The sequence below is a fragment of the Miscanthus floridulus genome, chromosome 17 (assembly GCF_019320115.1).
Source record: "Miscanthus floridulus cultivar M001 chromosome 17, ASM1932011v1, whole genome shotgun sequence".
Classification (NCBI taxonomy): Eukaryota; Viridiplantae; Streptophyta; class Magnoliopsida; order Poales; family Poaceae; genus Miscanthus; species Miscanthus floridulus.
Genome location: NC_089596.1, coordinates 14,147,445 through 14,274,760, shown reverse-complemented (window position 1 = coordinate 14,274,760; position 127,316 = coordinate 14,147,445). Strand labels below are relative to the sequence as shown.

The window sequence follows — 127,316 nt, the reverse complement described above, 5'->3', positions numbered from 1 at the left end:
GGTCAGTAGACCGACGCCAGCATCATTGCGGCCAACTCCATTTCACTTCTAACTTCTTCACCCTTGCCCAAATGTGCCAACCACCAAGTGTATCACCTTGTGCACATGTGTTAGCATATTTTCACAAACATTTTCAAGGGTGTTAGCACTCCACTAGATCCTAAATGCATATGCAATGAGTTAGAGCATCTAGTGGCACTTTGATAACCGCATTCCGATATGAGTTTCACCCCTCTTAATAGTACGGCTATCAAACCTAAATGTGATCACACTCTCTAAGTGTCTTGATCACCAAAACAAAATAGCTCCTACAAATTATACCTTTGCCTTGAGCTTTTTATTTTTCTCTTTCTTCTTTTCAAGTTTAAGCCCTTGATCATCACCATGCCATCACCATTGTCATGCTATGATCTTCATTAGCTTCTCCACTTGAAGTGTGCTACCTATCTCATGATCACTTGATAAACTAGGTTAGCACTTAGGGTTTCATCAATTCACCAAAACCAAACAAGAGCTTTCACCTTGGCTGAAGGTGATCATCTTTCCATGGTTTTATTTTAAGTAGCTTCAAACATATATATGATGTGTGCCAATCTTACAACTTACAAATGGAAACAAGAATTTTTTTTCTTATGTGATCCATAACATTCTTCATAGGGGGCTAAGGTTTAGGCAAGCACTTACCAGGAAACAAAAATTTTGTGTGGGTCAAAAATCAATAAGAAAGCCAACAAAACTGCACCAGGAAAGTCTTAATTGCCTAATGGACATAAAGGGCAATGAAATTTTAGTTTTATTTCTTGGTGTTGATCACTAATGAAGATATTCTTGTTGGTGTTTCCTGGCCATCGTTTCTACAAATCTAGGGTATTATTAGGTTTTTTAATCCATTACTTTCATGGGCAACTGCTACAAAAGAACGTTTTGCTTAGGGTTTTGATTTTCTCATATAACTGATCTTGAGAATTGAGTTTTTTATATGATGTGTAGGCTAGGTTTAACTAAGGCGTCATTCCTTTGATGGAGGGGGAGAGTATGCCTCCTCCTTCACCATTGTCGCCTCCTCCACTAGATCCAATCCGCCACCACTGTCTTCCAAGGGGGAGAGGGTGATAGAGATTGAGAGAGGAGAGGGAATGATGACGAAGGTGTCACCGTGCCTATGAATCCTGAGAGCCAAGGTCAAAGCGGCTCATCTTGGTGGCCCGATGCATGACCCGGTCATGCCCTATGCACAAACATTGACATCATGAGCATTTTTATTTTTAACTCGGTTTTTGAAAACTTGAGTACAAAATTCTACATTTACTTGGCTCTATTATGCGACAAGGAGACCCCGGTCAACAAGGCAGGCTCCTAAGCACCCCTACTCTTTGCAATTGCATAATATGACTAATGTTAAGTAATGCATGCTATGTTACTATATTACCTATCTCACCTAATTGAGCTTCATACCTTGTGATTGATCCTCATGCATGCCTTGTACCTTGATTGTTTACTTTCATTTATCATATAATGCATGCTAGTTTTCTTAGATGGTAGAAGTTGAGAAGGTGATGGGTTTCTCACCTCTCGCGTGTGTAGGACTTGTTTGCCCACTAAGCAACATGAGCTGGAGAAAAGTCTAAAACTTGACCAACGTGATAAGAATTGAAGCAAGGGTCAACGAGGGGTTGGATCATGGCAAGATGGGAGATGTCTTGGGTGGTGTAGCTAGCTCACTGGACTAATTAAGGACCAACGTGAGATGTCTAGGGTATTATTAGGTTTTCTAGGCCATTACTTTCACAGGCAACCACTACAAAAGACCATTTTCCTTAGGATTTTGATTTTCTCAAGAAATGAACTTTTTTAGATGACGTATAGGCTAGGTTTCACTAAGCCATAGTCCCCTCGATGGAGGGGAGAGTATGCATCCTCCTTCAATGTTGTCGCCTTCTGCATCAGATCTAAGTCATGCCCCACCGTCAGATTTGCGAAAAGGGGGAGAGGGTTGATGACAAAGGTATCATGTTGCCTATGAATCCTAATGTCAGAGGTTGAAGGAGGCCACTTGGTGGCAGGTCACAGTGGCCCGAGGTCGGAGTATACTGAGTGCCTAGGTTTCCCGGTACTCGGAGATTAGAGGCAGCCACACGCCATCGAATCTAGGTGGCTTGAGGTCGGAGGAGGGCCGCAAGGGGCCAGGGTTTAGGCACTTAGTAGAAACAAAAACTTTTTTTGCGACTCAGAAACAAAGTTCAAACTTTGTGTGGGTCAAAAACCAATAATAAAGTTAGTAAGGTTGCACAACGAAAGTTTTTATTGCCTAATGGGTAGAGGGGCGTAAAGAAATTTAGTTTATTTTTTGGTGCTGGTTGCTAATAATGAAGATTTTTTTGTATGGATTTTCTTGGTGGCCGTCGTTTCTCAGAACCTAGACTACTATTCATGTTTTTTTAGGCCATACCTTTTACAGGCATCCACTACAAAAGAACCTTTCCTTAGGGTTTTGATTTTCTCATATAATTGACATCAACAATTATTATTTTCTTTTAGATGATGTGTAGGCTAGGTTTTGCCCTTTTAAAAGTATGTGGACCTGGAAGAAATTTTTGCTATAATTTTTTTAGAGAAGTGGCCGAGAAGCCCCAGTCCAGTAGCATGCACATCGAAGGAAATGCTATAAATTCTTGACTATTTTTCCTATCTCCCGTATTGATGCATTTGAGCTTGTCCGAGTAATTATCTTGAAAGAAGATCATCAATCTTCCTTACATCATGTAACTAACCTAGCCCCATCTTGATTATCATAGTTTTTTATGCAACACTAAATTTATAGAAGTCCTGAACAATTGTTAAGAGTTAAGACCACTAGTAGAGAACAGGCCTTTGATCCTCGGTCAAAATGGGCTCTAGTCCCGGAATTTTTTGCGCCCGGGACTAGAAATACCTTTAGTCCCGGTTGGTGGCTCCAACCGGAACTAAAGGTCCCTGTCCAATGGCTACTGCGCCAGACAGAGGTGGCAGGGACCTTTAGTCCCGGTTGGAGCCACCAACCGGGGCTAAAGGTATACTTTTACTCCCGGTTGGTGGCTCCAACCGGGAGTAAAGGTCTACTCCCGGGCCGTGGCTGCGCCCGGGGTTGGAAAGTTACCTTTAGTCCCGGTTGGAGCCACCAACTGGGACTAAATGTCTCCCCTTTATATATCGGTCGTCTCCTTCTTCCTCCCCGAGCCCGAGCTCCGCACATTTTGAAGCTCACTGCACTAGTGTTCTTGCTTCCTCCCTCCCTCCATTGTTCCTCCATCCATTCTTCGATTTCTCCATCGATTTCTTCGATTCCTCCGTCGATTCTTCAGTTGTAAAGGTTACCAATCTCATACTCTCATTTTTCACCATTGTCTTATGTCATTTTGTTCACTATATATATATGGTTCTTTATTGTGGTTTTTTTTATTTGTAAGTAATTTGAGCTCAAAATCACTTCAAGCTTGCATATTTACATGAAAGAAGGTTAAAGTATATATAAATATAAACTTAGAAAATAGTTAGAAAATTATAGCAAATCCGTACTAGTTGAACTTGCGGACCGTGTTCAGCTCGGCAAGCATGTTCTCTGCCGAGCGGTAACGGACGTCAAGGAGGAGCTTTGATTCTACGAGGGAGAGCGGCAACAGTCATGGAAGACCGTGTTCCCTTCCTCGTAGAATCGGAGCTCTTCCGTGGCCAAGTACGGTGCCGTCCGGTGGAGAAATGCTCGCCGAGATGATCACGTAAGCAAGTTCAACTAGTACGGATGATTATTTATTCACATGTCCCAATATCGTCGCAGTAGTCTGTCAATCACCGTACCCAAACGTAGTATATATATAAATATAAACTTAGAAAATAGTTAGAAAATTATAGAAAATCCGTACTAGTTGAACTTGCGGACCGTGTTCATCTCGGTGAGCATGTTCTCTGCCGAGCGATAATGGACGTCAAGGAGGAGCTTTGATTCTACGAGGGAGAGCGACAACGGTCGTGGAAGACCGTGTTCCCTTCCTCGTAGAATCGGAGCTCTTCCTTGACCAAGTACGGTGCCGTCCGGTGGAGAAATGCTCACCGAGATGATCACATAAGCAAGGTCAACTAGTACAGATGGTTATTTATTCACATGTCCCGATATCATCGCAGTAGTCTGTCAATCACCGTACTCAAACGTAGTATATGTAAATATAAACTTAGAAAATAGTTAAAAAAATTATAGAAAATCCGTACTAGTTGAACTTGCGGACCGTGTTCAGCTCGTCGAGCATGTTCTCTGCCGAGCGGTAACGGACATCAAGGAGGAGCTTTGATTCTACGAGGGAGAGCGGCAACGGTCGTGGAAGACCGTGTTCCCTTCCTCGTAGAATCGGAGCTCTTCCTTGACCAAGTACGGTGCCGTCCGGTGGAGAAATGCTCGCCGAGATGATCACGTAAGCAAATTCAACTAGTACGGATGATTATTTATTCACATGTCCCAATATCGTCGCAGTAGTCTGTCAATCACCGTACCCAAATGTAGTATATATAAATATAAACTTAGAAAATAGTTAGAAAATTATAGAAAATCCGTACTAGTTGAACTTGCGGACCGTGTTCAGCTCGACGAGCATGTTCTCTGCCGAGCGGTAACAGATATCAAGGAGGAGCTTTGATTCTACGAGGGAGAGCGACAATGGTCGTGGAAGACCGTGTTCCCTTTCTCGTAGAATTGGAGCTCTTCCTTGACCAAGTACGGTGCCGTCCGGTGGAGAAATGCTTGCCGAGATGATCACGTAAGCAAGGTCAACTAGTACGGATGGTTATTTATTAAAACATGTTTTTGAGCTATAATATATTAAAAATGAGTATAGAGATATAGATAATTTTATAGTTTCTTAATTTTATTTGTTTATAAAAGGAGAAATTTATAGTGTATTAAAAAATGAGTATAGAGAGTAGATGGCAACTGCTTCCGGGTCCTCGGCCTCTCATGGGTTTCCAAAGCGACTTAGGCCAGGCCTCCCTCTCATTCCATGCGGCAAGTGTCGTGATGAGACGAAGATTGTGATGGAGTACCGAGTGAAGAAGGAGGGTCCCAACAAGGATCATATCTTCTACAAGTGTCCGGATCGCAATGTGAGTTATTTTATTGTATTTAATGATTATGGTTAGTTTATACCTATTTTCATGATGGTTGTGATTAAAGTTCTAATTTTTTGTTTTAATTTCAGTGAGACGGCAGTGGACGATGTTCAGGCTTCTACTGGGAGGAAGAGTATGTTGAACTCGTGCAAAAATATCTTGCACAACAGGCAGATACGGCGGCTAATGAGGCAGTGATCCAGCCGAAGAAGCCCAAAGATGTTGCACAATCAGGGAATCTGTCTGTTTTAGTTGAGATTGGTCGCAAAATCCTTGTGCTCCTGAAATGTATTTTAGCTTTAGTTCTTTTAGTGGTAGTTGGGATTGTCTACATTGTAGCGATGCTTTCATAAATTTGTATCTTTTATGGTGGCACGCATGTTGTATAAATAATTAATTATGATCTAGGTTTTAATATGGTATTTATGTCATGTAATGTAGATGAGCCGGCATTGGATGTATAATACTGATCGTCGCTCCCAAGAGTTCATTGACGGCGTGCATTCTTTGTTACGTGCGGCCGAGGCAAACAAACGCGACGGTTTCATGTGCTGCCCATGTGCCATATGTAAGAATACGGTGGAATATCCTTGCTCAAGGACTCTTCATTCACACTTGTTCAAGTCAGGTTTCATGCCAAACTATATTTGTTGGACGAAGCACGGAGAAACCGGTGTTGTAATGGAAGAAGGTGAAGAAGAACAATGGGACGACAATGATATTATTCCCGATGGTGCGTGCTTCAATGATACTGCAATGGGAGAAGCTGAAGAAGAGGTAGCCGCAGAAGATGAACCGGCTGATGATCTTTCTCAGGTCATTCGTGATGCACAAAGAGAATGTGAAAGTGAAAAGGAGAAGATCAAGTTCGAGCGGATGCTAGAAGATCACAAGAAATTGTTGTACCCAACTTGTGATGCAGGGCAGAAAAAGTTGGGAACCACACTAGAATTGCTGCAATGGAAGGCAAAGAATGGTGTATCTGACAAGGGATTTGGAGAGTTACTAAAAATCCAAAAGAAGATGCTTCCGAAGGACAATGAATTGCCCGCCACTACCTATGAAGCAAAACAAGTTGTCTATCCTATGGGGCTAGAAATCGAGAAGATACATGCATGTCCTAATGACTGCATCCTGTACCGTGGCAAAGAGTATGAGAAATTGGATGCATGCCTGGTATGCCATGCGTCGCGGTATAAGATCAGGCGAGATGACCCTAGTGATGTTGAGGGCGAACGTCCGCGGAAGAAAATCCCAACCAAGGTTATGTGGTATGCTCCTATAATACCACGCTTGAAACGTCTGTTCAGAAACAAAGAACATGCAAAATTATTGTGATGGCACAAAGAAGACCATAAGGTAGACAATATGTTGAGACACCCTGCTGATGGGTCCCAGTGGAGAGCAATCGACAGAGAATTCCCAGAGTTTGCAAATGATGCAAGAAACTTAAGGTTTGCTTTAAGTACAGATGGTATCAATCCTTTTGAAGAGCAGAACAGTAGTCATAGCACTTGGCCTGTTACTCTAAGTATCTACAACATTCCTCCTTAGTTATGTATGAAGCGGAAGCTCATTATGATGCATGTGCTCATCCAAGGCCCGAAGCAACCTGGCAATGACATCGATGTGTACCTAAGACCACTTATTGACGAACTTCTCATTTTGTGGAATAAAGAAGGTGTACGTGTGTGGGATGAGTACAAACAGGAACACTTTGATCTACGAGCATTGTTGTTCATAACAATCAATGATTGGCCTGCTCTAAGTAATCTTTCAGGACAGTCAAACAAGAGATATAATGCATGCACACACTGCTTCGGTGATATTAGAGGTGTATTCTTGAAAAAATGTCGAAAGGTCGTGTACCTTGGCCATCGTCGATTTCTTCCTGCAAATCACCCCGTAAGAAAGAAAGGCAAGCATTTTAAAGGGAAGGCAGACCACCTGACCAAGACTCGCAACTGAACCAGTGAGGATGTACTCGATATGGTCAATGATGTGAAAGTGGTCTTTGGAAAAGGACATGGAAGCCAACCTGTTCCAAACGACGCTAACTGTCACGCACCCATGTGGAAGAAGAAGTCCATATTTTGGGACCTACCCTATTGGCAAGTCCTAGAGGTCCGCAGCTCGATCGACGTGATGCACCTGACGAAGAATCTTTGTGTGAACCTGCTAGGCTTCATGGGTGTGTATGGAAAGCCTAAGGACACATTTGAAGCACGACAGGACCTGCGTTGTTTGAGAGAAAGAGACAACCTACATCCAGAGAAGACAGATGATGGACGCCATTACTTACGTCCTGCTAGCTACACTCTAAGCAAAGAGGAGAAGGAAATCATGTTTGAATGCTTAAACAATATCAAGGTACCATCTGGATTCTCCTCGAATATAAAGGGTATTATAAATGTGCCAGAGAAGAAATTCTGTAACTTAAAGTTCCATGACTGTCACGTTCTCATGACGCAAATACTTCCAGTTGCATTAAGAGGAATTCTACCTCCAAATGTACGTCTAGCCACCGTGAAGCTATGTGCATTCCTCAATGCAATTTCTCAGAAGGCAATTGATCCAACTGATCTAGCTAAACTACAGAATGATGTGGTTCAATGTCTTGTCAGCTTTGAGTTGGTGTTCCCTCCTTCCTTCTTTGATATTATGACACACCTCCTAGTTCACCTAGTCAAAGAGATTTTCATTCTCGGTTCTGTGTTCCTACACAACATGTTCCCCTTAGAGAGATTCATGGGAGTCCTAAAGAAATATGTTCACAATCGTGCTCGCCCAGAAGGAAGCATCGCCAAGGGCTATGGAACAGAAGAGGTCATTGAGTTCCGTGTTGACTTTATTCCCGGCCTTGACTCGATTGGTGTTCCTGAATCGAGACATGAGGAGAGACTAAGCGGAAAGGGGACACTAGGGAGGAAAACATATATTGGTATGGATGATGATTATTTCAATAAAGCGTACTACACAGTTCTACAGAACTCCTCTTTGGTAGATCCGTATATTGAGACACATAAGGATCTCTTACGATTCAAGTTTCCAGGGAAGACTGAAGCTTGGATTACGCGTAAGCACATGGAAACTTTTGGCGGTTGGTTGCGAAAAAAATGTCAAGGTGATGAGAGCATCCATGAGCAACTGTATTTATTGGCTATGCAACCATCATGGCATATCGTCACATACAAAGGGTACGAGATAAATGGGAACATATTCTACACAGTAGCCCAAGATAAAAGGAGTACCAACCAAAACAGTGGTGTCCGTATAGATGCCACAGACCCGAATGGGAATAAGCAGACATATTATGGATGCATAGATGAAATATGGGAACTAGAATATGCACCTACTTTGAAGATCCCATTGTTCAAGTGCCAATGGGTCAAGGTGACCGGAGGCGGGGTAACAGTAGACAACGAGTATGGAATGACAACCGTAGACCTTAGTAATATTGGGTACAAAGACGAACCATTCGTCCTTGCCAAGGATGTGAATCAGGTGTTCTATGTCAATGATATGTCTACCAAACCAAAGAGAGGGAAAAACGATAATGACTCAACCAAAGAGCCAAAGCGCCACATAGTTCTTTCAGGGAAAAGAGTCATCGTGGGAATTGAGGACAAGTCGGACATGTCAGAAGATTATGAAAAGGATGACCGAATTCTGCCCTTCAAAGTGAACAAAGACCCTAGCATCTTGGTAAATGATGAGGACACTCCATGGTTACGACGTGATCATAACCAAGGGACATACGTAAAGAAGAAGTTCACTACTGTGCCCACTTGATGATATAGTGATTTAATGTAGTGTGTGTTTGAGATCTTATGTAATAATTGTGAATTCAGATGTTTATTATGTCATATTTCAAATTAAATCAATGTTTGATTTGGTGGGATTTCTCTCTCAAAAAGGTAAATTAGGATATTGAGTGATGAAAAATTAAAATATTAACGTTAAAATGATGTGAAAACAAATTTTTTGTCCAAAACCAATAGTTTTAATAATTTTAATTAAACACTACATTTTTGCATTAATGAAATAATAAATATTAGTTACATTATGTTTTATAATTGTAACAAAAAATAAAAAAAGTTAGGTTATAGATTTTTCCTATGTGCAATAAAGAAAAAGAAAATCCATATTTTTAACAAAATAATTTTATGCCTTTTATTTAATTTACTATGTATTTAACAAAAACTATTGCATTTCTATTGTATTTAACAAGACTATTGCTTAAAACAGGCGGGAAACGAAACTGCATGCCACCTTTACTCCCGGGTGGGAAGCCCACCCGAGAGTAAAGGTGGGCTGCAGTTTTGTGGCCCGCCAAAAAAAACCCTTTACTCCCGGTGCGTGTTACCAGGTATACCTTTACTCCCGGTTGATAACACGCACCGGGAGTAAAGGGACCTTTACTCTCGGTTGGTAACTCGCACCAGGAGTAAAGACCCTTTACTCCGGCTGGTGGCTGGCACCGGGAGTAAATCTCTCTGGTATATAACCGCCAGCGCCTGGCGCAGATCGATCCGCTCCTCTTCTTCCTCGTCGAACACCGCCGCCCTCTTCTTCCTCGCGCCGCCGTCCGTTCGCCTTCCGTGACACCGCCGCCCTCTTCTTCCTCATGCGGCCTCCACCGCGCGTGCCCGTGGCCCTCCTCCGCGCACGCCCATGGCCCTCCACCGCGCCCTCCTCCGCACGCGTCCGAGGCCCTCCACTGCTGAGCTCGAGGTGATCAGTTCGTCTCTCTGTACATTCTCAGACGGTGGCCGGAAAACTTCAAAAAATGTTATATTTTGCTGTGATACTGAATATAGATGTTCTAAAGTAAATTACAAATGTCCTAGATTTTATATACGCAAATATCATATAAAAATGAAGGAAAACTTCAACATTTCTTCATTTGTGAACTTTGAATATACAGATATAATATATTAATGTTGCTAAAGTAATATGAGCATTACATATTTTTTCTGGGAAGACTATCTTCAAACTTTATATCATAGCATCAGAGACGAAGTACTGTGCCTGTAGAAGAAGAAAATAAATTCTTATCATTTCAGAAATAGTAATGGTTATATTAGCAATAAGACACATATACTTACATTTCATAATGACTTATACTTACATTATCAGCATAGAATTTTCTCATATGATGAATGACTACATGGTTCACATGGTACATAGGATCACAACATCACGCGCCGACACCGCCCCGGCCCGCCTCACGTCGTCGTCGTCAGCACACCGGCCACCGCGCCGACACATATATATACGTCATTTGTATTCATATGCATGTATATATACATCGCGGAGCACCGCCGCCCTCGTTCACCCATGCGTTTCTATGTATACGGCGGAGCACCGCTGCCCTCGTTCACCCATGTGTACAGACATATATACGGTGGAGTGGAGCACCGCCACTCTTGTCACACCGCCCTCTCTCGCGGCCTAGTCGATCAATATTCGTATTATCGTTATCGTTAACGCTAAACAATCACACCAGGGCGAACCGCGCTGTTGATGTCACCGACGTGGTTCGCCCTAGTCACCGACGCAATTCGCCCTCGGCCGTTTATGTATAGCCCTAATTCGCCCTAGTACCGACGCAGTTCGCCCTAGTGTGGCGAATTGCGTCCGTGACCGAGGGGCAAGATTTAATAATGCATATTGTTCGTAGATTTTACGCATGTAAGCAAAGATTTGACGTACTATATATTGGTTTTGTTTTTTGAAGCTAGATGGCCGACCCAAGAAACATGGATGAGGAGGAGTTGATGATGAATTTGATCAACACTGGCACTCAAGTTGCTGGCGATGATGGTGCTAAAAATAACATGCAAGAGGATGCAGATGACGGGAGTCAGTACTTAGCTCTTGAACAAAATGAGCAACAACATATTGGCCAAGTATATATTTTTTATTATTAGCTATATATATTATCATATGTCTTATGTGTGCTCATGACATTAAAAATAATGTTTATGTTTTGTAGCCCTCTGGATCGACATCAACAACTACAACGAAGAGTAAAAATGTTCGAGGTCCCAAAAAGCCATTGGAGGGCCGCTTCATCATCTCGGAGTTCAATGTGGATATAGGAGAACCGGGGGGGCGAATAAAATGAAATTTGTGCACCACTGTGGTTACCTTGTATGGGACCGGCTCCCGATCAGTACCCGCGAATGGAAGAAGAAGACCAATGCTCCTCATATCAGTTTTGTCTCCGATTGTGACAAGACGTTAATTTGGAAAGATGTCTTGGTACATTTCATGCTCCAAACAGATGGCTATGATGATATAATAGACGGTGATGAATTGAAGGAGCGAGTTAGGGATTGGGCAATGAAGAAGATGGCCACCCAGTTTCAGACTTGGAAGAAACACCTATACACGACGTATGTCAAGAAGAACATAGCACCAGATTTTACTATCCCAGGCCCGATCTCAAAGCAGAGGCCCTATTGGGATGAGTTTGTACAGTACAAGACTTCAGAAGAGGGTGTGAGTCGGGTGATAAAGAACCAACGTAATGCCCAACAGAAGACATACCACCATAACTTGGGATCAGGTGGCTACCCGACTACCATTAAGAAGTGGAACAAAATGGAAGCAGACCTTCTTGCCAAGGGTATCAGACCAGAATCACTTGAGTGGGGAGAACGTGCAAAGAATTGGTTTTTCGCTCATGGGGGAACACTGGACCAGGAGACAGGGAAGTGCGTTTATGGCGCAAGACTGCAAGAAGTAGCAGAAAGATTGTTTTATGCTTAGAGAGCTACTGCTAGTGGTGCGTTCAGGCCCAACAGAGAGAAGGATGAGCTGACATACGCCATCGGGACTATTGAACATGGTGGCCGAACTAGAGGCAAAGGAAGTGTCTCGTGGGAGCATGGATTCCCTCAGGATAGACCTTCCTACAGAAGCCGCCAGAGAAAGAAGGAAGAAGAGGCACAGCGGCTCCAGAGGTTGGAGGAAGCGGTGCGTGAAGCACAGGAGCGGGAAAAACCCTTGAAGCGAGAATGCAGGAGGAAATCAGAAAGCAAGTGCAAATAGCAGTGAGTGCAAGCAAGCAGGCATCAGAGCCAGGAATCAACATTAGCCAATCTATTCAGTTGAAAAGCAGCTGCGCTTCCACGGAGATACCAAATCAAGGGGACACAGGACTGCGCTTCCCTGTGGATGATGTCACTGAACCTTGTACAACGTGTGAGCTACACATTCCGAAGGGGAATTCCACAATCAAGGTGGCTATCGGTCTTGTTAATCCTATCGACCGAACCAAGACACCAAGGATTCATGGGAATATAATCCAAGAAGGATATGCTACCATCTCGGTAGATAAAGCTGAAAAAGGTTTTAGTGATTTGCCTCTTAACATTCCTGGAGGTGATGGCGAGAAGACTCTAGGAGAAGCGGAGAAGACATTCATTCTATGGCGCAAGCGCTACATCATCATTCCAGGGATGTTGGCTCCACCTCCTCCTAAACTACCTCACCATAGGTACGTGCGGATGAAAACACTACATCATTAATTTGTATTGGCTTAAATAATTAACAATCTGCTCATAATAATATGTCATTCCTTTTTTTGTAGCAGATCCTCCCCCAACCTAAATCCAATTGTTCAATCGCCAGATCATCATAGTGCTCTGTACGATGACATTGTGTTGGAAGGCGAGGCTGCATCCACACCATCTCCAAGGAGGTCTCCAACGCCGCAGCCGCCACCTCCAAGGAGGTCTCCAATGCCGCTGCCAACACCTCCAAGGAGGTCTCCAACGCCTCCCCCGCCCCCGCCTACCAAAAAGCCTAGCAAGAGGCTAGCCCCGCAAATGAAGAACCAGTCCCCGCCGGCAAAGAAAGCCACCGTGAAACCAAGGGCTATTCCCAAAATAATATCTGAAGAGAAGGAAGAAAGAACTGATGCATATAAAAAAGATATGTCTAGATTCTATGACAAACTTAAAAAGAATCAAGAAGCAAGGAGAAACTCGGAGAAACCGTACTTCTTCGTAGCTCCAGATATTCTAAGAAAAAGGGTGGCTTCTTACCAGCAACAACAGCGAGAATCTCGTAAGCCGTCCAAATCAACGTTATCGGACTATGACCGCACTCTCACCAAGTCAATTGAGGCGGCACAGAAAAAGAAGCGGGCAGGGAAAGGAGTTGCCCAACTCAGACAACAAGCGCACCAATCAGTCCCCCCGCTAGTTGTTGGTAATGAATATGGTTCGAATTTAGGATTAATGCATCAGGCAAACATACCTCCGGATGTCGATTTGGATCACCTTGGTGAATTTATTGATGAGACTGGTCTCGACCTTTACCAGATGTTTGGTGATGGAAACATTGAGAGTGCGGCGGAGGTTGATATTTAGAAGAAAAAATTTGTACTAGGCCAGAGTCTATACAACCCTCAAGCCTTATCTGATCTGGGGACGCAAATGTACCTGCTAAACAAGTGGTACATGCAGGCGTCTACCGATGGAGACTTCTGCGTTGGTGTTAGAATTAGAGATGAACATTGGTTCCATGGCGATGATGTTATGTATGTTGACTTTGCAGAATTTCATCAACTATGCCACCTGACCTCTCTGGACAAAGTTATCATTAGCTGCTATTGCCTGTAAGTAATAATTCTTTCGATCTATTATTAAACTCATCATATGTGTGTATATGCATATAAATTATCCTAACAAGTACTATATATATGCAGATTTACAATGACAGAGCTCAGAAAGGAAGGCTGCAATGAAATTGGTTTTGTTGATCCCCATATAGTATTCAAAGACCCAGTTACTCCAAAGACTAATTGGAAGTCTGAGTTAGAGAGTAACCTCATGAACTTCTTAGTGAACCAACGCCACAAGAAGGATATACTCTTTCCCTACAACTTCAAGTGAGTGTTAATAATGTCGATCATCCTTAATGGCTCATATGTTGATTCTAGTTAATTAATGAGTGTTATGCGTTATATCCTATAAACACATGCAGCAATCACTGGATATTGATGGACATCGATCTGGTGAAAAGTCACTTGATAATCTATGACTCGATGAGAAAACCACAACAAGACTACCAAGATATGATAGATATTATCCAGAGGTAATTTCGGTATCTCTAGCAACTATATATACACACAAACATGATGATTAACTATATCTGATGACGTGGCAAATTTTTTATTGGGCAGTGTTTGGAAAACCTTTATTGAGAAGCAACACATGGGAAAATACAAAGCGACACTGAATGTAATCCCTTTGAAAGTAAGTCCCCTAAATCGCATCATCTTTATTAATTAGACATATAGCTTTCACCGGATCACCAGATTGGATGACAAATCTTTTTCTCATAAAGTGGTGTCTGAGGTAGGAACAGGGGAACAACTATTGTGGTTACTATGTTTGCAAGTTTATCAAGGTGGTCTCCCAAAGAACTCCTACAGAGAGACTCAAAGTACGTTAAAAATACACTATATATTCATTTAATTATTATTATTGATTGTGTTACTATGTCTTTATATATATATGTACATATATTAATTTATTTTCCTTTAATTCAAACCTGTAGACTCGATGGTTGGAGGAAAAGGTCATACGGCAAGACCAAATCAAAGCAATTCAAGAGTCTATAGCCAGATTTTTTAATGAGCAGGTCATGATTCCAAGGGCGAGTTCTACTTCGACCCAACACTGCCATGGAAGCCAAGCTAGAGGATGAGAGGAAACTTGTTATATCACAACAACTGTAATGTAATCTTTTTGTAATATATGCACATGAAATAATATAATGTAAAATACACATATGCATGCATGCATGTAAATATATATATGATGCATGCATGCATATATATATATATATTCTATGCTTGAATTGTGTGATTTAATACGTTCATTGTGCTTGAACCGAAACATACTATACGCGCGTATAAATGTATAATTAGCAGCGTACAATACGACTTCGAAAACCTATTTTGAAAAGAAAACAATAAAATGAAAAGAAAAGAAAAAAGGAAAAAACCTTTAGTCCCGGTTCGTATTACCAACCGGGACTAAAGGTGCCGGCCATCGTGGCATGTCAGGAGGCACCTTTAGTCCCGGTTGGTAATACGAACCGGGACTAAAGGTCCTCCTTTAGTCCCGGTTCCTGACCCGGGACTAAAGGACCCCCCTTTAGTCCTGGATGCTTGCTCCCGGGTGGAGAACCGGGACTAGAGGGGGTTCCCCACCGGGAGTAAAGCTCTGTTCTCTACCAGTGGACTCAGATATGCTGCATGTAATAATTTGGCATTCCTCCAGTAGTACAAGGGTTGGCTCATTCGTATATACTCCATAGGAATATAGGGATAGAAAGGGAAATATCCATGTAACGGGTAGCAGACAACTAAGGGCGTGTTCGATACAAGAGCTAATTGCTAGCTAATTAAAAATTAGCTAAAATTGCTCTGGTGCATCCAAACAGGAGAGCTAATATGTGGGCTATTTTTTTAGCCAAGTATTCAACTACTGGTTAGCCAAGTAGCTAGACACACTAGTAGACAGGTGGACTTTAGTCCGGTTGGGAACAGGCTTTAGTCCCGATTAGATAGGTGGACTTTAGTCCGGCTGGGAATAGGCTTTAGTCCCGGTTTCTCAATCGGGACTACGAGTGTCTTGAACCCGGACTAAAGGTCCTTCGAGGATAAAAAAAATATTGCCTTCCCCCTATGAGCCTCATGTGGGATTCGAACCCAAGACCTCATGCATTGTCTCACGCATACCTTTCCAACCCACCTACACAGCACATGTGACTTTGAATGGGATGTTTTCCTTCTGAACTAACTCGTTGGAGGACTTTTAGTCCGGGCTGGTATCACCAACCGGGACTAAAAGGACCTTTAGTCTGGGTTGATAACACCAACTGGGACTAAAGGGTCTACATTAGTCTGGGTTGGTGTTATCAACCATGACTAAAGGGTCAAGGCTCTTTAGTCCAGGTTGGTAACACTAACCGAGACTAATGTAGACCCTTTAGTCTTGTAACACCCTAAAATTTGCACTTTTGAAAATAGGATTAAAATGTTTTATTTGTGAATTTTTGTGCACATGAAATATAGAAAAAAAATTATTTTTTATTATATTAAAATTCATCATAAGGAGTAGCAACATGGATGAGCATACATGCCAGAGCATTTGATTTATTGCAGTGAGTGGTTGAATCCAAAATTCAAAATGAATTGAAAATGGCTTTGAAATAAAAGAAAAGAAAAATAAAAGAGAATTTGAAAAAATAAATAAAAAGGGTTTCAAAAGTTCGCAAATGTTTAGTTTTGGAAACCTCCCAAAAGTGCTCATTTTGAAAAGTATGTTTGAAACAATGTTTGAATTTGTTTTGGTTTACATTTGAATTTTGGAAATAGAACAAGATTTGGAAATTGGAAAAATTGCTTTCTCCTTAATCTGGCCCGAAGGCCTTCTTCCTCTCCCCTTTCTGGCCTGGCCGTGGCCCAGTCTCTCTCCCCACCGGCCTGTTGCTGTTTGGCCCACCCCGGTCTCTCTCCACACCGCAGGCCAGCTTGGCCTCGCACTCCTCCGCGGGCCACTTCGCTCTCCTCTTGGGCTGCCCCGTTTTCACCACGCGGCCCGCGTCAACAGGCTGGCCCAGCCGAAGCCACGTGGATGCGCTGGCCCCTTCCTCCCTCTATGTCTCTGTCTACTCGAACCCACCTCCTGTCTTGCTGACTCGCCGGGCCCACCGGTTGGCGTCGTCTTCCTCCTCCAACTCGTGACCGTCCCGGACTCTGCTCCACTAGGAGTCCGTCTCCGCGTCGATTCTGGCGCGCTTGGTGGGCTGCCCAAGCGGCGCCGCCATCTTAAATAGCAACCAAACCCGTGCCGCACCCCTATCCACCCTAGCTCCAGTTTTATCATGGCAGCAGCCCTCGTTTGGATCTCATCGGATCCGGAGCTCGACCTGCCGTCGCAGTTGTCGTCGTCCGCGGTTTCTTTGCCCCTGTAAGCTGGTCTCCGAGCTTCGCGTTGGCTTTCTGAAGTCACCGAGCCTATTTCCCCTCTTTTCCTCGCTTTCTTTTGCTTACACGCCGACGCCAAATCCTTGCAGGAGCTCGCCATCTGCCATCCGCCATCCCATGTCGCGCGTCGTCGTCGGTCCGCTCCCGCCTCCGTTCTTGGTCTTGCTGAGTTCGCCGTCATCCCCTCTCTCTCCCCGTAGTCTTCCCATGTCAGATGGTGGAAGAAATCGCCCAAGCCGACCACGCTGGCGACCTCCTCTACTTTTCCGGCCATGCGACGTCGCCTGGGCTCGCCGCCGGTCACTCCTCCCACTCCTGATTTAATCTCCACCATCCAATCCAGATCCAACGGATCAGATCCTACCGTACCTCTTCGGTCGGCATACTTTCATAAGAGCCCCCGCAAATTTTTAAGATCTAACCCGCAGTCCCTGGTTTCTTTCAAAAGAGCTCCTGTCTTTCTTCAAAATAGGATCCGCAGTCCTCGGCCAGATTTAAAAAAATCAGATTTTATTTTAATTCGAAAATTAAGTTTTATCTATTTACAAAATTGCCACTACCTTCTGTAGGTCATATCTTCTCTGTTTTAACTCTGATTTGATCCGTTCAACTTGCGTTAGGTTCATAATTTCATAATCTACATGTTCATATTACTATTAGATATGTTTTTAACTTTTAAAATTTGAGGTTAGATTTAATCTATTATTTTATTAAAGGAAATCTTGTTTAATTCATATCTTCTATGTTTTAGCTCTCATTTGACATGTTCAAGTTGCGCTAGATTCATTACAACGAGATCTACTCGTTAGTAACAATGTTTATCATGTCACTATTTTTGGAATTTCATGGTTTAAACTCTAATTTGAATAATAATTATGCAACTGGATTTTATAAATAAAATATGATTTGTATTACTTTAGTTTTATAATTCAAATCTAAATTTGACTTAATTCAATTTATATAAGCTTTTATATAGTTAAAACACATGAAGCTTATAGTTTTATATTTTCTATTATGAGTAGATCTTTCGGTAGTCATTTCTTTCAAATCGTAGCTCCGATTAGCGTACTTTTCGCGTTTGTGTGATCGTAGCAACGCGTAGATTTGATTTCAAATTCTTTTTCATTGATTGGTGTATTGTTCTAATATAGTTATGTTTGAATGTTATGCATGTTTGTTCGGATGCTTGTGTGGTGCTTAATGATCTTGTCCAGTTGATGAGTTTTACGTGGTGATCAAGAAGCAATTCTTTGGAGGCTACGAACCAATAGAAGAAGGATCTAAGTTTACAGAAAGTATAGCATGGGATCTTCCTTGTTACCTATTCACCTTTAATCACTTAATTCATATTGCATGTGTCTACCTTGTTGCCAATAAAGATATCCTAGATATTTGATATCTTGTACCTTGACACCACGGGATATTGCATTGGGTAGTATGATGCTAGTGCTCAATTAAAGACCATGATCTTGTAACTTGACTAATGGTTATGCAATAAACATTAAAAGATGTTTTTAGCAACATGGAACAAGGGGGCTAGAGCATTGGGCTGTTTTTATGGTGCTCTAGATTCCTCTCCCTAAGGACTTATCTGTAAGTGATCATCTAGGATTTACAGTACAGCTATAAGGGCTATATGGCTCTGGCTTTAGTTCCGTATGAGGACATTTTCTAGCTCATTAGAGGTTATCTTTATTGGCGTAAGAATGGCTTGCCGAATCGGGTATAGTGCGGCCTTTGTCCCCTTGTGTATAGGTTGCGCGTCATTGTGCCATCGAAAAGGGGGGCTCTATATCTGTTTGCCAAGTGAATCTAATGGCCCTAACTTGTTAGACGAACCTTTAAAAGGCTTCATAGTGAACCCTGTCGACCTTCCTTAGAAGTTGGTCAAGAGATTAGCTACCTCAGGCGAAAGGGTAAATCACGACTCACAGTGAAAGTGTACAACCTCTGCAGAGTGTAAAACTGGTATTTCAGCCGTGCTCACGGTCACGAGCGGCCTTTGAACCCTTACGAAATAGATGATCATTAATGGTTAATGATGATGAACACTGATGATATTGATGATAAAGATGCTCACTAATGATTATTGTTTATGTTATTCATTATTTATGTTTACCTGATCATGTGTTTATATGGGCTTATGAATAAACTTGTTGTCACTCAATTGCTAAAAGATGACTCATTAAAAGCTAATCGTAGTTAAACCAGTGTCAGCCTTTTGAGCCTCATGAACTCCATGATATATTTGTTGAGTACGACATGTACTTACGCTTGCTTTATTTTTCAATTATTTGGATAAAAATCCCGGATGGGTACCAGATTGCTAGAGTTTGGTGAAATTAGGCTTGTGATCAACCAGTCAGTTGTCCCTGTGGAATTGGAGTCCTCACCCGAAGGTTGGAGTTGTCTTTCCGCTGTTTGCTGTCTAAGGTTATATCCTTTATACTAAGTACGTTATATTTGGAGCATTGTCTTTTGATATTACCCTTATTTGTAGCTATATGTGAGATTTGACTTCCTATGTTACAAGTCTAGGTTGGTGTTACCAACCAGAACTAAAGGTACTCTGACGTCCAAAAAACTTGGACCCAGGACTAATGCTCACATTAGTCTCGGTTCCAATTGTTGATGAGTCACGACAAGCATTGCTTGAATCACGTGAACGAGAAAAATCTCTTGAGGCAAGAATGCAGGAGGAGATCAAAAGGCAAGTGCAGCTAGCAATGAGTCAAATGCAATCGCAATCAACGCCGGGAGTCACCATTAGCCCTGTTGGTCAGATGAAAAGCAATTGTGCTTCTACAGAGCTGCCAGTTATTCAAGACGACGCTGGGTTGCGCTTCCCTGTTGATGACATTACCGAGCCTCTAACAACATGTGAGCTGCACATTCCAGATGGTAATAATGCATCAATCATGGTGGCTGTCAGGGTTGTATCTCCAATAGACCAAACGAAGACACCAAGAATCTATGGGTCAGTTATTCAACCTGGATATGCTAGTGTCTCGATCGATAGAGTGCTCAAAGGTTACAGCAATGTTCCTCTTGACATTGAAGGCGGTGATGGGGAGAAGACACTAGGAGAAGCAGAGAAGATATTTATTCAATGGCGCAAACGCTTCATTATCATTCCTGGGGCGCCACCGCTTCCCCTACCTCACCCTAGGTACGAATGAAAGTGAATGAAATATTATTTTCCATTAATTTTCTATTGGCTTCAAAAATAATTGACACACAACTTGTTTTTTGTAGCAGGGTCTCCCCCCTAGCCTAGCCTAATCATTCATTCCCCATCTCATCACAGCGTCGCGGGGGGCGAGACGACTTCATCCCCACGGCGATCGCCAACTCCTACACCGGCCCCATCGCCTCCACAACGATCTCCAACTCCTACACCGGCCCCACCGCCTCCACAACGATCTCCAATGCCTCCACACCGATCTCCACCAACACCGGCCACATCGCCTCCACGCCAGTCTCCAACACCGCCCCCCACCCCCTCCACAGTGACGCACTACAAAGACGTCTAAGGTCCCGGCGGCAAAGAAGACCCCGAGAAAAAGAGTTATTTCTCAAGAAATACTTCATAAAAAGACTGATGAGCAAATAGCAGCTGAAGAAGACAAAAAAGTGAAAGATTTTTTTATAGATACCAAAAACAAGAGTCAAGCGAAGCTTAAGGAGAAGCCATACTTTTACCTACCACGAGAGGTGCTGAGGCAGAAGGTCGATGCTCACAAGAAAAAGATGATTGAACTTCGTAAGCCTTCGCCACTATCAGACTATGACCGCTCCCTCGTGAAGTCACATGATGCAGGTAAGAAAAGGAAAAGAGCATCAGGGAAGGATGTCCCACAGCTCGGACAACAGAAGCAACCAATGCAAAATCTTGTTGTTGCTAATGAATATGGTTCCAACATAGAAGTCTATCGACCAGACAACTCTAGAGAAGTGTCGGTTCAAGCCCTTAATGCTTTTTTTAAAGATACTAGTTTAACCTTGGATCAATTGACGGGCAAAGCTCCAATCCAGAACCTGGAAGTTGATACCTGGAAGACTTATAAATATGGCAAAAGTCTGTACAACCCTACGGCTCTGAATGAATTGGGTACGCAAATGTACTTGCTCAATAAGTGGTACATGTAGGCGTGTGGCAGGGGTGAGCAGTGGATCTTTGTCAGATTTAGAGACCATCATTACTTCCGTGACGATGACATCTTACATATTAGTTTCGAAGAATTGCATCAACTATTCCACTTGGACGCTCTGGACAAATCAATCATTAGCTCCTTTTGTTTGTAAGTGATTCTTACTTTTATTTAATAAACTCACTTCCATGCGTACGTGTATATAATTATCCTCACATGTAACTTATATTTATATACAGATTCCAGATGTCAGAGCTCCAAAGAATACAAGACACCAGTGTTGGCTTCATTGATCCTTATATCGTATTCAAAACCGGTATTATTGTCAAGGAGCGGTGGGTATCTGAAGCACAGGAGAATATCATGATGTTCTTCGTGAAGCAGCACGACAAGACAACAATACTTTTCCCGTACAACTTTGAGTAAGTGTTAATAATAATGTAGTCTACACATTTTATGTAATATCAATACAACTTATATGCATGTACGTGTGTGTATAAACCAATGCAGGTTTCACTGGATACTCATTGTCATTGAGTTAAACTCAAGTCGGTTAGTAATCTTTGACTCGTTGAGAAAAGAGCGGGCACTATACCAAGATATGATAGACATTATTCAGGGGTAATTTCGATCTCTCGTGCACAACTATTATTGAATAGACTTTGCCATAATTTATTAACAATCGTACATTATTGGTCGCACATGGTTTGGAAAGAGTTTATTCGGCAACATCGCAAGTATTGCAAGGCACCACTTAATGTAGTTGAAATACCAGTAAGTTGTACTATATACACTTCCCCACGTGTTTAATTACTATATCGTACTTCAATTTACGTGTGAGATGATGAGAATAATCTTCTTCTCGTACAGTGGTGTTTGCGGCAGGAACCAGGTAATAACTTGTGTGGATACTACATTTGTGAATTTATCACTGCGCACATAAGAAGAACTCCTAAAGATGTCCTCAGAGTACGTATATATCAATTTTTTATTTATTTTTAAATGAATATATATATATATATGTATTAATACTTTTCCTTTTATTTCAAATGCAAGACTGAATGATTGAAACGAAGGGTCATGCAAAAAGACCATCTGAAAGCAGTTCAAGAGTCAATAGCAGGATATCTTCTAGAAAAAGTGCTAAATCCCAACGGCGAGTTCTACTTTGATCCTAAGGAATAAATGATCTAAATTAAATGTTTATTGATATCGTTATTTTCGAGAACAAGATTATGAAAGTGTTGTATATGTACATATATATATATCTATAATATATATAGGTTCATACTTTATTCGAATATAATAATGCTCGAGATGAGAATTAGATGTAATTATATGCGTGCGTGTATTTATATTAGCAGCGTAGAATACGTACATAAAAACATATTATATATTAAACAAATACGTGTAACTGAACTGAAAACAAATTAAAAAAAAAGAAAAAGAAAAGGAACCTTTAGTCCCGGTTGGGGTTACCAACCGGGACTAAAGGGTGCGGCCACGTTTGCTCGGCTGGAGGGCCTTTAGTCCCGGTTGGTAACACCAACCGGGAAGGTCCCTCTTTAGTCCCGGCTCGATGACCCGGGATCGTTGTCCCGGCGCGGTAACCGGGACTAAAGGCCGTTACCGTCCGGGACAACAAGTCCATTCTGTAGTAGTGTACGCTGAATCGAAAGTCTTTTCTCTACTGGTGACTTTCATAGCTAAATTAAGCTAATTTTTAGTCCAGCTAGTAATTAGTCATGTGTATCAAATATGCCCTAAAGTAACATCGATATATGGATAAATTGTCAACGTGCGAGGATGGAGAATGTACAAGCTGCCGTTCATTCGTTAATCTCAGGCATTTACGTATGGTTATTATCGACCACGTCACGACAGCATTTGGGTAGCTTGTAGGAATAAACTATCTCTTCAACAGATTTTTCATATTATAAGTCAAAGTTGAAAGGGTCCTTGCTCTTAGATAATGCACATTGTCAACTAGCTGATGGTGGCCATTGACCAGCTAGTTAATCAAGCCAGCCCAATGGCCGGCTATCTCACATCTCCGATCCCTCATTGTTTCTTTCTCAATTCTTCACAAATTTGCTATGGCTAGATAATATATAATATGGACACATGATGACTAAAAATATGTGTGTGTGACTAAATAAGTCCACCTCCGTTTTGTCTTGCAAGCAAAGTGTGAACTACCTACAAATTTTTCCCAAAACCAATACAGCTCACATACACGCATGCATACGCAAATATCCTACCTGAGATTAGCGTAGTCATCACAAGCGTCTTGTTATTGTCGACGAGCACGTCACCTATTATTGAAAGAACAATAATAGTGTTAAATTATATAATAAATCCAAGAAAATATCAATACTCATGTTAAGTCAAGAACTTGAATTCGGGTGGGCAACTACACTCAGTTTGCTAAACTACGTACAAGTTGCATAGTGTTTACACGCCATTGATATTTTTTTACGAGCACATAGACATATAGTCAACAAAATCAACACCTTGGTAGCCAATACTAACAAAATCAATTAGCCGGTGTATATTGTGGGCTAGTGACGACGCAACCATAAAGCCCTAATTTTGTATGAGCTTCCACACCCAAAATCTTTTAAAATAATTATTCAAGAATTTGCATATCAAACTAGATATTTGATTATTTGTCTCCGACACACAAACAGTTTTTAGGCACTATTCCATGTATTGAATCAACACCATAGACACGAGTTTTTTAAAAAAAAAAAAATCGGACATGAGAGCTTTTATAAAGAGAAAAGTTCTTTGTTTGTTATTAGCATAAACCTACTAAATCCTCTATCCGCAATCTAGAAAACACAACTTACACACATGTGCCATGAGTGCTAAACTATAATTCTTTCCATGCATGCAAGATGATTACCGCAGTGAGCATCCACTATTAGGGAACATTACATATGCTAGTATTTCCTCAAATCGCATAGGTGGTCAATGACGAGCGAAGGGGGCTTGACAAGGAAGGAGGTGGTGGAACTGGATTTCTGATCGAGGAAGGGGCGGTGGGGGCTAATGGGTGGGGGCTCGACAAGGAACGAGCGAAGTATTGGTAATTTCTCTGTCGGTTATTATTGAACCAATGCAACAAGAGCATTTTAGTTTCCAATATCCAGTGTGTTGGCTAGTTGTGCTCATGCTACTACTTGGCTGCGGGCTAAACACACCTTAAATTTGTGCCCAAAATAAAAGAAAGGAAAAAATGGGTTACTTTGACATGTTTATTAGTCAAGATTATCAGAACATGGTCAACAATTAAGGGCGCGCGAAAAAGATTAAAAAGTGTTGAGAGGATATGAGTTTTTTAGGTGGGAATTAATAAAAGTTTTAGTGCATGATATATAGAAAAAAAATCCCTATTATAAACCTGTTCCATTTGCCCACACAGGACAAAAGATTTTAAAGAAACCCAACCGGTAATTAAAATAATAAGTTTTTTTATATAAGAAAATGATGAGAGAGATGCTATGGTTCGTGGCCCCCTCGCGGCCACTCCCCGGGTCGCAAAACGCAGCATCCGTTGACTCGGTTGACCCGGCCCACGCACGGCGACACGTGGGCAGGGCGGCGTCGTCCCCTCCGCTCCAGCCTCAGCCAGCTCTCACGCTGACGCCACGCGGGCTGGCCCACCCAGTTCGTCCCCGTGCCAGCCATTGGTCCAACTCCTCCAGCCGTCTCGTTCCTATGGACAAGTCCAAAGTCCAAGTCTTTCCGTCTCATTACCTGGGTTGATATACCTCTCGCTCCAACCCGACCATCCATGGACTTGGTGCCGAAGCAGCAGCAGAGCAAGGAGAAGCAAGAGGAGGAGCAGGAAGAGGAGATGATGATGGTCTTGGCGGAGCACGGGGACCGGCCGGCTTTCGGTCACGGCGGCGGCGGGCGCAGGAGCGAGATCAAGGAGGTGGACTTCTTCTCCGCCGCCGGCGGCGCCGCTCGCCGCATGACCGACGACGACGATGGGGGTCGAGATGAGGCCGCAGGAGCACTGGCACGCCGTTGCCATAACACCACGGTCAACGTAAGTCTCCCGTCGAGGTCGAGATCCCGAGCTTGATTGAGATCGATTGATGTCTGTGCAGTGCTTGCAATTAAGATATATAGTACTTACTCTATCTTAAAAAATATATGAGCCTTGATCATCGATCCTTTGTGCTGCTGTGCGTGTACGTTCATTAATCTAGATCACCTCTAAATTCCAAGTTTTTTCACTCTCTCTATCACATTAATTTTTAGAGACATATATGGAGCATTAAATGTAGGTAAAAAAATAATTAATTACACAGTTTAGTTGTAAATCACGAGACGAATCTTTTGAGCCTAGTTAGTCCATGATCGAACAAAGTTTGTCAAATACAAACGAACCGCAGTGTCCAGATTACAAAAATTTGCAATCTAAACAAGGCCCTATACATGTTTCGTGCCGGCGCAGACTGCACTGGACCTGCTGACCTGCAGGGCGGCGGCGGCGACGCCAGCAGCAGTCGACAGCGGCGATGGGACGGCGAGTGTTCGTGATAAAGAGGTTAGCGAGTTTCGTATGACCTTGTTCATCATTCTTCTCCTTCCACATCAGAATTGGTGTATTGATCTTGATCATAGCGCGGCAGAAGCACACGTACTCATGGTGACTGATCCGATACTCTTACACATGCATGTGATCGATCGACGGAGTAACAGGTGGATGCGGCGGCGGTGGAGGGGGGGCTCCGGCAGGCCGGCGAGGAGAACCGGCGGCTGCGGCGGATGCTGGAGGAGCTCACCCGCAGCTACAGCGCGCTCTACCATCAGCTCATCCAAGCCCAGCAGCAGCAGTACCAGCAACAACAGGTATGGTAAACCTAAACTAGCTAGGGCCTTGTTTAGATTGAGAAAAATTTCAACCCGATGAATAGTAGCACTTTCGTCTTATTTGGTAAATATTGTCCAATCGTGGACCAACTAAGTTCAAAAGATTCATCTCGTGATTTCCAACTAAACTGTGCAATTAGTTTTTTTTTTTACCTACATTTAATGCTCCATGCAAGTGGCTAAAAATTGATGTGATGGAGAGAGAGTGAAAAAACTTGGAATTTTGGGGTAATCTAAACAAGGCCTAGAAATTGGGTGGCTTGATTCGTGTTCAAACTAATTTGTTGAAAAGAAATGGCTACGCGTACGTCTTAATTGGAGCCTACCTAGTCAACGTTGTACTTGTCTTGTTATAAAAAAGATAATAATTTAAAGATCTCCTGAATATCTCTGTGTTACTATTATACGGAGTATGTATAATCAAAGAAACAAAGAAAAAAAAAACTCCTATCCTACCTCGTGAATGGAGCAGCCAGCAAAGCGAGACTACTGATACTTTATTTACTTCACATCCACACAAAATAAAACCGATCGTTCCTACAAACCCGCGCATATATAGTATATATATACAAATATATATAAATATGCTAATTATTAATTGCAGTCTGACACCCTACCTAGCTATTTGACTCATATTTTCTTTTATGCATCCATTTGATTCCTCAATTTAGATCATGTTCTAATATATATTCAACCAATAATTTTATATGTGTGTGTACCCAAGAAATTTATATAGCGATGTTTAGACCAATTAATGATCGATGAGATTGTAGAAATTATGCATTGTAACAGCTAGCATTTCCTCAATTTAGACCCATTGCCCAGCATTTCCCAAATAATATGTGAACAAACAACTATGCTGCATTTTTCGCGAACAGGTCGTAACCTGTGTTTTATTAAGACGGTAGGAAAGTTACAAAGTTACACGACGTTGACAAGTTCCGGCCGTTCCGCACCCGCTGGCAAGACGCTAGCGATCAGGACCAACCAAAAACGTCGACACGCTAGAACTAGAGCCTAGCAACTACAACACATACAAAGCACTATACGGTACTAGAATTTGCGACCGTGGATACAACAAGGCAAAGCTGTAGAAACGCTTAGCCTATTCGTCGCACGACGCCGACCTCTGCTAGACTAAAAAAAACTATGCTGCTAATTTCTCTACAGTGGTTCAGATGGGCACCTCATTTGACTTCCGTGACCACTAGCTATAGTGTTTACCGTATTGAATTGAAATGCAAGCTCCTTTCTATTGAGATTCTTCTGCTCAACTATTAATAAGCATTAACATCCCCGAGAAAAAATTGGAAACCTGATTTTAGGTGGCTAATCAAATCTATGTCGATCACCCATGCATTTGCATTGATAATTTGGATTAGAGGGAGGTGTCTCAGCTCCATCCATATGTGCACCCCTCACTACACATGCACACGTACTACAGCAAGAAAAATGTCTGTGCGTGGTAACAGAACTTAATGTTTTTGGAGTGTCGTACTCCATACACCACTGTTGGACACGAATTGCTCTAACTCGTATGAGCACGGATCTTAAATTTAGATCACATATACATGACATGGAGAGCGTGGGTATTTTGGGAAGTAAAAAAACGCAAAGGAAGAATCATTTTGCTTTTTAATATTAGGTATAGACATAGATATAGAAGATAAAATAGTAAACGTATATGTAGATCTCGCCATCGAAAGCAGCTTGGGCGTGCAAACACAAACTAAGCTTGACAGCAAAGCCTCACTTACTAACGGTAGTTGGCATGTTCGTTCATGTCAACATTACATATATTGGGGGTCATTACACTGTGCATGGCATTTCCGATCCAGTATCTAGGTGCTTTCATATATACGCGCACCATTTTCTCTACTCTCTTATACTCCCTCCGTTCCAGAAAGAAAGTCATTATAGGATACGTGTAAGTCAAACTTTTTTAACTTTGACTATATTTGTAGAAAAATACGTGCAACATTTATATATCCAAATAAGTTTGTTATGAAAAATATATTCAATGATCTATTTAATAATACTAATTATATATTATAAAATATTAATATTCTTTTATATATAATTGGTTTTTGGGTCAGAGGTAGTAACAAACTCTTCTCTACTGCGTGCTGCTGTATGCCAAGCAATGAGCAAGAGTAGTTCATGACAAGTGATAAGATGGAGATCGATCGATCGATGTTTGATACAGGCCAGCAGCGGCGCAGCGAACCCGATGCTACCGGCGGCAATGACGGGAGTGCAGTTCATGGACCACGGCCGGGTGGCTCCGGCGATAGCAGGAGCGGCGGCGGTGGCCCCACCGGCGTTCATCGGTGAGAAGGCGGATTCAGACGGTGGCAGCGGCAGCGGCGGTGAAGCGGATCAAAACGGTGGGATGAGGACGCCTGAGCGCTGCGAGAACGCCGAGCGGGCGCCGGCGCCGGCGGCGGAGGCGCCTTTGCGGAGGGCAAGGGTGTCCGTGCGCGCACGGTCCGAGGCCCCAATGGTATGTAAGAATGCAGATACAGATTTATATATATGTTGCTGCTGTCAGCAAATAGCTAAAATATAATACATATGAGTGGATTCAAAAGTACAAAATCCACAAATATATTTGTGCTGGTTTCATTCCTCAAATTTTTAACGAATCTTGTTTGGGGATATGTACACATATGTGTGTAGATCAGAGATGGATGCCAATGGAGGAAGTATGGACAGAAGATGGCCAAGGGTAACCCATGCCCCAGAGCTTACTACCGCTGCACAATGGCCACAGGATGCCCAGTCAGGAAGCAGGTATATACTACACTAACAATCTATTATCTATCTATGCATATTACGTACGGTTGCTAGTTCCTAAATACTCTTTCCGTTTCAAATTGTAAGTTTTTTCTAGCTGAAGGGGCCGTGACGCCTAAGAGGGGAGGTAAATTAGGCAACTTAAAATTCTAACTCTAAACTATGACCTTTTTTTCTAACCCTAGCAAAAACCTATGCAATAGATAAACTATCCAAATGTGCAACTACGGTTTTGCAGTGTGTTGCTATCTCTACCGCAAACGGAGTAAAGTAATCAATGTAAATGCGGAAGCTAAAGAGCAAGGTAGAGATATGCAAACTCCCATCGACGACTCCGGTATTTTTACCGAGGTATCGAGAAGCGCGCAAGCTTCCCCCTAGTCCTCGTTGGAGCCCCTCGTAAGGAATCCCTCGCAAGGGCCAAGCTCCCAGTCGGGTAACTCCGTAGATAGCCTCAGGCCTTCCTCACGCGCAAGTGGGTCTCCGATGTGCCTTCCGGCAAGCCTCTCCCGGATGCACCCCGCCGTCTTCACTATCAAGCTTCCGGCCGAAACGCCGCGGGCCTTGTTCCCTCCGGTACACGGTGGCGGCCACACCACAAACGCGGTTGGTGTGATCTCACAAGACTTCAAGCCCCTCCGATGTACAACAATGGTGCTCGCAAGCACCGGGTAGCAAGAGGTATGCAAACATCACTAAACACTAGGCCTAAACCTAGAGCAAGCGCATAAGCGGTGGTCTAATCAATCTAAGCACTTCACAAAGCGCCTACGTTAATTACCTAATAAAACACTAAGCACTATGCAAGTGGAGATCACTAAAATGGTGTATCAACACCCTAGATATGTTTCCTCAACTCCACACTTGCCAAATGGCCGGTTGGGGGGTCTATTTATAAGCCCCACTGAGAAAGTAGCCGTTGGGGACGAAATTCCGCTTTTCTGCTACTGACCGGACGCTGAAGTCGTCCTTACCGGACGTGTCCGGTCATCCCGACCGTTGAAGCCGCGAACACTGATCGGACGCTGTCAGCGTCCGGTCACTTGCCACCGGACGCGTCCGGTCGCAGTTTCGCCGCTCTGGAACCTCTCTGTACTCGATCGGACACTGCTTCCCTGCGTCCGGTCGGTTTCGCCGCCAGCGTCCGATCGCTGCTGCTGACACCAGTTTGCCAAGCCTCATTATCGGAGCGTCCGGTCCAGCGTCCGGCCGCTTCTGCCAGCGTCCGGTCCAGCGTCCGATCGCCTTTGCGAGCTCATTTCTTCGCAATCTTGTGTACGGCTTGGTTCTTATCTTCGTGCTTGGACTTTGCTTGATATCTTGGGTCTTCTCTTGTGCTTCTAAAGTCTTGCTTGAGGTGTTGATCATCGGATCATCACGTCGCCTTTGTCCAAGTCACGTCTTGCATCCTATTGAACTACAAAACAATCACTAGCAAATTTATTAGTCCAATTTGGTTGTGTTGGTCATCAAATACCAAAATCCAAAGTAAATGGGCCATGGATCCATTTTCCTTACACTAGCTTTTATAGACACATGACATTTCTTACACATCTAGATATATACATTATATCTGGATACATGTTTAAAATTATGTATATAAAAAACGAAAACCACTTGCAATTTAGAACAAAGACTGTGTGCATTCTTCCTTCTTTTTTTTTTGCATTCTTCCGTTAGCTTATATTCAAGGACTGATCCATCACAAGGACAGCTTTTTCCTAGCTATTGGTCAAGGAAATGTGCCAAACAAAAGGTAACTGGGTATACTTGATTTGAATTAAATTAGGGGCGACTACTACTTACTACGACCTGTAGGTATAATGCAACATGCATGTGTATGTACTTAGCTAATAAACAAGCAAATGATCGCATGGTGTATGTATTATTATATGCCGTGGTCTGATACGTTGCGTGCTCCGCAGCACAATTCAAACACATGTAGTACTTTCTTTGCATTTCAATATTTGGATATACGTGTCAAATATGGCACTTGAAAACGCACACGCACCCAACAAACCAGCTGCAAGTACATTTGAATATACCTTTGCATGCAACTCTGACGACATTATCATATATGATAGAGATATGACATTTAAATGTGAACATACTATATGCTAGCGTTGCAGGCTGCACACTTGCATACGTTATTGATTTGAGGCCCCGTTTAGTTCCTCTCAAAATCCAAAATTTTTTGCGCAGTACTCGTCACATCGAATCTTACGGCATATGCATGGAGTACTAAATGTAGACGGAAAAAAAAACTAATTGCACAGTTGGGTGAGAAATCGCGAGACGAAACTTTCGAACCTAATTAGTCCATAATTAGACACTAATTGCCAAATACAAACGAAAGTGCTACAGTACCAAAACCCAAAAATTTTCGGATCTAAAGGCGCCCTGAACCTACCTAGCTCTCTCTCTCTCTCTCTAGCCTTATTACCTGTCCCCAAATGAACATTTTCAAATACAAGATCAAACTGTTTACAGATTGTGACCTCTCACCAGACGGACGCGGACGACCATCCCTCTAAAATATTTTGCTCAAACTTGCTACGTGTTTGCCTTTAACAACTTTCATTAATAAAATGCTGCTACGTGTTTGGCTTTTACATACACATGCAGGCGTTGGGCAATGCAAAGCTGCTTAGATAGACTCTTAAAGAGAGAGAACATACAAGCATCTACTAATCTACAATGGAAAAATTGTTTATAAGCGCTTCATTAATTAGTTTGAACCTCAACAATCTATTTTGGCGCTCATCTGCCCCAACGCGGAACGTATGGATAGAGTAGTAATCATTCAGCACTTTTGAGGCAAGCCTGGAGCTAGCATCGGCGCTTGTGGCCGGGTGCAAGCGTCCGACGAGCGTCGTTGCCTTGTCGAGCGCCGATGCGTTCGCGAGCGCTCGGGCCAAGTTCCAGCCTGGCAGAAAAACGAACTTAACTTCCTTTAAGCGCCTGCCACGTAATAGCATTGTACAGGCCCTTAGAGATGAGCTAGATGCCTGCATCTGCATGCATGCAAGAAATGAGCATACGTCATCAGTAACTAATGGGCACACACGTGTGCGTGCCATGCATATATGTATGTGCAGGTGCAACGGTGCGCGGAGGACAAGGCGGTGCTGATCACCACGTACGAGGGCACGCACAACCACCAGCTGCCGCCGGATGCGGCGGCGATGGCCAAGACGACCTCCGCCGCGGCGGCCATGCTCCTGTCGGGCCCGGCCGTCAGCCACGACGCGGGCGCGCTCTTCGCCGGACACCACGTTGCGGCCCCGGCGCCGCAATTCCAGTACCACCACCCCTACGCGTCCGCCATGGGCGGCGCCACGCTCTCCGCCTCCGCGCCGTTCCCGACTATCACCCTCGACCTCACGGACTCGCCGCCGCCGGGGGCGGCGGCGGCGGCGGCCGCGGGCCTGCTCCAGCACTACCGTCAGCTGTCACCCGTCCCCGCCATGCCGCCGTTCCCGATGTACGGCTTCCCTGCTGCCGCTGGGCACAGGCCGGCGGCGACGCTGTTGGGTTTGGACGGCAGGAACCGGTCGGCGCTGGAGACCATGACCGCCGCGATCACCAGCGACCCCAACTTCACCACGGCCCTGGCGGCCGCCCTGTCGACGATCATGGCGGGAGGTGCTGAGCCACCAGCTCTCCGGAGCGGCGCCGCTGACACCGCCGGAGATGGTGGTAACAGTAGCGGCGGCATTGAGCCCGCCAAGGCTGCGGCAGCCGGAGCACGTGAGACTGCATTGCATGCGCTTTTGCAGAGACTTAATGATAGCCGGCAATGACATTGCTGGAATCAAGCTCATGCACCACCAATCCACCATACGTGCATACATCCATATACACACATCGGCTTTGTACACGTAATGTATACCACACAGTCTTCTTATATACGTGTTGTAGAGTCGTAAATGGATTATAATTGAGGTTTTTAAAGAGGCAATTTAATTTTGGGCGCCCGGACGTCTGATCCGGGGCACATCCATATACACACATCGGCTTTGTACACGCACTACCAGAAACAGTATATATGCCGAGTGCCTGGTGGTTTGTCGAGTGTATTCCTTCGGACACTCGGCAAACAATATCTTTACCGAGCGCCTATATGTAAAAACTCGGCAAAATAAACACACTCGGCAAAAATTGAGGTTTTCAAGGAGGAAATTTAATTTTGGGACTTGATAGCGCCCGGACATCCGATCCGGGGCACTAGCGTCGGACGGTGCGAGCCCACGCAGCGAGCGAGCGAGTGCCCCTGGCCAGTGCCGCCCCCGACGTCGCCCACGCCGTCAGACCGTGCACGAGGACCGCTCGCGCCCCCTTTCGCTTCCCACGCACGCATATGCAACACCCAATCCACTTTTCAAACATTCAGATGCAACACTTGCAACATGTAAAAGAAGACATATGAAACACTCAAAACGTGTGTCTGCAACACATGCAAAAACACCTGAAAACACTTGAAAAAACATTAAACATACGCAAACATTTAGATAAAACACTTACAATATATGTGTGGAACATATGCAACGTCGAGATAAGCACACTGCAATATACATCTGAAAAACAGATGAAACATTTTGAAAACTACACAAGGTAACCCATAAATTTGTATCTAAATTACCTAAATCGTCTATCATAAAAGATAATTTAAGATAACCCCTAAAATTTGTAACTAAGTTACACCTTTATCATTGTGAAAAATAATTTAAACCCTTAAATTTTGATCTAAATTAACCACCGTTTGCCATTACAAAAGATAGTCCTTAAGTTTGATCTAAATTAACCACTTTTTGATCTAAATTAACCCTTAAGTTTGCATCTAAATTTATACTTTCTTGTATATTTAAATTTTGCATTCGTAAATATATATATTTATCAATGATACTATACAAGACTATTTAACTTCGTTTAAACACGGTCCAAATAGCCTAATAACTGGTAAATAAAGGATGACTGATTGGGCTACCTTCTGTGGCAGTCATCTTTCTCCTTTCTGGGTGCTGCCACTGTTTGTTTGGCCGAGCTCTGTATTTTTAGACGCTTGGTCATGTTCCCTCTTCTCCTACATCTCCTTACAACTAAAAAGAACAAAATGTGGACACCGTTTTGTTGCGACAATTCTCTTGGTTCATCCGTCTGCCACCCCATGCGATCGATCCCACCTCCCACATTGTCCAACGGGCGAGCGAGAAAAGGAAAGGCGCGATAGAAAAAGAAATTGTCATCCCTGCAATCCCCGCCTGCTTGGAAGGAAACAAATCGATCACCTGAGGCCACATGCATGGAAGGAAACAATAATCATACATGGAAGGAAACAATAATCATGCATGAAACAATAATCATGCATGGAAGGAAACAATAATCATGCATGAAAGGAAACATCAGTGGTGCTAAATAAAAGATGTGCAGGTTATACATGGTGAGACTGGTGAACCTTCTGTAATTTTCTAAACGAATATTCCCACCATTAGTATATAGGTCCATTCCCCTGCGTTTCTTCGTGCTCCCATTAGCATATAATATGAAAGTATTGTTGTGTTCATCACCACTTCTAGTTGACTACTCTCATTAGCATATACTTCCTCTACCCCAAAATATAAGTCGTCATGGGATACGTGCATGTCAAACTTTCTCAACTTTGACTAGGTTTGTAAAAAATACATGCAACATTTATATCTCCAAATAACTTTATTATGAAAATATATTCAATGTTCTATGTAATGATACTAATTATGTATTATAAATATTAATATTCTTTTATATATAATTGGTTGAAGTTAAAAAAAAGTTAACTTCTCGGGAAGCGAGAATGAATTCTATTTTGGGACAAAGGGAATATATGAAAGCGGTGTTGAAAATATTTTAACAATCAAGTTCGTCTCTGTCTGGTTGGTAAGCTTAGACATCATAATAGCATAAAAAATTTCGACTCTCATGGACATCATCATGGATCAGTGCAAAGCATCCCAATCCTACAGCATACACAAATGACAACCTTAAAGTTATGATATTTTCAAAGGGTAGACAATAAAGACCATCTTAGACGTTCTGGCATTAGAGTATATACGTGCAGACACATAGGCATGGTGGTGCAAATGAGCAGCCAGCAGGAGTTGAGAGTCATGAGTGTTTGGATCCTAGGACTAAACTTTAGTCCCTGTCATATTGAATTTTTAGATATCAATTAGGAGAACTAAACATGAGCTAATTATAAAACTAATTACATAAGTTGTGGCTAATTCGCTTACCAGCGCCGTGTACAGGATGATATGGAGATATGGTGGAACTTATTCATGGATTTATTGGCGCACGAAAGAAATGGATACCGAAAATCTCTTCTTGCTGGTATAAAAAATGATCTTAGCCGCATCACAGAAAAATCTACACACTAGAGTTTATGAGCTGCGACGCCACGCTCTCTATGACTATGTAAATTTCACGAACTTAGCTTTTTAGATTAAATGTTACTTTAACGTCGGTCATATATTTTTACAGTATTGTTATCTTATCGTGCGATCCGTGTGTTTTTAGTACAAAAGTTTATCTGTCCCGTAGCAACGCACGGACACGAACATATTTGCATATATACTCGAACCTGTGTGTATATGATTATATGGAGATGCAGCGGAACTTATTCATGGATTTATCGGCGCATGAAAGAAATAGATATCGTAGAATTATTTTTGCCGATATAAAATATTATCTTAGCCGTATCACGAAAAAGTCTATACAGTAGAGTTTGTGAGCTTGCGACATCGCGCTCTCCATGATTATGGGCCTGTTCGCTTGTCTGAATTCTAGAGGAATCTAGATAGTTTGGAGAAATGCTGGAGGAATTTGTGAGAGAAAAACACTGTTCCAGATTATGAGCACGCAAAATTTCACGAACTTTGCTTTTTAAATTAAATATCACTTTAACATCGGTATTTAATTTAACAGTATTATTATCTTATCGTGCTATCCGTATATTTTTAGAAAAAAAAATATTGTTGTCCCGTATGAACACACGGTCACGCTACCTGGTCTTTTACCGAAAATCCGTGCAATGCACGTTCTCATGTTTCAACTTCCAGCACCATTTACGTGGGAGACTAATGTTCAACTGCCCGAGTTTTTAATGCCAGACCATCTTTTTTTCTTACGTACAGATTTTAACCCATTTAATCAGTTGATATTTGTGTTTGGCACTACCTCTCTGCTGCATCACAGTTTTGGCAAGGCCCTATTTACATATTCCTGATGTAGTTTTGTTTATTTTTCCTTCTATTTTGCTCTTTGTTTCTTTCCTGGTGATTGTATTTCTCAACTTTTACCTTTTTAATTTTAATACATATAATAAAGAACAGGAGATCGCCCCTACTGTTGCAGGAAAAAAAAAAGGCTACAGTTAGTAAATACACCATTGTTGTCTCTCATGCCAGGCTTAAAAAATGGCATCATCGTTCAGGCCCAGCCCATGTTCAGTCTCTCCATTCTTATGAATAGCCCACTTTGACACCCTGAGCAACTAGAATTCAATCCATAGGCCAATAGCCAAGAAGACAAGAGCTATCCCACTGAAAGAAGATTGCATTTATACATGCTCATCAGTTCAAAGGCAATCGAGAAATTATTTTACAAATGATAAGTTGTACTACCATGAACAAACAGTTTCATAGAAAGCTCTGTTCAAATATTTGCTCTTCAAGCATACATACATGTCTTCGAGCATCCATTTGCTCCTCCAGAAAGAAACCTCTGTTCACATTTTCAGTTTCAGCATTTTTGGCCATCCATTTATTTGCGGCGTGCTGTCTGCACGTAGCGGATAGAGAAACTACACATCCCTAGTAGATACAATACCTTCATGAAGAGCAGAGTGCTCCCACACTCCTCATGCAGATTCCGCGAAGCCAATCCTGTCATTGCCGAAGTCGAACACCGTGTGGTAAGCTCCCATGAAGACATCCCCAAGAATCCTGCAATTGTTCATATGCAAAGCTCTCTGACTGAGATGGGGTAGAAGAAAAATATCAAGGCATGAAGCAATGTCATGTCCCCCATATATACCAGAGAGGACCACGCGGGGGTGGGACATCATATGCCATGAAGCCACTGATGCAGACAGTTTGGCCTCCTTCCTCCAGCTTCACAATGTACTGCAACACATGTTTCACAAGGTTTGAGGGATGTCCGCACTTGCAGGAATGATTGTCTATCCGCACTTGCAGGAATGATTGTCTAAATAAATAAATTATAATAATTCTCAAAAAAAAAATAACAAAGGAACTTGAGGTGAACTAGAACGACTTCACTTCAAACCATGTAGAGTATAAGACCTATAAATTTATCTTCAATACATCTACTAGGCTCTTTTTGGTTCCAAATGCCAACTACTGATCACGTCACTTCAAGACTTCAAAATTGTTGCCCTCAAATGTTGAGTTACTAACTGCCCCAACACTGGATCCTTCATTCCTTCTTAAACTAGGATAGGTTCCTTCTAATAAACATCAAGTATAAAATGTTTGTGCCTACTAATAATAAACATCAAGTATAAAATGTTTTAGCCTACTAATATATATCTTGTTTACAAAATGTTCAGTAAATTTGATTAATCATTTATCAATAGCATCATTTGCTGAAAAAACTGTCTACTTTATTTTATAAAAATGAAGAAATGCTAATATAAGTTGAAAACGATATAAGATGGGCTACTGGAAAGCACCTGCTCTGGTGTTAGGGTGAAGGTCTTGTTTGCAATGGTGAATGCAAGATTGGGCATCGTTGAGATATCCTCGCAGCTGACTGTTGATTCTCCGCTGGGGCTTGGTAGACGCTCACATAGCTGGAACACAAGCAGAGTCTTGTCACCAATTATATAATTGAACTTATTATCTAAAAAATTATATAATTGAACAAATGGCAAAAAGAAAATCCACAGTAACCTGGTTAGCATATTGCAATATCAGCTCCTTAGTTTTGTTTTCACGGAGCTGGTTCTCTATCCACACAACAGCCATCTCACAGGCTGAGCACATAACATCTGAGCCCAAGTTTTCTTTGCCAACAACAGATTCAATTCCCTCGCTGCAGAAAATTTTGCATGATAATTTATCACAGCATGCAAAGAACATGCAGTAACATGGGAAAAAGCATGTTGGCGTATGTTATGACCGGCATGCAGTACGAGAGGCGCAAGCGCGTTAGTAGCTAGGGAGGGCCATCGGCCATCAAGGGGTAATGGGCCCAACTATCCCTTTGATTAGTTTATTTCTTATTTAGTCCCATAAAATTAGGAGATAAGATCTCAAATTTGAGATAAGATCTCAAATTTTGTTGAGATAATTAAACAAAGCAACAAATTTGTTGCTGGGCTTCTCCCAGCATCTCTCTCGCTCTTATTCCACGCGGCCCCACCTTCCCCTACAATCTGGTATTGCCAGGCTCCGATTACGGTGACAAGCAGCCCACAGCACCTCCCGCGCCGCCGCCTAATGCCACTGCAAAGGCACTGGCCAACCTGGTGAAGCGGCTGGCAGGCATCTCAGTGCACCTGGCGAACGTGGATGACATATGGAGCCACACTAAACCAAGCCCCGCGCCACACTTGACCACAGTCCAGAGTCCACGCACCGCGGCCGAGGCTGGGGCCGGACCTACAATAGAGCGAGACAGACCTATCGATTTGTGGTTGGCTCCAATCCGGCTGACATGTCACATGTTTAGCCTATATACTACTATAATATATACTAGCTTATTCGGAAATGTTGTGTGCAGGGCGTTCGTCCGGGACGCCTCTTCCTGGGCTGGCGGACTGCACCCGCCCCTTCCGTTGCACCTCCCGCCCGCCCCGCCTGCTCCTGCTCAGCCACCCGCTGCTCCACGCGCCCGCCCCGCTGCTCGTGCTTGTGCTCTGCCGCCCGGCCTGCTGCTCTTGCTCTGCCACCCGACGACTCCAACAGGCGCCGCCAGCTCAAAGAGAAGCATCGGCCCTGGCGCGGAAGCCCCTCCTGCTACGGCTGCGGTGCCCCGATGCAGACGGCGAAGGAAGCCGCACCCAGATAGGATGCATGTTGCAAGTACATTTCAATTATTTCAGATGTTAGAGATATGTTGCAAGTGTTTTATGCGGATGTTGCAAAAATAGATCAGGATGTTGCATATGTTGCAATGGTTGTACACGTATGTTGCAAACGTCTGTCCCCAATGGTTCATCTGTTTTTTCAGACGAACGTTGCAAGAGTGTTTATCTGGATGTTGCATATGTTTCACACATATGTTGCAAGTGTTTTATCTAGATGTTGCGTATGTTTGCAATGTTTTTCAAGTATTTTCACACGGATGTTTCAAGTGATTCATATATGTTCAGACGTATGTTGCAAGTGTTGCATCTAGATGTTCAAAAATAGATCGGGTGTTGCACACTGGATAGGCGTGGGAAACGGAAGGAGGCACGAGCGGCCCCCGCGGCGCGGGCCTCGAGTGGACGCGCGAAAAGCAGGCTCAGGCAGGGGCTTGCTGGCACAGACGCGGAGTCCAACCGTGCACGCGGAAACAAATCAGCCTGGGCCACTGTACTGTCCGATGTATCGGTATCCAATCGGATGTTTAGGGGGAAGTAATTCCATAGTTTATTTAGGGGGTAGTACCTAGTACGTACTCACTCATATAGACTAGTAGTAGTGCTTCTCTAGGTGATGTTCTGTTGTCACCACTCACCAGACCAGCAAATCCATTTGGTTTCAGGTGGATCACGGACGATACGTGTTTGGTTTTCGGCGGATCGCGGACGATATGTGCAGGGGCGGAGCTAGAATTTGAACATAGGGGGGCTGTTTTAGATGACAACAATTATACGTGATAAAATATGTACATGCTAAGAGCCTAAGAGCATACTCCATCCGTTCCAAATTCTATGATGTTTTGGCTTTTCTCGATACATTAATATTATTGTGTATATAGACATAGTGTATATCTAAGTGTATGACAAAAGCTATCTACCCTACTAATTCACCAACTTTTTCTTTCTTAGATAAAAAAAATGTCCCCCGCTGAGAAGCCCCTTCTCCGTTCACCCAAAAAAGTATACCCAGAAAAACATCTTCGAAATGGACTGTCCAGATTTAGCCTGAGCCTTCCCTCTCCTTACTCGCTCAAATCCAAGGGCCATGATCGCTTGTGTCAACCTTCTCAGCCTCAGGCGCCCGCGCACACGCCCGACGCTAAGCAACCGCTAATCACGCTCGCGCCCTCGTCCGACGCAAGCCGCCGCTAATCACGCTCGCCTCCCTACCGCGGCCGCTCACTGCTTGCATTCCGTCACTACCTGCCATAGGAGTGTTACGCTGAAGATTCGTCGTCGAAGTGCAGGTCCAGGACAGACACGGGGCTGAGCTGCTGCCTCCCGCAGTCGACGGCAGCGCCAACGCCATCGTAGTGGTCGGCGGGAGCGACGCCGTCTCCGTGGTCAGTGCGCGGCAAGCGGTGGAACCTCTGGCGCATGGCGACACATAGGAAGCAGCCGGCGAGGAGGTCCTCCTCCTAGCGCAGAGCAAGCTTCGTGACGGTGGCCGTCGTGCTCCCACGCAGCAGGTTCCACCTCACCACTAACGCAGCGGCGGGCGGGCGTGCCGGCCGACCGCGTCTCCCTCTCCCTTGCCTACATCGGCCTGCCTCTCTCCCTCCTCGAACAACACCTCCCTCTCCTGCTCCCAGACCGCCCGGCGGCGGCGCTACCTGGCGCGGGCACCCTGTCCGGCCGTGCCTCCGTCTCCCACTCCGGCTGGCCCCGCGGATCTAGCTCCAGCCACCTTCTTCTAGCGATGTAGCAGCCCCCGTCAACCATCTTGCTCGTGCAGGTGTGTTCTTCTCTGTTCCTTTCTCTTCTTTTGCAGATGCAGAATGTCTGATTCCTCTCCTGCTCCCACCTGCTCCCAGTCCACCCGGCGGCGATGCCACCAGGCTCGGGCAACCTGTCCGGCCACGCCTCCGTCTCCCACTCCGGCCGGCCCCGCGGATCTAGCTCCGGCCATCTTCTTCCAGTGATGTAGCAGCCCCCATCGACCATCTTGCTCGTGCAGGTGTGTTCTTAATCCAGAATCCTGAATTTCTCTTAATTCTCTACGTCGCCATCTAATCCAACAGGGTCAGTATATCAAAAGGAGTTGCTTGAGAAAATAGCTGATATAGTCAAGAAGCATCCTAGGCTTCTGGTAGTTTCTTTGGTGTTTATATGGAACTTTTAATCAACCTGTTAAATTTCACTCGATGAACATCATGGGTTTAGATGCATCAAGGGGGTGATGCTTGATTTGTGATGCGAGTTCAGGTTGTCTTCTGTATTGATTTTGGGGCGCTGATTTGACTGATTGGATTCGTTTCAGTCAGTTATAGTTCTGATTTTTGTTGTGATACTGACAGAGAACTCTCTTATTATGTTTGATATCAATGGCAGATTTAGTTAATGTTTATTCATTTGATGTGTACAGAAGGCACTAGATCCCTCTTCAGCTGTTCCCGAAAATCTGGAACTGAGACATCTTGTTCCAGGAGAGCCTGAAATACCGTTTGTACGGCTCTGAAGGTGATATTGGTTCATGGGAACATGAATATGTGAGGTATGACTGAACTGAAATGATATGTTTCCTGGCTCCTTCAATCACCGAAGTCTAAATTTTTTGGAAAGAAAATGCGCTGGTAATATTCAAGTAGACTAGGAATAAAATTTTCAGTATCTAAGGAATACAAATGCGCTGGTAATATTACTGCCTGAAGATACTAAAGCCTCTTACCTTTTGTTCATGGACTTCCCTAATTCATTTATCTGAATGGGGAACCGTTGTCGCATGGGTGATATTCGGAGCATGCCTGCTGGCTTGATCCGTTCGTTCCTATAGGACGCTGGACCTGCGCGGGGCTGGAATGATCTGGACTGTATGCTTGCATGGCTTTGATATGGTTCCTATAGGAGTGTCAGGACGTGCACAATTGTGGATATGGTTTTCAGCCCTCATAACCGTGCATTTTTCTTGCCAGTGGTTGACATAAACTAAACTTCAATAAATCCTTTTTCGTGTTTCTGTGTGGCAGGATGAGATGGAGACCTTCACCGCTCTCAAGCGTCAACAAGATGAATGGCGCTAACATGTCGTAGTACAGTGAGACCCAATCATCCTGGCTCGGGTGTATATACAACATTTCCCGTTTCACTTGTATTGTGGTGAACTATATATCTACTATACTATGTAATAAACCAATATTAATTTACATGCCATATCCTCGATACAAATATATAATGCTTGCCTATTTATATCAAGGGGGCAGACCCAGTGCCGGAGGCTCCCATATGAGTGGGGTCTGGGGAAGGAAAAAACCGAGGCAAGCCTTCGAACTAAAGATGGCAACGGGGCCCCGATACCCGACGGGTATTTGATCCATTAGGGGGCGGGGATGGGATCATATCTTTACCCGCGGGCATCTAAATGGGAAAGAATTCATACCCGACGGGTATAGCGGGTACGGGAACGTTCCCTGTTTACCCGTCCCCGTTACCCGTTGGGGAACCCGACTATTTGAGATGTCATGCGAGTATTAGGCCCAAAGAAACTCAACATAGGTATTTTGGTCCAAATCTGAACAGTCATATATATAGTTTGTGTGTTCTAGGAACCCTCGTTCAATTTTTCCTCACCATCTCCGCCAGCAGCACAAGCACGCCTGTCTCACGAGCGCTCGTGCCTCTCGCTTCCTCAGTTCGGTCTCTCTGCCACCTTTGCTCGTCCTCCTCGCAACCTCGCTCCTTCTCCTCGGCATCTCCGAGACTCCGACACTTATACCCGGGTGAAGAAGAAACGTCTCCGATTGCAAAGCTGCGACCCCAAGTGTCCTTGTTTATCGGGTATGCAGTACCCGTCGGGTATCTGTTACCCGACCGATACCCGACGGGTATGGGGATGGGCAAAAATCTATACCCGATTAATGGGGATGGGGACAGGATGAATTCTCCGTAGCGGGGAAGAGAACGTTCCGGCGATACCCGGCGGGTATATCCCCGTTGCCATCCTTACTTCGAACCCATGACCTGGTGACTCAGTGAGACAGCTCTCACCACTGCACCAGGCCTGCCCTTCTGCCTGTCTATATCAAGAATGAGTACAAAAACATTGCTATTGAAACAATTGTTCTTGTGAGATTTGCAATATTTTCCAGTTATATATATGTAGCTTTGCTATTGTTACTAATTTTCCAGCTCATATATATCTATCTATTGAAGTACTCACATGGATACCTTAGACATGAATGTTTGGGCTGTGATAGACAGAACAAGTTTCCAGTTTTTCACTTTTCTTATTTATTTTTTCAGTTTCTTATCTCTGAAGTCATTAATCTTTTAACACACAATAATGCATGGTCTTATTTCATTAGTTTGTGAATTTGTGTTTCTTTCATTAGTTGATATAATTTTTAGTTTTATGATTTATTTTTTTTAAATGTCACCGTGGCGTTAGCACGGGCAATATACTAGTGTATCTAAAAAGGTAAAATGTCTTATGATTTAAAATTGAGGGAGTAGATAAGAACCAAATAAACGCTTATTTTATAATACAAAAGAAAGCTAAAATATATATTACAAAGAAAATTAAACAATTTTTTATTAGCCCTAGGTTTTTAACCTCCACTCAGTGACTCTAATTCTTAGACCGAAAAAAGAATCATGGTAATAAATATAACAGACTTGCTGCTGCCTTGCTGGGCTTCTCCCAACGTCTCCCTCCCTCCCTCCCCCTCCCTCCCTCATCTTCCTTGCCGGCGCTCTCACGGCGCCCACTCGCCGCCAGGGTGTCAGAAACTGCAGAAGGAGGCGCAGGAAGTAGTGTGGCTAAGTGTTGTCTTGTGACAGTGATTTGGTGTTGGGCTTCGTAACTGTGTCGAGTATGGAGAAGTGTTGGGCTTGGCCCGTGTAGGTGTAGGGGCTCGGTCCAAAGAGGTGGCGGAGTGGGTTATAAGCCGTTGTAAGATACCTAGAAGCGGTTATGAAATAACAGAAAACCCGTTTCCCCCATTTGCTTCTTCTCTGTTCTTCAATTCCCCTCTTCTGCTCCCTCTGTTCTTCTCAAATTCCCCAAATTCTATCCAAATTCCCTACTTATCCTTCCTTGTTCGTCACGCGGGGGTTCAAGCCCCGGCCACCGGTCACCTTCCCCTACAACCTCCGCAGTAGCCGTAGGATCATCGATCCTATCAGCGTATATCACAACTGTACGATGGTCTGGTACTCTGCAATAATCATAGGCTCACCTGACAGATTGAGCGCCATCAAACAAACACAGACCAACCTGGCTGCACACTCTCTCTGGAGACGTCTGCAGTGTCAAAGCATTACCAAATTACTGGAGTTCAAAACTAGTTTAACACCCATTCCACAGTCAGAAGTCTGACGAAAGATAAGAAATGCAGAAACTAGCAAACCTGTGCTATGAGCAGTTCGAGGATCATCTCTCCATACTGGCTCACAACTTCTTTGCATTCTTGGCTGATAATTCCAGCAGCCCCAATTGCTTCGTTCACCTGAGCAATTATTGTCTGTAAAAAAACATGAGACAGGGCTTTAGTCATGGCATATTGCAAAAGTTGTACTCCCATTCAGTACCTAGGAACCTTGTCCAATTCTGTATGGACACAAGCCGGAGATTACCTCTAGCATCTACCTCAATTCTAGTAGTAATTAATCTACTGATGGCTGACTCCAAATCAGCTCAAGTTTTGTAATCCCAGTGCTTATGATCATGCAAAATACAGAGAATTTCAGGATCATCAGCATGGAGAGACATACTGTTGGACCGCCCAGCAAAGAAGTCCCAGAGTCGACAATAGCAGCACAGCCTTTGGCGCAGAAACCAGTGGACTGGCCATCAATGAGAATATCCCCCATGTTGAACTGCCAGTAACCTTTGGTGGAAACAGGAACATAGGTGTGGTTTCCCTTGAAGTGATCAGGGTCCACGCCGCCAAAGACAAGCTCACCACCAGATTCCTCTTCAGTGTTTCGGTTAAGCCAGAAGGAGAAAACATCTTCCGCAAGCAGGTTCTGCTCTTGCATGCTCTGCCTGGCAAAGAGAAAAAAAAAACAGGTCTCCTGTTAAATGGCGAACAGGCAAGCCAACGCCAGCGACCTACACGGTAACACGGGTACAAGACTACATACCAGATCGGAGGAGCTTTGCCGACGGAGATGTCAGGGTATCCAAGACCAAGAATGCCATCAAACTTGCCAATGATAAACGCGATGCTGCTTTCGCGCGTCGTCTCGATGAACTTCTGTAATGGGTAGATTGATCTGCATCGTTAGAGATACAGTCCCGCCGCGCGTAAATGTCAACACTGGAGGCAGGTGCTGTTAGTATTATTAGATTTACCTGGCTTTTGACAGTAAGGTCTCCGACCAGCACGTTGTCGTAGCTGAAGAATCCAGCAATTGAACCGGAGCCATAGGTGATTTTGCACGTCTCTCCTGAACAATTTTGAGGAAGAAATAGTAGAGACATTTAGCCATGGTCTTTTAACTACCCACAAAACATATATTTTTTTCTTTTTTAAAAAAAAAGAAGAAGAAGAAGAAAAGATGAGGCCTGGCCACAAAATCACAAAAGTATACCATCCTTCTTGTAAGTGCTAGACTTGGCGGACTTGTATCTGGGGTGGAGGTAGCACGCTATCTGCAATCGAACATTTGAGTGGAACCAAACATCAGTCAGATCTATTTCCAATGATGCAAATGTACACATGGCAATGGCAAGCCAAACATCATCAGATATACAAAGAAAGAAAGAAAGCAATGAACAACGGACCGAGAAGTAGCATTTGGAGGAGGGGACCCAGAGGTTGGAGCTGCCGGTGTCGAAGATGACGGTGAAGTTCTGCGCCGGCGTGCCGAGGCCGATTTCCCCGTAGTACTGGGTGTTGAGGTAGTCGACGAGAGGGACGTCGTCGCCGCTGCTGGCCCCGAGGCGGCGGAGACTGTCCTCCTGCCTCGCGACCTTGGCCGCCTGCAGCGCGTGCTGGTCGAGGCCGCGCTTGCTGAGGCCGACCCTGAGCAGGCCGTCGCCGTGAGCGGACGCGTGGAGCAGCAGCAGCGCGCATGACAGAGCCCACAGGCAGGCGGTGGCCGGCAGCAGGACGTGGTGGTGGTGGGTGCGCCGGCGCCCGGCCATGATCCTATTCGTATCCCCTGCAGAAAAGTGAATACAGGTCGGTGATGGAGAATTTTGTGAGAGGATGGATGTTGGCACGGCCACACGCATGCAGCAAGCTCGATATGCAGACTGCAGAGTGAACAGTCAGTTCATGCATCCTACTACTACTACTACCAGTAGTGGAAAGTATAGACACAGCAAGCGTCCAGATCGACGACCTACCCTGCCCGGCTACCCGGGAACGGCAAGGCGGAGCAGAGGAGGAGCAAGAAGGAGGCAGAGACGCAGAGTAGAGCTCACGGAGAGCTAAGGCAGGGAAAAGCGAGTCAACGGTAGGCAAGACGGTTGGAGCAAGAAACTACTCACCTTGTTGCGTGTAGCTTGCTCTTCTTCTTGCTTCCTCAAAGAGCGGATTGATGAGGAGGAGGACGAAGAGGACGGTGGCGAAGGAGGAGTCAAGGCGGAGAGGGAGAGGGGTGAAGTGGAGTGGAGGAGGGGGGAAGACGCGATAAATCCTAATAATAAATAAACACGACAAGAGCCGAGGCCGAGGGCCGAGGGAAGGGAGACGCGCAGACCAATGGCAGTGGCAGGCACTGGGATTGGCATCGTCCAGTCACCTCCCTGGGCCCTGGCTCTCCTCCTGGGCAGCTGGGCTGGGCTGGGCTGGGCCTGTCTTTAATTCTTGAATCTACGTACAGCGGTACGGCCACGAGGCGGTTCAGCAGGCGCATTGATGCGTCGACGTACGACACCCTCGTGTTGGGCCCGCGTGTCATCAGCGTCCAGGGCGTGGAGGTAGGTTTACTTGTGTGGACACAAGTGAATGATGAAGCGAATTGAATGAAGGAAGAAGCCCTCGAAAGGAACGGGCAGTTGGTGATCGGGGGTGACGCCGTGACGCGTTCCACGCCAGGAGATATTCAGGGCGTTCGGCTGGTGGCATGCATAGTAAATTTTGGATGGTTAAAGTCCTAGACCAGCCGAACGCGTTGATTTTCCCACTATCCATGGTTATTATGATTATTATAACTATAAGAGCAAGTATAATAGCAGGCTGTAAGCCGACTAAATGCTAAGGTGGAGGAGAGAGGGGAGGAGAGAGAGGAGAAGCGGGCTGTAAGCTTACAGCCGGCTTGGACACAAGAACCAAGAAAATATGTGAGAGAGATAAGTGGGCCATGTATTAGCTGTAAAGAGCTAACTACTATATGAGTGGGCTGAGAGAAAGCTGCAAGGAACCTTACAGTCAGCAAGCCGGCTGTATTATTAGCCTTGCTCTAAGGCTGGTTGGAGTGGGAGTTTCGTACGAGCTTCGTTTACGTTAAATAGGTAGTTATATAGATATTTTTTTATCATATGTCAATGTATTTAAGAAGAGAGAGAAAAAATAAGTTTTATCTAGTAAAGATGAAACTCTTTTAACAATCATTTATGAGTCATGAAATTAAATGACTATGAAGCTCTATAATAAAATTTTGCATTTAGGTAGGGTGTTTCGTCTAAATTTTATTTCATTCTATGGCCCTGTTTGGTTACTGCAGTCTCTCCTAAAATTCATGTCACATCAAATGTTTGGACATATGTATGGAGTATTAAATATAGACTAATTACAAAACTAATTGCACAACTTGCGACTAATTTGCGAGATGAATCTTTTAAGCCTAATTAGTCCATGATTTGACAACATGTGCTACAGTAATATATGTGCTAATGACATATTACTTAGGCTTAAAAAAATCATCTCGTAAATTAACCTCCATCTATGTAATTGGTTTTATAATTAATCTATATTTAATGCTCTTTATTAGTATCTAAATATTTGATGTGATATTAATTTTAGAAGCGACTAAAGAACCAAACACCCCCTATATGACATGGCAGACTTGGAAATAAGGCCATATTTAGTTTCTACAGACGCTCCTAAAATTTCTGTCACATCGAATGTTTAGACACATACATGAAGTATTAAATATAGACTAATTATGAAACTAATAACACAACTTACGACTAATTTGCGAGATGAATCTTTTAAGCCTAATTAGTTCATGATTTGACAACGTGGTGCTACAGTAAACATGCGCTAATGACAGATTAATTAGGCTTAAAAATTGTCTCGCAAATTAGCCTCCATCTATGTAATTGATTTTGTAATTAATCTATATTTAATACTCTTTATTAATATCTAAATATTCGATGTGACATGACTTTTATGAGCAGCTAAAGAACCAAACGCTCCTAACAAAATAAAACTCTCCGCTTAAATTGGCCTAAAAATAATTACTCATACATGTACATGGGTACCACATCTTATTCCTTGTGGGTCTTTCTTTCCATTATTACGAGGGCCCCCCCAAAAAAATCTATTTCTTCCCACGGAGGAGAGGTCGTGCCGGAGGTACATGACCATTATACTTTCTCATAGAAAAATTTTAATTGCTTCTATTCCTGCGTTCTCGCTCGCCAAAGATAGAAAAACAAAGCTAGCTCTCTAATTACAAAAAAAAAAGATATAGAGAAGTTCAAATGTGGAGAGAGATATAGAGTGAGTACAATGGCTCTCCAAGTGAATTAGGTTTAGAAAGTGGTTTGAGAAATACTATTAGAGATTCTCTAACGGCAAGTGGATTTGCTCGCCTTCGGAGGGATTACCTTACTGTTGCCCAATATATAGTGGCATCTTAGGATATATGTTTGGTTGGAGGGATGGACGGGATGGCACAAGGCAAACTAAAATCTTCACGATGTAGAGTGTAAACCATGATTTACATTTATTTTTTATGAGTTAAAGCAAATTTCTTATGTTTTTTAATATTAAATCATATTTTAGTATTTTTAAAATGTATATTATTTTAAAAGTATTTAAAATTTATTTATATTTTTTAGAGTCTAATTGACCTCCCTGAATGTCACGACCCGAAGTCGTTCCAAATGAAATCCTCCTTGATAACCTTACACAGTCCCTCTTAACTCAGGAATCATCTCATGATTTGCTTTGAAAGGTTCCTAGTATTCTCCTTGCTAGGGCAAGGAATCCAAAATCGCCAATCAATCTTATTGGTTCTCTGTAATGGACTTTGAGAAGGAACTCAATGATTATGGCCAAGTGACCTCACAATCTCTCTGAAGGAATTTATCAGCCCCTAAAGCAAGGTCAATGGCCTCATTGCCAAACCTTCCTCTCTAAATCGAATTCTCCAAATCCAGTGTTGTAACGGAATGTTCCACTGATCCGGCAGACTGTCCGCCAGATCACTTATTCAACAAAATCAGTTTAGATGAGTTGTTCGTCTCCTCCCCCCTAGGTCCCATAAGTCAGCAGGAAATAGAGATGTTATATGTAAGATCAAAATATATATATATATATACACACTTATATATAGAATATGACTTAATAAAAATAAATAAAACAGTAAAGTAAGTTTTTCGTTTACTACATAAAAGCAAGGGAAAATTTTAATCTTTTATAGGGAGAGAGAGACCGTGTAGCCCACGGTTGAACTTAGGGGGTGAAAAGATTGGATTGTATCAGTCGAAAGGGATAAGGGCAACTCCAGCCAACATCCTATCCCATCCCTCATCTCATTTTGAGGTCTAAAGCGCACACAAAAAAAACTTCTCCAACCAGTCTCCTATCTGAACCCCGACGGATGAGGATCCCTCGTTCCTCTCTCCTCGCGCCCCCCACATCTGAGCGACTCTCATCCCGAGCCTCATCCACCAAGCAGGCCAACGGCCGTCTTCCCGCGCCACCGCGGAGATCTCTGAGCTGGTACATCCCTATTCCCCTCTTCTCGTTATTGTGGCATCCATGGCTGCTTTCTCGGCTTCTAGATGGATGGGAGACGAGGATACGAAATATACCTCGTAGATCTAGGCGGCGTGGCCGCCACCGCTTCCCGGCTGCCCGTGCTGGGCCACCTTGGGCTGCTGCTGCGCCCCTGATTCGCGTCGCCCTCTGCTGGCCAACAAGGTCGCGCCCCTGCTGCTGTGCACTGCTCGCGGCCCTGCTTGCGCTATGCCGCCGCTACCGTGCGCTGGGCGCCGCTACCGTGCACTGCTGTGTGGCCCTGCTGTGTCACTGCTGCCGTGCGCTGCTGTGCAGCCCTGCTGTGCCTTCGTCGTGCGTTGGTGCCGTGGGTTGCAGAGTGAAGACAAAGAGAGAGGGAGCGCTGCAAAGTGAAGACAGAGAGAGCACAACCAAAAATATTCCAAAAGAGATAATCCGTCACTCTGCTCCAGAGACCTTAGTACCGTGCTAACTCCAATAATTTCCTTATTTACTACATAAAAAGCATCAGTTGTCGGATAGAAAGCAAAAGCATTTATTTATAGCTGACAATTAGCTTTCACTAGATTTCTTTCTTATCAGCTTTGAGTGCTGTGAACGAAAGATTTAGAGTGTGGTGAGAAGTAAAGACTGGCATTATTTAATCAATTTTGGCTTGTGCTTGATTATTTTTTTAATGAAAAGGTTATGGTTAATTTGTTAATATAGTCAATTCATATATCCAGGAAGAACAAATGGAAAGTTGGGTTGATTTGCTCTCAGGCAATGGGGACAACAATGATCTGTGTTTTGATGACTTTCAAGTTGAAACACATGTTGAATAAGTTGCTGAAAATTGTACTCCCCCCCTGAAACCAAGTAAGAAGAGGACTAGAAATTTCATTCCCTTGGAAGACACTATGTTGGTGAAAGTATGGCTAGAAATTAGCTTTGATCCAGTTCTAGGCACTGATCAAACTCGTAGTACTTATTGGAAGCGAATTCATGATTATTATCATGAGCACAAGACTTTTGAGTCCGAGCGTAATATCAGTTCTCTCTCTCACCGTTGGGGTATCATCCATAAAAGTGTTAATAGATTTTGTGGATGGTATACTCAAGTTCAAAACAGAAGAGAAAGCGGGCTGACAGAGCAAGATAAGGTAAGTTGTTTAATTCTGCTAATTGATTGGAAATGTATATCTTTTGTGCATGGTAGCCAACACATGTTTTTTTGTACAGATAGAACGGGCAAAGGAATTGTACCAGAAAAAAGATCTGGAGGGGAAACCATTTATTTTCATGCACTGCTAGAATAAGTTGTAGCATGAGCAGAAGTGGGCTGATCTAGGTCGTGAGACCTCTCAAAGCTCTCAGAAAAAACAAAAGACTTACTCAACCACAAGTCCAGGGTCATGTACACCTAGAACTCATGAAGTAAGTATGCTGATGAAGAGGACGGACCAAGTCATACATCACCAAGGAAAGGAAGGCCAGATGGTAAGAAGAAGGAGAAAGCACGTAGAGGTAAAAATCCTAACTCTCAAGGAGAAGGCCTTTACATGGAGGCAATGGAAAAATTGTGGGCAAAGAAAGAAAAGGCTGAACAGATGAGGGAGATTAAAAAAAGAACGTAATGATGAGAGGCTTATGGTAGAGACTAGAAGGCTTGAAATCAAGCAACAAGTAGCGTATAGGAAGCTGGATTTAATGCAACAAGAAATAGAGTTGAAACAGAGAGAAGATGATGAGAAAGTTATGAACATGGACCTTAATGGTATGAGTGAGGGATAAAAGATATTTTATAAGATATTGCAGAATGAGATCATTGCTCGATGTTGTGGTGGTGGCAACTAGAAGCATCGTGTTTATTTGTCTTTTGTGTGTGCACTATGAAAAGGCCTCTCTGTTATTTAGTTGGCATGTAAGCAGCTAGACTTGCTGAAGTCTTGCCTCTTTGAACTGTTATTTAGTTGGCATGTAAGCAGCTAGACTTGGTGAAGTTTTGCCTCTTGAACGAACTTACTTAGCATGTAAGACTTGCTGAAGTCAGACTCTCGAGCAATGTGGTGAATTTGGACTTGTGAACCAGTGTAATGTGCAATTTGGATTTAGAATGTGTGTAAATTTATGCCTGTGATGCCAAATACAAATGGTAGAATAATATTTTTTTGTTTTCCTAGAATCAAAATGGATGTTTATTTGACTGATACATGATTGAAGGGTACATGACTGATAAAATAGAAGGTACTCTACTGGTAAAAATAGATGGTACAAGACTACAAGGATATGAAGGTTCAGTACTGATACATGTCCGAGTAATGCTGCCAAAGGTGCTCGATAAGATCTTGCTGAAGTTGGGCGTGGATTTGCCTGTTTGTGATATTGTGATGAGCTTGTAGGAATTCATGGAACTCTCGTGTACGATTACGAACTTCAGGTGGGGTAGGTCTCACAAGCTGGCCGACACCCTCGTAGTGGACGTCTTCGTCTTCGTCTTCACTTCGCTCGTCTTCAACGATCATGTTGTGCATGATGACACAAGCTGTCATTATTTTTCTAAGTGTCGCTTTATCCCACATACGAGCTGGTCCGCGAACAATGGCAAATTGAGCTTCTAGAACCCCAAAAGCCCTTTCCACATCCTTTCTAACCGCTTCTTGTGCCTTGACAAAGTATTTCTTCTTGTTCCCTTGGGGATTTGTTATGGTCTTCACAAATGTCACCCATTGAGGGTAGATGCCATCTACAAGGTAGTACCCCATTGTATAATTATTACCGTTAACGATAAAATTAACTTCTAGGGCATCTCCTTCGGCTAGCCTTGCAAATAGATGGGAACGATGAAGAACATTGATATCATTGTGTGACCCTAGTAAACCAAAAAAAGCATGCCAAATCCAAAGATCATGCGATGCAACAACTTCGAGTATTATTGTAGGCTCGTGCTCATGCTTAGTATATTGCCCATGCCATGGGTTAGGACAATTCTTCCACCTCCAATGCATGCAATCCAAACTCCCAAGCATTCCAGGAAAGCCCCTCCGCTGCCTGATTGCAAGTAATCTACTTGTGTCATTCTCATTAGGGGATCTCAGATACTTCTCTCCAAACACGTCAACAACTGCTGTTACAAATCTTCTAAGGCTTTCTATGACAGTACTTTCACCAATACGAATGTATTGATCCATGAAATCAGCTGGTACTCCATAACTAAGCATAAAAAAGCTACAGTAATCTTTTGCAAAGATGATAACCCGAGACGTCCAACTCTATCTCTTTTCTGCTCAAAGTAATTATCATGTTGCTCTACAGCTTGCACTATGCGAAGGTATAGCGTATGAGACATCCTAAACCTGAGGGACAAATCCAAACTAAGCAAACATGGAGATAGGAATGTGGATAAAGAAGGTACACAATAATTAGCAGGCTATTAGCAAACCTACGCCGAAAGAAAGGTGGCCTGTAGGTTGGATTTTTGGAGAAATAGTCATTGTACAACCTCCAATGCCCACTTTCTTTGTCCCGATGAATGTACTGACGCCCAGGTATAGAACCACCCCATCGTGGAGCATGAAGAGCGTGACATTGAGTGTGTGCTTGGTGTAACGCAGTAAGGGTTTCCTCAAGAGCATCATCGCCATCATCGGATGAAGAAGATGAATCTAGTCAGGAGAGACGACTCATTTTTAGTGGACAAGAAGCAGCGCAATGTTGGAATTGGTTCAGGAAAGGGAATGGCCATACATATATATAGACGGAAAAATATAACCGTTGCAGATAGAGCGACCGTTTGATTTATAGCCGTTGAAAAAGCGACCGTTTGATTTATAGCCATTGGAAGAGCGACATTTATAGCCGTTGGAAGAGTATCCGTTCAAATATATAGTCGTTCTAAGACCGACAAATAAAAAAATATAGTTCTAAATCATTTGAAAAAATAATTCCTCCAATATTTAGCCTACAAAACTGTCATTAAGAAATATCCATTCCAATAATACTAACGCAATTTAGATATAAAATGCTGGACTTGGTAGTTACAAGTTATGTATAAAATATAGGTGAGAGAAAATAGAGAGCCTGGAATAAGAGTTCGGTTGGAGAGCAGAAAGAAATAAGGGTTTGAATCAGGATGAGGAATCCTTATTTTTGAAAGTAGGGGGCTAAATTTTGAGGAGTTAGTTCGAGTTGCCGAACGCACGGTGAAAAAGACTAAAATTATATGCTGAAAAAGATAAACTTGTACCTTCATTGCTGTAGATATTTACTACTGTGCCTCCGTAGATTTTCCCATGCCCAGCACCTCACGCCGCTATAAATAGAGCTGTCTGCACCATGCCCGTACACAAGAGAACCCTCATACTACAACAATGCACTGCTTTTTACAAAAGCGCTGGAGGGAAGTCAAATCCCTCTCAAGTACAGTGTGCTTCCAGCAGTCCTAGGGTGTGTTTAGTTACATCAGAATCCAAACTTTGGCACTATATAAAAAGAAGATTTTTCGTCACATCAAACTTGCGGTACATGCATGGAGTATTAAATGTTGACGAAATCAAAAACTAATTACACAATTTGGTTGTACTTTGCGAGACGAACGTTTTGAGCCTAATTAGTCAACGATTGGATAATTATTACAAAATACAAACGAAATGTTACACGAAATGTTACAGTACACTACAGTACGCTACATGAATTTTAACGGCGCTAAGTTTGGCCAACTAAACGAGGGCCTAGTGTTTTCACTCAATTGTCTATCATCTAGTCACGCATGACAGTCGTTTGAGGATTCGAAATTTATCTCACATAATCTTGGAACGTGTATATGAGCCTAGTTTTTAATTAAGAGCTAATTTTTCTCTCTCTTCTGTTAAAATCACCCACTGCGGGTGCCCTTAGGATATGTTTGGTGAGAGAGATCCCGATGGTACGAGGCAAACCTAAACTTTTGACGGTGTAGAGTGTAGACCATTATTTAGTTTTGTTTTTTCTCAGTTAAAGCAAAATTTTTAGGAATTTTTAATTTTAAATCATATTTTAGTATTTTAAAATGTTTATTTATCCTAAAAGCATTTGAAAATTTTCAAAAATTACTTATGTTTTTTAGAGTCTAATTTGCCTCTTGAATTATCGTGAAAGTTCAGTTTACCGCGCTCGTCGCTAATGTGGCGCCATGTTAGCCAAGACTGTTTTTAAAACGATTTACGGGAGTCTGAAAATCTAATTTTCTAATTAAGAAAGAGTTGAAGGAGGTTCGATGGACTTTTCCCCGTATCTATGCTTCTGTCGCCGTTGCTTGGGCCTTGAGTCCGTCTTCTTTTCCGGGCTGCAGCTGCACGCATACGATGCTGTTGTATATGGGCCGGACGCGTGTTTCGTCGGTCAGCTGCCGCAGCGCTGGGGTTCAGCGACCGCCGGGCCGACCACCACCGTCTCGCCCCGTCCTGGCATCGCACCTCCACTCCTCCGCCCGTCCGGCCTCCGAACGGCCAACGAGCGAGGCCGCGCCGCCGAGACGAGAAGCAGACGCTGACTGACGACGTCTTGCTCCGACAGTCCGACTCCTCTCTGACGGGCAGCCCACCCCGACCCCCGACGCACATACTCCAGTCGGCAGTCGCCACTCGTTTCCCCACAGCGAAGGCGAGGTGGGAGGGCCTCTTGTGTTGGTTCGTGTCAGATTATTCAGTTGATTCGCTTGGGTTGGGCATGGATTAAATTATCCATGCTATAGACCTTTGATTCCTTGCCTCCGTAACTGGTAACACTGCTCGGTTAGATCGGTCATAATAACTAACACAAATGGTTGAGTTCGTAGTAGTGCAGCCCACAAAATAAATATTCTTTGGCAAATATTTTACGGTATGACTTGGCTGTGCAGTGTAAATCAGACACTGTTGCAAACACATTTTCATTTGTTTTGACTTGCAGGAATTTGCGTTTCTCATCTAAGGTTACTGCATTGCATTCCATAGGAATGGCTATGGGGTTGATTAATACTAATCCTATAATCCATGAGAAGAAAGAGAGGCGCATAGTCCGACAGGCACCAGAGACCAAAGATGAAATTGCGGCAGAGCCCATAGACCAGCTAGAAGTTTTTTTTTTTTTTTTTTTTTTTGAAACGAAAACGGGGGGAGAGCTTCCCCACCAAACTTCATTCAGAAGCAGCCTCCAAGCTAGATGAGCAAGAGAAGAACAGATGTCCCCGGTCCTCTGGATGGAGAGACCACCGACGGCATATATCATCTTCCAGGACATGCTTAGCGAACAGATTGCACCGCGTACTTAATCTGTCCCTGAAAAACAACCAGGCAAAAATTTTAACTTTATTTGGCACCCGTGTTCTCCAGATTCGCTGCCCCACAAGGTCTGTTGAGTCTTGACTGGAATCGAGGGCAGTATATGCATATCTTTGGATGTATAATGTCTGCCTGTGAGCTTCAGTCGCCGGTCATCTGGCTCCTCGGTGAGAACAACATCCTGCAGGCAAGAAAGCAGAGCTGCTAGCTGAACACTAGCAAAGTTGGTTAACCTTGGGCGAAGACACAAATCAAACCTAGACTGGAAAACACGCTGAACCGATACATTAGGCCGGGTAGTGTGGGAGAAGAGAGCAGCGTGGGTGATGTTAAGAGGACCACCAGGCAACCAGTGGTCGAACCAGAAAGAGGTAGAAGCACCGTTGTGAACATTCGCATAAGTGATAGATCGGTAAGTATCAAGTTCATCGCTAACAATTTTCCACAAATAGGATTGGGATCCATTAGTGGGGTGAGGATGCAGCATCTCGGAGAATCCAGTTTTTCCAAGGAGCAAGATCATTAGAGAAGAGCTTGTCAACAAATTTCATGAGCAGACACCGGTTTTGCTGTTAGAGATCCTTAATACCGAGGCCTCCACCGTCTTTACTGACACATACGTCTTCCCAGGCCACGAGACATTTGGAACCATGACAGACATCTTCCCCCGTCCAGAATAAAGCACGACGACGGCGATCAATAGCAGCCATAAAGTGGAGGGGGAGGGAGCTGAGAACCGAAATAGTCAGGGTGAGGCGCCCTGCCCGATTAAGCAGAGAAGCCCGCCAACCTGAAAGGAGAAAATTGTAAATTTAGGACTCCAAACAACGTGCTTCGTAAATATAGGACTCCAAACATCGTTTTCGTAAAAATAACCTTTAAAATGTTGGCTTTTTAATTTCCATGACATTTGATGTATTAAGACTCTTTTCTCATCTAAATACGTGTATTTCCATAGAAGATCAGTCTATTGCGTTGCCAGTCATAGAAGAAGATCAATTCAGCATCTGGATGAAATGCAACTACCTTGTAGTATGGCCCCCAGGTCCACTTTCTTGGTCCAAAAAGATCAGCCTTGCTGATGTTGTGCTTGAAAGTCCACTCCTCGCTGCCTCTATCCTCAAGAACATAGACTGACAAAAAATCCCCTTTGTCGTCATCAAACATGTAAAGCAAGCGTCCCTGAGAGTGGCCAGTGAAGCCGTTGCCATAGCATTCACTGAACTGCGGGCGCACACGGTTGACCCTCCATGCCTCTCCCCCAGTCCACCGCAGCAATTGCACCGCCTTGGACAGTGAAGTGTATGACACTATTTAAATACATCATGCTGCCATCAAAGAGATGGGGCATTCATCCGCACCCCAACGACATTCACTAAAAATCCATCTTTCAGTTTCAGATGAGTAAATCTCCACTGCCTCAACTTTATAATCAGTTATGCCGAATTCTGTCTCCAGTAGCTGAAAAACATGGAAATTCGAGGAGGGATCGAAGCCTAGCACAGCAGAGCGGATCCACTTGTTCTCTCTCATTGGAGCACCATACTGCCCAGGGGCCTCGCTCGGTTGGGGCAAAGCAAGCCACTCGCTGGTTACAGGATTGCAGACAACATAAACGGATGTACAGGCGGTGGTGGAGCACCCCAGCAGAGCAGGAGGAGCCCGTTGCAAGAGTCGAGCAACTCTATCTGCCCACAGGTCGGGGGCAGGAATGAGAGAGCCGTATAGACCAGAAGGGTAAAATGGTCACTTTGGGAACAAATACATGTATTTCGATGAGAAAAAAGTCTTAATACACCAAATGTCATGGAAATCAAGAAGCCAACGTTTCGAGAGTTATTTTTACGAAGACGATGTTTGAAGTCCTATATTTACGAAGCACGTTGTTTGGAGTCAATTTTCTCACCTGAAAGGTATCTATCACAGGAGGAGACGAGCGGCGTGCAGTCAGCGACAGACAGCTTGGTGGGCGAAAGGGGGAGGCCCAGATAAGTCTGAGGGAAGGAGGAGATCGTACATCAAAAAATAGCAGCTAAATCTGGGGCGGTCGAGTATTTGATATCCTTCTTAATGATTTCTCTTATATAAATGCAGTGAAGCTTTTTTTTTCTTCCATTTATCTGTGAGTTCTCTTTCCTAGCCATTTGGTTGTGGTCCTTGATGTTCTTACATCACATTAGAGATATAAAGGACCCAGAGCACCCATACTCACTGGAACAGCTGAATGTGGTAACCGAAGACTCAATCGCACTCAATGATGAAAGCAATCATGTCAGGTAAGTTCCTTTGTTTGGATGTACAATTCAGGATCGTTACTGAAGTTCACTGGTGGCCTCGTGGGATTCATTTTGCTTTGCATCAGGGCTAATTTCACCCCAACAGTGGAACACTGCAGCATGGCAACTATTATTGGCCTTTGCATACGTGTCAAACTTGTACGAAGTCTCCCTCCTCGTTACAAGGTTTGTTGACGTTGTAGAGCTTGAGACAAAGTACTCATGTTACGGTTTACACTATCAATATTATTTTCTAGAGCAATCAGGGTTTGATATGTTGCCATCATGCCCAGTTTAGCAAGTTCTTGAAATCAGTGATAGGCATGTCATTTATGTCAGCATACTGCTGTCATTAGGGATTGTATTTGTCGGTGCAGAAAGTGACCAACTAGTGAATATTTGTAGTTTTGCTGTACGTTGTGATCGGAGGCGGCCTAGCACTCAATGACACATGATTTATATTGGTTCAGGCAACGTGCCCTACGTCCAGTCGGGGTCGGTCGGTGACTTTATTCCTGAGCCCAGGTGCTCGAAGTTTGCAGTGGGGTTACAAACGAGAAGGAGAAGGAAGGGGTGTACAAGAGATCCGGTCGGCTCCGGTCGGAAGGGCCAAGAGCGACAGGAGCTACGCTATGAGCTAAGTGTTCAAGTGTGTGATTGGGGTACGAACCCAGCGGTTCTGTGGTTGTGAGCTAGTGAACTTGATCGGTGCTTGTTCTCCTAAAGAAGGGCCCTCTTTATTGGAGGAAGCGCACCCCCTTTTATAGATGAAGGGGACGGCTTTACAAGTGAGAGGGTGAGGGTACGTATGCTGCCGAGCCTTGTTGCCCACACCGGCGGGTATAAGATAGTGGTAGGCGCCTACAACACTGTTGTTGTCACTGTAGAATGTCAGATGCACACGGGAGATCGTGCTGCCTTTTTCAGGGATGGTGGACGTCGGTACCTGCAAATACTGTTTGATGCCTAGAGGCATGTAAGGAGTCTCAATATGTTCACCCGGTACGGTAAATCCTGGCACCCATACCGCTATCGACGTCCATAGGCACGTGGGGGGCTTACCGTATGGGAGTTTTAGCGGGCCCTACAATATTGTAGAGGGAGATGTCGGCGTCTACAAAACTGTCTGTGTCAGGGTGACTGCAGAGTATTGTTCCGTGCAGGGTATGGTCCCTGGTATAGTGGTTTTGACTTGTGAGATCTTCTGGTTCCTACCGAGCGGGCGTCCTCGGTCGGATGGCTCCAGTCGGCTCTGAGTGCGTCGGTCGGAGAAGAGCGGTGAGCAGGGTTCCTGCGATCTCCGGTCGGAGACGCGGGGTCAGAGCCGGAAGTAGTGTTTTGGGCCAAGCTTTTCGATTGGAGAGGCCGTTCGGTGGCAGCTGGAGTCGAAGCGAACACTCTGGTCGGAGAGGTGGGCCAAAGCAGCCGACGAGAGGGCGTTGTTCCTCTTCGGCCAGACCTTCCGGTCGATGACTGGGCCACCCGTCCGGTCTGTCGTTTTAGACTCTTGGGCCGGCCCAAGAGTTACGCGCTGTCTGCTCGGGCCGAGCCTTGGCGTGGAAGCCGGTCCCCGAGGGATCCCGGGTTTATGAACCCGACAGTATTGTTGCTAACCACTTCTTCAGAGGTGGTATGTGGGCATGAAATGTTTGTCTGTCAGATTGAATTATAAAAAGGATTATACCTTTGTTGCACATAAAATTTGGTCACCGAAATGGTTAAGAGAATTAGTATCCCATGTACATGTCTGCTGTACATTTCAAGAAAATATTTGATTTTTATTGGTGGGAATACAATCTAAAAAGGCAGATCTCAAATCTTTCTTTTTCTTTTTTAATCATCAACATGTTAGGGAAATTGTTTCGTCGTCTGTTGTGTGTGAGCTCTCTATCTCTGTGTGTGTGTGTATGTGTGTGTTGCTTGTTATCTCCTGAGAAAATTTAGGCAGTCATCTGAATCTTAACTTTTGTAGGTGGACATAAGGGTTGCCCCTGGATCACTTGCAACTGAAGCTGCTGGTATATGTTCTACAGCTTCTGCAATAGTTACCATATATATCGATTGGTTGAATTTTTCAGCGTATAAAGTAATTCTTTGTTGCAGTGAATGAGCAACTGAACGACAAAGAACGTGTTGCTGCTGCATTGGAAAACTCAAACCTACTGGACATGAGCTTATCACCAACATTTGAATGTTGAGGCTTGAATATTATATCTGGGTGCCAAGCTTATTCCCAGTGGAGTTCACTCATGTCTTTCTGGGAGTAGGTTATGTGCCCTCTCCCTTATCTTTCTTCTAACTTAGTGAAATGACACATGGCTCTCCTGCATTGTTCGAGAAAAAAAATATTAAATTTTGATGGTGCTGATCTTTTGTCAATAATTTGCAGTACTACTCTCAGATGGCTATTTCAGTGTTCTGGCAAGATTACCAAATGTGAAATGCAGAGACTTGTGAGATTCATCCTCTACGAGATGGCTGTGCACTCCAGATGTTAGACATTCTCTCTTTGAGAATGGACCCAACTACTCGAGATGATACTGATGGTGTTGGGCATTACCGGCATTCTGTTGTTGGCAGCCTCTCGGGTTCCTACCAACAATTTAAGCATATAATTGTTGCATTGAAAAGTTTTAGACCTCGAACTTAAGAATGAGAGACCTTATCTGAGGTGGGTGTGGGTCTCAGCTTAAGGTTGTGGCTGGCCATACATGTTACGAATGCCCTAAGACCTCTCCAGTATCTTCATCAATAAACGTTAGAAACAATGTCTTTAGCCCTCCAGGAGGCATACCACTTCAGATTTCGCCAACTCTGGAAGCTCTCTCCAATGAGAATGAGATAGTTCATCTCAATCAGCCAGTCACATAGGCCAGTAACCAAAATGTGACCGCGGCAACCACAGGTTCAGTGTCACCACGATATGTAAGGCACCAGGACATATAGACCAAATTGCATGGGAGCTGAGAAAGCATTTCCAAGACTTTCGAATTTGAATTTACATATGCAGATCTGAATCAATTCACGCACGCACGCACGCAAAAACATCAAAAGGCCATGAATTTAGCAGACAACGAAACATGCCTACCTATTACTCTCTCCGTTTCAAACTATAAGACGTTTTGGTTTTCTAGATATATAGTTTTTGCTATACACTTAGATATACACTATGTCTAGGTACATAGCAAAAATAATGTATCTAGAAAAACCAAAACGTATTATAATCTGGAACAGAGGGAGTAATAATAATTAACATTAAGAGAAACAATTGGTAGTGATGCATCAATGTGTCCTATTGTTGACACATGTCTGCTGTTTTATTTGAAGAATATCAAGAAAACAGATACCCTATGTGTAACTTTGACCACTATTTTTTTACGCAACTTTGACCACTATATTTTACTAGAGTATATATTTAAATGATCCAAGACATAAATAAGCTCATAAATTATAAAACAATCGACGCACTTCTCATGTCTCGGAACTAATTATTTCAAATGTTATTGATACTTTTCAAAAGTTTGAGCATAGCTTGTCGAAAGCCACAAGCAGTAGTAGTAGACAGGTCCAATAACAGATCTGGCCATATAGTGTACAAATGGAGAAAAAACAACACAGGACAAACAGTCCAGAGTCAATAAAAGAGAAATCAAGTAAGAACGGGTAACTTTTCTTAGCTGGGGCAGAAGATAAATTAAGTAATGAAGACGGGCAAGAGCTTATCATTGAAAACTTGTATGAATCTAATAACCTGAGACACTAGTTGTCTAGTTCCAGTTATTTCTTCGTCCAGACAGTGGAGAAAATTAACATTAACCATCCCTATACATCCCTATGTAGTCCCAGTCCCAGATGCTCAAATCTGAAAACCATGTAAACAATCGCAGTCAAATATATACAGATAAGAAACATTGATTACCATACATGTTCTATATAGACGTATAGTACATAAACTTAGCACTAGCAGCCTAGCAAGGCCGTAGCTGATCTGCACTATACATTTGTTCAGTGCAACATCTGTGAATACAAGCTTCTCTTGAAGTGCGATTAGGTCTAGGTAGTACAACCAGGTCTAGGTGGGTGTCATGCCCAGATCAGCGTCCCCGAAGACACCTGCCACTATGGTGCCAACATCTTCAAAACCTACACCGATGCAGAGTGGATCCCCCTTTGCAGAACTGTCTGCAGAGACGTCACTCCTCAGCCGCACGTTGGGACCTAGGCCGCACTTCCCAAGGCACTTGCAGCCGACGACCGCACCTCCAGTACCCACAGTCTTCTCGAACTCCTGCAGAAGAGCAAGCGCGCCTGACTTCTTGCATTTGCCGCCCATGCAGACCTCAATTCTGCTAGTTGTGGATGTCTCAGCTACTGCAACGCTGCTGACCCTGGTGGCTTGCACCGCGGTTGCTGGCTCTGAAGGTTGAGATGGCTCCGGTGCCAAAGGTGCTGGAATTTGAGGAACTATGATGGGGAGACCTGTGCTTGGATATGGCATTTCTGGTGCGGTGATTGTAGCGCAGCGGCTCATCCTGACAAGTTGCCCCTCGCATTCGCTTTCGCTGGACTCTGATGAGCATGAGGAATCGTCTTCATCCCTGCAGCCATTCAGCGTAGCCATTGCCATCTTCATTGCTTCCTTCTCCATCTTCATGGCCTTTTTCGCGGCCTTCTTCTGTTCCTTCTCCATCTTCTTCATGGCCTTCATTTGTTCCTTCTCCATTTTCTTCATGGCCTTCATTGCGGCCTTATCACACTCCATCGCGGAGACAGCTGCGATGCTTGATGCAACAACTTCGGGAATCGCTGTTGACATCATCATGCCCGGCTCAACGTTCATGGTTGCCTCGTCCTCGCAATCGCTCTCACTTGACTCAGAGGAGGACTCATCTTCTTCACACTTAATCATCGCAGTGGCATTCTTCTTCGCGTCATTCTCCTTCTTCAGTGCTTCCATAGCAGCCTTCTCTTCTTTCTCTACCGTCTTTATCTTGTATTCCTCATCCTTCATCTGGCTCAGCTCCTGCAGCAGCAGATCTGTGGCTTCCTGCGTGTACAGGTGCAAAGAAATGAGAACTCAACTTGAGAGCTTCAATCAACACACATCGAGAACACAAAACTATCAAGTAAACCAATTACCAACACTTGGTAATACACATGTTCAGTCCAAGTATTATGCGCTGGTAATTTCTTTTAAAAACCGTTGGGTTACCAGCAGGACCTGAAATTAGTTGGTAATAAAACGTAGCAATTTTTACCATTCGTATACCAAATCGACCATATTGCTTAAATCATCATCATGATTATCCTCACAGCGCGCCCGAATTCATCCACAGGAAGCAATTAATTGCAGCAGGCGCCACCACAAGGCCAGGCTACTAATCTTACTCAGATCCTTCATCCATTTCCCAAATCGAAACACAAACAAGACTACAAGGAAGAGGGGGGAGAAACAGAGGGCTCACCGAGAGGACCTTCTCCTTGGCCACGTCCCCCGCGACGAGCCCCATGGCCCGGAGCTTGCCCAGGTCCCTCGCCACCGCCTTCCTCCGCGGGGCCGCCTCGTAGTACCTGAGGTGCCCCTCCTCCGCGAAACCCCCGCCCCCGACGCAGGCCACCCTGGCCGGGCGCCTCCTCCTCTCCACCCTCGCGGCCACCGGGGACGCCGACGGCAGCGCGGATCGCCGGAGCGCGGCGCCGGTGAGCTCCATGGCGACGGCGAGACCTTGCCCGGCTGCCGACGCCACAAGTTTGTCCGTTTTTTTCTTTTTTTTTCCCCTACTGGTTTATTATAGAAAACAGCTCCTGCGTCACGCTGCATTGGTTTGGGATTTTACCGTTATGCCCCTTGGTGGCGTACGTGGCGCGCGCTGAGTGGCCGGCGACGGCCGCTGCCTCGCTCGTGCCGTTCGAAGATCCTGGCGGTGGGCCGCTGGGGTGCGGGTAATGGACGGCGGCGATGCGTGACACGTCAGCGAAGACGTGGTCTGGCTGGCGGGGAATGGACGGCCGCGTGGATCCTGCCTACGGTAGAGGATAGACTGAAGCGACAAGCGAGATAGAAATTTCAGAAGAGCTGGGGTCGTCGGGCCGATTCCAATTCAAGACTCAAGAGCGAGAGCGAGGGAGGCGCAGATCGAATTGGTTGATCCTGATGATGGCGGGCTGGATTGCTACCTGTGAACTTGCCGTGCCCCTTTTTTCTCTGATGATTCTGACAGAGAACCAAAATGTTTTCTGCAGGCTTAGATGCTGCTCATCTTCTCTAGGGTTTATTGGTTTCTTAGTTTAGCGTCTTGTTGCTTGCAGGAGGATTCACCGGCGGATTTTCTCGAATTCAGCATCTTCTGAAATCATTTACAGTTTTATGGTGACGGAATTGTGATAGGTTGCTTCTCCACACTTGATCTGTCGCCACATGGTCTGCTCCTCCGAGTGACGACACACCTGAAGGAGTGAAGGCTAAGCTTTTCCTCAAACTGGGATGAACTCAAGGCAAAGGTAAGGAGATGCCACCATCATCTACATCTTTGTTGTTATTATATAATATATATATACTGCATTCAGTATATGCTTGTTACACTGAATATCTGTATTCATATTAGTAGTGACTTAGACAGGATTGCTACATTGCTATTTGTGTAATCTTCTTTCCTGCTTAGCTATGCTGCAGAGTTCATTTATTTTTTTGCCTTGTATCTATTTCACCAGGAGCTGGACAAGAAAAACCAACGCCTCAACTTTGTTAAGCCGCCAGTCTTGCTTGCTCGCCTATCACAAATTCAGACTATCGCTTCTGCCTGGACCTTGCCACGTGCTATGACGGCGCTGCTGAATGGAGCGCGACGAGGGACGCGTACGCGCCACCCTCGATCCTGATCAAGGCGTCATGCCTCCCCTTCTCGACGATCATGCCATCCTTGACCACCACGATCACATCCGCGCCCTGTATTGTGGACAGCCGGTGCGCCACGATCACTGTTGTTCTGTTCACCATCACCCGGTCCAGCGCGTCCTGCACTGTCCGTTCAGACTCTGCATCGAGCGCGCTTGTCGCTTCGTCGAGCAGAAGGATCTTGGGATCCTTAATGATGGCGCGGGCAATGGCGACGCGCTGCTTCTGCCCTCCTGATAGCTGAGCCCCACGCTCACCGACCATGGTGTCATATCCCTGCATTGTTCAGGTAACAGCTGATCTCTGTAAGGTGACATTTTTAACATCTCATCTAGTTCAGAGTAGGCAGTAAGCAGTAGTACATTTGAGGCATTGTTACCTGATGCAGTGAACTGATGAACTTGTGAGCATTTGCCAACCGTGCGGCAGCCACGATATCTGATTCTGTTGCTCGCCCGTCCTTTCCATAGGCAACGTTTGCCCGTATCGTGTCGTTGAACAGCGATGGTTCTTGACTCACCAGCCCCATCTGTTGCCTTAGCCATCTCAGCTGGAACTTCTGTATGTCCACTCCATCTAGGAGTATATGGCCTGCGTTAGGATTATAGAATCTCTGCAGCAACGCTATCGCTGTTGATTTGCCACTACCACTCTCTCCAACAAGTGCAACAGTCTGGCAGAGGTAAGACACAAAACGCAAACAGTTAGCTAGGTTCGGTTTCATAAACTTGTACGCTATATGATGATTGGTTGAAATCAAATAACACTGTAATCCTGAGAAATTAAGATGTTTTGTACCTTTCCAGATTGAATTGTCAGGCATAGGTCTTGGAAAATCTGAACATTGGGCCGTGTTGGATATCTGAATCTCACATGCCAAAATTCGATGTTGCCACTTAGTGGCTCCAGGGTTACCCCAGCATCATCGCTTGGATCTATCCTTGATTTTCGATCCATGATGGCAAATATAGAAGATACGGCTGATTTTGCTTTGGAAGAATCTGATGTGAGGGTACTCGTATGTGACACCCCGATTGCTGCCATACTGAGAGCAAGAAATACCTGCATTCAGATGCCAAAGGTAGGATAATGTTTTCCTCTGCAATTACTATATTTAGCCAGCCATCATATCATTGAACCATCTTTTCAATGCAAAAGTATATCATTTATAAAAGCTTTGTAAAATTGAAATCCATCAGTAAATATCTTTTTGAAAGTTTATTTGAAGTCAGAATCGTTTCTTCATAAAGTTGCATTCAAATGTCCATGATAGGATAATCTTTTGGTCTGCAATAATATTAACTAGATATCAAAGTCAAAGATCATTGCAATGTCCAGGTTTATATGTCAGTGCCACGGTAAAAACATATATCATTTACAAATGTTTGATACCATTAAAATTCACTTTTTTATAATGTAAACATATCATATTTAACATGATACATACCCTGAAAACTTTGGGAAAAGTTGTTTTCTCGTTCTCTACAAGCCGTGCACCAGCATAGAAGCTGGCTGCATAGACTCCAAACAGCAAGAAGAAGGAAACCCCAAAGCCAACACCGTTTGTTATTCCTGTCCTGATCCCTGCTCTTAAAGGTCCTTCACATTTTTTCTTGTACAAATCCATCACCTTTTCTTCAGCTGAAAATGACGCCACAGTCCTTATGCTGCTCACTGCATCATTTGCTACTTGACTTGCCTCCTCATACATCAACTGAAATCATAACGCGGAATCAGTGAATTGATGAAATGTGAATAATATGATCAACCAACTGAAGAAACAGCAACATTTGTTATGGCTTCTTGTCATACCTTTGCATCTGCACTGAATCCCTGAATAAACTTCATCTGGATCCATCCATTGAGGCCAATAAGCGGTATCAGAGCCAGTATAATAAGAGAGAGCTCCCAGTTTGATACAAAAGCAATTACCAGACCGGCAACTAAAGTAGCCAAGTTCTGCACCACCAGTTGCAATGCATCACCCACAAGCCCCCGAACTTTTGCTGCATCCGCCGATAGCCTTGCGCCTATTGCTCCACTTGAATTCTCTGGGTAATCGAACCATTCGATCTCCATATTGACCACCTTTTCAAATGTCATCAGTCTGATCCTTCTTATCAACTTGCACCCAGCCACTGAGAAAAGGTATGAGCCAAGAGGAAGTGACAAGAAGTACACTGCACCGAATACCAAGAACATAGATGACCAAAACTCAGCATCCTTCCTCAGAATACGTGGTGGCTCATAAAATGCTTTGATCACATTCGATAGGAGTATGGCAAAGATCGGGAAGATCATTCCGCTGACAGCCGAAGCAATAGAACCAAGGATAAGCACTGGGATTTCGGGTTTGTTAAGTGAGGCGAGGCGACTGAGAGGCACTTCGTGCTGAATTTCTTCATCTATATTCTTTGATGAACTGTTCTGGACGTCAATTTCTAGAGGCACACCATGTGATACTGAGAACGAGTGGTTGCTGCTGCTGTTCTGTGGTGACCTTCGGCTTGGTGACTGATTTGTCGACATTTGTTTGCCTAAGTGAATCCCAGAATCACCCTTCCTGCTTGACTTGTTCTGGTAGTTTGCACCCTCAGAAGCATGACTCGCTTCCTGTAGTTGTATCAGTTGACTGTAAGCTCCCTCTGGATCCCTTACAAGATCATGGTGTGAACCTGATGAAGTGTGATATTTTTAAGGAGTCAAGCAATTGATAGCAGAAAAGGCATGTTATGATTTCAGTAAAAAGGAAATACCTTTTTCGACTACTAATCCTCGATGAATCACAGCAATGGTGTCAGCATTCCTGACAGTGCTCAAACGGTGAGCAACTATGACAGTTGTCCGGTTTGTCATGACCCTATCAAAAGCCTCCTGTACAATCCTTTCGGATTCAGTGTCTAGAGCGCTTGTTGCTTCATCTAATAGTAAGATTCTTGGATCTTTGAGAATCGCTCTGGCAATGGCTATTCTTTGCTTCTGCCCACCTGAAAGTTGTGTTCCATGTTCACCAACTGAAGTAGCAAAACCCTGGGTAAATGTCAAAAACATCAAGAAATTCAAACACATAGCAGGGTAGCTTGTCTCATATTTTCTTTAAAATTCATCATCAGTGATGAAATTTGTAAATTCATAGGATAAGCAGTATTATGACCTGGGGCATTCTATCTATGAATTTGGAGGCATTAGCAAGCTCAGCTGCAGCTCTGATCTCCTCATCGGTTGCGTTGTCCTTGCCATAAGCTATGTTGTCTCTTATGCTAGCAGTGAACAGGACCGGTTCCTGGCTCACAAGACCGATTTTACTTCTGATCCACCTCAATTGGAACTCCTTTAGATCAACACCATCTATCAGAACTTGACCGAGCTGAGGGTCGTAGAACCGCTCAATCAAGCTGATAACCGTCGACTTGCCACTCCCACTCTGCCCAACCAGTGCGACAGTTGTGCCACTCTGTATGGCAAGGGAGAAACCGCTGAAGATCTGTTCATCAGGCCTTGTTGGATATGAAAAGTAAACATCCCTGAACTCAATGTCTCCCTGAATGTCGTCCAGCTTCCTACCTGTCATGCTGTACGCATCAATCTCAGGCTCCCTGTTGATTGTTTCGAACATCTTGTATGCTGCAGCCTGCCCTCCAGCAAACGCTTTCATGCTTGGAGATGCCTGGCCCAGAGCTCTGGTGATTGCAATAGCAAGAGGGTGAGCTTGCTAAATTAACCAGTTCTGTTGGTCTGATGGAAGAACTCCATGTGCAATCAACAGTACTTTGAATTCGGTGACAAGAAAGCATGCTGAGAGTGCAGTAGATGCATCATTTAGCACTAACTAAAGATAGAAAATTATCTCCTGTACATGATATGACACTGTGCCAGCGCAAAAGACAAAAGTGAAAAAGTTTGTCAAAAGACAAAAGTGAATTTCATGGGAATTCGACTCGGTTGGGTTGGACAATTATGGTTACTTAACACCACTAATGCTCGGTTTAGGAACTGCTCATAGAGCAAGCGGTTAAAGCCCCAAGGATGGGAGCTGGCCAGCCAGGGTTCCCTGGCTCCTACAATGGCCCCCAAAGAAGGTTGGGTCAAGTGGCCCTTTTCAAAAACACACACACAAATGCTCGGTTCCTGCCAACCTTGCTGGGTATGGATGGTATGAACCTGTTAAAACAAAAAGGCAAGGTTGGCATGATCTGCATTTGGTTTGTTGCTGCTAAAGCGCTAACTGAATAAACCAAACGTGCAGGGTTGGTCTAGCTTTATTTGTTTGCTGACAACATCTAGTGCTTTATCACCGTCAAACTGCCGAGTGGCCTGCCTGACATGTCTTAATCAGGGGCAGAATCCTGATAGATTTATCATGTAGGTATACAGAGAAAGCAACATGAACATTTGTTTCGTAGTCTTTTGGTTCCTGAAACCACCCAATCGTTTCTGGCAGTTGCAGATAAAGACTATTTGGTCACACGCTTGTCATGATCTTGACTGACACTTATTGAGGCCTTGTTTAGATTGTGAATAATTTCAACCCGATGAATAGTAGCACTTTCGTCTTATTTGGTAAATATTGTCCAATCGTGGACCAACTAAGCTCAAAAGATTCATCTCGTGATTTCGAACTAAACTGTGCAATTAGTTATTTTTTTTATCTATATTTAATGCTCCATGCAAGCGGCTAAAAATTGATGTGATGGAGAGAGAGTGAAAAAACTTGGAATTTGGAGGGTAACTAAACAAGGCCTGAGATGAGATTACTGGTGCAACTAAATTCTGTCGGAAATGCATGCGTTAGTGAAGATGGGAAAAAAAAACTTACAGTGAGCCAGTGAGCACTGCGAAGATGACATTCATGACTTGTGCTCCGGTGTAGCCCTTGTCCAGGATGAGCTTGGCGCCGTACCAAATTCCCAGGGAGTAGCCGCAGAAGAGGAGCACCATGACGATGCCCATGCCGACGCCGGCGGCGAGCCCCTCCCAGACGCCGGAGCTGTACGCCCTCTTGAGCGAGCTGCTGTACTTGGCCACCGCCCGCCTCTCGCCGGTGAAAGACGCGACCTGTGGTGGGGGGCGTGTGTGTTGCAGGGACGTGTCATCGAATCGGACCGACATGAACGAACGAGCATCGATCCGTGTCGGCTTACTGTTGTGATGGAGCCGATGGTCTGGTCGACGACGCCGGCGGCGTCAGCGTAGGCGGCCTGGCCGAGGGAGGCCATCCTGGCGACGACGCTGGACATGAGTGCGCCGGCGAGCGCGAGCGGCGGGATGGTGGCGAGCATGACGAGCGCGAGGAGCCAGCCCTGCGCGAAGGCGACGGCGAAGCCGCCCGCGAAGGCGACGAGCAGCTGGATGCACTTGCCGACCTTCTCGCCCATGGCGTCCTGGATGAGCACGGTGTCCCCCGACATCCGGCCCACGACCTCGCCCGTGGTGGCGCGCTGGTCGAAGAAGGCCACCTCCTGGCGCAGGATGGCCCGCAGGTACAGGCCCCGGATCCGCGCCGCCTGCCGCTCGCCGGTGATCATCCAGCACGCCACCTCTGTGTGGATGGATGGATCGATGTGCGTCAGTGAGAGAGTGTCGGTGGCGTGGAGCAGCAGTCGGAGCAGTGAGTATGTGTGTATGGACTGCACTTACGCACGAAGGATGCGACGGCGGATGCGGCGGCGAGGTAGAGGAACTGGAGCGAGACGGCGGAGACCCGCGCGAGGACGCCCCCCGTGTCGGCGGCGCCGCCGAAGGCGTCGATGAGGCGGGCGAAGAGGACCGTCATGAGCGGCATCGCGGCGCCGTTGGCGAGCGCGCCGAGCGTGCCCAGGGACATGAGCGCGGCGTCGGCGCCGTCCGCGAACGCGAACAGCCTGTGGAACGGCACGCTGCCGCCGCCGCCCGCGGCCGCCCCGCGGCGCCCCGACGCGGAGGCGGGCTTCCCATGGCGCTGGTCGCCGTCGGCGGCCGACGAGGACGACGGGGCGTCGAGGTGGAACGCCCTGCTGGACTCGGACATCGGCACGGCAGTCGGCACGCCGCGACTCCTAGGACACCTTACAATGGTGGCAGATGAGATGACATATGCCTCTCTGGCTGGAGGAGGGAGTGGCAGGTGTTTGTTGGCTGCTGGGTGCTGGATGAGAGAGGTGAGGAGAGGCCGGTTGGCCTTTGGACTGTTGCTCCATGGGTCAAGCACCCGTGGACCCGTGTCCGCCTTTGGACTGTCGTGTGCGTCCCCGGGGCACCACATCATCCATCCCAGCAGCACGGCAGCATATGCCGGCAACCTGCACACTTTTTGAACGTGGGCAACCTGCACACTCGATGCTCGGTTTCGGGATCACCGTTGCTAACCTCCCTCGATTAGGACATGCACAGCACAGCAGCGCTCTGGTCTCCTCTGCTCACCTGCAGCCTAATCCCAGTTCCCAGCCAGTACAGCAGCTAGCGCGACGGATGCCGTGTCGGTGTGTGGACGGGCGTCTCTCTCGGACGGCGTCACACACACACACACACACCCACACACTTGCCTGTCAGGATCAGGATGGTGCAGCGCGGTGCCTCTCGTCCGTCTCTCATGGGTCAGGGTCATGCCCATGCCTTCCGTTCCGTCCCGTCCCGTCCTGCCGTTGTCTCTCGCTCTCTCTCTCTCTCCCTCTCCGGTCCTTGACCAGCGTTTACTTCGCCTCCGCATACAGCCATGGATGGGTCAATGACCCAACCAAAGCTGCCTCGAGTGCTGCTTTCCTCCGTTTGTATCTTTTCAGCTTTGCATTGGCTGCCTGCTAGGAGTATATACTACTCCGTACACTAATACACTGTCACTGTGTGTACTGGTCCTGTGCCTCGTACAGTACTAGCTAAGTAGAGTACGTACCTATTATATGTTTTGCTGATGGGCACTTGTCAAGTTCTCAAGGAATTAGCCGCCCAGCTTAATTCAGATAGCTTCAGTGTATAGCCCAGCTTAATCTGCATGGTCGGTTTTTAGTTTCCTGCATTTGCAGCTGCATGCAGACCACTAACAAATGAATCTGCCATGAGTTGTGCAGGCATCGCATGAGACCGGGAATGATGGAGGCGGCCACACAAAAAAGATCTGGAGACATGGATGGCATGGGACGGTCCTGCTCCTGCAGCTGCTCCTTCGCCGCGTTTTATGTATGGACCACCAGTGTTCCTCAACCACCGCCGCCGGCGCTTTATTCTCCGACGGTGTCTGTTTGTACTGTCTGCCCCAGCGAGCCCTTCAAAGCTCAATCTGATGTACCTCTGGCAACTTCAAAGCCACTCATGCTGAAAACGTCTTCCGTTTACAGTTCATATATATCCTTTTTACGCTTAAAACTAACTCGATCGGCCACCGTAAGAGATCGAGAGATGTTCTTGGCTTTGTTTTAATTTGACAGAGAATCGAACAACTGACGGCCTACACTTGCAGCGATCGAATATACGAAGTTCCATTGAAACGAGAAGATGAATCGGCCCGTTCGCTTGGCTGAAAAAACAAGATAAAATACTGTTCCGGCTGAATTGTTGTGAGAGAAAAATACTATTTCGGCTAAAAAAAAGAAACCGAATAAGTCGGATTTTAAGAGAAGCGAACGGGACGAAAAGAGAAGCATTTTTTTTATAGCGGCTATACTAATCGTTAAACAATCTCATCTAGTGTTTGCATGCATATATAGTTGCAATGATGCACTCTGAAACTTTTTTCCTTGTTCTCCTTCGACGTGAGACGCAGGCCGGCCATGGTGACCCTTTTCCGGATGTTACTCGACAAAGTCTGCATCAATCCTTTTGCTAGCAACTTTAGTAGACGAATAGAAATACAACTCTCCGACGCTAGCTACATCTTTTGCTAGGTACGCTTGGATGGTAGCAGGAAAGACGCACGCTTTGTGTTTGCTTTAGTGGTATATATACGTACTCATCTTGTTCGTTTGTTGGTTTCAGCTAACCCAAACCAGCTAATCAATAGTATTTTTCTTTCACAATAAATCAGCACCAGCCAGTCCAAACCAGTCCACAAACCAACCAGCGAACGGGCCGACTGATAGATAGATAGATGGGCACTCCAGCTAGTAGGTCTGCTTTCAGTTCAGATGCTGCTTGTTTAGTGAGGCCTTGTTTAGATTGTAAGTTTTTTCACTTTCTCTCCATCGTATCAAATCTTTGGATATATGCATGGAGTATTAAATGTAGATAAAAAAATAATTAATTACATAGTTTGATTGTAAATTACGAAACAAATCTTTTAAGCCTAGTTAGACTATGATTAGATAATAATTATCAAATACAAACAAAAATACTACAATACCAAATACTGATTCCTAAACTCAATCTAGACACGCGCTAAGCTTTCATTCTCTTGAGTGCTACAGTGTTCGATGCGCACACAGCTTGAGTGCTACAGCTGCCGTCTTTCACTGAAACAGTAGCGCATTGAATGAAAGCTGGTGGTGCTAGCTCCCTTGGATGCAGGACAGACGTGGATGAATGCATCTGTGGGACGGTCAGCTAACAATTCCTGCAATCCGGGCGGCCTGTCCACGTTGCAATAACTGGGGCCAGCTGCAACGGGGACTGGACTGGACCATGCCAAATTGGCAGTGCCGTGCTCCCATGCCTGTTCCCAACTACTGTTTGGATCTAGTACTAAAATTTAAAAGGATGTCGGAAGAATATTATATAGGATATTTGATACTTATAAAAAAATAAATTATATAATTCGTCTGTACTCCACGAGATGGATTTTTTAAGCCTAACTAATTTATCATTAGCACATATTTACTGTAGCAAAACATTGTCAAATTATGGACTAATTAGACTCAAAAGATTCCTATGTAATTAGTTTCGTAATTAGTCTATATTTAATACTCCATACACGTGTCCAAACATCCGATGGAACAGCGACTAAAATTTAGAAGGGGCAACCAAACACCCCCTTAGTTCGTGCACTATGGAATATTTAGACGCGTACCTAGAATATTAAATATATATTTAAAAAAATAACTAATTACATAGTTTATAACTAATTTACGAGACGAATCTTTTAAGCCTAATTAGTTTATGATTTGACAATGTAGTGCTAAGTAGCACATGTGCTAATGACGGATTAATTAGGCTTAATAAATTCATCTCGCAGATTAATGACGGATTTTTATTAGCCGGTCTGTTCGCTGATTGGTTTTTGGGCTGATAAAGCCGGCTGATGCTGGTTTGTTGTGAGAGGAAAACACTGCTGGTTGGCTGATAAGCCTTGGCTAAAACCAACCAGCAAACATGCTACACCCTATACAATACCTTCCGTGACACTTAATGTGATACCCTAAAACTTTAAGCTCTAGATTTAAACAGAGGCCTGAGTAGTACAGGACTACATGTACAGTACTGTATATTGAGATGGATTTTTGAGAATGTAAAGGCGGTCGGGTCGGCTACTGGGTGGTGTCGCGCGGTCGCCGCACGCGTGCCCTCGACTCGCCGGCGGTTGGCCGGAGCGAAAGTCAGCCAGCTCAGAAGAGTTTTAGGCATTTGTGACAGGAGGGCGGAGGTAGTATCAGCGTTAAGTGCAGTTTTAACGAAAGAAATTAATAGTTTTTATAACATAGGATATCACACAAAAAAAATATTGTTTTTCAATCCATAGCTTTTATGAGTAATAATTATTTTCTCTTTCTCTCTCCTAACTCTATCTTCTTCCTTCAATGGGAGCGCGGCATGAGCTCCTTAGAAACTGGTGATTTCTCTCCAATTGCGATTTCATAGTTTCTGGGTGCATTAGGTCAAGAGAAGACCTAATTTTTTTATAAGGAAATTATTTCTAGAATTTTTGCTCTTTTTCTTCATTAATTATGTTACCATATTAACATTTTACTTACGTGGCAAGTCATTTAATAAGGATAGAAACCATCATCGATATATTATTGGGACTGCCCTAAGAACACACTAGTTTACGTGTACGTACTGGGTACGGTCTTCAAAGAGACGATAGTGGGTACATCGGGACTCGGAACTATCTGCGCATGCAGTGTAGCTTTCGGCGCCTTTGATACGTGCTGTCAGCTGGTTCGGAAAGCAGTATAAAATTTCGCCAGCAACGCTCGTTTAAATCAGGAGACGTAACGTCAGGTGTCATATAGCGTTATGTGAGACAAATTTATTAAGCCTAATTAATCTATTATTAGCACATGTATGCACTGTAGCACTATGTTGTCAAATAATGAGCTAATTAAGCTTAAAAGATTCATTTCGTAAATCAGTCGCAAACTATGTAAAATTATTTTTTAGTCTATATTTAATACTCTATGTATATATTTAAATATTCAATGGAATAGAGAGTGAGTTTTTTTTTTTTGAGACCAACTAAATAAGGCCTTATTTACCGGTCATCACCCTTCACCGGCGCTCTCCAGCAACGTAATGCTGTGTCGTCGTCGCCGTCAGTCACCATTTGTTGCAGCTATATCTAGATTCTAGCTAGCTTCTCGTAGTAAGGCCTCGTTTAGATGCATTCCAAATTCCAAGTTTTTTCACTCTCTCTTCATCACATCAATTTTTAGCCACTTGCATGGAGTATTAAATGTAGGTAAAAAAATAACTAATTACACAGTTTAGTTGGAAATCACGAGATGAATCTTTTGAGCCTAGTTGGTCCACGATTGGACAATATTTGTCAAATAAGACGAAAGTGATACTATTCATCGGATTCACTTTTTTTCGCAATCTAAACGAGGCCTAAGTAGCATATAACCACTGCACCATCATCGTCCATATATTGCTAGGAACTTACTTGCTCCACTTGCCTGGTCTCTAGTGTCATATATAGCTGATTGAGAGACCTAGCTGGCTTTGCATTGGCTACATGCGTGGGTATGTAGGTCGTCGTCCGAGTGCATGGCCTGTTTCCTGATGATGCTTTCAGCTCAGAGAGGGTTTTAGGCGCTTTCTGACGAGAGTTAGTAGACTTTGTGCTACTGGTGGTGTGCAAGTGCTCGTTCGCGTGCCCTTAAATCCGTTTTGATCTGTTTTTTTTTTCATCCGAAATAGTATTTTTCTCTCACAAATACCTCCAGATTCATCTAGATTTCTCTAAGCGAACAGGACCTTAGGAACAAGCTGGAAGCAGGCCAGTTTCATTCCGTGGTTGCTTGCTAACTTTTTAGCTGACTGAATCTCAACTCAAGAGTCCGTCCCAAAGTGTTGGGATAGCTATATATCTGATATATATACGATGCACAAAGTGAGCCTTGCTTGCACGCATACGTAGCAGAGTATGCATCCTGCGGGCCGCTGCTAGACTAAAGACTAATCTCTGAATTTGTTGCCGTCATTGTCCACACACCACACACATGCATGTATATAATACGTCTGCCTTGTCAGATCTATCGCTGCACCGAGATCGACCTCTGGATATATATCGGATATAATATTAAATATATACATGTACATGCATGCAGACTTCTTCACCGCCGTCGCCATCGACGATGGGCCGGGACGATGATGACCATGTACGCCGGCGTCAGATCGAGGACAGTGACAGTCGTCCAAACAGGTCGCCTCGATGCATGGATTATATCCATGTAAAAACGGAATGGAACCCGATCGATGAAATGCAAATGCTCATCAGCTCTCTATCTACCAAACTCAACCAACAGAATTATATTGTCGTTGTGAGCGGTTTGCTTAGCCATCCCTACCCAAACATCTCTTTAAATTATGTATTTATAGAGGAGGTTCCTCGGCCGTCTCGATTTGTAGAGGCGATTGGTGTTATCAGCTGTCCTTATTAGACAAATCTGTTATACTTGTAAAGTATATGGTGGGCCTCAGGTTGTTGCCATAGTTAGGATAGCCAAAGATAGAAACCTTGTAATCTGTGATCACGACAACAACCTAGAAGGAGTCGTCGCCGTTATTTGCGCTAGGACGTGATGATTCGCGATCCTTCCTAGCATGCGTCGTTCCCTCTCTGTAAGCCACGCCAGGGGTTATTCCTGGCCTATATTAACATGTAGGCGGCACGAGACAAAGTGCACGCTTCAAGCCCTCTGATAATCTTTCATGGTATCAAAGCCTACACTTAGATCCAATCCAATCAAACCCCCGCCATGTCAACATCCTATTCCACCGTCGCCATCAATCCCCTGGCCGGCCAAGGGGTCTCCGAGAAGTTGACGAAGACCAACTTCGCGCTATGGTGCATGCAAGTTCTCGCAGCCGTGAGGGGCGCGCGCCTGGAGGGTTTCCTCATAGGTGCAACAAAGGCCCCCACAACCATGATCAAGGAGACAAAGGATGGCAAAGAAGTGGAGGTCTCCAATCCCGCCTATGAAGAGTGGGTTGCTACGGATCAACATGTCCTAGGGTATTTAATTTCAAATATGTCAAGTTCTATTCAGTCTCAGCTAACCGCTTGCAAGACTGCTGCTGAAACATGGAGAGCCGTCGAGGGGATGTTCTCCTCGATGACTCGAGCGCGCGTCGTCAACACCAGAATTGCGCTCGCCACGATGAAGAAGGGCAACCTCTCCATGGCTGAATATGTCGGCAAGATGCGGTCTCTCGCTGATGAGATCACATCTACTGGGAAGACCATCGACAACGATGAACTGGTCTCCTACATCCTCGTCGGGCTCGACTACGACTACAACCCGACCGTCATGTCCCTCACCGTCAGGATCGAACCACTCAGCGTGGGAGAGGCGTACTCCCAACTGCTCGCATTCGAGCAGCGAATGGATCTGCTACAACCCGACGAGCGTTCCTCCATCAATTCGGCCAGCAGGGGGCGCGGCACATCGCGAGGACACGGTGGTGGAGGGCGCTCGCGCGGCGGGTCTTCTGGTCACGGGCGTGGGCGCTCCAGCGGGCCACCTCGTCAACAACATGGCACCCCTAATGGCGCCAACAACAACACACGTGGGCCGGACAGCAGGCCAAGGTGTCAGGTTTGCAAAAAGAAGGGCCACGAGGCTGACATTTGTTGGTACAGATTTGATGAATAGTTTGTACCAGATGAAAAATATGTAGGTGCAACTACATCCTATGGAGTAGACACCAACTAGTACATGGACTCCGGCGCCACAGACATCATTACTAGCAACCTGGAGAAACTGTCAGTTCATGATAGGTACAAGGGCCATGATCAGATCCACACGGCGAGTGGGGCAGGTATGGAAATTAGTCGCATTGGTCATTCTATTGTTACAACCCCTAGTCGTGATCTTCATCTAACAAATGTCCTCTATGTTCCTAAAGCCAACAAAAATCTTGTCTCTGTTCATCGCCTCACCTCTGACAATTTAGCTTTTATAGAATTTCACCCTGATTTCTTTTTTATTAAGGATCAGGCAACGAAGAAACTTCTGCTTAGAGGACGGTGTGATCATGGGCTCTATCCTCTTCGTGCTGGGCGCCAAATAAAGCAAGCCTATAGTGCTGTGAAAGTCTCCTTTGATAGATGGCATCATCGTTTAGGTCATCCGGCTACTCCGATCGTGGAGAAAGTCATTAGACAATTTAATCTTCCTGTTTTGTTGGATTCAAATAAACATTCGGTGTGTGATGCATGTCAGAAGGCTAAAAGTCATCAGTTGCCTTTTCCTAATTCTAGTACTGTTTCACAGCATCCTTTAGAACTTGTTTACTCTGATGTGTGGGGCCCAACGCTAAATTCTGTTGGTGGACACAAATATTATGTGAGTTTCATTGATGATTATAGTAAGTTCACCTGGATATATCTCCTTAAGTTTAAATCTGAAGTTTTTTCAAAGTTTCGAGAATTTCAATCCCTTGTTGAGCACCTCTTTAACCGAAAAATCATCACTATGCAGATAGACTGGAGGGGCGAGTATCAGAAACTCCATCCTTTCTTTGCTCAAGTCAGCATCACACACCATATTTCCTGCCCTCACACGCATCAGCAGAATGGCGCAGCTGAGCGTAAGCATCGCCACATCGTCGAGGTTGGGCTCGCTCTCCTTGCACACGCCTTTATGCCACTAAAATTCTGGGGGATGCTTTCATCTCAGCCACATATTTAATTAACCACATCCCCAGCAAGGTGCTCTCTTATGACACGCCTCTAAATCACCTATTTCAAAAACAGCCAGATTATTCACTTTTTCGTACTTTTAGAGGCCCAACCTACGACCAAATAATAATCACAAACTCCAGTTTCGATCAAAACAGTGCACCTTCCTCCGATATAGTCCTTTTCACAAGGGTTTCAAGTGTCTTGACCCAGATTCTGGCAAAGTATATATCTCTCTCGTGACGTCACATTCGATGAGTCCCTTTTTCCTTTCTAGAATCTTGGCCCTAACGCCGGCCGTCGTTTTCAGGAAGACATTAATCTCCTGCCATCTTTTTTGCTTAATCCTCTCATGACTAATACAGGGGCTAGTAATTTGACTGATCATGCGACTGGTTTTCCAAATAATCCTGCTAGCAATATCTGTGCAGTTGATGAAGAAATGCAGGAAGACATGCCAACACATGAAGGTGCACATGGCGCAGCATCCTCGGGTGCCCTCCTCGAGGCTGATCCTCCCGCACCTGCAACGGACGTGGCAGGCGCTTCCACAGCGTCAAGCGGGTTAGGCGGATCCGCCCGGAACTCTGGGCCCAGCCAACCGCCTACATCCACGCGTGCGGACGACATCGCGCGGGGCTCATCTGCTGCACGGGACCCGGCGCAGGTGCCGACCGGATCCGCTTCGGATCATGTGCCGCAGGAGTCCGGAGCTTCTATGGCTCCCTCGGTAGGGGGAGAAGTTCAGTGAATCCAGCGTCCCAGGACCTGTTTGCAAAGCGGCATTCGCAAGGAGAAGGTTTATACTGATGGTACAGTCAAATATTCTCTTCTCTCCTCTACTGGTGAACCTTGCAACATAGTGGAAGCTCTAGAAGATAGCAACTAGAAACAGGCAATGGATACTGAATATAATGCTATCATGAAAAATAATACTTGGCACCTAGTTCCTCCTCAGAAAGGGCAGAATATTATTGACTGCAAATGGGTATATAAAATTAAGCGTAAACAAGATGGCAGCTTGGATAGGTATAAAGCTTGTCTTGTTGCAAAGGGGTTTAAGCAAAGATATGGCATTGATTATGAGGATACTTTCAGTCCTGTTGTTAAAGCTGCTACCATTCGAGTTGTTCTTTCTATTGCTGTATCTAGGGGGTGGACTCTCAGGCAACTGGATGTACATAATGCTTTCTTGCATGGACTACTTGAAGAGGAGGTGTATATGAAACAACCTCCTAGGTATGAAGATCCAACTCGACGAGACTATGTATGCAAGCTAGACAAGGTGCTGTATGGATTGAAACAGGCACCAAGAGCTTGGTTCTCATGGCTCAGTAAGAAACTTTGTGATCTTGGTTTTAAAGGTTCTAAGACAGATACATCTCTATTCTACTACATTAAAGGAGATGTCATTATGTTTATGCTGATTTATGTTGATGACATAATTGTGGTAAGTTCAAGACCGGAAGCAGTAACAGTTCTTCTTCAGGATCTTCACAGTGAATTTCCTTTAAAGGACTTGGGCAACTTACACTATTTTCTTGGTATTGAAGTAAGTGAAACCTCGAATGGAATTATTCTTACACAAGAAAAATATGTGAATGATTTATTGAGAAGAGTAAATATGGCTGATTGCAAACCTGTAAGTACACACTTGTCCACTAGTGAGAAGCTTTCGATCTATGAAGGAGTTCCGCTAGGTCCTGAAGATATGATGAGATACAGAAGTATAGTGGGCGCCCTTCAGTATCTTACATTGACAAGACCAGATATTTCCTTCTCTGTAAATAAGGTTTGTCAGTTTCTTCATGCACCAACAACTGTTCACTAGGCGGCAGTAAAAAGGATATTAAGGTATCTAAAATCTTGTGTCAAACTTGGTCTAAGAATTAATAGATCAAGGTCCTTTTCTGATTGGGCTGGTTGTCCTGATGATAGAAGATCAACTGGTGGATTTCCAGTTTTTATCGAAAATAATCTTGTGTCATGGCATGCCAAGAAGCAAGCTACAATATCAAGGTCAAGCACTGAATCTGAATATAAAGCTTTGGCAAATGCAACTGTTGAGGTTATGTGGATCCAAACGTTACTAAAGGAATTGAAGGTGGCAAGTCCACCTGTTGCACGACTGTGGTGTGATAACATGGGCGCCAAGTATCTTGCATCCAATCCTGTGTTCCATGCCAGAACGAAGCATATTCAAGTGACTTTCATTTTGTCAGAGAAAGGGTAAATAACAAGCTCCTGCAGATTGACTTCGTTCCTTCAGAGGATCAAGTGGCAGATGGATTTACTAAGGCACTAAGTGTACGCAAGCTGGAAAATTTCAAGTACCATCTCGACTTAGGGAAGTTGTGATTGAGGGGGAGTATTAGACAAATCTGTTATACTTGTAAAGTATATGGTGGACCTCAGGTTGTTGCCATAGTTAGGATAGCCAAAGATAGGAACCGTGTAATCTGTGATCACAATAGCAACCTGGAAGGAGCCGTCGCCGTTATTTGCGCTAGGACGTGATGATTCGCGATCCTTCCTAGCATGCGTCGTTCTCTCTCCGTAAGCCACGCTAGGGGCTATTCCTAGCCTATATTAACATGCAGGCGGCATGAGACAAAGTGCACGCTTCAAGGCCTTTGATATTCTTTCAGTCCCTACAAATCGGTTTGTAGGGATGACCATATTGAGCCGGCCGGGATTTGAACCCGCAATCTCTTGCTCATGCACAAACTCCTCTACCACTGCACCTCACGATCACTTGTTGAAAGGTCTTAATATGGCTAGAGGGGGGGGGGGTGAATAGCCTATTTAAAAATCTACAAATCAACTAGAGCAATTTGATTAGTATGACAAAAGCGAAATGCAAACTTGCTCTAGCTTTACAAGGGTTGCAAGCTACCTATCCAACAATTCTAATTGTAATGATAGCTAGACACATAATTTTCTATGATACTACTCACTAAGAGCTCTCAATCTTTCTACTCTAAAGAACTCCACTAAGCAAACTTAAATAGCAAAGCAAGCTCTCAAATCTAATTACACTAAAGAGCTTGCTACAACTAGTTTGCAAGAAAGCAAGAGAGTGAGTAGGGTGATTATACTGACATGTAGAGGGATGAACCAATCACAAGGTGAATATATACCAATCACCGGGAGAATACCAAATGGGCAAGAGACAACCGATTTTCTCCCGAGGTTCACGTGCTTGCCAACACGCTACGTCCCCGTTGTGTCGACCAACACTTGGTGGTTCGGTGGTTAAGAGGTGTTTCACAAACCTCATCCACATGATAGGACACCGCAAGAACCTACCCACAAGTGAGGTAACTCAATGACACAAGCAATTTACTAGAGTTACCTTTCGGCGCTCCGTCGGGGAAGGTATAACTCCCCTCACAATCACCGAAGACGGCCACAAACAATCACCAACTCATGCCGATCCTCCACCACTGCACCAAGTCATCTAGGTGGTGGCAACCACCAAGAGTAACAAGCAAAATCCGCAGCGCAACACGAATACCAAGTGCTACTAGATGCAATCACTTAAGCAATGCACTTGGATTCTCTCCCAATCTCACAATGATGATGAATCAATGATAGAGATGAGTGGGAGGGCTTTGGCTAAGCTCACAAGGTTGCTATGTCAATGAAAATATGCAAGAGAGTGGGCTAGAACTGGCCATGGGGCTTAAATAGAAGCCCCCATAAAAAAGAGCCGTTGTACCCCTTCACTGGGTACTGATCAGGGTGACCGGACGCTCCGGTCCAGTGGACCGGATGCTGAATCCAGCGTCCAGTCGCCTGATGTAAGCCATGTGTCATTCTGAGTTAAACCTGAGCTGCCAGATCTCAACGGCTATTAACTGACCGGACGCTCCAGCACAAGTGACCGGACACTCAGACCCCAGTGTCTGGTTGTTTCCAGTAAGCTCCCAAAACCATCTTTTGCCGACCGGACGCGTCCGGTCATGCTTGACCGGATACAGACCAGCGTCCGGTGCTTAACCCTAGTCACGGTGCTATCCGACAACACGACCGGACGTAGCCCTACAGCATCTGGTCGCTAGGTGATCCAGCGTCCGGTCAGTTGACCGACGCCAGCATCTTTGCGACCAACTCCATTTCACTTCAAACTTCTTCACCCTTGCTCATGTGTGCCAACCACCAATTGTATCACCTTGTGCACATGTGTTAGCATATTTTTACAAATATTTTTAAGGGTGTTCGCACTCCACTAGATCCTAAATGCATATGCAATGAATTAGAGCATCTAGTGGCACTTTGATAACCGCATTTCGATACGAGTTTCACTCCTCTTAATAGTACGGATATCTATCCTAAATGTGATCACACTCGCTAAGTGTCTTGATCATCGAAACAAAATGGCTCCTATAATTTTACCTTTGCCTTTAACCTTTTGTTTTCTCTTTCTTCTTTTCCAAGTTTAAGCATTTGATCATCATCATGCCATCACCATCGTCATGATCTTCGTCATTGCTTCATCACTTGAAGTAGTGCTACCTATCTCATGATCATCTTGATAAACTAGGTTAGCACTTAAGGTTTCATCAATTAATCAAAACCAAACTAGAGCTTTCACTTGTGTCTACAATCTATTTTGGTTCCCCACATATTATACAAAACTGAGCATAAATTGATTATTTGAGGTCCTAAACTAATTCAAATAAAAAAGTTGTCAACTATAAAGTTTTATAACTTTTTGGGATCTACAACTTTCATTTTGGTAGTTTCTCCATCCGAGGTCACTTATAAAATTTGAATTTCAAATTTGAGAAATTCGAATGTAGTTTTGCTTGACAAGATGATTTCAAATGAGAAAGTTATCAACTACAAAGTTCATAACTTTTTAAGATCTACAACTTTCATTTTTACTGTTTATCTATCCGAGGTCGTTTAAAAAATTAAAATTTTAAATTTTTGAAAATTCAAACGTAGTTTTCCTTGACAAGATGATTTCAAATCAAAAAATTTAGGGGCTGTTCAATATTGAGATCTATAACTTTTTGAGATCTACAACTTTTTAATACTCAGTGTCTATTTGTTGGGGCTGTTCAATATTGAGCCGCCCCTACAAATCCGTCCCTACAAATCGATTTGTAGGCGCGGCTGAATATAGAGCCGTCTCTATAAATCGAGTCATTTGTAGGGACGACTGATAATACCGGTTGTGCCTATAAATCTATTTATAAGGATAACTCATTTGACAATCATTTGTAGGAAGAAACCGCTGGAAGCAGGCCAGTCTCATTCGGTGGTTGCTTGCTAACTTTTTAGCTGACTGAACCTCAACTCAAGAGTCCGTCCCGAAGTGTTGGGATAGCTATATATATGATATATAGACGATGCACAAAGTGAGCTTTGCTTGCACGCATACGTAGCAGAGTATGCATCCTGCGGGCCGCTGCTAGACTAAAGACTAATCTCTGAATTTGTTGCCGTCATTGTCCACACACCACACATGCATGTATATAATACGTCTGCCTTGTCAGATCTATCGCTGCACCGAGATCGACCTCTGGATATATATCGGATATAATGTATACATGCATGCATGTATATATACATGTACATATATACATGTCCACACACCACACATGCATGTATATATACATGTACATGCATGCAGGCTTCTTCACCGCCGTCGCCATCGACGATGGGCCGGGACGATGATGTACCATGTACGCCGGCGTCAGATCGAGGACAGTGACAGTCGTCCAAACAGGTCGCCTCGATGCATGGATTATATCCATGTAAAAACGGAATGGAACCCGATCGATGAAATGCAAATGCTCATCAGCTCTCTATCTACCAAACTCAACCAAGAGAATTATATTGTTTTTGTAGTAGTGTCGCCGGCGGGGTGCAAATGCTCATCACCTCTCTATCTACCGTCTCTTTGGTTCTTTCTTATTCCACGTGCTGTACTAGTGGAATGCTGGTGTGTTGTGTAGTGTCACACACATCTAATGACCACGAACATCAGATCGGTTGTATTCCTTTTTAATTTGGGACAGAAATTGTGTCGTAAACTTTTACACTTCTACTCCATTACACAAATAACTTTTGTGAGGTCTTCACTCTTCACATAACCGAGAAGCGAGCACATCATTTCTATGAAGTCAATCAAGAAATTTAAAAACAAAAGCAACCCAGAAAACAAAATGTGAAGGAAGCAAGATTGTTTTTTATTTTATTTTATTGATAACAAGAAGCAAGCTAGATTGAGCACTTTGATCGCAAAGCTAGGAGACAAATTGACATTTGGGCCGAAAGCCGAAACAGATGGAGCGGCCAATTATATAGCCTAGCGCAGCAACGAACGTGTCGTTGCATTGATTGGATAGCTTGACACTAACCCGTACTTGCATTGAGTTTTTATCTCCCTCTTCAATGCTCGCCAATGACCTTGAGTTTCTCCCATAATAACTTGAGAAATTTTTTTATTTGGCCCTAGTTTAAAATTGTCTTTCTTTTTTTAGCCATGAAATAAAATTTATTACCTATTTAGCCTCACTTGAAGTTTTGTTTTCTAATATGACCTTACCGTCATCTCCTGCCTCTGACACCGTTAAGTGGCACATAAAATGACCAAACTGCCCCTAAAACCATTTATACCTTCAATTGCTTCCCTGGGAGTCTTGAAGCCAAGGCCAATGCTCTTCCAGAATCGGTTGCCTCCTTTGCCTAGCTTCTTACCCTTGCCATATTTCTTTGAGCTATAAAATTAAGAAGAAATCTACTATCACAAAATGCATATCGCTCATGGAGAATAGAAAGCATGGACTCACCTGAGGAAAACCTTAGGTTGCTTGAGGAAAGCCTTCTCAGCGTAGAAACAGGATATGGATAGAAAACATTAGAACTACTTTGCAACTAGCTGAAAACTGCTGGAATTGCTTATACACATGAACAAACAAAAAACTTGGCAAATCCCTGACTACTGCAGTAAGTGCTGTGCTCTGAAATAATCAGAGTGACGATACTTACTGTTATAAATGCATCACATCAAAATGGGATCCCCATCAAAATATACTAAATGATGTCAACTTGATCATAGCACACAATTTAAACAAGTTCATCATCCTAAAAATTCAAAAGGGACACAGAGCACATAGTTCAACATAGTGTTCAACACATACATCATTTTCACACATCAGTTTCACAGTGCACTAGTTCGACACATCGTTTGATGCATACATCAAGTTCATATTAAAAGCGACATTGCAGGCACATGAAAGTCACAAACTGAGCCACCTTTTACTTCTTGTGCTCATTGCAGGGCTAGTAGGATTACATATTTTGCTTCTTGTGCCCATCGCAGGGCAATCAAGTATCAGTGGCTTTATGACAATGTCTTTAGCTATATTCTTCCTCTTCCTCTTTGTTTTAGCCTTGGCCTTCACAGTTTTAGATGTTGGTGTTGCGCCACTTGTAAGCTCGGTAGATGGTTTAGGTTGATTTGAGCCTTTTTTGGACCTGTAAAAATGCATATAATGGAGCATTCATTTTAGTTAAACTTGGAGAGATATATTGTATATAACTAACAGCTTATTGATTAATCTCTAAAAACTATGACAAAATCAAATATGCTCGTAAGCCATTTTTATGTGAATTTCCATGCATTTGATAAGAAACATGTTCTCATTGTGTACAAAATTGACATCTTAGAAAATCAGCAAGAACATGTTGTTTGTCATTTTTGCCTGCTCACTGCATTTCGCTTTCTGGAGAAAAGTTGGCTTGGGAGTGGCAGCTGGGCTTGTTAGGTTCTACTGTGTACTTGATCAACTTGTTTTGCATTTTATTAGGTAATAATTCATCTATATGTGCTTTTTCAGCCATATCCTTACTTAGCCAATTGACTTGTTGAAGTGAGTCTTGCTATGTGCTACAGATGTTTTCAAAGGGGTATGTATCTCTAGCATGCTGTAGCCTGTAGTTCACTAAATTGTCATGCCACCAAGCACCAAGCCAGCATGGCAATTAATCGCTAAATCATGTATATGGCTCGGCAATTAATCGCTAAATAAATCATGTATATGGCAAGCAGTAAGGTGGCCAATCGACTTTTGCAGGGCCTAGAACTTGGACATATGTCACTGCATCAAACCTACCTGACCATTAATGTTTTTGAAATTGTAAGCCTGAATTGCATGCATTCATTCTACCTACTACCTCCGTGGAGAAAAGAAAGCTGCTATGCCAGGAAACCAATAGAAATTAGTAGTAGTACCTTGCTGATCCTGCATATTCAGTCGTGCCTTGTTTGGACTTTTTCTTAGCTGCAGGCTCAATGCTTTGGCTCCTCCTACACATTCAGATATTAGTAATCGAAAATTTGAGCAAAAAATTTGTACAAATAAGAATCATACCCTGTTGATCCTGCAGATTCAGAAGCGCTACGCTTGCCTTTTTTCTTAGTTTCTGGTTCCACGCTAAGGCTATGGTAAATATAAATGAAGTTACATTCAAAGCATGTTTTCATATAATGATGAACACAAGATTTTCAGTTAACCTTGATAGAAAAGTGTGGCAGAACCGTCCGAAATAGCATACTTACGGAGGCGCTCGTCTTCCATCAGACACTAAGCACCCCGAAAGCAGGCTACAACGAACGGTGTCCGTCGGGCACACTCCGAGGGAGAACCCGAAAGATCCACATTTTTTCCAAGGATCCAATAATAAGAATGAGTTATAATACCAGTTCACTTCATACATCTGAGTTTCTTAAAAATTACATTATTACAATACCAAATACCAGAGTGCGGAATAATAAACAATGAATTTTTTTAAAATAACAACTAGCGATAAGGGCCAGGATTCCGTCTGAGCTCACCGGAAGGATCCTCCACACAAAGGTACTCTTCAAGCATCACCTGCAACAGGGGTAAATAAACCCTGAGTACACAATGTACTCGCAAGACTTATCCGACTAGTGGGAATAATTTCCTGACTCCAAGGAATATGATAGGCTTTATGGTTTGCTGGTTTTCTTTAGCAGAAAGCAACGCTAATAGTGAGTCCTTATTTAAGTCTTATTATATGCCGTATTAAATTATCACCTAGCCAGTCTATGTAAGCACCTGTTCTACTTTCAAGCAAGAGTTGAGTAATCAATTTCATGTCTTCTTCTTTTAACTTTCAGTTCTTACTACGATGCTAGAGTTAAGACAAGTCGTACCGACTCGACGGCGATTCACGAACCAATGTGCCCAGCTAGGTGCCCCGAAACACATGACTCGCTTGTACCCTAGGCACAAGCAGGACTAACCCATCACTCTCCTGTCCCGGGTGTCTAGGTCCCCGTCCAAACTTGGACTCCAAGTCCCCACTCCGGAGTCCTGGACTCCGTGTGGTGCAAGGACCTCCACCATCCCCGCCTCCAATCAGTCAATCCGGAAAGAGCCAGATCCATGACAAGGGAGCAACAAGTCTTTCCTGCCCCTATATCCAAGTATGCGCTCGGGACAATAGATCTGTGACTTGCCTAGCGTCCATTGCAACGACCAGTCCTTAATCGACACGGACAGGGAAAAAGTGTAACCAAGTCATGCCCCGTTGGCCGTAGGACACAACCCCTTACACCCACTAGTACCCAAACCATATCCCTACCCGGTCACCATTTTCCTTTCCATCATTTTATCATAAGTGATCATATTTTATCACCTATTTACGAGTAACGGCAGGTTACTTACGCTATCGATATCCTGAGTATAGCAGCTACTCGACCTGTACTAGTAGGACTCATGGGTAGATATATTTATGCAAGTAGTTTCCATAAAATTCCTGTAACTTAAATGCACATCATATATATATATATATTTAGTGATCATAAAAATATGGGTTATGCTCCGGGGCTTGCCTTGGGCAGGTGCCGGGTCAGCTGGGTCAGCACCAACCGGTTCCTAGGCTTTCTCCTATATGAGGATCTCCTCCTTGTACTCCTCGATCACCTCGTCGTACTCTGGCTCGCCAACGGGCACGAAGTCTACCAGTTCGTGATCTACATGAAATGATGATGCAATGTTTAATAATACGGCAACATAAATTCTTAAAGTAAAAGTACATTGATTTAACTCCTAAGCTAATGATACCGACCACAGTGATAAGTCATCTATTGTTACCGATAAGTTTGAGGTATGACATTCATTATTATTATAACAACTATGGTTATTCTTACTCCTAATGCCGATTTAATCTAGATACAATAAAATAAGAGTATAGCTATTTTATTTAACAACCCATTCTAAGACTACAAAATTTACAGCAAGTACATGACAACCCAGTGGACCTACTGTAAAATGTTTGTGGCTATATCTATCATCAATTATCCACAAATATTCCTACAAGTATTAACCTACCTAATATTAGCTCTCTAGTTCTGAATTTATGACCTAATACTCGTCATAGCTAACTGCTATCCAACTGCACTATCAAGTAGATGGTATTTTTGTGAACCTAACAAAATTAGTCTCACTATTTTTGGATAACTACACAATTTACTACGATTTATCGAAGTTTGACTCATAACTAAAATAAATAAACTTTTCTATTCTTCTAGAAATTGAGAAACCGAAACCTACCCCTCAGCCCAACTCGCACTGGCTCGGCCCGCAACGGCGCGATGTGCGCACCAGCGTAGTGTGGCCCACGCTCGCGTGTGGCCCAGCCGGCCAACGGCCCACGACGGGAGAGGCCCGCGCGCGACGCAAATATGCAAGGACACCCCCAAACTACTACGCATTTATAGTGAGCTCTAAGGCACTATTTTGCTAGTCTACGCTTTTACAGCTGCACCCTCCCCTTTCTCCTTCTTTACCGCGACGACATCCCCTGGCACCCGTGCGCGCACTAGCGCGATGGCGCGGGCACCGGGCGGCCACACCGGCATCACCCGAGCCACTAAGGCCTAACTAAGGGGCCGATGATTACCTTGGGGACAAGGCGCAGCATCTAGAGGCTTCACAGTGAACAGGGGAACCGTGCCGAGCCCCCTCCCCGGCGGTGGTCCCTTCCCTACAATGGTGGGTGCATTCCCGTGAGTGACAACGAAGACAGAGCAAGCAACTAAGCTAGAGAGCTCAAGGGACTACCCACGGATACCTTCGCATTGACAGTACGGCCGGAGACGGCCCGAGCTAGGCTGGCCACGTGTGCACCGATGCCATAGCGGCGCACGGCGATGACACAGCCGGGTTAGGGAAGGTTGGACTATGGCAACACTACGACCGAGGTCTGCAGGATGCTTAGGAGGGTAAAGCAAGGCTGGTGGTGCGCTGAATTGCCATGGGGTGCCTTGGTTGTGCAGTTAGCCGACGGCGTAGACCGCCCCAGTCTTATGGACTCGAAGGCACGGCATTTCAAAATCGGGGCACAGCACGAGGATATAGACAGTGATGTGGGGTCGGTAGGACCGCAGGCTACCTAGCAGAGTCGAGGACGTAGTCAATTTGTAACAAGGCACTGCTACCACGATGAATTTGAAAGAACCGTCCCAGCGGCCATGGAGACAGCGGAGGCAGGGGAGGTCCTGGCGTGGCGTGGCTTGGCTCGGTCTAGTTGTGGATGTCAATGCAATAGACAAGCACGCTCCACGATGGGGGACAGCGGGACGTGCTCCAAACGACTGTCCACACGGCCGTGGCTACAAGCCGACGAGGCTCGGCATGGCGTCACAGCCGCAGTGCCAGACAAGGAAAACACAGTGTGAGTGACACGGAGGTGATGGTGGAGCAGGCTGTCGTCCTTCACGCGAGCAGCCAAGGTGAGTCAGCAGAGTAGTGCCGTGCGTGGCCACTGGCAGCGTGTAGCAAGGGACCCGGTGTGCCTCTAGCCAAAGCAAGGCAGGGCATGACTCGACAGAGCTTGGTCGGTGGCCCAGGCGTAGTGTGTCAGCCGCGGTGCTGTGACCCACGCGCCAACGAGTGCCAACAGGCGGACAAGGCAGCCACGCCAAGACCCTACATGCGTGTGCCTTCACGGTGGTAGTGCGGATGCGGCCAGTGCATCGGCACGTTAGGGTGAGCCGATAGCAGTGGAACGGCTAGCAGCGGCGATGGCCGCGGTCAGCGTGCGGTGGCAGATGGCCTTGGCGCATAGCATAAGGCCATGCACGTGCACAGGCACGGTGGTGGGGCGCAGCCAGGGTGGCAGTGGGATGTGGCCGGCATGATAGTGCGCTGACAAGCCAGCAGCGGTGCCAGGCCAAGCGGTGACCGCGCCCAGAGCTAAGTCCTGTGCCGTGCACGCTTTTTAAAGTAGCTTGAAAACTTGTACACGATGCTCCAAAGGCCAAACCAACTGTTCGATGCACAAGAGGGTACGTTGGGCTGTCGATCGGAGTCAAGATATCGTACCACTTCCTAAGCCGATCGCTTTACAATTATTGCCAAAGGTGGCTTCGTCGACCTTCTTTTAAACCTACGTGGAACGACTTAACTTCGAATGGTTTTGCGTCGAATCCAAAATCCGACCCCCCTTGATGGACTAACGAGCTATCCTTGCCCTCGACCGCACCTGTTACATCGCCATTCGCAAAACATTCTATACATTTTTGTTCGACAAAAATTCATTCAAGTGACATGACACGTAACATTGTTTCATGTTTCGCATAAATGTTTCAAGTGCCTAACATTGATTTATAATTCATGTTGTACCATATTCACATAAATATGATGCTCATGCGATGTTTTAACAAGAACAGTATAATGTAACACCGAGGGTGTTACAAATCTACCCCCCTAAAACAAAATCTCGACCCGAGATTTCGTGTGCCTAGTGTGAGAAAGAGACAGGGAATACATTTCGACACCGCACTAACTACCAGCGCCAGAGAGGAGATGGGGATAATGCTTCCACAAGTAACTCTCTTGCTCCCAAGTGGCTTCATCTTTAGAATGGTTTTGCCATTGCACTTTGTAGAACTTTACCACACTATTTTTGGTGACTCTTTCTTTCTCATCTAGGATTTTTACCGGGTGCTCCACATAAGTCAAATCTGGCTGGAGAGGAAGTCCTTTAATTTCCACCGCTTCATCGAGAACTCATAAACATTTCTTTAGTTGTGATACATGGAACACATTGTGTACTATAGAGAGAATATCTGGAAGTTGTAGACGGTAAGCAACTGGGTTACACCGCTTCAAGATTCTATAAGGGCCCACATACTAGGGAGCTAGCTTGCCATGGATACCAAACCGATGCACTCCCGTCATAGGAGACACCTTGAGGTACACATAATCCCCAACTTCAAATTCCAAAGGCCTTCTTCGCTTATCAACATATGCTTTCTGCCGACTTTGAGCTACCTTCAAATGATTCTGAATAAGAATGACTTGCTCCTGAGCTTCCTTGATGAATTTTGCCCCAAAGTATCCACGATCTCCCACTTTGACCCAGTTGAGTGGCGTCCTACACTTCCTTCCATATAGAGCCTCAAAGGGTGCCATGCAGATGCTTTCTTGGTAGATATTATTGTAAGAGAATTCTGCTAGCTTCAAGTAGGCCTCCCACTTCTCAATGAAAGAAATGGCACAGGCTCTCAACATATCTTCGAGCACTTGATTTACCCTCTCATTTTGGCCATCAGTCTAGGGTGATAAGCTGAGCTACGGAGGAGACTTGTCCCAAGACACTCCTAGAGTTGTTCCCAGAAGTGAGAGACAAAAGCTGATCCCCTATCGGAGATGATAGTTAGTGGAACTCCATGTAGAGTCACAATCCGGTCCAGGTACAACTCGGCATACTGTCTGGTAGAGTATTTAGAATTTATTAGGAGGAAGTGAGCGGACTTGGTGAGGTGATCCATAATGACCCAGATAGAGTTATAACCCTTGGTTGTGCGGGGTAAACCCACAATGAAATCCATAGAAATATCTTCCCACTTCCAAACAGGAATGGGCAAGGGTTGCAAATATCCTAGGGTATGTAGATGATCTACCTTAACTCTACCACATGTGTCGCATTCGGTGACATATTGGGTGATGTCCTACTTCATGTTGAACCACCAGTACAAGTGATGCAGATCATGATACATCTTGTTACTGCCAGGATGAATAGATAGTTTTGAATGGTGAGCTTCATTCAAAATTTTTCTTTTCAGCTCTTCATTGGATGGAACCACCAGTCTATCCTTGTATCTCATGACCCCCTGCTCATCAATGCTAAAGTGAGGGCCACGACCTTCGGCCATCAATTTCCTGATGTGAGGAATCTCTTCGGGGTCTTCCTTCTATTCCTGAATAATCTACTCCAACAATTCTAAGGTCAATGCAATATGAGCTAGCATCTCTGTGTGGTTGAGAGACAAAGGCATTTCCTCAACCTGATGTGACTTACGACTCAAGGCATCTACTACAACATTGGCCTTTCCTGGGTGATATGGACTTCCAAAATATAATCCTTTATCAACTCTAACCATCTCCTTTGCCTCATGTTCAGCTCAGACTGAGTAAAAATATACTTGAGGCTCTTGTGATCAGTGAAAATATGTACTTTGTTGCCCAACAAATAGTGCCTCCAAATCTTTAGAGCATGGACCACAGCAGCCAGCTCTAAGTCATGAGCGGGGTAATTCACCTCATGCTTCTTCAGTTGGCGTGAAGCATAAGCTATCACACGCCCATCTTGCATAAGCACACACGCCAACCCCATCTTCGAGGTATCACAGTATACATCAAAGGGCCTATCAACATCTGGTTGAGCCAACACAGGAGTAGTGGTCAGAAAAGTCTTCAGAGATTGAAAAGCTTCTTCACAAGCTGGGCCCTAATCAAACGTAGCTTCTTTCTAGAGTAGCTTGGCCATGGGCTGGGATATCTTAGAGAAATCATGAATGAAACGCCGATAGTACCCAGCTAGACCCTGGAACTGACGAATTTGATGCACAGACTTGGGAGACTTCCAATCTAATACATCTTGCATCTTGCTAGGATCTACAGAAACACCTTCAGGTGTTAACACATGCCCCAAAAACTACACTCGATCTAACCAAAACTCGCACTTGCTGAATTTAGCATACAACTTGTGCTCCCTTAGTCGAGTCAGTACTATCTAGAGGTGTTGGGCATGCTCTTCATCATTCTTGGAATAGATCAGGATGTCATCAATGAAAACCACCACAAACTTATCCAGCTTTGGCATAAAAACTGAATTCATCAAGTACATAAAGAAGGCAGGAGCGTTGGTGAGACCAAACGACATCACTAGGTACTCATACAACCCATACCTAATAGAGAAAGTTGTCTTTGGTATATCATGTGGCCTGATCTTGATCTGATGATAGCCTGATCGGAAATCAATCTTCGAGAACACCTTGGCACCCGCTAATTGGTCAAACAAAGTATATATGTAGGGCAAAGGATATTTGTTCTTAACTGTTACCGCATTAAGGGGGCAGTAATCGACACACATCCTCAGAGTACCATCCTTTTTCTTCATGAAAATGGCTGGGCAACCCCATGGTGAAGAACTCGGACGGATGAAACCTTTGTCCATCAACTCTTCTAGTTGCTTCTTCATTTCTGCTAGTTCCCTTGGAGCCATGCGGTATGGGTGTCTGGAGATAGGAGCAGTACCGGGCTCTAGCTCAATGGAGAATTCTACCTCATGGTCCAGTGGCAACCTAGGAAGATCTTTAGGGAAAACATCCGAGAACTCACATACTACCGAAATGGAGGTAAGATCATGAGCAGCTTTAGCATGGGTGGCAACAGGTAAGACTGGTTCTGAGGGTACAATAAGAGACATCCTATCCTCAGAAGAAGGAAGCCGTAACTCCACACTCCTCTGCATATCCAATACTACCCCATACACCCACAACTAGTTCATTCCAAGAATAGCATCAATACCTTGCTCAGGCATGACCATGAACTATAGGCGGTAAGTGTGGGTGGCTAATACCAAACTTACTGTATCCATGCAGGTATTGATGAACAATTGTGAACCTGTAGTATGGATCTTATAGGCATACGGTATAGCCATAAGTGATAAGTTGTGTCGCTCTACAAACCCCATGCTCAAAAAGGAATGTGATGCACTAGAATCGAACAACACCAAAGCTGGATGGGAGTCGATGGTAAACATACCAGCCATCATCGGCTCCTGCTACAAAACCTACGTAGCATCTGTGAAGTGCACTTGGCTGGACCTGCTGGGCACTTTCTTCTTGATGATGATCCTCTTGACAAGCCTAGAATTTGCAGACGGTTGAGCTGACTGAGCTGGCTAGTTCTAGGGGCAAGCCCACGCATAGTGGCCATCTTTGCCACACTTGAAACAAGCACCTGGCTTGTTCCTGAACCCCTAACGAGGTGGGACCTGCTATCCCTAAGACTGCTAAGGCTACACCTATTGCAGAGGTGCACGACACTGTGTAGAGGAAGCTTGCGAAGTCTGCTGGGGTTGCCGAAACGAAGGCCCGTTGGATGGTTGATAGGGCCCCCGCCGGACAACCTGAATCTTCTACATGTGAGGGTGGCTAGAGGATCCAAATGCCACCCGCTTCCTCTTCCAATCAGCCTGGGACTCCCATTGAAAACCCTCCATGGCAATGGCGGTGTTCATCAGAGCACCAAAGGTCTGATAGTTCGCCGTTGTCAGGGACCTAATACTGGGGTACCCAATGAGGTGGAACTAATAACCATCGAACATTGATGCTTCCAATCAGACAAGAACACTACTACGCTTCTTGCCTGAACGATGGAAGATTGGCTCTGCCTCGCTCGACCCCCAAGGGTTGGCTCTGTCTCACCCGACCGCTGAGGGCTGGCTCTGCCTCGCCCGGCATCTGGGGGTGGGTTTCGCCTCGCCCAACGTCTGAAGACAGGCTCCATCCCGACCGATGGTTGAGGGCTGGCTCCACCTCGCCTGATGACTGCACCCTGCACCTTCATGCTGACAAGCATAGGGTATGATAGGACATTCGAGTCAACTGCCATACCAAGGACCATGCCCTGCACGCCTATAGGAAGGTACCATCAGGATATGATGGGATGGGCGCTTTAAGCCCTTTCCAACCTAATAGTGCTCAAATAGTGTTGTAGGCACTGACTTTTATCCCACAGTATTGTAGGTGCCACCATCAGCCCCCGGGTGCGGATACTAACATAGGCATACGACAACCACTATGGTCTAGAGAGGGACTCGCGCCATCTACGGTGATGGATGTACTGTCACCACACCATCCGCTCCCCATAGGGCCACAAGCCAACACCCTTGTCTGACACCCCACCTAGAGGGGTGGGATAGGACGTGGCCACTTGCTGATCCGGTAAGGGCATGGCGTAGCCAGAACACGGGCACTCGGCGAACGTGCCACTCCCTAACACCGTCTGGCCGTGTCAACAAGGCTGACTCAGTGGAAAAGGAGGGCTCAACACCTTCGGAGGGGCTTCTTGGCCCCTAGTTTTTCTCCTTTCTCCCATCTATAACCCCTGCTCCCCACTTGGTCTATAAAAGGGAGGGCAGGGCCCCCCACTAAGGGGATCGACTCTTGAGGCATAAGTTAAACACACACAACACTTCACACAGAGCTGAGTAGCGACCTAAGCTCTCGATAACCCTTTCGACCATTCCATCAGAGACTTGGGACCAGTCCCTCTCTCGATCATTTGTACCCCCTGCTATGAACCTTTTTTTGGTGCTAATAACACAAGCAGCAACAGACTGGACGTAGGGACATTCAGCCTGAACCAATATAAACCATGTGTCCTTTAGCACACCATCCATGCCTAACACGCACCAATTATAAATTCACTAGCCGGTGTTTGTTCGAAACACCGACAGTTGGTGTGCCAGGTAGGGGCCTTTGCATGTTCCAAATCAGGCCTCAGATGGCTAACCACGCAATCAGCTAGGTCTTGGGAGCACACGTGTGTTTCGGTGACCTGGACTTCATTGTCACACTAGGTGGAGAGTTGGCACTGGCCCACGCAGCCGTCTAGTCTCCCCCATCTGCCAACTTTAGCTACTGGAGGCTTGAGGGCTAGCCGGACGTCTCCCTTGGACCCTAGTGGTCTAGGGAGGCCCCGTACTGCATCACCCTCTCTCCGAAATGCTCCACTCGGTGTGCCTCAATGGCATTTCCGTTTGGTCTCCGCAACACCATGGCAACCGTAAGCCACCTTGTGGCCCAACGCGTGATCTCGTTTCCCATGAACAATGAGTTCATGGGGATGATCAAGAGCATTATTGAATCCCTCCATGGCCTCCTCATGGAAGGCCCAGGGTCAGACTCTGGTTCTGACTCTAGTAGGGGGAGCCATCATCCCTTCCGAGAATGCTTCATGGCGGAAACCTCCAAGGGACACGTCGAAAGTGCCTCCGAGGAGGAGGTCATCTCAGTAGGCAACCTCGGTGATGGAGCCAAAGGGGGAGCAGCCGCCCACCTCACGTAGGGGTGGAGCAGCTAAAAGCTCGAAAGCGGGAAATAGATGAGGCCAGATAGCAGCTTGGTCGCGAGTACGAGAAGATTGATGAGGAGATCAGGTGCCGTGGAGATGGAGGGCACGCATGTGTCATGGCCCGCGACATGAACCGAAGGATCATCGCCGATGATGAAACCCTTCCCCGCTTTGCTCGTGCAAGCCAGAACATCATCGCTGCGATGACCCTACTTCATGGCCTTCCAGAGGCCACGACGCCTGAGGATCGCTGGGTCCACCATGAGATTCGCACGCTACTTGAGCGTGTGGCAGCACAGCAGGCAGAAAAGCTCGATGTCTCGACGACATGAGCCCAACGCCAGCCAGCGTACCCCCTTGGTGTGTCCTGTCGAGGACGTGTTGGTCCACCAAGTGCCACAAGGCGGTGGGCAGCACGCTGTGATCCTAGTACATCAACGTCTCAGCCACAACCGCAATGCGCATAGCACCATCGATGCCTGTAGGTGCACCTACAGCGACCCGAGGGAAGGGGCCCGCCACGGCTATCATCCTCGACGCGGCGGACGCTACGACAATGACGAGGACCGGAGCCCAAGCCCTGGCCTGCTAGGCTCTCAAGCCTTTGGCCGTCACATCCTCAATGCGGCGTTCCCACCAAGGTATCGATCACCTACCAACATCCCTAAGTACTCCGAGGAGACAAACCCTAGACTTTGGCTTAAAGACTATCAGCTTGCGTGTCAAGCCAGTGGTGCGGATAATGACAACTTCTTTATCCACAACCTTCCACTATTCCTCACTGATTCGGCATGAGCATGGTTGGAGCACCTTCCGTCTGACACCATCTAGGGTTGGGTGGACCTGAGGGAGATCTTTGTGGGGAACTTCCAGGGCACGTACAAACATCTTAGAAAACCCTGGGACCTCAAGAACTATCGCTAGAAGGCCGGCGAAACCCTCCGTGGGTACATCCGGTGCTTCTCCGGATAGTGCAACAAGCTCCCTAACGTCACCGACGCCGACGTGATAGGAGCCTTCCTGTCTAGGACAACCTATGAGTCTTTGGTCCATAAGCTAGGAAGCAAGGGCCTATGAACCACTAAGGAGCTCCTAGACATCGCCACCAGCCACGCCTTAGGAGAGGAGGCGGTTGGAGCGATCTTTGATCGCCTTGAGGGCAAGGCAAGGCGAGACGACGGTGCCGGCGAAGGCACCTCCAATCTTTGCACCAAAAGGAAAAACAAGAAGCAATGGTGCAAGGACCCACTCATGGCTGCTGCTGACCGCAAGGGTGGTCGGAAGCCCTAGAGGGCACTCCAAACCACTTCGAGAAAATGCTTGAGGGGCCATGCCTGAACCACGCCTTCCCCATAAAGCATCTACTCAAGGACTGCGATCTCATGCGTAAGTTCTTGGCCAAAAGCGCCAACAGGGGGGAACAGGGGAAGGAACCTACCCCTACCGCCAACAATGCTGAGGAGAAGGATGACTGCTTTCCAATGCCGGATGGCTGCCTCATAATCTTCGGAGGATCAACGGCCTATGACTCCAAATGTCATCAGAAGGTCGCACACCGCCAAGTCTACACGGCCCAACCGGCCACACCTCTCTTCCTCCGGTGGTCGGAGTCCGCCATAACCTTCGATCAGACCGACCATCCGAATGCCATCCCGCATCTAGGAAGGTATCCGCTTGTCGTCGACCCGATCGTCGGCCCAAAGTGCCTCACCAAAGTCCTGATGGATGGAGGCAGCGGCCTCAACATCATGTATGCAAAGATGCTCGACGTAATGTGCGTCGACCGAACGCACCTCCACCCAGTCCTAGCGCCTTTCCATGGCATCATCCCTGGAAAACAGGCCATGCCACTCAGACAGATCGATCTACCCGTTTCCTTTGGGGATCAGTCTAATTACAGGACTAAGACCCTCACCTTCGATGTGGTAGGGTTCCCTAGAACTTTCCACGCCTTCTTGGGACAACCATGCTACGCGAAGTTCATGGTCGTCCCCGACTACACATACCTCAAGCTAAAGATATCGGGCCCACACGGGGTCATCACCATCGGCACCTCCTTCTAGCGGGCCTACGAGTGCGAAGTTGAGTGCTGTGGCCACACCACAGCAATCATTGGCTCTAGGGAACTCGCTGCCCTCAGGGAGGAGGTCGTCGAAGAAGTGCCCAACGCAAAGAAATCGATCGGGTCGTTTGAATCGGCAGAGGGCTCAAAAGAGGTCCTCATAGACCCTAGCAGCTCTGAGGGTGAAATGGTCCACATAGGTACCACGCTCTCCTCTAAATAGGAAAGCGCGCTCATCGACTTCCTCCGTGACAACAAAGACATCTTCGTGTGGAAACCCTCGGATATGCTAGGCATCCCAAGGGAGGTCACCGAGCATACCTTGAAAATCCACCTAGGCTCCAAGCCGGTGAAGCAACGCCTGCGCCGCTTCGATGAGGAAAAGCGTAGGGCCATCGGTGAAGAGATAGCAAAATTGCTTGCCGCCGGATTCATCAGGGAAGTACACCACCTAGAGTGGTTAGCAAATCTCGTTCTTATACAAAAAAGGAGCAGGAAATGGAGAATGTGTGTCGACTACACGGGTTTCAACAAGGCATGCCCAAAGGACCTGTTTCCTCTACCACGCATAGACCAAATAGTCGATTCTACCTCAGGGTGCGAAACCCTCTGCTTCCTTGACGCGTACTTTGGCTACCACCAAATCGCGATGAAAGAGTCTGACCAACTCACGACATATTTTATCACCCCCTTTGGATCGTTCTGCTACGTCTCAATGCCATTCGGTCTAAAAAATGTTGGGGCCACTTACCAGCGCCGTATGCTCAATTGCTTTGGGGACCTAATCGGCGGACCATTGAGGCCTACGTCGACAACATCGTAGTTATGTCCAAACGGGCTGACTGCCTTGTCGCCGATCTTGAGCAAACTTTTGTGAAACTCTGAGCAAATTGCATCAAACTCAATCCCGAGAAATGTGTTTTTAGGATTTCGAGGGGCATGCTGCTCGGCTTCATCGTCTTCGAGCATAGCATCGAAGCCAACCTAGAGAAAATCTTAGCCATCACAAGGATGGGTCTAATCTAGAACATAAAGGGGGTTCAATGGGTCATAGGGTGCCTCGCCGCCCTCAGCTGATTCATCTCACGCCTCGACAAATGAGGACTCCCCTTTTATCGACTCCTGAAGAAAGCCGACTGCTTTGAGTGGACAGCCGAGGCCCAGGAGGTGCTTGACATGGTCAAGCTCCTTCTAACAAAACCCTCGGTCCTAGTTCCTACGAGCGATGGAGAATCCCTCTTGCTATACATAGCGGCCACCACGCAAGTGGTTAGCACCACCCTAGTAGTAGAACAGGATGAAGAGGGGCACGCCCTCAAAGTACAGCGCCCGGTGTACTTCATCAGCGAGGTACTATCTGACCCTAAAACCCGCTACTCCCAAATCCAGAAGCTCCTATACGCTGTCCTCATCACCAAAAGGAAGCTACGCCATTACTTCAAGTCACACCCTATGACAGTAGAGATGTCATTCCTCCTTGGTGAGGCCGTCCATAGCCAAGATGCCATAGGAAGAACCACAAAGTGGGTGCTTGAGCTGATGGATCAAGGCATCAGGAATGCCCCCGAACGACGATCAAGTCCCAAGTGCTGGCCAACTTCATCGCAGAGTGGACCGAGGTCCAGATGCCACCAGCGGTCGTCGATCAAGAGTGCTGGATGATGTACTTCGATGGGTCACTGATGAAGAAGGGCACTAGTGTGGGGCTGGTCTTCGTGTCACCCCTTAGGGTCCGCATGAGCTGCCACGATGCGAAGATGGCTGTGTACTACCAAGAGGTCCGACGGCTGGAGGACAAGTTCGACGACCTCAAACTTAATCATGTCCTGAGGCACCTCAATGAGGCAGCCGACGCACTCATGAAGGCGGCGTCCGGTCGAGAGCCGGTGCCAACGGGCGTCTTCGCCAGCGATCAACACAAACCCTTGGTGTGCTACAAAGGGTTAGAGCGGGCCGAGGATGGCCCGTCTAATCTAGCCCCAAGGGCTAACCCACCGACTGCTCCATCTGACCCTAAGGTCATGGAGCTTGAAGAGGGTCTGGCTCCAAAGCCTGACCCTCTGGACGATTGGAGAATGCCCTACCTCGACTACCTCCTCCACAACACACTACCGACGGACAAGATGGAGGCTCGACGGCTCGCACGTCGCGCCAAGTCCTTCATCCTTGTAGAGGGCAAACTCTATAGACGGAGCCACACTAGGATCCTGTAGCTCTGCATCCCTGGTGAATAGGGAAGACTTTTGCTGAGCGACATCCACGATGGGGTTTGCGGTCACCATGCTACACCGAGGACCTTGGTTGGAAATGCATTCCGATAGGGCTTCTACTGGCCCACTGCAGTAACCGACACCAAGCAAATTGTACGCACCTACGAAGGGTGTTAGTACTATGCTCGGTAGACTCACCTCCTAGCCTAGGCACTCCAGATGATCCCCATCATGTGGCCCTTCATGGTCTAGGGGCTTGTCCTGGTTGGGCCACTCAAAAAGGCACCCGGGGGCTTCACCCACCTGCTTGTCACCACAGACAAGTTTACAAAATGGATCGAAGCTCGACCGATCTCAGCGATCAAATCCGAGCAAGCTATGCTATTCTTCCTCAACATCATCCATTTCTTTGGAGTACCAAACTCCATCATCACAGATAACGGCACGCAGTTCACCGGTAGGAAATTCATTCAATTCTGTGATCAACAACACATCCGGATCGATTAGGCGGCCATCGCGCACCCTCGGACAAACGGGCAGGTCGAGCGCGCAAACGACATGCTCCTATAGGGCCTCAAGCCTAGGATCTTCAACTAGTTGAACAAGTTCGGTGTGCGCTGCGTCATCGAGCTCCCGACGTTGCTTTGGAGCCTAAGGACAACTCCTAGCCAGGCCACGGGCTACACACCTTTCTTCATGGTCTATGGTTCCGAGGCCATTCTCCCAATGAACCTTGACTACAGGGCGCCAAGAATTAGAGCATATGACAATAGGGGGCCAAGGCATCCCACCAAGATGCCATGGACTAGCTAGACGAAGCCCGCGACATTGCCCTCCTCCGTTTAGCCAAGTACTAGTAGGCATTGTGATGGTACCATGGCCGACGGGTGTGGGACCGAGCCTTCAACATCGAGGACCTTGTCCTCCGCCTCTTATAGAGCAACAAGGACCACCACAAGCTCTCCCCACCCTAGGAGGGGCCGTACGTCATCGCAGAAGTACTCTGCCCAGGCGCCTACGAGATGAAAACCATCAATGGCGAGGTCTTCTCCAACGCCTGGAACATTGAGCAGCTACATCGTTTTAACCCTTAAATAAACGCATACTTCTTCTTATCAGTCCTTGTCTTTACAAATCTGCGATCTTTAGTGATATCTGACCCCTACAAATTGCGAGGGGGCGGACCTCACTCGAGGGCTGATACAAATGATACAAGTACGTTTATCTTGCAAACACTTCCTGTGTTACCTTTGCAAACATTCTCTAAGTTTTCCACTCTTCCTGTAACAAGTCCTAAGGGCTAGGATTTTGGGAGCAAATTCTGAGTACAACTGGTAGGACTATGAGAAACCCACGCCCTAGCGGCTATGACCTCCTTGCTCTCTAGCGTAATCAAAATTAGTTCACCCGCACTCCTAGTTTTTTGCAACTTGAGCCATGGGAAGGGTCAGAGAGCACCAAAACCTCTTCTACAAAAAGAGGAAGCTAAAAACTATTTGCCGTAACAAAAGATGAAAATTTGTTCATTCTTTGCACAAATTCACCACTTACAAAGTGAATTCATCACGAAAAAGACTAATGTACTCTTAAATTCAAAGGACTGTTCACTCGGGGGCTCCCCCACAAACTTATTCAATTACAGTCTCTACCTAGCTTTGCTATGAGTACTACTGTGACCACCATGCCACGCTCTCCATTGGCAACGTCCGGCCATGTACATGGGCCAGTTCGTCTACTGCAGCCGCTGCACCACGCTCTCCATCAACGACGTCCTACCGCTTCATGGGATCCTTGAAGGCGCCATCATCTGCAACGTCGAGCACCACGGCGGTGACTGCAGTGCCCCTCCGCCAGGGTGCTCAGGGACTACGCCATCATCATCAGCCACAACCCTAACAATGGTGTCGAGGCAGGAGGCGCCTCTCGCCGAAGGAAGGCCACAACGAATGATGGCAAAGTCGATGACGCTCGGCACCCTCCAATGCCCCTCCTCCTTCGGCAGCAGTGGTCCCTCCACAGCAAGGGTGGCTCACACCATCTCATCTACGTTGGATGACCTCCAGCTCAACATCACGCTCTAGATTCACGAGCGGATCTATGAGTTTTTCTCTCCCTAGCATTACCCTCTCTTACTTAGGAATCGATGCATTCGGTGCAAAGGAAGGAGAAGAGGTGGTGGCTCAGAGGCTAGCGAGGGGGTGGGATGAGAATTCCCCCCTATTTAAAGAGGGGCTCAGTAGCTAAGGAAAGGCGAAAGTCTGGGACAAAAAACTCTTTGCCTTCCCCTATTCAATGCAAATGTAAAATCAATGCTGACAGAAATCTGAGGGGACGTGACGGAGCCGGAGGGACACGCTCTGGTTGACAAGACATAGACTAGTCATACAGAACGTCGCCTGGGCGTGGCCCACCACTAATGCGCCCTGGGTGTGAGAACCAGGGCATGCTCGCATGTAGGTGACCCTCCGCTTCCCCAGGTAGGACCACGGAAAGACCTGATGATGGAACCCCTATCTAGGGGGAGCCCAATGGGCCTCCTGGGCCGATCGGGTGGCCTAGGTAAAATAGTGAACGAACGACCGCTGAAAGATAAGCACCTCTGTTTACTTACATTGTGTGTTGATTTCATTACCGAGCCACCGACCCCAGCAATGGCAGGGGCATGGACATTGCTCTGGGGCTACTGAGGGTGCTATCGGCCTCTGCGCCCGACCCCTCCTTACATTTAAAAACCAGAAGCATGGTGTGTGGGTATAAAACTTTGAATACAACTGGACGAACCGCCAGACCCTATGCCTCGATGGCTACGGTGTTTTTTTGTTCACCAGCATAAATCGAACTCATAGTTCCCCACATCGCAAGCCTTGACTCCCGCCTTCCCGAGAAGGGTTTGGAGGGGTCCCCTTGCAGAACCTCCTTCGAGGAGAAGCTGTCAGGTCGACTAAATCAATCGAGCGGCTCGAATTACCGCCGAGAGACAAAAACAAAAAATAGCAGCTCTTATGCAGGTTATGCCAACCTCATCGCAAACATCAGGCTCAAACCTAGCATGGACACATTTGGTAGGAGCTTCTCGTTGCTCATATCACAAAGGTAACATTACCAAACCCCACTTTCATTTCAATTTAGTGATACATTAAAACCATGCATCCAAGCATTGCATATGCAAATCTCTACATCTCAACGCTTCATGTCGCGTCACGAAGTGGCAGCCGCCTCATTCAATATGAGCGGTGACCGATCGAGGTTCAAAGGCCATCCCGCGAAGGGCTCGAGGCCGCCTTGCATCAAATAGAGCTAGGGGAGAAAAATAGAGACAAGCCCCAGCGGCCTTGCCCGACCCCACTCAGAAGCAGACAAGGACGCCTCGACCTTTCTCGTTCAATTCTATCCCCAAGCCAAACCCATAGAATCTCCATCGAGGAGAGGCCAATGGGCCACCTAAGCCAATCAAACAGCTTAGGCATCTACCGGGAGGCGGGTTAAGAAGTAGTGAAATGCCACATGAGGGCTCTACCGATCCTGTCAGCGAATGATGGACCCGGATTTCACATGAACATACCCGATAGCGAGCTCATTGAGCGCGACACTTGAGCCATCGAGGCAAGTGTCGTCAACTCAGCCCCTCTGATTGCGGAAACCAAGGATGGGGTAATGCACAAAAACACGGCCGACCCCTATCAGACCCTAAAGGGCTCGGGCATTCGAGCCAGACCGAGAGATCGAGGTTCGAAGGCTGACCCGCGAAGGGTTTGGAGCCGCGCTACGTCGAACAAGAGGTAGGGGAGAAAATGCAGATGAGCCTCAACGGCCTTTGCCCAACCCGCATTAAGGCGAATAGGGTCATCTCAACCTTCTAGTTCAATCTAGCCCCTCGCTGAGCCCATAGAAACCCCATTGAGGGGGAATCTATTGGAAGGCGGGGCAAGGTGCAACGAAATGCCACCCGAGGGCTTTGCTGACTCTATCACAAAGCAATGGGATCGGATTCCATCCAAACATCCCCGTTAGCGAGCTCATAAAGCACGTCACTCAAGCCATCGAGGCAAGTGACGTCGCCTTAACCCCTCTAGTTGCGAAAAACCGCTGATGGGGCGACAGTCACAAAATGAGCCGGCCCTTGACTGAATCCCCACCACATGCGGGGGGCTCAGGGAAGGCCGGACCATCAATGAGACCAAACATACGGTCACGCAAAGATTGCCAAGTAAGGGGAACGTGCGAATACAAGACGTAAGTTCACTTCCCTCGCTCTGGTCTCTAGTAACATCCGACCCCAGCAACCACAAGGGGTCGGATCTCACTCGGGGGCTGATAAAGGTATGGGTACCTCCTTTCCTTTTTCAAAAAAGTCTTTACAGCAGACCTCTTCCTCACACCTAGACTGGTGGCAAAGTTTGGGGGAATAGATTGGTAAGACTACAAAAGGCCTATGCCCAGATGGCTACGGTAATTTTGCTCATCGGCACAATCAAAATTTCCCCTAAGCACCTTGGGCCCTATGGTCTTAACAAATGGAAGGGTCGATCGTGTAATTCTCTTTTCATCGCAAAAAGGGAAGAAGGTAAGACCAAACAAACAAAACCAAATTGCAAAACAAAAGCCACAAATCTGTTTTTGGGCACAAAAGTACCGACACTTGTTCACATATTATAGATAAGTGTTTATCAAACTTATTCAACTATCTACTTCCGTGGAGGGAGAACAGATTCTTTCAGCCTGTTCACCAGGTCCTACGCAAGGGGAGTCACCGCCTTCTCCATCTCGTCTAGCTTAGCATCTTCATAGATAGGCGTGAAGCCTTGGCTCATTACCTCCAGGTTGATCTCTCAATCATAATGGGAGCGGGCGACAACGAAGGCTTGGGTGATCCCGGCATGAAAGGCGTCCTCCTCAAGTTGGTCCACCCGTGCCGTGATACCCGCGGCATGAGCCACGAGCGAGCCGGTTTCCACCGGCTGCGCCACCCTCAGGGCATCGATGACCACCCTGACAGAGGATGGGCCCATAAGCAATCGGGACACAGGTACATGAGCATCAGTAGGGCCTCAATCCAAAGTCGAGCCCCAGCCAGGCTGACCCTGGACAAAATCCCCATGAATAGGACACCAGGGTTCCCTTAAAGCATTCCGGTTGGTGAAACCAAACCTCATAACCTTATCCGTGAAGGGTCTGAAGCACCCTCGGGCGATTCTACCCAAATCACCCAGGGGCTCGGGGGCTACACCCATCGGGTGCGCTCGCACGCACTCTCTGGTAAATCAAAATGCCCCCCGAGCGATTCTGCTCGAATCACCCAGGGGCTACTATCGGGGACCTAATACCGGGGTAACCAATGAGGTGGAACTAATAACTATCAAACATTGACGCTTTTGATTAGAGAAGAACGCTACTATGCTTCTTGCCCGAACAACGGAAGATTAGCTCTGCCTCGCCTAACCCCCAAGGGCTGGCTCTACCTCGCTCGACCCCCGAGGGCTGGCTCCACCTCGCTGGACCCCTGAGGGCTTGCTCCGCCTCGCCCGACCCCCGATGGCTGGCTTCACCTCGCCTATCCCCCAAGGGCTGGCTTTGCCTCGCCCGACCTCCGAGGGCTGGCTCCGCCTCGCTTGGCGTCTAGGGGCGGGCTATGCCTCACCCGACGTTTGAAGACAGGCTCCGTCCTGACCGATGGCTGAGGGCTAGCTTTGCCTCGCCCGATGACTGTACCTTGCACCTTCATGCTGACAAGCACAGGGTATGACAGGACATTCGAGTCAACCACCATACCAAGGACCATGCCTTGCACGCCTGTAGGAAGGTACCATCAGGATATAATAGGACAGGCGCTTTAAGCCCTTTCCAACCTAACAGTGCTCAAATAGTGTTGTAGACGCCGACTTTTGTCCCACAGTGTTGTAGGCGCTGCCATCAGCCCCTGGGTGCGGATACTAACACAGGCATACGACAACCATTATGGTCTAGAGAGAGACTCGCACCATCTACGGTGATGGACATACTGTCACCACACTGTCCACTCCCCATAGGGCCATAGGCCAACACCCTTGTCCGACACGCTGCCTAGAGGGGCGGGATGGGACGTGGCCACTTGTTGATTCGGTAAGGGCATGGCGTTGCTAGGACATAGGCACCCGACGAACGTGCCACTCCCTGACACCGTCTGGCCGTGTCGGCAAGGTTGACTCAGCAGAAAAGGAGGGCTCAACACCTTCGGAGGGGCTTCTTGGCCCCTAGTTTTTCTCCTTTCTCCCTTCTATAACCGCTGCTCCCCCACTAAGGGGATCGACTCTTAAGGCATAAGTTAAACACACACAACACTTCACACAGAGCTGAGCAGCGACCTAAGCTCTCGGCAACCCTTTTGACCATTCCATTAGAGACTTGGGACCAGTCCCTCTCTCGATCGTTTTTACCCCCTGCTATGAACCTTTTTTCGGTGCTAATAACACAAGCAGCAACTGAAATGACCTGATTTCTGCGAAGGGAAATCCACAGAGTCAAAGTGTAATATGACCATGGTAGATCATATTACCAAAATTCCAATCGAATACCACATCCATACAACGATAATATCAGAGTACAAATAGTACGGAATTAGATAAATTATTACATCACTGCATTGGCAGAATCAAAAGTAGCATTCATTCAGAACAGCTTGAAGATGAGATCGCCAAACTCGAGCGTAGGAACGAACCCCTCAACCGTCAAACTCCTCAGAACTATACTCCTCAGCAGAACCTGTGTGCCAAAATTTATCAGTATGATTTGTACTGGCCACTCCCACCCTATGAGCATTGCTTTGTGGAAATTGGATGCAAGTTGGATATAATCAAAAGGAACCTATAAGGCTGGGGTTTCCTATGTTTTAGCATATCAAGTATATAAAAATAGTTGGTCAAGTTTTAACACCATAACCACACACATTCCACCCCATTTTCGTCCAGAGCCAGGTTTCGATCTAGGGATCGATATACCACCATCTCCATATCATCACCATATCATCGCTCAGTCGATAGGCCAACTCCCTCTCGGCACTGTCTCAAGGCCCGTAGCCCCTGGCTACGACCGACACTCTATCATGGGGGAAGAAGAGAAGGACTCATCTCGCTATCTAGTTTAAGCGAAACCTAGGAAAGGTCCATATCCGACAAGTTGGCATATGTATCGATCGATCAACCATACACTCTGCAGAGGTTTTACATATCCACAAGATCTGCCTTCTTTGTTGACCATCATCAACTGGGCTGATTCCGGCCGCTTGCTAGCCTAGGATAATGCCACTCTACCATTCATCCCTGGTACACCCCAAGTCTAGTCTAGGGCGGCTGAAACTATGAGTCATGAGCTGGGTCCAGAAGGTCTCCATGAAGTCTCAGAAGGGTGTGGGGGAAATCCTCCGTGCCCCATACCTCCTTACACTGTCCGCTATCAACCTAGCAGTAGTGGCAATATCCTACCAAGTAGTCCAGCCGTCCCGCACCATATAGGGCAAGTGGTACATAAGGCTTCCTGGTGAATCTGAGTACTAGTAAGTCCTTTGGGATGACCAAGCCAGAATGTCTTCATCAGGGTTTCCATTTACCATGCCACCACAGCACCTCCACTCCGGGCTCCTCCCATCATAGGTTCACACCCAGGGCCACCTCATATTCCATTTACCCACCACAGGTATCCATTTTCTAGGTGTGCCTAGGTAGCACCCCATGGCAAGACTTGCCCCAGGCTCGTCGTATACTCCAACTTGGTTGACACAACCCTTACCCTCCACGCACCCAAGTCACACATGCAGCACTCTCCCCCTAGTCTAGATAACACCAGTTTCCACCACGCATCAGCGTAGTAGAAGTAATAAGCAATGAAATATAGCAGCAAGCGTGTGTCTAGCCTAATAGCAGGGTAAGCAGGGGTAAGGTTGCATCAAGGTAAAGGCCATCAAGTAAGCATACTACCATGCAAGTCCTATCATAGTGTGAATATAAGAGTAAAGCAATAGCAATTCTATATGAGCCATGCATAATAGGTGCTACGAGGTTGGGTGGGATGTGTCACCTTTAGTGAAGTCATCTCCGTACTCCTCATGGTACTCTCGGTCCTCGTCCGTCTGATTCTCCTCCGAGTTTGCAAACGATCGCATTATAGTCGCGTTAGCGACGTCTATAGAATAGCACAAAAAGCAATGAAAATTCAAAAGAGCCAAATGCACTCAAACATGGATTCATTACGTAGAGCTCGATTTTAGATAAATTTTGGTCCTAGTTTTGTATTTTTCTGAGTTCGTATGAATTAGTTATGAATTTCTGAAGTTTCAATCATTTCTGAAAATGGGAAAAAGGCTGGATTAATATCGTGCTGACACATGTCACGCTCCTATTGGTCCACGTGGCATGCTGATGTTAGCATGACATTAGCATGATGTCATCGTCTCGGTTCTGGTACTGACAGGTGGGGTCCCGCATGGCGGTGTCACTGACATGTGGCCCTAGTCAACGGTCAATGTTGACCGATCAATGGCCAATACAGGCTGGGCCTCGACTGGGCTGGTTGGGCCTAGATTTGGGCCAGGCTTGGCCCACCACGTGGCGCGCGCTGGTGCGGCCACATTGTCTTACTGGGCCACTAACGGGCCATGATCCACTAGGCGCAGGTGAGGCACGGTTCATGGTGAACCTGCCTGCGTTGGTCCATAGACCGCAAAGCTGGTCTATGAAGGACTAGGTCCACTTACTCCTTCCTAGGGTTCGGTTCACGTGCATGATGTGGTCATGGTCAGAGCTCGATGGAGCTGCTCGGGACATGGTTGGCGTGGTCGTGGTCGAAGCTCGGTAGAGCTGCTCGGGATGTGTGGCCGATGAGGTTGTGTTCGGAGCTCGGCGGAGTTGCTCAGGACATGGTCGACATGGTTGTGGTCCGAGCTCGGCGGAGCTGCTCGGGATGTGGTCGACGTGGTCGACGAGGGGAAAATCCCTCCTTCGCTTCCCCGATGGGGCTCCCGCCGATGGTGAGGTCACTAACGAGCACCCGCGGCGGCGCTAGCATCTGATTAGGGTAGGCAATAGCTTCCCCATGCCATGGTGACTGCGACGGTGGGGTCGAGGCGATGGCTAGGGCTTCTTAGGGCTCTAGCCACGGTGAACGGCGATGTGGGTTCATCGGTGTGCATGGACAGGGCTATAGTGGTAGCAAGAGTCTAGTTGGAGGAGCGTGCAAGCTCCATGGTGCTTCTATGGCCATGGTGGGCGTGTTCAAGGAGCTCCTGGTGCTCCTAGTGGCTCCGGGCATGGTGGTGGGGGCAAAGCGGAGGCGGTGGCACTCCAACGAGGTGTGGTGCGGCAACGTAGGGCTCTAGTGGGCTTCTTCCTCGGCTAAGGTGAGCGCGGTGTGTCTCTCGACATGGCAGAGCCAGTTGGGGTGCCAACGTCGCCTTTACTGCAATGTAGAAGACGCGGTGGTCTCACCATGGTTGTGCTCTTGGCCATGGTGAGCGTGTCCGTGCATGTGCGCTCCTGCTCTGATGTACAACGTCATGGCTGGGGTCCTCCATTTGGCTGATGGCAGCGCGCACGGCGTGTCCTAGGTCTCGGCAAGCATGGCCACGGCGGTCTCCCTAGCTAACTAGTTGGGCTAGGCCGGAGCTCGAAGCTTCAGTAAGGTTTCGATCATGGCGGTGCATGTTCCATTTGGCTCGGGAGGTGGTCTCAGCAAGATGGCTCACCGTGGGGAGCTCGAAGGCGATGGTGGTGGTGCGGTGGCGAGGCGAGGCTGTGATGAGGTGATGCAGTGCCGTGCCGAGCAGCTTTCGTCGCTATAGCTGATCGGGGCGGTGCTCCTGGCTCCGGTGAGGTCCTCCCCATAGGGGCTTCCTTCTCCTCCTTTCTTCTCCCTCCTCCCTCTCTCTTGACTTGATGCTATGTGGTGCTATGCCACCAGCAGCGGTGGTGAACGGGCTGAGGGTTAGGGCTCACGGACGTTGGCTTTTATAGCCGAGCTCCAAGGGCTCCAATGGCGGACGACGATTGGGCGATGGTGATGCGTGTGGCGCATCCGACGGTCCTAGCGTGCGGGGTTGGTGGTGTAGGGGTTGTGTGGGCGCGGCGCTAAGGGAACAAGGTCATGTGATTTGTGTGACCCTAGGCCCACGCCTGCCACGCTGGTCGGCCCCCAGTCGTGCGGGGAGAATGCGTGGGCGAGGGGAAGATGACGCTACTATGCTGACAAGCGGGGTTGGGTCATCAGGCGCTTGGCGCGATGTGGCTGCGTGCTGTGCATGATGGCTGACGAGCGGGCCTGGCTTGTCAGCGGCTGTGCGTGTGTGGGTGGTGATGCTGGGCTGGCTTCGTGGGCTACGCACGTGCGCGAGTGGGAGGGCAGACGAGCTTGCTAGCTAGGCCGGTCGAGGTAGGCTGGGCTGCTGCTGCTCCCTCTTCTTTCCTTTCTCTTTTTCTTTTTCTTTTTCTATTTTGTTTTCCTTTCTCTTTTATTTGTTGCCAATTTGGTTAGGGTTTATCATAAATTTTAAGTAAGTTAGTTAAACATCACGTAAGGCAAAAGAATCCAAATCACAAGTGGGTCTAAGGATGCATGCATGATTTATTTATTTAGGAATTTTAATTACACATGTGGCATGAAACCAAACTATGCTTATGATTTTAACCTAGTTGGGTCACATCCAATCAAAACTAGGGTTGGGCTTCTACATATGTCAACATCACATAGGGCTAACACAAAAATTTTGTAGTTGTGATTTTTGGTATGTGGATTTTTGGGTTGTTACAGTCCTACCTCCTTAACAGAATCTCATCCCCGAGATTAAAGCGTGACGTACCCTCCGAAGAGATAAGGATATTGTAGCCGGAGGCCAGACTCTTTCTCCCATGTTGCTTCTCTCTTAGTGTGATTGCTCCATTAGATCTTGCACATAGGAATAGTTTTGCTTTGGGTCTCTTTGGTATCTCTACCTAGAATTCTGATAGGATGCTCTTTATACTCGAGAGTGTTCTGAATGTCAAGTGTATCAGTTAGGATTACTTCATCGGGCACTCTCAAACACTTGCGTAGCTATGAGACATGGAATACGGGATGTACACCCACCAATTCCTCAGGCAACTCAAGTTTGTAAGCGAGTTTTCCAATCTTCTTGCGTATCTTGTATGGCCCAACAAATTTAGGGGCAAGCTTGCCTTTCACATGGAATTTGACAGTTCCACGTAGCGGGGATACCTTGAGATAGACAAAATCTCCCACTTTGAACTCAAGTTCTCTTCTTCTTTTGTCAGCATAGCTCTTGTATCGACTTTGAGCAATCCTCAAATTCTCCTTTACTTGAGCAACTCCTTCTTCGGCATCTTGAATCTTAGCAGATTCAAAGAACAATCTTTCCCCCGGTTGAGACCACATCAAAGGTGTCTTACAAGGTCTGCCATACAGTGCTTCAAACAGCGACATCTTGATACTGGCTTGGTAGCTGTTGTTGTAAGAGAACTCTGCATAGGGTAGGCATTTCTCCAAATCAGAGCCATAATTTAGTACACTAGCGCGAAGCATGTCTTCTAAGATCTAATTCACTCATTCAGTCTGTCCATCTGTCTGTGGGTGATAAGCAGTACTGAAATCAAGTTTGGTTCCAATGGACTTGTGCAGGGCTTCCCAGAATCGGGAAATAAATTGAGAACCACGATTAGATACAATACTAGAGGGGGCTCCATGCAGTCTAAGAATATGCTCAACATATAGATCTGCTAACTTTTCAGCATCGGTCTTGGTCTTAATGGGTACAAAGTGAGCAACCTTAGTCAAACGATCTACAATCACCCAAATGGAATCATTGCCTTTCTGTGAACAGGGCAATCCAACTATGAAATCCATGGATATGCTCTCCCATTTCCACTCGGGAACATCAAGAGGCTTTAACAATCCTGTAGGCCTTTGACGTTTAGCCTTGACTCTATTATAGGTGTCACATCGTGCCACATGTCTCGTAGTGTCTGCCTTCCTGCCTTTCCACCAAAAGTGTTTCTTCAAGTCTTGATACATCTTTGAACCTCCAGGGTGAATACAGTACTTAGAATCATGAGCTTCTAACAGAATTCCCTCTCGTAGTGCTAGATTGGAAGGTACATAGATTCTGTCCTTGAACCAGATGGTTCCTTGTTCATCTTCATGGTGGTTGGTCTTGTAGCCTAGTTTCATCAGACCACAGAGATATTCGATCTCTTCACAATTTTTTTGAGCTTGACGGATGCGATCTGTGAGATCATACTGTATGCAGAGCTCATTCAACAAGCTATGCGGTAGCATCTCAAGTTGGAAATCATCAATCTCTTCCTTGAGCTCAGGTGGTACAGATTCTATGATTAAGGTGTGACAGTAGCTCTTGCAACTAAGAGCATCTGCGACTACATTAGCTTTTCCCGGATGATAGTGACTTTCCATGTCATAGTCTTTAATCAACTCTATCCAATGGCATTGCCTCATATTCAAATCTTCTTGAGTGAAAAAGTACTTCAAGCTCTTGTGATCGGTGTAGATATCACACTTGTTGCCTATCAAGTAGTGCCTCCAGATCTTCAATGCATGCACAACTGCTGCTAACTCAAGATCATAAGTAGCGTAACAGTTCTCATGTTCTTTCAACTAAGAGAAGCATAAGCTATCACTCTTCCACCTTGCATCAATACACAGCCAAGTCCTAGATGGGATGCATCACAATAGACCACAAAATCTTTGCTGATATCAGGCAATGCTAGCACTGGAGTTGTGGTAAGCTTTTGTTTCAATTCTAGGAAGCTTTGCTCGCATACGGGCATCCATTCAAACTCCTTGGTCTTCTTTAGAAGGTTGGTCATCGGGCGGCTATCTTGGAAAAGTTTTCAATGAATCGGCGATAATATCCTGCCAATCCCAAGAAACTTCTGACTTCTGTCACATTACAGGGTTGATCCCACTCTTTCACAGCTTCAATCTTGGCTGGGTCAACTGTGACACCTTTAGCCGATAGTACATGGCCTTGGAAGGCAACTTTCTATAGCCAAAATTCGCATTTGCTAAACTTTGCGTAGAGTTGATGTTGGGCTAATTTCTCAAGTATAGTTCTTAGATGATGTTCATGTTCTTCAGCGATGGGTGAATAGACAAGGATGTCATCACTGAATACTACCATGAACTTATCCAGTTCATCCATGAAAACCTTATTCATCATGTTCATGAAGTATGTGGGAGCATTCGTGAGTCCAAAGGACACCACAGTGAACTCAAACTGCCCATACCTAGTCACAAAAGCTGTCTTCGCGATGTCACTCTCTCGAATCTTCATCTGATGATAGCTAGATCTGAGATCAATCTTGGAGAAATACTTGGCACCACGAAGCTGATCAAGCAAATCATCGATCCTTGGTAGGGGGTACTTGTTCTTGATGGTGACTGCGTTCAAGTTCTGGTAATCAATGCACATTCTCATTGAGCCATCCTTCTTCTTAACAAACAGAATAGGGGATCTCTAGGGTGAAGCACTGGGTCTGATATATCCCTTTAAGATGAGCTCATCAAGCTATTTCTTGAGCTCGGCTAGTTCATTAACTGACATGCGATAGGGTCTCTTAGCAATGGGTCCTGTTCCCGACAAAAGATCAATGACAAACTCTACATCACGGTCTGGTGGCATACCCAGTAATTCTTTAGGGAATACATCGGGATAGTCTCTGACCATAGGCATGTCATGAACTGTATTCTCCTTCTTTTGTGATTCTAAACTCGCTTTAAGGGCACATAGGATAGAAGTGGACTTTTCGGACTGAGGTTCACATCTAATAACTTGGCCTAATGGGTGGGTCACTTGGACGTACCTAGGTGAACATGATATGATACCTCAGTGAATGGTTAGCCAATCTATACCTAAGATGGTGTCTAGGCTCGTGGAAGGTAACAGGGTTAGGTCAGCTTCAAAGATAAGACCCTCAATGGTAAGACTCACTCCTTTACAGATGTGGGTGCACTTTAGGTCTCCTAAAGGTGAGCTGGTGATGATAGGCTTTCCACGTGGGGTTATAGGCAGGTCATGCTCTCGTGCAAACTTGAATGATATGTAAGAACAAGTTGCTCCAGAGTCAAATAGAACTGATGCAGTATTGCCATTAACTAAAAACATACCGTACACAACGTTAGGGGCAGCCTGTGCTTCCTCGGTGTCCAGATGGTTGAGACATCCATGAGTAGCAGATCCCTTGAACTGAGACTTTTGAGCGGCTGAGTTCTGAGGGCACTCAGCGGCTTTGTGACCCGATTGGCCATAAGCGAAGCCGGTGAAAGGCGCACCGCCTGTAGGGGTTGGCGTGGGTGCCTTCTAGTTTCCAGTGCTTGGTGTAAAGCGGTTCTACGCTGGGCGTTCATTCACTGAGCGGGAACGGTTGAAATGGTCCTGAGTGTTGCGGTCCTGAGCATAATGGTCCCGGGTGTAATGATCCTGAGTAGGGCGGGAGTATTTGGTGGTGTAGCCTCTACCACCCCTACTCGATCTAGGGTTGTCATCCCTGATGTGGCGAGAGCATTCCCTGGATGGTGCATCTCTACGGAACCTCTTATGATCACGGCCACAGAAGGACTCCTCAGGCTTACGCTTCCTCTCCCTGTACTCCTCTCTAGCTTCAGCATGGTCCTTCTTGATCTGGATGCAGCGATCCACCAGAGCACGCAGTGTGCTACTCTCAATACCGCCAAACTTTAGTTTGATGTGCGGGTTAAGTCCCTTGCGGTAATAGTACAACTTCTCCTTCTCAGAGTTCACAACATAGGAAGGTGCATAGCATAGAAGGTTGGTGAAACGAGTGGTGTACTCAGTCACCCTGTTCTTTCCCATCTTGATGTTGCAGAACTACTCAGCTTTGGCCTCCATGATACCCTTGGGAATGTGATACTCAGTGAATGCTTCGGCGAACTCATCCCATGAGATATTGGCAGGGTCCTCATGGGAATCACTGAAATTGTCCCACCAGGCGCGTGCCGCACCTGTGAGCTGGTGTGTGGCAGCTCCAACACACTCATCGTCGGTGAAGGTGGTGAGGTCGAGCTTCTTTTCCACCTCCTTGAGCCAATCATCAGTTACAAGCAGGTCAGGGTCGGTGCCATCATAGGTAGGTGGCCTCAGCTTCAGAAATCCCTCTAGCTTCCATTGGAAGTCATTCTGCTAGCCTCCCTGGCGACAGTTTGCCCCATCTACAAGAGCTACAAGAAGCTGGGTTTGTTGCTCCATCACCTCTGCCAGGGTCGGTGGTGGTGGTGGCGGAATGTTCTCCTCATCAAGCGGTGGGGTATTCTCTAGGTTGAAGGGTATCCCTCCATGTCCACAGCCACAGCCACGGTTGTTGTCACCACGTCCCTCATTTGGTTTGACTAGTTCAGGGGTGGGCACATGTCCATGGTTCATTAGGCGAGCAGATCGGCGGTTTGGCATCTGCAACACGGATCATAGGAATTTTAGTGTTTGTGCCATAAGTGCTTATAATTCAGTATGATTACATGATTTTGATAATTTAAAGAAAAACATTTATACTATCCAACAATCATTACAAAGAAGCAATAAGATCCATAAGATGCAATAAGATCCAAAACATTCATTACATGGGTTTTATTACATAGCATCATCTCCAGTAGCTACACTTAGAGACTTGCGAGAATCGTACTACGCATAGTGTCTCATATTACATCACATAAGGGGTACATCATGGGGTACAACTTATCGAAGCTACTGACATGACTCATGACCACACAGGGTCATCTACTCTAACTCATATACCGCAGCTGGGATACGACTGTTCTCGATCTCAATCTCCTCGTCAGACTTGTGAAGTTGGGACACATACTTCAAGGCCTCAGCAAGCTCCTTAGTAGGCTTGGCTCTAGGTAGGGTAGGGTAGGTGTCTAGGTTGAGGTGAGTTGGGACTGAAAGGATCAAGATGCCTAAGAGGGGGGGGGTGAATTGGGCTAATTCTAAATTTTCTTGCAATAATTAAATCCTACGGTTAGCCCGATTAACCCCTTGTGCCTAGAAAAGTGTTTTTGTTACTCTAACGCACAAAGGACTTGTAACCTATGTTCCAAACTTACTCTAGCATGGCAATTCTATGAATGTAAAGACAAGTATTGAATTGCTCAAAGTAAAAGCTCAAAGTAAATGCTCAAAGTAAATAGAGAGAGAGGAACGCGGCGATGTTTTGCTGAGGTATCAGAGAGTCGCCACTCCCCACTAGTCCTCGTTGGAGCACCCACGCAAGGGTGTAGCTCCCCCTTGATCCGCACAAGGATCAAGTGCTCTCTATGGGTTAATTCTTCAACACTCCATCGCGGCGAATCACCCAAAGCCGCTCACAACTTGAGTTGGGTCACCCACAAGCTCCGCCGGGTGATCACCAAGCTCCCAATCACCACCAAGCCATCTAGGTGATGGCGATCACCAAGAGTAACAAGCATGGACTCTCACTTGACCACTCGAAGCCTAATGAGAAGATGGATGCACACTTGGCTACTCATGATTCACTAATGAGGCTACTCTCTTGGATTCTCAAATCTCAATCACCTCACTAGGACCTTGCTCTTCTTGGCACTCACAAACGTGTTTCTCAGCTGTTGGAATGAGCAAAAGTGACTCCACACATGAGTGGAGCTTCTATTTATAAGGCAGCCAGAAAAACAAACCGTTATGAGCTTCTGCGGGGTGACCGGACGCTCCAGTCAGTTCAACCCGTGAACCAGTGAAAATGTGTTGACCCGACGCTGGCAGGGTCCGGTCACCACTGACCGGACGTGTCCGATCGCATTAAACCCTTACTAGAACCTTACTATACTTGACCGGATGCTGAACCACCAAGGTCCGGTTAGTACTGACCAGACACGTCCGGTCGCAGATTCCCTTCTCTGGAACCTTACTGGAGCCGACCGGACACTGCCTCTCAGCGTCCGGTCACTTGACCTCTCCAGCGTCCAGTCACACCGAACGTAGACTACTTGATCAAATGAACTGACCGGACCCTACGGCCAGTGTCCGGTCACACCAGAGCCTGCGTTCGGTCAGCATTTGACCCTCCATTCACTTCCAACTCTCGAACATATGTGAATGAAGTTTGCTCCAATGGATCTTAGGCATTCGTAGGAGCTACCTAGAGCTAGTTTTAACAAGTGTGCATCACACCTAACTCACTAGACTCACCTAAGTCAAGCTACCCATCCATACCCCCTTAATAGTACGGCCAAAGGAAAAAACAAAGTCCTAAACTACTCCAAGTGTCTCTCCAACTCCTATCGACACTTAGAACTAGTCATCCTTAACCTTGTCATCCATCCTTTGAAAACTGAAATGATTTCCATCGTAGGGGCATGACAACCTTGATTGCCCAATTGATCTCCATTACTATGACCTAACTTAATTGCCTCTGCAAAACACACGTTAGTCATAGTAATCTTGTATTGTCATTAATCATCGAAACCCAACTAGGGGCCTAGATGCTTTCAATCTCCCCCTTTTTGGTGATTGATGACAATACCACCTCGAGTATGTGAAAGAGTGAGGTTTTTGATGGGCTTGGTTCATATAAGCTTTTGTCGATAAGAACAAAAGTGTTAGTCAAGCTTATATGACCCAAGCCAACACAATGTACTCAAAGAATATGAATTAAGCAAGAGTACAAGTAACAACGCTCATTTGCATCAGAGTATAAACGCGGAAGCAAAGGCAAATGAGCATAACACAAGTGATATGACATGCCAATGAATACAAAGTAGAGAGCACACGTGTCATGTATCACAATCACGTAGATAACACTATCTCATAGATATAATAATATGCATGAAAGTAACACATGAATGCATAAGAGTAATAGTGTATCACACAGATAAAACTCCAAATGTATATAATAAGCTAATACTAGATAACTAGCTCCCCCTAAATGTCGCTCCCCTTGAGTCTACATACTCGAACCCTCTCCCCCTTTGGTGTTAAACACCAAAACCTAAGGGTCGGTCAGCAGGGCTGCAGCGGATGAGCCAGGCGCTGAGGTACGTGGAGCAAGATGAAACAGGGCACCATCATCATCTAACCCTGAGCTATGAACTAACTGACCCTCTATGGCAGGAAGTGTCGCTGAAGCAGTTAGGGTCTGAGCTGGGGTAGGTGCTGCCTATGATGCTGCTAGGACGTCTATCGTAGGATCTGACGAGGCAATAGATGAGGGGAGCCTCTGAGTAGTCACAGCGACAGGGGCTGCTGTAGAAGGACTGGTGGTATGCATATGGGGCGGTGTAGGCATGCCGATCAACTCGCTGAAGGATGCTCCAAGACTCCTGGAGACTAACGTATCAGGCACAAATAGCAAGGAAGACTGATCCGGTGAGAAGCCCATATGATATGAAGTGAATTGCAGGGCTACCACTGGTGAGGACAACCACTAGGACACCTGAACTGTGGGTGAAGCAAATAGAGCTAGAGGCTGTCCCTAACTCTAAAGCCCACTGGGCTGTACTACTGGAGTCATCATGGTGGTGGCAGGCTGAGCAAGCTAGGGCGAAAGCTATGGCTATGGGGCCCCAAGTGCTGTTACTACATGCTACATAAATCCCATGAGCTACTACTGCATAAGTATCTACTGCTAATGCATCTGCTGCTGCTGCTGCTAAAGGAGCTACTGCTGCCGCTGGAACTCATCTTGACGAGCCTAAAACTATGCGAAGTTGGCAGCAGTCTCCTGAGCCTATCGTGCTTGATCCTGCTGCATCCGCTCAAGAATGGCAATCAAAGCAGGGTCCGTCTGCAGTGCAGGTGGAGCTGAGCTAGAACTACCGGCCTCTGCATCATGTCTGCGTGGAGGCATCTAAGGAATCGGCTAATAGTCATCATTGAACTATCACTGGACTCGATCATCTCCTGCTGTGGCTCAAGCTGCTCCTCCTCAGTAGCGGCTATGCCTCTAATGATCTCGTCCTGTTAAGCTGCTGACTTTGGAACATCTGGACGACGACTAGGCCAAGTGGGTGCCTATGGTGTGCTGTGCCTGATCCTCTGTGCCATGTTATAAGCTAGAAACTCTGTGGTGGCACCTTTGTACTCAGCAACCATCTCTGGGGTCCTAACCTGCATAGACTGGTGCATCAGGAATGTAATCCAATGTGCATATGGAAGCTGTCTGCAACCCTTGAAGCCCTCAGCTATAGTATCCTCCATCTCTGATAGAAGGAGGTCCTAAATGTCGAACATGGTCTGCTGCATCAGTGCATTAAGGTGCCAGAGCTGTACGCGAGTCAGACCCTCTCTGTATCCCAACCTGGGAAGTAGTGTCCTCCTGATAATAGCCTCTAGTACTCAAGCTATAGGAGTTAGGTCACTAGGGTTCCTCCTCAACCCCTCACCAAAGGGCTCCTTGAAGCAATGGCGCACAAGATTAGTAGGGGGCACCAACCCTCCATGAGGATGCCTGGGAGGCTCCTGCTATCCATAACATACCTCATGCAATCTGATAGGCTGATCCTGTAGCCTTAATATCTCCTGGGCCCTGAAACTCATCACCCTATAATCTCTACCGTTGAATGCAAAGTGAATGAAGTTATGATATGGGTCAACGTAGAGCGATGCGTAGAACTACCGAACCCAAGATGGTACATAAACTCCTGTCCGGCTAATCAGATCTATCAGCCCTAGCAAATATGACAAGTAGGGGTGGATATGCTCTCCGGCTGCTGTCATAATAGACTCTATATGGCAGACTCTTTGAGATCTAAACACTGCCCCACTATTGAGATAAGCATTGTAGAAATCCTCCTACAGTGGCGTGTAGAAACTCTCTGCTGCTCTCTCATCCCTCCTCAGTGGGAACCACACATCAAACTCAACAAACCTCAGCTGGTGAACCTGTCTGGCTATGGCGGCCCTCAAGTCAAGGTGTACCACTGGAGGCGGACCCTGTGGTCTAGGCGGTGGGCATGAACCCCTGCGCTGTGTAGCTGGCCTCGGTGGGACTGTAGCGCTGGTATGACTAGAGCAGCGTAGCTAGGGTGCTGGCTCAGTCTCCTTGGCCTGCTGGCCCTCCTGAGTCTCCTGAGCTGGCTAAGGCTCTGCTGGTGGGGGCTGCTGCTGTGGCTTCTGCTGAGACTCCCCCTGACGCTGAGGCTCCTCAATAGCCAGAAGATGTCCTGCCATCATGATAGTCCCAGGTGGACTACCATGAAGTCGCTCAATCTCCCTAAGTCTGCCCTAAGCATCTAGTGCCAGATGATCTGCTATGACAACTCCACTGTGAGCACTACCTCTCTCAGCATGCTCTGTGGCCTCGGCGACTGCTGCTGCTCTCGCTGTCTCTACGTCAGGGTACTTGCGCTTCTTGGATGTCACCTGCTTCGTTGCCTTGCCTTTCGGTCCTATAGGCTGGTGAGGCGGGGGCCTCCGATCGTCATCTCCTAGACCACCACCAACATTCTTCGTGCGAGCCATCTGATCTAACAAGATGAACTGCCGCTAATAAAGATCAACTATCAAACTGACACTCCCGAGGCTTGGCCTCGATCCATACTCATGAGCTTGGCTCTGAGTTGTCTGATAACTGTCACAAGAACCTCAACGGCACCGACTCGCTGCACGATAGAATAGATGGATATACAAATAAATACAATATATCTAATAGATGCGAAAACCCTAGGAAGCAAGCAATGTAGGTACGAAATTGTGATGACGGGCTTTCTACCTGACGATCAGCGATCCGGGAAAAGAAGAGACGTCGTGTGGGGAATCACTGAACTGGCTAGGGTTAGGGTTCTCGAAGCTCTGCAAAGAATCGGCCGGGGATCAGCAACAATGTGACGAAGTTAGGGTTGCTATGCTGACGCTAGGTAATATGATGAATTGGCAGAAGGGCCTTATCAGCATGGAGGTAGGGCTAGGGCACGGCAGATCAGCGCAGTGGAGCTGCTCGCTGGCTGGAGGCGGCGGGCGCACTAGCTCGGCTTCGGCGGCACTGGATCGTGAGAGGCACATGGGAACAAGGGCGTAGGTGGCGCTTGAAGGTTGACTGCTGGCGCAGAGTAGGGGGGAGCGTAGGCGGTGGTGATTCAGCACGGGACAGCGACGGTGGTTGCGGTGGTGTGAGGTGCTCGGCTACGTGGGCACGAGAGCTACTACGGCGAGCTTGTGGTGGCGCATGGTCGAGGGAGGCACGGAGGAGCTGTGGTGGCACTGGCTAGGGCTCGGTCACGATGGCGAACAAGATTAGGTTAAGAAAAATGCGACGGTTGCGGTTAAATGAGGACCCCTAATGCGACAGAATAGGAAATGGAGGAAGAGTCTTGATGCTGCATGAGATCCACTGACCGGACGCTCTGGTGGTAGCGACCGGACGCTACCACCCAACGTACGGTCGATTCCAGAGAGGTCCAATTCCTCTGGAATCGTGACCGGACACGTCCGGTGGTCCATGACTGGACGCAGGCAGGGTCCGGTCAGGTCAGCCTGTTTCTCCTTCAAACAACCGGATGCTGGATCTCTTCCTGACCGGACGCTCAAACTCAGCGTCCGGTCACTCCTTCAGCAGCAGTTCACCTCCTATGAACTGACTGGACGCTGGACAGCAGCGTCTGGTGCATCGTCCGGTGGTCCTTTTCTAGCAAATCTTCAAAATTCCTTCGCGCTGCCTGTTTCCAATCAAGTCCCAACTTGAATAAGATTCAAATAAACACCCATTGGGACTGATGTGAGTGACCTCTCTCAAACCCTCATATTTTTCAAAATATTTTGCCTTAGGCTATAATTCTTTTTAAGAAAATAGGCAATAAGAGGGCAAATGAAACAAAACGACAAAAACAACATCTATGCATATGCAATACTTGTAAGTAAATCTAGTTGCTTGTCAAGTTTGATCCAAGGTTAAGCTTCTTCACATGCTTTTCGACGGTTATCTTAACCATGTTAGACAAGCCCTATATGCATTGCCAAAAATTAAACATGTTGTATATTACAATGAATGCAAGGGACAACACAAGCTCAATTTTTAGTGAAGTTACTAAAATCAAGTACATTGAGCTCATTCCGCAATCTACAAAATGTAGCCTCATCTAGCGGTTTAGTGAAGATATCCTCTAATTGATCTTCGGTTCTTACACCTTCTAGTGATATATCATTTTTAGCAACATGATCTCTTAGAAAGTGATGGCGGATATCTATGTGCTTGGTGCAAGAGTGTTGAACCGGATTATTTGCAAGTTTTATCGCACTTTCATTGTCGCACAAAAGAGGTACTTTTTCTAGAACTACACCATAGTCTAGCAAAGTTTGTTTCATGTATAAAATTTGTGCACAACAAGCACCCGCGGCAATGTATTCCGCTTCGGCGGTGGACAAAGCCACACTATTTTGTTTCTTGGAGGACCAAGACATAAGCGATCTACCAAGCAAATGACACCCTCCGGATGTGCTCTTTCTATCCACTTTGCATCCGGCATAATCCGAATTGGAATAGCCAACTAATTCAAATATAGCTCCTTTGGGGTACCAAAGGCCAATGCTTGGTGTGTGCTTAAGATACCTAAGGATTCTTTTTATGGCAATTAAATGTGTTTCCTTAGGACTAGCTTGAAATCTAGCACACATACACATACTAAACATGATGTCAGGCCTAGATGTGGTCAAATATAACAAGCTACCAATCATAGAACGGTAGAGAGTTTGATCAACCGGGTTACCTCCCTCATCTAGGTCGAGATGTCCATTGGTAGGCATTGGTGTCTTGATTGGCTTACATTTATCCATCTTGAATCTCTTGAGAAGATCTTTTGTGTATTTCTCTTGAGAGATGAAGATGCCATCTTTCATTTGCTTGACTTGAAAACCAAGAAAGAATGTAAGCTCACCGATCATGGACATCTCGAACACCTTCGACATCAATTCACCAAATTCTTTGCATGAGTCTTCATTTGATGATCCAAAGATGATATCATCAACATATACTTGACAGATGAAGATATGCCCATCGAGCTTCTTGGTGAATAGTGTGGTGTCGACCTTCCCAATGGTGAAGCCCTTCTCAATGAGGAAGTCCCAAAGGCGCTCATACCAAGCTCTTGGGGCTTGCTTAAGCCCATATAGTGCCTTGGATAACCTATAAACATGATTAGGATATCTAGAGTCTTCAAACCCGGGAGGTTGATCAACATAGACTAGTTCATTAATAAAGCCATTTAAAAATGCACTTTTCACATCCATTTGATATAGTTTCATTTCATGATGTGATGCATATGCAAATAGGATACAGATGGCTTCTAATCTTACAACCGATGCAAAGGTCTCTCTAAAATCCAAACTTTCAACTTGAGAGAACCCCTTTGCAACTAGTCTTGCCTTGTTCCTCACAACAACACCTTGATCATCTTGCTTGTTGCGGAACACCCACTTTGTTCCAATGACTCTTGCACCTTTTGGTCGCTCTTCAAGAGTCCAAACTTCATTGCGAGTGAAGTTGTTCAACTCTTCATGCATGGCATTGATCCAATCTGAATCTTTAAGAGCTTCTTCTACCTTAGTAGGCTCATAGCAAGAGACAAAAGAGTGATGAGCAATAAATGAAGCAAGTTTTTGAGATCGAGTCATTACACCCTTTGATGGACTCCCTATGATGAGATCTTATGGATGATCTTGTAGGAGAGGTGTATTTCTTCTATTGACCACTTGAGAAGGAGGTTATGGAGCATCAACATCTTGTGCTTGTACCACCATTTGCTTATGGGAGATATGAGTGTCTTTATTTTCTACTCTCCCATCTTTTTCACCATCTTATGGCACACTAGACGAAGAAGGTTGATCAATGACTTGTACATCATCTTCATCATCTTTTGGCTTGATGTCTCCCACCAAAATATTCTTTATAGCCTCCCTCAATGGTTCATCACCTATATCATCAAGATTCTCATGTGCTCCTTGGGAGCTGTTAGATTCATCAAATTCCACATCATATGTTTCTTCAACCAAGCCAGTGGCATGATTAAATACTCTATATGATTTGGACTTCGATGAGTAGCCAACAAGAAAACCAATATCACAACATCTTTGGAACTTTCCTAGGTATTGCCGCTTCTTGTAGATGTAGCATTTGCAACCAAACACCCTAAAGGAGACGTCCGGCTTCTTCCCATTGAGCAACTCATAAAGTGTCTTGCCAAGAAATTTTTAAAGGAATAGGCGGTTGGATGCATAACATGCGGTGTTGATTGCTTCCGCCCATAGAGCTTCGGGGGTGTTGTACTCATCAAGCATAGTCCTTGCAAGAGTGATCAAAGTTCGGTTCTTTCTCTCAACTACACCATTTTGTTGAGGAGTATAAGTTGCGGAGACTTCATGTTTGATTCCAACTTCATCACAATAGGCTTCAATGTTTGTGTTGTCAAATTCTTTGCCATTGTCACTTCTTAACTTCTTGAGCTTCACTTCAAATTCATTTTGAGCTCTCTTGGCAAACTTCTTGAAGCAAGATGCAACTTCGGATTTGTCATGAAGGAAGAATACCCATGTATACCTTGAATAGTCATCAACAATCACAAGACAATAGAGATTCCCTCCCAAACTCTTGTATGTTGTTGGTCCAAATAAATCCATGTGTAGGAGCTCTAGCACTCTTGTGGTTGACATGAAAGCTTTGGTTGGATGAGTATTTGCAACTTGCTTGCCGGCTTGACATGCACTACAAAGCTTGTCCTTCTCAAACTTCACATCCTTCAACCCTCTCACCAAATCATTCTTCATAAGCTTCTTGAGTGAGCTCATCCCAACATGAGCAAGTCTTCTATGCCATAGCAACCCAAGTATTGTTTTGGTGAATAGATAAGTCTTCAAATTTGCATCTTCGGAGGTGAAGTCCACTAGATATAAGTTGTTGTATCTAAATCCATTGAATATCACTTGATTGTCATCTACCTTGGATACAACAACCTCCTTCTCGGTGAACAAGCATTGGAAGCTAAGATCACACAATTATCTAACGGATAGCAAGTTGAAGCTCAATGAAGCAACATAGAGCACATTGGAGATGGAATGATCATTTGATATTGCCACTTTGCCCAATCCTTTAACCTTGCCTTTTGAATTATCTACAAATGTTATTTTCTCTTGTCCATCTACCTCTTCATCTAGTGAGGTGAACATACGAGGATCATCAGTCATAT

General features: G+C 45.7%; 7 protein-coding genes, 1 long non-coding RNA gene and 1 other non-coding gene across 12 annotated transcripts; 5 read left to right on the top strand and 4 right to left on the bottom strand.

Annotated features, from left to right (window-relative positions):
* Positions 1 to 25,058: 25,058 nt before the first annotated feature.
* Positions 25,059 to 32,940, top strand: LOC136517481 (transcription factor WRKY5-like). Of its 2 annotated transcripts, XM_066511048.1 has the most exons (7): positions 25,059 to 25,360; positions 25,772 to 25,864; positions 26,020 to 26,169; positions 28,397 to 28,693; positions 28,870 to 28,983; positions 29,074 to 29,113; positions 32,085 to 32,785. In XM_066511048.1, exons 1-7 carry the CDS (start codon positions 25,100 to 25,102, stop codon positions 32,636 to 32,638), a joined length of 1,509 nt encoding a protein of 502 aa, XP_066367145.1. In that variant the 5' UTR covers positions 25,059 to 25,099; the 3' UTR covers positions 32,639 to 32,785. The 2 variants fall into 2 exon arrangements, with proteins under 2 accessions (XP_066367145.1, XP_066367144.1); XM_066511047.1 differs by lacking the exon at positions 29,074 to 29,113 and having other exon boundaries at positions 25,060 to 25,360; positions 32,085 to 32,940.
* A 3,616-nt stretch (positions 32,941 to 36,556) lies between these two features.
* On the bottom strand, positions 36,557 to 46,704 carry LOC136518116 (aspartic proteinase-like). 3 transcript variants are annotated; one of them, XM_066511779.1, is made up of 13 exons: positions 46,548 to 46,704; positions 45,837 to 46,216; positions 45,644 to 45,704; positions 45,405 to 45,499; positions 45,194 to 45,306; positions 44,822 to 45,095; positions 44,458 to 44,571; positions 44,287 to 44,351; positions 37,935 to 38,076; positions 37,715 to 37,834; positions 37,057 to 37,145; positions 36,850 to 36,965; positions 36,557 to 36,744 (listed from the first exon to the last, which is right to left on the bottom strand). In XM_066511779.1, the coding sequence occupies exons 2-12, from the start codon at positions 46,197 to 46,199 to the stop codon at positions 36,881 to 36,883; spliced, it is 1,521 nt and encodes a 506-aa protein (XP_066367876.1). In that variant the 5' UTR covers positions 46,200 to 46,216; positions 46,548 to 46,704; the 3' UTR covers positions 36,557 to 36,744; positions 36,850 to 36,880. The 3 variants fall into 3 exon arrangements, with proteins under 3 accessions (XP_066367876.1, XP_066367875.1, XP_066367877.1); XM_066511778.1 differs by having other exon boundaries at positions 36,557 to 36,965; XM_066511780.1 differs by lacking the exon at positions 46,548 to 46,704 and adding an exon at positions 46,404 to 46,541 and having other exon boundaries at positions 36,557 to 36,965.
* Positions 46,705 to 52,247: 5,543 nt separating this feature from the next.
* Positions 52,248 to 53,141, bottom strand: LOC136515276 (uncharacterized). Its single transcript, XM_066508917.1, has one exon. It carries the CDS (start codon positions 53,139 to 53,141, stop codon positions 52,248 to 52,250), a length of 894 nt encoding a protein of 297 aa, XP_066365014.1.
* Positions 53,142 to 55,924: 2,783 nt separating this feature from the next.
* On the top strand, positions 55,925 to 60,723 carry LOC136515275 (protein AE7-like). Its single transcript, XM_066508916.1, has 5 exons — positions 55,925 to 56,050; positions 58,419 to 58,525; positions 58,612 to 58,711; positions 60,498 to 60,543; positions 60,629 to 60,723. Exons 1-5 carry the CDS (start codon positions 55,925 to 55,927, stop codon positions 60,721 to 60,723), a joined length of 474 nt encoding a protein of 157 aa, XP_066365013.1.
* Positions 60,724 to 62,421: 1,698 nt separating this feature from the next.
* On the bottom strand, positions 62,422 to 64,280 carry LOC136516809 (diacylglycerol O-acyltransferase 3-like). The gene is made up of 2 exons (XM_066510300.1): positions 63,991 to 64,280; positions 62,422 to 63,572 (listed from the first exon to the last, which is right to left on the bottom strand). Exons 1-2 carry the CDS (start codon positions 64,234 to 64,236, stop codon positions 62,598 to 62,600), a joined length of 1,221 nt encoding a protein of 406 aa, XP_066366397.1. The 5' UTR covers positions 64,237 to 64,280; the 3' UTR covers positions 62,422 to 62,597.
* A 1,062-nt stretch (positions 64,281 to 65,342) lies between these two features.
* On the bottom strand, positions 65,343 to 71,667 carry LOC136515031 (ABC transporter B family member 4-like). Its single transcript, XM_066508728.1, has 10 exons — positions 71,058 to 71,667; positions 70,562 to 70,959; positions 70,237 to 70,475; positions 68,575 to 69,100; positions 68,177 to 68,450; positions 67,233 to 68,095; positions 66,868 to 67,134; positions 66,219 to 66,482; positions 65,800 to 66,093; positions 65,343 to 65,696 (listed from the first exon to the last, which is right to left on the bottom strand). The coding sequence occupies exons 1-10, from the start codon at positions 71,662 to 71,664 to the stop codon at positions 65,343 to 65,345; spliced, it is 4,086 nt and encodes a 1,361-aa protein (XP_066364825.1). The 5' UTR covers positions 71,665 to 71,667.
* On the top strand, positions 65,965 to 72,751 carry LOC136515032 (uncharacterized). Its single transcript, XR_010773934.1, has 3 exons — positions 65,965 to 66,102; positions 66,227 to 66,501; positions 72,464 to 72,751. It is a non-coding gene; the product is annotated as an uncharacterized lncRNA (long non-coding RNA).
* Positions 72,752 to 78,007: 5,256 nt separating this feature from the next.
* LOC136519265 (small nucleolar RNA Z247) lies at positions 78,008 to 78,146 on the top strand. The gene has a single exon (XR_010774819.1). It is a non-coding gene; the product is annotated as a small nucleolar RNA Z247 (small nucleolar RNA).
* A 23,541-nt stretch (positions 78,147 to 101,687) lies between these two features.
* On the top strand, positions 101,688 to 102,143 carry LOC136515274 (uncharacterized). The gene has a single exon (XM_066508915.1). The coding sequence runs from the start codon at positions 101,688 to 101,690 to the stop codon at positions 102,141 to 102,143; it is 456 nt and encodes a 151-aa protein (XP_066365012.1).
* Positions 102,144 to 127,316: the final 25,173 nt, after the last annotated feature.

Coding starts and splice junctions, on each gene's coding strand:
- LOC136516809 (XM_066510300.1), bottom strand. CDS start 64,236: ATGGAGCTCACCGGCGCCGCGCTCCGGCGATCCGCGCTGCCGTCGGCG. Junction 63,573..63,990: donor CCAAGGAGAAGGTCCTCTCG/GTGAGCCCTCTG, acceptor CTGTACACGCAG/GAAGCCACAGATCTGCTGCT.
- LOC136515274 (XM_066508915.1), top strand. CDS start 101,688: ATGGCTGTGTACTACCAAGAGGTCCGACGGCTGGAGGACAAGTTCGAC.
- LOC136515276 (XM_066508917.1), bottom strand. CDS start 53,141: ATGGATCAATACATTCGTATTGGTGAAAGTACTGTCATAGAAAGCCTT.
- LOC136515275 (XM_066508916.1), top strand. CDS start 55,925: ATGGCTATGGGGTTGATTAATACTAATCCTATAATCCATGAGAAGAAA. Junction 56,051..58,418: donor TAGACCAGCTAGAAGTTTTT/TTTTTTTTTTTT, acceptor TTGATGTTCTTA/CATCACATTAGAGATATAAA. Junction 58,526..58,611: donor GATGAAAGCAATCATGTCAG/GTAAGTTCCTTT, acceptor GCTTTGCATCAG/GGCTAATTTCACCCCAACAG.
- LOC136517481 (XM_066511047.1), top strand. CDS start 25,100: ATGGACTTGGTGCCGAAGCAGCAGCAGAGCAAGGAGAAGCAAGAGGAG. Junction 25,361..25,771: donor GCCATAACACCACGGTCAAC/GTAAGTCTCCCG, acceptor GTGCCGGCGCAG/ACTGCACTGGACCTGCTGAC. Junction 26,170..28,396: donor AGCAGTACCAGCAACAACAG/GTATGGTAAACC, acceptor TGTTTGATACAG/GCCAGCAGCGGCGCAGCGAA.
- LOC136515031 (XM_066508728.1), bottom strand. CDS start 71,664: ATGATGTGGTGCCCCGGGGACGCACACGACAGTCCAAAGGCGGACACG. Junction 70,960..71,057: donor CGCCGTCGCATCCTTCGTGC/GTAAGTGCAGTC, acceptor CCATCCACACAG/AGGTGGCGTGCTGGATGATC. Junction 66,483..66,867: donor CTTTTCCCAAAGTTTTCAGG/GTATGTATCATG, acceptor ATCTGAATGCAG/GTATTTCTTGCTCTCAGTAT.
- LOC136518116 (XM_066511778.1), bottom strand. CDS start 46,199: ATGGCCGGGCGCCGGCGCACCCACCACCACCACGTCCTGCTGCCGGCC. Junction 45,705..45,836: donor CCTCCAAATGCTACTTCTCG/GTCCGTTGTTCA, acceptor GTTCGATTGCAG/ATAGCGTGCTACCTCCACCC. Junction 44,352..44,457: donor TCGAACTGCTCATAGCACAG/GTTTGCTAGTTT, acceptor TTGACACTGCAG/ACGTCTCCAGAGAGAGTGTG.